Source organism: Harpia harpyja, chromosome 20 (genome assembly GCF_026419915.1).
Source record: "Harpia harpyja isolate bHarHar1 chromosome 20, bHarHar1 primary haplotype, whole genome shotgun sequence".
NCBI lineage: Eukaryota > Metazoa > Chordata > Aves > Accipitriformes > Accipitridae > Harpia > Harpia harpyja.
Genome location: NC_068959.1, coordinates 20,840,990 through 20,971,599, shown reverse-complemented (window position 1 = coordinate 20,971,599; position 130,610 = coordinate 20,840,990). Strand labels below are relative to the sequence as shown.

General features: G+C 57.4%; 5 protein-coding genes, 1 long non-coding RNA gene and 1 pseudogene across 18 annotated transcripts; 2 read left to right on the top strand and 5 right to left on the bottom strand.

Annotated features, from left to right (window-relative positions):
* Positions 1-9,518: 9,518 nt before the first annotated feature.
* HDAC3 (histone deacetylase 3) lies at positions 9,519-24,194 on the bottom strand. Its single transcript, XM_052816446.1, has 15 exons — positions 24,078-24,194; positions 23,720-23,802; positions 18,818-18,960; positions 17,333-17,414; positions 16,509-16,565; positions 16,360-16,415; positions 14,200-14,333; positions 13,833-13,913; positions 13,671-13,744; positions 13,370-13,434; positions 12,905-12,994; positions 12,730-12,788; positions 11,626-11,705; positions 11,072-11,229; positions 9,519-10,784 (listed from the first exon to the last, which is right to left on the bottom strand). The coding sequence occupies exons 1-15, from the start codon at positions 24,130-24,132 to the stop codon at positions 10,715-10,717; spliced, it is 1,287 nt and encodes a 428-aa protein (XP_052672406.1). The 5' UTR covers positions 24,133-24,194; the 3' UTR covers positions 9,519-10,714.
* Positions 24,195-24,751: 557 nt separating this feature from the next.
* Positions 24,752-39,973, top strand: RELL2 (RELT like 2). Of its 7 annotated transcripts, XR_008239506.1 has the most exons (9): positions 25,885-26,477; positions 29,753-29,966; positions 31,775-31,840; positions 31,918-31,984; positions 32,307-32,495; positions 36,682-37,252; positions 38,941-38,983; positions 39,262-39,465; positions 39,704-39,973. XR_008239506.1 is itself a non-coding variant. In XM_052816442.1 (8 exons), the coding sequence occupies exons 2-7, from the start codon at positions 29,759-29,761 to the stop codon at positions 38,980-38,982; spliced, it is 1,143 nt and encodes a 380-aa protein (XP_052672402.1). In that variant the 5' UTR covers positions 24,752-25,061; positions 29,753-29,758; the 3' UTR covers position 38,983; positions 39,262-39,973. The 7 variants fall into 7 exon arrangements, 6 of the variants coding, with proteins under 6 accessions (XP_052672402.1, XP_052672403.1, XP_052672400.1 ...); XM_052816442.1 differs by lacking the exon at positions 25,885-26,477 and adding an exon at positions 24,752-25,061 and having other exon boundaries at positions 39,262-39,973; XM_052816443.1 differs by lacking the exon at positions 25,885-26,477 and adding an exon at positions 25,074-25,355 and having other exon boundaries at positions 39,262-39,973.
* A 1-nt stretch (position 39,974) lies between these two features.
* Positions 39,975-45,808, bottom strand: FCHSD1 (FCH and double SH3 domains 1). 3 transcript variants are annotated; one of them, XM_052816437.1, is made up of 19 exons: positions 45,705-45,797; positions 45,307-45,404; positions 44,999-45,044; positions 44,058-44,131; positions 43,651-43,795; positions 43,439-43,575; positions 43,302-43,365; positions 43,066-43,194; positions 42,735-42,857; positions 42,557-42,652; positions 42,366-42,473; positions 42,154-42,258; positions 41,703-41,933; positions 41,531-41,614; positions 41,264-41,420; positions 40,931-41,136; positions 40,710-40,806; positions 40,564-40,631; positions 39,975-40,410 (listed from the first exon to the last, which is right to left on the bottom strand). In XM_052816437.1, the coding sequence occupies exons 1-19, from the start codon at positions 45,723-45,725 to the stop codon at positions 40,345-40,347; spliced, it is 2,055 nt and encodes a 684-aa protein (XP_052672397.1). In that variant the 5' UTR covers positions 45,726-45,797; the 3' UTR covers positions 39,975-40,344. The 3 variants fall into 3 exon arrangements, with proteins under 3 accessions (XP_052672397.1, XP_052672396.1, XP_052672398.1); XM_052816436.1 differs by having other exon boundaries at positions 40,564-40,806; positions 45,705-45,808; XM_052816438.1 differs by lacking the exons at positions 44,999-45,044; positions 45,307-45,404.
* A 1,382-nt stretch (positions 45,809-47,190) lies between these two features.
* Positions 47,191-50,295, top strand: LOC128154979 (proteinase-activated receptor 3-like; annotated as a pseudogene).
* ARAP3 (ArfGAP with RhoGAP domain, ankyrin repeat and PH domain 3) lies at positions 50,275-75,707 on the bottom strand. 5 transcript variants are annotated; one of them, XM_052816418.1, is made up of 36 exons: positions 72,069-75,707; positions 70,317-70,523; positions 69,051-70,175; positions 68,340-68,401; positions 67,957-68,030; positions 67,647-67,717; positions 62,927-63,196; positions 62,603-62,672; positions 61,668-61,788; positions 61,260-61,447; positions 60,261-60,367; positions 59,955-60,154; positions 59,718-59,803; positions 59,363-59,545; positions 58,958-59,120; positions 58,502-58,633; positions 58,275-58,428; positions 58,013-58,115; positions 57,577-57,775; positions 57,425-57,488; positions 56,951-57,114; positions 56,582-56,794; positions 56,314-56,419; positions 55,625-55,772; positions 55,363-55,431; positions 54,994-55,068; positions 54,758-54,872; positions 54,469-54,597; positions 54,133-54,266; positions 53,893-53,975; positions 53,632-53,667; positions 52,793-52,856; positions 52,549-52,686; positions 52,176-52,214; positions 51,391-51,465; positions 50,275-51,184 (listed from the first exon to the last, which is right to left on the bottom strand). In XM_052816418.1, the coding sequence occupies exons 3-36, from the start codon at positions 70,133-70,135 to the stop codon at positions 50,783-50,785; spliced, it is 5,322 nt and encodes a 1,773-aa protein (XP_052672378.1). In that variant the 5' UTR covers positions 70,136-70,175; positions 70,317-70,523; positions 72,069-75,707; the 3' UTR covers positions 50,275-50,782. The 5 variants fall into 5 exon arrangements, with proteins under 5 accessions (XP_052672378.1, XP_052672379.1, XP_052672375.1 ...); XM_052816419.1 differs by having other exon boundaries at positions 50,275-50,967; XM_052816415.1 differs by having other exon boundaries at positions 50,275-51,465; positions 72,069-75,706.
* A 1,834-nt stretch (positions 75,708-77,541) lies between these two features.
* Positions 77,542-83,754, bottom strand: LOC128155018 (START domain-containing protein 10-like). Its single transcript, XM_052816447.1, has 6 exons — positions 83,127-83,754; positions 79,646-79,793; positions 79,424-79,527; positions 79,189-79,306; positions 78,851-78,903; positions 77,542-78,546 (listed from the first exon to the last, which is right to left on the bottom strand). The coding sequence occupies exons 1-6, from the start codon at positions 83,289-83,291 to the stop codon at positions 78,334-78,336; spliced, it is 801 nt and encodes a 266-aa protein (XP_052672407.1). The 5' UTR covers positions 83,292-83,754; the 3' UTR covers positions 77,542-78,333.
* A 13,605-nt stretch (positions 83,755-97,359) lies between these two features.
* LOC128134443 (uncharacterized) lies at positions 97,360-104,185 on the bottom strand. Its single transcript, XR_008232756.1, has 2 exons — positions 98,697-104,185; positions 97,360-98,236 (listed from the first exon to the last, which is right to left on the bottom strand). It is a non-coding gene; the product is annotated as an uncharacterized LOC128134443 (long non-coding RNA).
* Between the last annotated feature and the right edge of the window lie 26,425 nt (positions 104,186-130,610).

Here is a 130,610-nt window from a genome sequence, read left to right as displayed (position 1 = left end):
TCTGGACATTCAGGCAGACCAAGTAATCAACCATTTAGTCTGAACCCCTACTTTAAGTTCTTTCAAATAACAAGCTTGCTTTTTAGATAACATGAGGTCTCTCATTTCTCTGAATCTCTGCTAGAAGCAATAAAGCATCAAGAGATCAATGGCAAGTAGACTCCATACCAGGCAACCCTCAGCTTTTTGACTAGCATCTCCCCTATTGCTGGCTATCAGCTATTTCTCCTCTAAACTAACCTTTATCCTCAGGCCCTGCAGTACAGGTTCCTTCTCTGCTCACGCAGGCAGCAGCAAGCTCACCACTCCTCCTGGCAGCAACCTTTACTGCCCTTCACCCAGGAACAACTCCTGAATGAGTTCAGAAAACAACTTTCAGAGAGTTCAGCAGTCACTAGAAGGTGGCAATTACCTCAGCTGTTCTTAGATCTTCCAACAAATTCCTTCCTTCATCTTTGCTTTATGTGGTACTTTTAGTTGCTTTATTTTATTCTCTTCCAACTAATGGTTTGTCCTGTTTTGGTTTGGCACAGTATCTTTCCTCTTCTGAAAGTCAACTTCTTTCAAAAGGGAGAGCATAAACTACAAATGTAAAAAAATCCACAACAATCATCTGACTACAGAAAGTCGTGAACTCTGCAACCATTTGCAAGGAAGCACAGAAGTAATAATTTAAAAGGAGCTTGCTCTAGACACAAACTTGCCAGATTATATTCTTGACGTATTTAAGCACAGTGGCAGACCTATGGAGAGGTTATGTGCATAGATATGGAAAATAAAGGATTGAAGACTATTTAACCTTTTTTTTTTTTTTTGGAACTAATTTCAAGTAACTTTAAGCTTTCAATAATCCTTTAGGTGAGCACCACCTTTTGCATGAGGATTTCCCTGGGGATCCTCTGCATAATACTCCTTTTTTCTCTTTTCCCCCTAAAAATATTAGTCTTACAAGTCTTCCTCACAACTGAAAAGAACAAAGCCACTTTAACAAAAGGAAAACAGAACAGCTGTGAATGACAGAATTTATGAATTTTCTCTTTTCTGCTCTTTGCAGGCAAAGGCACGAGAAGGATCATGGCAATTTTTTACATTTTTAAGAATAATTTGGAGTAAGAACAGCAGCAAATTGGCTGCAGACCACAGCCAAGCAGCACTAGACATACATGCCATCATCAGAGCCCTTAGGAGACCACCCTCAGGTCTTGGGTTGCAGGTCCCAGACAATGGCATAGACTTGCATGCAAGCAGACTTTCTTCCTGCCACCTCCTCCTTAAAACCTCTTACTTTCCTGTCAAAAAACAACCCTAAAATTCCCATTCTGCTTTCTGATGAGGCGTTTTAGTTTCCCAAGGAATGATACCAGAACTAATCTTCGAGTGGAAAGAGTGCAGGGGCCACTTCTGGAGGTAGGGATGGAAAGGTGTAGTTTCAGTCTCGCCCAGGAGGAGGGCTCTGGAGTTAGTCAGGCAACGGCAGGGTCTTAACTCACTTTTGCCTACCTCATCCCAAAGTCAGGCTTGAACCACCGGCTGCCTCCTCCACTTTCCAGATCGAGCGGAGAAATGAAGTGCTCCTCACTGGAAGGAGGTGTTGAAATCCAGGATGTATCAGCTCCCTATCAATGTCAAGTCTGAAGTCCAGCTCATGAGAAGGGTAGATCGTGGTATTGATCAGCTGCATAGAGGCCACCTAAAAAACAATGAAACAAAAAAACTCAAGAGACACCTTCTTCCATGAGTTGGAAGTCAGTGGCTCAGGACTTACAAGGAGGCCAGAAAAGCTGCACACACAAAGCTGCAGCAGGAAAAAGCGGCAAAGCCAAAGGCATTTCATCCATACCAGATCCATCCTGCTACAAGACCTCCAGCTCCTGCACTAGGCTCCAAGTGCCTCATCCACAAAAACCCGAGGAATTAAGTACCTTCAGTGCCCCCAAGTCACCACTCTTCAGGCCATCCAACAGAGGCTGGAATCGCTCCACCTTATCTATTCCTGCTCCTTCAGTCAATGCCTCCAGAGCCTGCTCATCCCTGCTGTGAAAGAGGATCAGCTGCAGTCCCACAGGGCTGGACAAAGAGATGGAAAGTATTTTGTAAGTCCCATGATAAGTAGATGATGAGGTGATGGTACCAGAAAATGTAGAGCAGGGAAAAAGCAAAACAAAGTAGTGTGGGTACAGTAAGGATTTACTAAAGAGGAAGAAACTTCCACTACCATCTTCCCTGCTCATACCAACAACTGCCCTGAGGTGCCTGGGCAGACACCACGCGGCACAAGCTGGAGCTGATTGTCTCCAGGCACTGGAAGGCTCTTGCCTGGTTATTCACAAAAGCCTTCAGGCATCAGATGATCTCACATCTGCTCCATATCCCACAGGAGCTGTGAGGAAGGCAATCAGCCAGCTGCCAAACTTATAGAACAAGATACATGCCCTCTCCCCTCCAGAGCTCCTCAGTAAGGCTCTAACAAGGCTGTTAGCACTCACACCAAGATCCCACCTTAATTGCATCTTACAGAGAAAAGACAGGAGAAAAGGTTGCTTATGCAGAAAACCACCAGACTGAGCTCTGATACAGCCAATATTCACATTGCTATGAACTGCCTGCCCATACACACAGGAATTCTTCAGCTCCATCCCAAACACGGATCTCAGCATGGATTTAAGTAGCTGAGATGCCACAAAAAGACATGATGGGAAAAGAAAAGTATAAAGGGTACATTTTTTTTCCACGAACAGAACACCATGTTGGCATCATGAATCCTAACACTTTCCAGAAATCTTGAGAAAAAATGATGGGATCCCAAGACAGCAAGTCAACCCCAAGAACTGCAGGAGAGACGTGTGAGTGCTATCAGCTGCCATGAAAGAGCAAAGACCCCAAGTGCTGGGGTGGCAGGAGCAGCAAGAGGAAACCAAGGGCAGGCACTGTCTGCCAGGCACGAGGGTAGGAAGAAAGGGCTGAGCTGCAACCTGTTCAGACAGTGTTTATTGAGGAGAGATGGAGTAATGAGGGGGCAGAGGAGTTGAAAACAGTCAAGTGGACAGGATGAGTAAAGTAGGTGTAGAAACACTCAGCTCTCAAATGCAATGTCTCATTGCAGTCTGCCCAGAGAGACTGTCAAAAAAAAAGCATCAAGTGAACTTCAGAGAGAATATGGCCACATAGCTTAGTCCCCAGCCTCAGAAATTAGTGGGAAATCTCTAGCCAAGATTTTGAAAGGATGTCAAAGCAGTCAAGGCTTATTCAGGTTTAGGGCAGAATATATTTGCATGCAGAGAGCAGAGGGCTTTGCCCCAAATTAAACATGTGCAAGTTGGCCTGTCATTGCACTACTTTTTTTAATACATAAAAGCTACATATTTCTGAAATTGGAGTTTCACTAATTTTTTCTCTTGCAAAGAGACATTTTGAAACATACCAAGAGATACTCAAAACATTCAGAATGCATCATGGTTTTCTTTATAGCAAAAACTCTAGTCTGAATAGCAAAGAGAATTTCCAGGAACTTTCAAAAAGTTGTATTAAAAGAAAAGATGCCATTGCTGGCTGGAGAGCTCGATAGATCCCCCTGTTCCTGTAAAACCAAGCTATGGAAGTTGGCTAAATGGTGAAACAACAGACAGCTGAATCTTTATTACGATTTAAGATTGGCTTAATTACTGCCTGACCAACCACTTCCCTGAAAGCTTCCTGCAAGGCCTCAGTAAGCAACCAAATAAAGAACCGTGGTGTGATATACTACTGCCAGTAAGGTTTAACACTTGCTGTCTAGGTATGTGCATTTCTTTTGACTTATTCATGGGACTATTGTTTTAGGTCCTGTTTTAACTTAAAAAGCTTCTGAAATTTGTATATAAAAGCCAGGTTGGAATTTTTGTGTTGCAGCCGCTGCAGAGCCTGGAGTGTCTGCTCCTGGCGACCCCAGCGCAGAGGCAGCAGCGAGGGTCAGAAATACTCACAGCACTGGATGCAGGTTACAGGTCACCACCTCCCCCAGACCACCACATTCTTCTCCCTCAGAGGCTGCTACTTCTCCTTGCTCAGGTTCACCTCCAGCTGTTGAAGAAAAGCACACCATTTTTTAAACACCTACTCTCATGGGGCGAACAAGTTCAGCAAGCAGAGTATCATTTCCAGCACAAGCTACGACACAAATGTGGTGCAAATACAACTACTATTAAGCTTATCAAATACCCATCGGATTTTAGTCTCATTAGAAAGCTAAAATCCACTCTGACAGAAACCAGAGATGCGGCTCTATCCAAAACCTGTTTTCAGCCCATTGAGGCAAGTTCATTTTATTCTTTTCCCTAAACCCTGTCCTAAGCAAATTGCTCCTCCAAAGCTGTTTAAGAGGTTTCAAAGAAAGGATCGTACAGTTCACGTGCCATTAAAAAAAACCCCAAAACACAAAGGTACTCAGAGCTATGAATAGAAAATAATTACAAAACACCACAAAGGCAAATTAATGAAATAACACACATTAATAGGAAAACCTAGGACCAGAATTAGAAATGCCATACCAGCAAAATTGTCCTCAGTAGTTCAGCCTCCACCAAGGACCACAAACCCTGAGGCTGATCATGGCTGGTAAAGGAGTTTGCCTGCCCCACACACCTCTCAGTAGCCTATGCTGAGATCAAGAAAGTAAAAAGCAACATGCCTCTGCGTTCAACGACATATAGCTCCAGTTGAAGGCAATTTGATTTCTGTAGATATGCTGCCTGGCTAGTTAGAACACCTGCTTATACAGGTCACTGACTTCATCCGCCTCCATCCAGAAAAAGTTTTGTCACACTGAGCAAGCATGGAGTCTTGTGGACTAACCAGGGGATTGGTTTGGTGACCTGAATACAATTACCCGTGGCTCTGGAGCTGCCCAAAAGCATCCATGCCTTTACTGCTGCAGGTGCTTGCCCTGTGTAGGCACTAAGGAAGGCAGTTCTGGTTATTTATTCTTTTAAATGGGTAAAGCGCAGCAGAGCATACCATTTATGACCTGCTGGGAGTTACTCCCCAGGCAGCGCAGAAACAAGGGCAGAGCTTGTATATTTAAGTGGCATTTGAGTTACATTACCATTAAACATATGCTAAACATTTCACTAGGCTGAAGGCTGACAATAGTTTACAAGGACAGTCTGCTGGACATCTAACTCCTGGGTAGAAATCCTAGAGACTTCCTTTATTTTAGTCCATAAAATGCTACTTAACTTATTGACAGAAATCCAAAGATATACAAGAAGTTTTAAACGGAGCACAGCAAATGAAAAGCAATTAAACAAACACAAGATACCCCAGGTGAACCCCTGAGGCACTAAAGAGGGAGGAAAGGTCTCCCTTCAGTCCAAACTCAATAGAAGGGACAAGAAGGACAACAAGAAGAATGACAGAGGACGACGCCAGGGCCAGGAAGGGCTGCTGGGGCTGAATGATGCCAGGGGACCGAAGCTCTCCTGGCATCACTGTACCCCTTGAAGCTTGCACAGCCCCCCGAGCACCCCAGCCTCTCTCACCTCTGCTTTTGCAGCTGGAAGGGAAGAGCATCGCCCAGCACAGACATTACTCAAAGGGTCTGCAATAGGAAAAAGTGCATTTTTAACAACTGTTGGCCAAACACTTAAAACATACCTTCCCCAACCACCGATGTCACCTAACAGGGCTGTGCATTGGCTGGAAGAGCTTAAGTTTGTTTTCCACATCCTGGAAAATGAAATTAGGAAAGAAGGAAACCTGCCTTCCAGCCCATGTTAGGCTGTAGAGAGGAGAAAAAGAAAAATCCTCCCCAAGGCAGGAGTTGTGGCTCACATCAAAGGCTTCTGAGTGAGAGGAAAAACAAGGCAGCATCATTCACCTCTGTGAGCTGTTAGGAAAATTTACTCTGTAATTGTTAGCCTTTGTCCAATCCAACAGGATCAGGGACTGGGAGAGAGACTTTACGATCTCAGTCACACACTCTGGAATCAATAAAGGCCACTGCACTCCCAAAATCATGCAAACGCCATCTGAGTTCAGGAGCTGGGACCCTTGGCAGAGGAGGAGGAGGAGGAGGATGATGATGATGATGATAATAATAATAATAATAATATCAGCAGCAAAGAGAAAACTGCAAGAGACAGATTTTTTCACTAATTAACAGGCTGAACAGAAGACTAGAGAAGGAGGTAACATTTCTTCCCTTTCTTAGAAGGGACAAAGGTTTAACAGTCAGCCTAGAAAATCAGCAGTTTCAAAACAGGCTTATTAACTCCAAAAGCCCAGCACCCCAGGGACAAGGGGAAACACAAAGAAACCACAGACCTGTAATCAGGACCCTACTTAGTCCCTACTGAGCCAGGTTTTGCGTCTCCACTTTCCATGACAGAGGAGCTCCTGAAAAGCTTTGGATCCCACACTCTGGCGTCCATTCACCAAAACCTGAAAATAAACGGCATTGCTCGATTATTAAAACGCACAAGCACAACTTCGTGTACTACACGCTCCCCCAGCGTCACTTCGGGTTTTTATGAACTCACAGGGAGAGATTTTCACCGCAGCCACCAGCCGGGTGCTGTAACAGGAGCACTAACACCTCCTGCTCCGGCTTTTCATGGGCAAAGAGCCTTGGGACCCCGGGCTGAGGCGTTAAGCCACAACGAGCAACACCGAGGGCTAAACTCAGTATTTCTGGAGTCTCCTGAAAATGCAAAATTAAAGGGTAAACGTGAAAACATAGAATGGAAACACAGTTGGTTTTTTTTTTTTTTTTTTTTTTCCCAGAAAGGAAAGGAAAGCAGCGCCGCAGTTTGCCAAGCCCCGGGGGCCAGCCTCAAGCACCCAAGCAGCAACTAAACCTAAACTAACCCCCCAAATGGTACAATAAGTGGTTCTGTACCGATCAGCGATAATTTAGGAGAAAAAAACCCCAAACAAAACCCGAGTTTTTGTTCGCTCCTCTAAAAGCCGGAGGCGCAGGAGAAGCCGGCGGGATAACCCGGCGGGATAACCCGGCGGGATAAGCCGGCTCTGCCCGCTGCCCCGGAACCGTGACACCGGCCCCGGGACCCTCGCCCGGCCCCGCCGCCATGAGGCCGCCCAGGCAGCGTCACGCCGTACATGAATATTCATGAGGTACCGCCTCCCGGCCCCGCCCACCCCGCCGTGTGCCCCGCCCGCAGGGTAAGGGGCGCATCCCCCGGGTCTTCCGCAGGCAGGAGGGGCTAAGGGACAAGGAAAAAAAAGGCAAGAAAAAACAGCAAGAGAGGAAAAACCATGCTCTAGAGCACCCAAAACCGTTTTCACCCTCCCCTGACCCCTGCTGCCCATCCATCACTGCAGCTCGGCGCAGTCCTGCGCCTTGGAAACTACCGTTGTTGTACAGAGGTGTGCAAGTGTGTGTTCTCAAATGTTTCCTACAGATAATTAAAAATCGGGCCTCATTTAGTTTCAGCTGTTGCCAGCCCATCCTGTGTTTTAGGGAGCAACCTACCAGTCATTCGGCGCCAGCTACAGATCAGGAGGTAGAGGTTTGGCACCTTATCTGGGATATCTAGGAGGGTGCTGGCAGTGTCAGGCTCACCCTGGTCTTACCCCGGCACTTTGGTGTCCATAACTGGGCGATGCCAGGAATAAATGCTGGTCTGACGTGGCTCCAATAGCCCTGCAGTATCAGATAGAAAGCATAGTGCACAGTTTCTTGTTTTTGAGAGCTCTGCTTCAGTAGGAAAATACAACTATAAGGAAAAAAAAAAAAAAATCTCTACAGACTGAACTTGTTTCCTAGCTATTTCCCAAAATAACAAAAACAAAACCACCTTCAGAAACCTAGGTAAGATGATACTCCAAATTTCCAGCCCTGTTTTGAAACACAGGACAGAGCGGCACTCTGGAAAGAGAAAGCCTGGACAGTGCTGGGGGGGGGGAGTTGGCTGTGGGGTTTGCAAAGTAAGGTCATTCCCATCTTCACAGATAAGAGAGAATTACAAGGGGGAATTCCCTTTTTTTCCAAAAGTAAACACTTCCTGTTACCCGAAGTGGGAGCCTGGATTCCCCCTGTAAATCGGTTTTGGTACAGGGGGTGATGACAGCAGCAGAGAGAACAAGCCAGCTCTCTGGCAGCAGGAGAGATGGCAAGCTGGAATAAAACAAGTTTATTTTCTATTTGGACACAAGCATTTCTTTTTCACAAGTCTGGCTAGTCACTGGAGCAGCATTTTGCGTCTTCTGATCTGCAAAGAACATTTTTCTCAGCTACAGAATACTAGAAACAAATACAGCTGACCAAACAGGGCTCAGTGTAAGGTCCATCTAGCCCAGTGCCCACACAGCAGTGGCCAAATAACAAATGCAGGAATGGTACAAGCCCAGGGTAAGCGCACAGCAATACTTCTCCAGAGTACTCACCCAGTCACCAACAATTTGCACCCAGAAGTGTCTTTGTTAACAACTTTGATTCCCCCCCACCCCAGTCCCTTTTTGAACCCACATTCACACTACCTGGCAGCAAAAGCTTACACAGCTCAACTAGGTGTGTGCAAAGCAACCTCTATCTTGAGCTGGCCCCTTGCTAGTTTCATTTGATGCTCCTCTAATATCTAAATAGTTGGAGAAACCCTCTCCAACATTTGTGGGTTTACAGACCTTACAAATCCTTTCCCAGCTCAGTTCTCTCACCCCAGCTAAGAATCCTCATCCATCAAGTCATTCCTCATACAGAAGCTGTGCTATCACCCCTCTCTGCGCCTAGTCTAATTCTACCATAACTTATTTCTCTGGACACCTAGTGGGAGCAACACTGACTTACTGCCTTCTTCGCACTGTAGTTACATGAACTGTAGCTCACTTCTGGCCAAGCTTTACCTCCTCCCCACAAAGCTGAAGCCTTGGGCTGGCAGTTGTGCAAAGATCCTAACAGGAATAAGCATTGCCTGTGAACACATCAACAGATCTGGTCAAGTTGGTGTCTCTTAGATACCTTTTTCTTTTCTACCTCTTCCATTTTTCCACAGGTTTATTGGCAGAGACTAGACACAAGAGGAATGTCAATCCATACAGGCCAGCATGAGCTTATTTGATCAAGGACAAGTGTCATGGATGTGGGGAGGGGGAGCGAAGAGGGAGATAGCGACAGGTCTATAGAAACAAAGAAAAATAATCACCAACAGGGGCTTTAGGGAAGTGAGACTGCAAAGAACAGACTCCTATGGAAACTGCAACTCAAAGAAACCATGATATTTAAAACCGTTGCAGGAAAGGTTTCTTGAATCAGCTCTGCAGCTTCCTGCAAAGCTTCTACTGGAACTGGAGGCATAAGCAGGAGTGTCTGCCAGCCCACCTGACCTCTTGTAAGGGAATTCAGGGCACTCTCCTCATTGTGCACTGATGCTGAAAACTCACCAGCATATACTTTGAGGAGCTGAATGCCCTCCATTCATTCAGACAGCAGAGGACACTGCTCTGCCACAGATGATAGGCACATTCTCAATCCTTGGGAGGACAGGAGCCAAAAAGGTGTGAGCATTAAACAGATGAACAACAGGTCAGGTAAGAAAAATACTGCCTCTTCATTTAATGTTTAAAGACATTGGTAAACAAACAGAACAGTACAGACAGTCTGAGGCTAAACCCCTCTCGCCTCCCCAAATGGCACACTCCAAACCACGACAGGTACCAGGTGATGACTCCAGCGGAGGAGCAGCAAAGTCTGGGATTTGAGGGATGGCCAAGAGAAATCTCTGCTGTGTGAGGGCAAGACGACAGGACTTGGAGGAAGCAGCTTCCCCTCACCCACAAGCAGAGCGACATCTCCTGGGTACAGTCAAGAGGGAATGGTTTCCACTCGGAGCAAGCAGCCCAAATCTCTTGCTAACACACAGAAGGGCCATGTGTGAACTTGGAAAACACAGCTGGAAGCTACATTAAAGGTGCAAGACACACTATGTACTGACCTTGGCAGCCAAACCTCTGTTCCACAGTGATTTTAGCCTCTCGAAGAATAAAGAAAACAGGGAATTTAGGTCCAACTTGGCAAAGTGTTGCAGTACTCATTTGTGAACACAAAACTGAGGGGGGTGGGGTGGGGAATGAACAAGACTATGCTCTGCATACATTCTTCCATCCTGCTCCATCAAGCTGCTCCCTGCTCCAGGGACACTCCTGACCCCTATTCCACAGCTGGCCTTGTCTTCTCGCATAGTTTTCCTTGAGCTGTGGAGCATCAGATGGTTAGAAGGGACATCAGGAAGCAACTCTCAGTGCAGGCTTCAGAGGACAGTCAACTGGGTACCTGAGTGGAGGGCCAGGCAGAGTACGACGTATCAGGTGTTGCTGCTGAAGAGAGGCAGAGATCATAGGCACAACCGCACCAGCTCCCACCTTGCTGGCAGAAGCCTGCATGGGAGTTACAGGAGGTGATTGAACCGGCATGGGTCAGGCTCTGAAGGCAGCTGCACAGCTGCCATCCAGTACACAGCACAGATTGGAGCCTACTTGAATTTCCATTTCCCAGAGTGCTGACAGCTGGAACCATGACACATGGTGGAAAGTAAGGAACACATTTCATTGCTCTCTGCCTCTCCAGGTAGCGGAAGCTTGCAGTAGTGTTGTTTCTGCTGCCACCGCATGCAATCAAATACGAAGGGAGGGCTAACTGGCTCCTGCGTGGCCCAGTTATCTGCTCCAAGCACCCATGTCCAATGCGGGACCCCCCACAGTCCAGAGCCCCACATCAGAGCCCTCAGATCTCAACGTCACTCTCTTTGTCGTTATCGTGGTCACCGTCATAAAACTCGTTGGCAGCTTCAGGCCTGGGGGAAAGACAATCACTATCAGCAAGGAAAGCCTTGACACCCTTGGGGCCAAAGAATGCCTAGGTCACATTGCCAAAGGTCAGAAGATGCCCTGCACCCAAACACCCCATGAAATGTTATGCGAATAGACGACACATTTCTAGGGAGAGGCTTCCTGGATAAAACCAGAGACTCAGAAGTGACTTAGTATCTGTTCTAGGAAACAGACTGTCTCCAGTGTATCATCTGCCCATCCTAGCAGGGACAGAAAGGGAAGCCCATTTCTCCAGAACAAGATCTGGTACCTGCTGTAGTTTTCCTCAGAGCCTCTTTCCTCTGGATCAGGCTCATCTGTGCGATCATAGCTGAGCAAGTCAGAAGGGACATCATGGATCTGCACGCTGGGAGCATGGTTCAGCATCTTCAGATTCTCAAATATCGTCTGCCTGATCTGATCCAAGTACTACACAGGAAAAACAGAGAGGGATCACCACAGCGAGATCTGGCAGTCTGCATAGAACCACAATTGTTAGCACTGCTACCTGCCTGCATTGTCTATGTAGTGGCCATGAGAAACAAATTTGTGCAAAAAGCTACTTGTCAGAGCAGAGGAAGTGGGAGAGTTAATTCAATCATTGATACTCAAGCACACAGAAAAACAGTAAGACAACCCAGCAAGGTTCTCAAATGCTACGAGACTTTCCAACATCCCAGAGGAAAGGTTCTGCTTGTTTTTCATCAGTTTTCTACCCTGCAAGAATTCTTTGCCTGGACTCTACCTGGTTTCACAGGACAGAGCATCAACCACAGGGTTTTGGAAGTACATAGCTGATATTGCAATAAGGCTACAAGCACTTACCTGCCTGGAGTTCTGATTTTCAATCCTCGTACTGACATCAGGATGAAGGGTGAAGTCTGGAGCAAAGTATTCAAAGTACTCTGTGATGGAACGAGCAAGAGAGTTACAGCACAGAGGCAAGGGAGCCAGCCTGCACTGCTCTGCAGAAAGCAGAGTTCACTCCCACCATGCTAGGAGTGACCAGATCCTAAAAAGCACAGTGATGTACAGGTCTGCAACCACAAGGAATTACATGAAACAAAAGCGTGAGCAAAAGTAACACTCAGGTCACTGAATAGGAAATGATCCAAATTAAATGATACATGACACGGTAAGGGCATGTCTGCCCAGCAAAGTCTACAGGTGGCTGTGTCCTGGTTTCAGGTGGGATAGAGTTAATTTTTTTTCTAGTAGCTGGTATAGTGTTATGTTTCAGATTCAGTAAGAGAAGAATGTTGATAACACACTGATGTTTTCAGTTGTAGCTAAGTAGTGTTTATACGAAGTCAAGGATTTTTCAGCTTCTCATGCCCAGCCAGCAAGAAGGCTGGAGGGGCACAAGAAGTTGGGAGGGGACACAGCCAGGGCACCTGACCCAAAGTGGCAAAACGGGTATTCCATACCATGTGACGTCATGCCTAGTATATAAACTGAGGGGAGTTGGGGCTGGGGAGGGGATCGCTGCTTGGGAACTAACTGGGCATCAGTAGGCGTGTGGTGAGCAATTGCATTGTGCATCACTTGTTTTGTATATTCCAATTCTTTTATTATTATTATTGTCATTTTATTATTGTTATTATTATCATTATTATTTTCTTCCTTTCTGTCCTATTACACTGTTCTTATCTCAACCCAAGAGTTTTACATTTTTTCTCCCAATTCTCTTCCTCATCCCACTGGGTGAGGGGGAAGTGAGCGAGCACCTGTGTGGTGCTTAGTTGCTGGCTGGGGTTAAACCACAACAGGGTGGTAGGAGACAACTAAGGCCATCTCTAAGATCAGAAAGTGCAGTCACTTTGGCCCTGGTCTTATCTCTGGTCAATGCAGAATAGAAGTGTAGTTCTTCAGCTGATATAACAAATACTTTAGCTCAGCTAATGAGGGGAAAATGGAACTCCAACTTACCACTGTACGGGAGCTCTTCACTAATTGCTTCATCTACAAGCAATGACGTTTCATAAGTCCTGAAAACATGCAATAAGATGATCTCAGTCCAGAGAAAGCTATGTGGTGCATGCAGGGACAAAGCCCACAGCAACTGCTTAACCAGTGACCTTCAACAAGCAGATAAGAGACTCACCAGCATCGTGCCACATTGCGAACTGTGTAACCACCTCCTCCCAGTACCAGCAAGGGGATGTTGAAGCTCTTTACATACTCCACGCACTCCCTACAAACCCCAAACAAAAAAGTGCCAGAGCTGTTAGCTGCAACACACATTCATGTGTCAGAAATGCCACTGTGCACTTGAACACCACGGCAGCTGGTGTGATACACCTGAAGGTCAGGGCTTCCACGCAGGGAGCCTGAACCATGCGCTACTCTGTGAACCACTGCTCTGCAGCACCTTGTACAAAGCCTCATTCTGAGACACCCTCCTGTCACACAAGAGTTAAAAAAAAAAAAAAACCAAAACCAAAACTGCTGGTGCTGCTGGAAGGCCAAAGTCAAAGCTCAAGCCTCACAGCAGAGGACTCATTAGAGCCCTTCAGACTAAAGGATGGTCTTTCAACTAACTGCTCTGCCCCAGCCCCGCTGTACTTACCCATGTCCTCTTATACTGAGGTTAAAACAACCCAAACGGTCACAACCCAGAGAATCAGCACCGCACTGGGGAAGAGAAGAAGAACAACTGAATTTTTGCTACAGAGGCATTGTTTTCCAGACACACATCAGCATCCCCACCCCTTGGCCACCCTCATTCACCAGAGGGTATAGACAGCAGCTCAGCTAAGACACACCAACCCTGATTCCCTGGGAACAGAACATAACGCATCAATAGCGGCCCCCTCCAACCTACAGCCTCTGAAAGGGATGGACAAGTGCACAGAGGCTTGCTTTCTTACCTGCAGTACTATGCAGGTGGGCTGATAGTAATCTACCACCTGGTTAATGACTGGCTGGAAGAGGTGTTTATAACCTTTGGAGAGAAAGGTAGATTTGTCATGGCTCTGGAGCAGAAGGACCAGCAAACGCCTGGGCAAGGGGAAATGGCAGGGAACACCTACTTTGGTCATCAATGCCATCTCGTAGAGGCACATTGAGACAGTAGTAACGACCACTCTCTGCACCAACTTCATACATGTCACCTGGCCAGGGAAAGACAGGAGAGTCATAACAGCTCTGAGACTTCAGAGGTCAGAAACTGACCCAGAAGGCCAGATCTGGTCTGGGTTGAGATCTCTTAACCTAGCTAGGATCCCTCTTTCTTACAAATAACTATACTTCTGTTCCTCTCTAATTGCTTTTCCATGCCCTTTCTTCCATCATTTCTCCCTGCAGCTCTGATTTCATGATTTTACACTTTTATACTCCAGCAGAGCTTTCAAAGGATTCTGAAGCAAGGCCAGGTTCACACTAAGGGAAAATACATACCTGTACCAGGAAAGAAATAGTTCCCATATTTATGAAATGACACTGTCATGACACGGTCCGTCAAGTAGAAAGCCTCCTGCACACCATCTCCATGATGGATATCAATATCAATATATAGAACACGTGGATGATATCTATTGAATACATGAGGAAAAGCAGCATTACTGTCTGCACCGCCCCCAGCCTCACTATTCCCCACATGCCTTGGTATCACCTGGCACTCTGAAAACCACCACCGACATCTACCCACAAGCCCACCTGCCAAAAGAACTCACCTGTCCCACCTGAGACATATCAAATGGTTTAGATACAAGACATTTGTATACAGTCAAACATGCCCCACCACTAAAAAAATTTCTTCTGATGTGCTTGGAAATAGACATTAGAATAAAAGGTTTTCAGATGGGGCCAGAAATGTCTTGGAAAGCACATGAAGAGAACCTATTTTAACCACCTGGGTGTTAGAAAGTTGATGGGTTTTGATTCTTCTACAAACAACATGCTGTTAGTTAATCTTTAAGAGCTCCAACAATTTTTAATCATAAAAGGAAATGAAAGGTAAGCTAGCCAAGGAGGAGGTAGGAACACTTCACTTCCTCCACATACCAGAGTACTGTCAGCACTATGTCCCAGCTAGCTAGCGCCAAGAACACCAGGCCGAACTGCATTTACTGGAAAAGCCGCCTGCTGGGTCACAGACAGAGGGTGAAGAAGGGGAAATCATCACAAGTAAATTCACTGGGGTAATGGTCAAAGCTGATATGCTGTTGAGCACTGGAGACACTGCCCCAAGCCATCCCTAGAGCTGCCTGCTTGGCTGGAAAGAACTTCTCCAACTTTTCACAAGGAAATACTGCATCTGGTCCATCCCCAAAGAACAGGGGATCTAGCATCCACACCAAAACCCTAGAGGACTGGGGAGGTGCCTGAAAAAACAAGACAACATCGAAACAGAGAGGAGGAGCATGTGGTTCGTGCCAGCTGCCTTGGAACCATGGCTTTAAGCATGTCTGCAGTGATCTGATCAAACTGGTTGATGGTGCTGACCCATGCTGATTAGCAGACCAATACCTTGCCAAGAGACAAAAATTATTTAAGGCAGCCCAGATTATTTGTCCTGTAGACAAATGACAGCAAGGAGAAAAAGGGGATGTATACACACAGCCCTTGCACACTGGTAAAGGGAGAAAGGGACCTTCTAAGACCAGAGGCACCACAGTACTCCCATGGTGGGAAGCAAACTCAAGTATACAGCCACCTGCTACAGAAATGGTTCCTGAAAACAGAGAACAAGAGAAGAGGGACATATTGTAAGCTCCCATGAGAGGTAACTGGCCTGTATTTGAAGCCTCTGGCATATGGGACTCGTGAGACTAGAAAATGGCTGTGCAGAGATACACAGTGAAGACCTGAAGTTCCAAACACAGAGCAGGGCAGGAGGTACAAGAAACCCCAGTGCATCCCATAAATCTGACTCTGACAGCGAGTAAACTTGCCACCAGTCATGTAACTATTGTCTAGTCAACCCCAAATCTTTTTTAATTCCATAACATCTTGCCTCAGATTCAGTGACAAGGAGGGCATTTGAGAGTACAAAAAAAAAAAAAAAAAAAATCACAGATTAATCCAAGAAACAGAAGGTGTTTCTGTAACTCTTCCTCCCATTCTGAATTTATTTTTCATTTTCTAAAAAGAAAAAACCAAATCTGACTCTTTTCTACTCAAAGCAAGTGTCCTTTGATCATCCACGTGTTGCTCAAGTCCTGTTCTTAAGCCACTCAGGCAAGTCAAGAAAGATTCGAGTCATTTAACTGTCTTCAGTGAGCCATAATTTGCATTTACCTACAAAAGGCTCGCTGTGGCAAAAACGCAGAGACTCAGGTGACCCTGAAATGTGTATTTCACAGATGGATGAGAAATGGAATTGAAGAACTCTTCCGTATCCCTTAAGCTGCATGCAACAAAACTGGAGCCAGATATTCTAATTCTCAAGCCCCCCTACTTGTGCCTGAAGAGGAGGCCAGAAAAAACTCAAGTTGTTGGCCTTCCTGGATTCTAGAAAGGCAAACGAGGAGGGGAAACAGAGAGAGAGAACAGTGAAGCAGCAGGGGGAAACCACATGCCAGCCAGGACAGTACTGCATTTGCCCCATGTCCTTACTTGAGCAGCTCCAGGATGCCAATAACTATGTCGTTAACATAACAAAACCCAGAAGCCTGCAAGAGAGAGAAAACAGAACAGCTTTAGAACAGGATCAACACAGAGCCTGGGCCTCAAAGACAGAGCAATATGTAGACTTGCCTCATTACCTCAAACTTTTTGGCATGATGCAGGCCCCCCGCCCAGTTTATTGCAATATCACAGATCTAAGAAAGGAAAGATAACTTAGTTAAAGGTGACAATGTGGTAACAACAACCTTGCACCCACTTCAACCTCCCCAGCCCTGTGGCTCAAACACCCTTCCCGTCTTTCCTTTTCCTACAGAGGCCTTTCCAAAGCTCCATCGTCATCGTTAGCCCCGCCAAGTTTTGGTTACATCACGTCCATACTGGATTAGTCCTGTGCTCTACATTCCCCATTAGACCAGAAAAGATCATCTCCCACCACCACTGCTCCCCCTCCAGGCAACAGCAGGCAGAGCACCTGGCACATACAATTTGTTCCTGCACTTGTTCTTTACCCTTATTACAGCTTTCTCAGGTCTCTAAAAGACTCAAACCTCCGTAGATTTTTTTTATACCCACCTGAGGAACGCTCTTCTTCAGACCTTCTGCGTGGCCTCATTTAGTGCATTTCCATAGAAGAGACCTAGCAGCACTCTCGAGGTCACCCAGCAGCCAGTTTCACTGAAGACCCCAGGTTTGTTCTACAGCACTGAGGGTACTTTGTGACTTCAGTACTTGCAACGTTAGTACTCTCTGACTCCCTCCAGATTAAATATCTACTAAATGGTTGCCTCTGACAGTACAAGAATGGTCTCAAGCTTAAGTCTTATAGTACTAGGTATTTACACTGCAACACAGCAGTGCTTGCTACGTTGTTTTACAAAACAAATCCATGAGGTTCTCCTTAAATTGAAAACCAGTTGGCTTACACCTGTGTTTCAAAAGATAAGCACATCAACGCAGTTACCTTGTTGTTCAGCTGTGTTGCTCCCTGCAGGGAGGCCCCAGTATAGCGAGAGCAAAATTCAAAGAGGCCTGGAAACACTGGGCTGAAAAAGAAACCATGATTCAAACACAGAACATCTTCTCATTCCTCCCCATTTCTCCAGAGCAAAGCTAGGAATAAAACTGTCCAGGGACATGACCTGAGCAAGACCAAAACTCATTCTCTGTGAAAGAGTTCATTTGGGGTCACTCTGACCCTGCTTATAACACAATGAGTACCAGCAGGCGAGCAATCTGGCTGGAAACACAATGGGAACCTCAGCGAATTTGATAATGATTACCAAAGCTTCCAAGCTAGTCCTGAAAAGGCTCCCCTGCTCACAATGTGTGCCAGCATCTGTCCTGCAGCCCTGCTGACATATGCCCAGAGCTAGGACATGATGCGAGACACTGCATCAGGAGAGGGGAGGACTGGTCTGCTCCTGCACTCTCCCCTCCCTGCTGTATCTGAAAGATCCTGCTACCAGCCCCCAGCCCAGCATGCAGTATACTGCAACCAGAGGTGAACACTGCTCTTAAGACAGCACTGAGGTCTGATCCATCCCACCACGCAGAGCCAGCCCAGGCACCGGGAGAGTATAGAAACACAGGACCTGGAGCCCCCGTGTCACCAGCTTGCTGGCACCATGTCATACATTTCATTCATGGACAAGCAATGGCTTAAAGACTATGGGGTTTTATTTCCCCTTTCTTTTCTGATAAGAAGATGGTTTCTGATCATCAGAGCAGCAAGGTTACAAACAGTCTTCTGATTCTCAGCCTGAATATTAAAAACCAGGCTATACTAGTATCTTCTTGGGATAACACTGTTCTCTAGCTAATGTAACTCCTCCCATGCTAGTACTTACAGCTTTTACCTCCACAGAGTACGTAAGAACAATCTAACTCTGACAGCCCTTATAATCCTCAACCAGACAAGGCATATTGCTATTTCCTCGGTCACCCACAGAGCCCTTCCATAATTTTCTTTCAAGTTTCATCTCTCACAAGCATTAAAGACTGGAATTGAACATTCTCAACAAGATCTCATGTAGTTTTGTACAGAACCACGAGTATGTCCTTAGTTCTACCTGAAAATCAGGCTCTCAAAGCTGTCTTGAATTTAACATGCACATATTAAGGCAGCTAAAATGACAGGCAATTATTTAAAAAATAGTTAGTACGTTCAAGAAGAACTGGAGACTCCGCAAGAACAAGTAGAGATACAGTCTCTAACCCCACAAGCTTACAGCTTAAATATAGATCTAAAAAAGAGGACTGCAAGATCTAAAGAGAAGGGAAAGGAATCAAGGAGGTTCCAGTAATCTGATATAGACAGGAGGGACATGCACCTCATTCTGGTTAAGAGCAAATAAGAAATGGGACATTCTAAAAGAGCTCTCTGAACACGAGCAATGCAGGAGCACCCTTTCCGATTGTGGGTTCGCGGGAAGCAGAGAGCACTCACCAGTCATCGCCCACGTTGAAGGCATTGAGGCTCTTGGTGAATCCCTGCATGTTATTGGGACTCACTCTCTGCAGGAAGTCTATGTAGTCCTCGGAGTGGAATCGGCACATGTCATGCTGGGATGCCTGGTATGGTTTGAAAACCTTCAAGAGAGAAAGGCAAGACTTATTTCCCATCCAAAATTGCATTTGCTTTAGCTGTAAGAAATCTCAAGCTAATTGACGAACGACCTGCACAAGGCATATCAAAAAACGTTCCAATACATTGGCTTCCTGACATTCACGTTTATTTAAATTCAACAGGTTGCCCCATGAAGCCTGCTTTCCTACTGATTTTTCTCTTTCAGCCATAAACACGTCTCCTGCCTCTCATAATAACTGCAGCTCTTGCCACATACTCTCCGATGCCTTCCTTCCCCCACTGTGCACACATCCCTCCTTGGGCAAGCCAGCAGAATAAAACAGCTGAGTTCAAACTACAGCTTTTTCTTCACTGTAGGGCACTATTCCCTAATCAGTCACCAGCTTTCACACAATTTTAAGACCTTGATATAGGGGTGGTTTTGGTCCCTCTGTCCGATTTGCCTGTAATGGGCTGATAGGTTCAAAAGTTATTTGGAGAAAGCTCACAGACGGAAGAGTTGCATAAGCTTTGTTTCCTTTGGAAAGCTGGCGAAAAACCGTCAGTGAACTGGATGGATTAAAATTAAAGATCTTGTGACAATACAGGCTTGCCATTTTGGCACTTAACACACATACCTCAACGTACAGGAAGTTAAAAATTAACACCACATACCTGGCGAGAAGAAATTAAAGTTGAACTGAAATCAGTAAGAGATCTTTTTTGTGTTTCCCAATTTCTCTTAATTAAAGCATGCACTTTTTCTATAAAGTGGAACATGAGAAAAATAGTAAGATGCATGAGCTTGTCTCCGAAGGGAAGATTATCAGGGCAACTGCACCAATGTGCCTGTTTCCTGGGCTAAGCAGGAAACACTTTAATTTTCAGAGACATAATATACCCTAACAAACCCATCATCCTCTTTCCTGAATTGATCTGCATGTGGTATGGTGTTTTCCACATGGATGCATGGGGTGCAGTGTTTCTCAGAGCCTGCTGCCTCTGACAGACAAGAAGGACGAGGCGACTCACAAGCACAAGCCATTAGTGCAGCTGCTAAGGGTGAGGGCAAGACCTATTCCCCACAAGGGCTCTGCACAGGTACCTCCCAGGAATCCAGACAGCTGATTAAATCAAACAAGACCAAAACCAATGCTGAGGAGTCATCACGGAGAAGAAATAGCTCTCACCAGATATCCAGAGGCTCTCTTGGACAATAAAAAGTAGGGATGTGTGACTCAAAACAGAAAAGGCAGGGAAAAAAAGACCAGAAGCTTCAAGACAGACTCAGCTGCTGGCAGAAGAAACCTGCCTCCTTCCACCCTTCACCCTGCTCCCAGCAATCCCACCCACCTTCCTAAGCAAGCTCTGGCACTCAGTCCCCTCTGTCTGCCGCCTTGTTTTGCTAACTCCATAGAAAACTCTCCTGGTTTTGATGAGTTACTGAATTGCATCAGTTCACAGAGGGATCCAATAGCTTCCAAATGCAGCACAAGAAAGGCAGGGGGAAGACACAGAAGAGAAGCAGGGAAGGTGAGCAGCAGGACAACCCCCCCTTTTTCAGCAACACTGAGCCTCGGTTCACCACATTCTTGTGTGCCGCAGCCACAGGGAAGCTGAGAAAGCTGCAAAGAGGCGAACCCAGCTTGACAGGACAGCGACCTTTTATTTGGAGGAGGCAGAGAGGGCAGATAGTGATGTAACCACAACACAAAGTTAAGAGGACCTTTTATAGTCACAACTGACCATAATCCCCGCTTTTATTTGCTTGTAACTTTGCCAGTCACTGACTGTTCAGGATGAAGTTTCCTCTGCAGTTTTCAGCTTCATGATGGCATCTTGTGGAAAATATAACCCCCAGAAAAGGGTTTCAAGACTAAAAACATGGTGAAGCATGCAGCTCTGCCTACTGCCTCATTCAGACATGGATCTGACATTTAGAAGCGTTATGTCAGAATATGCTTTTTGCTTTTTCTGCAAGAAAAATCCCAACTCTAGGGAAGTTACTCATTGGAGTTCCTACATCTACAGTAAAAATCTGAAAGATAAATTCTGCAAAGATTCCATGTGGCCTGAGTGTACTCCGGCTTCATTCACCTGCAAGCACAAGAGCAAGTCACTGTGGCTGGATGCGATTTTACTACGGAATTGTATTAATTACATAGGAAAGCTTTTCTGATGTTTAAACACACCAAATCAAATTTATATATTGCATCAAGGAACTGTTCCACTGGTCCATTTTAGCACCTTCCTTTAAAAATTGATATTGTGCTTTAGTTTTGGGACAGCTTATTTTCTATTTGCTCTTGTTCAATCTGCAAGTCTCTCACCACAGAAGCAGATATGCTGGCAGTGGAAGAGCTGGAACTTGAGCCCATGCCAAACACCAGGCACTTGTACAGTGCTAGAGATAATGACAAAGTTGTGCAGCATGGACAGGCAGGTACAAAGCAGCTGAGATGTAGCTTTTCCCTCTGCCCCACTTGTAGTGGTTGGCTGTTCAGACTTTACCCTAAAAAATAAAAAGCAGGAAAACTGTATTGCCATCACGCTTGCAAGAATTTTGCACCTTGTCCTGCCCATATAGTGGAAAAGACACTGTAAACATGCCAGAATTAAAACCACTGGTCTAACCTTGCTCTCTTGTGCTCACAGTGATACAACTTTGATTTTAACATCGCCTGATTCTCAAGTGATTGAGAAGTGACTTTTAAGGACAGGCTTTTTTTTGGTACCACAACAGCTAAATATTTAGTCAGGTCTTTGAGGGCGCAGTAAACGTTGGTTACAGTTTTGCTTTATGTCTAATGGTGGGGATGAGGGAACCTGGGAAGCTAATCATAGTCTGGAGAAGTGCCTGGTCTAGCTGGAGAGGGACTGGAATTTGCACATTTCTGTCCGACAGCTCTGCGCAGTCACCATGTTTTCACAGCAGCTCATGATTTATCCCTAAAGCATGCCGCAGATGTGAAAACACATCACTGAAACAAGTTGATCACGCTTTCTTCTCTACAGCCTCAAAACAAGCCCAACTATTACCAGTTCCTTGCAATCATCTACAACTACACGCAACAACCCACTATTGAGTTCTACAATCATTCTGAGAGCACACACCTCAGAGTAAGCTCCGGGGTCACCCAGTTCAGGCTCATGAGTAACAGGGGAAGTGGCTGGTTTGCAGAGCATCACAAGGAGCAGAGCCCCACTGCAGAAGGGTGAGGTGCACAAGCACAAAGAGGAAGGACAGGGGAAAGTCCTAACATCCCTCGCAGATCAGAGCAATGACGGTTTTGTGCCCTCCTTTCACCTCCCCTCCTTGTTTGCTAGCTACACATGATGATGACTGTGACGGAAGTGCTCTTCACCTCTTAATGAGGTAATTCCCATGAAAAGACACTGTAAATGCATGTGTGTATGCCCATATATGTACATAAAACCAGAAGTGCCAGAGGCTGTAGCCTACAACATTTAGAATAACATTCTGGGTACGGGCCCTTTCCCAGGGCACATCAAACAGGTCATAGGCTGTGGAGACAATAGGCAGCAGCTAAACCCAGCCTCTGGATCAGATAGCATGACCTGGAACCGTGCCAGTCAGCCCAGGAATTAAATCGCTCAACAGTCCGAAACAGCTGAGAAGCAATCTTACGGCACCAAAAGCAAGAATAAGCCAATATGAGACAAAATGAGATGCCCCAAAACAATCAGCAGCTGCATGTGGCATGTTTTGCACATCAAAATGGGCAGAATGGTAGAAGACTTTACTATTCCTGCCTTGATCTTGTATCATGAGGCACTAAGTTACATGCCCTGTACTCCTGAGAGCTTTTCATTTGTTCTATGCTGCAAGAACAGTCAAAAAACTGAACAAGGATTCTAGGGAAAGGAGCACGGTTCAATCCCACTTGCACCAAGTGAAATAAAATAATTCAAAAGAGGGGTACCACACATTCGTAGTGATATTCCACTATCCCCAAACTAGTTCATTTCTTGAAAGATGAAGATTTAAGTTTTCTTTTTGATTATCGCTACAGGCCGATCATGTTTTATCAGGTTTACACAGGCTAGATTTCAGGAAGAGAAAGTCTTTCTAACAGTAAGAAATGGAGAGCTCTGGACTAAGTTGTTTGAGCTGGCTGGACAACAAAGGCTTTGAAGAACAGGTTGGACAGTCACCAATCAGGTATGAGGTGGGATTAGTGAACCCCATTAAGGCATCAAGGTGAATTAGCAAGCCTCTGGAGGGGTTTTTTTTGAGCTTTACTATTCTATGGTCACACGGTCCACAGTGGTTGCTGGGTCCTTTCTAGAAGGGGCTACGGACACCAGAATTCCATGCATGGTCCCCAGGGGCACTGCTGCAGCTCCAGGCACAACACTATATGCACAAGTTTGAACAAGACACTAACAGCCAACAGCGGTGGCTTTCAAAGCAGCTCTGGGTGGTATGGTGGGGGCTCAGGCCGATGAGAATGCCAGAGACTGCTTAAAACCTTGTCTGCAACAACTCTGTTACCTGCTGTGCCAAAAGTGGAACTGAAGGAGAGGCAGCGACACAAGAAAGCTGCCAAGAACCTACTAACACAGACCAAGCCTTAACACGGAGGCCACAACTGAAGTCAGCAGGACGGCGCACGGGTCTCCGGCACCTTTCACACATGCCGAAGCCTGAAACGCCCGCTCTGGTGGCTGCCTGCCCAAAGCCACCCACCGCAGCCCCCTCTTCCCCCGCTGCCTGCGTTGGGGGGGGTCCTGTTGAGCCCCAGGAGGAGCACCGCTTACGATCATCTTCTTGTAGAGCCCGTAGTGCAGGACCAGGCTGTGGGTCAGCGCCAGGCGATGCGGCTTCATGGGGTGCCCCGCTCCTGGAAGGGAAACAACACGGGGAGTCACCGAGGGGGGGGAAACACCAGCCGCCCGCCAGCCCCGGGGCCGGGCCCAGCGCTGGAACGTGACGGGACCCGCCGAGCCACCCCCCACCGGGCCCGCTCGGCCGCGGGACGGGGCGAGGGGACCGTTCCCAGGCCGCCCCGGCGAGCCAGGGCCGGCCTGCACCGTACCCCCGCCCCGAGTCCGCGACCGGCCCCTCCGCCGCCTCTCCCGTTCTCCTCCGGCCCCGCCGCCCAGCCCCAGCCCGCACCGTAGTGGAAGTTGCCCACGTCCGGGTCGTAGAAATAGGCCACGGTCTTCGCCATGGCGGAGAGGCCGGGACCCGCCGCCGCGCGCTCCCGCTCACGTCATCGCGCCGCGACGGCGCCGTAAGTCACGCCTGCCCGAGCGCCGCCGACGGGCGGTGTCGGGGGCGGAGCCCGGGGCGGGGCTGGGAGCGAGGGGCGGGGCTGGGAGCGAGGGGCGGGGCAGGGGGCGGGGCGATATCGTTGCGGCGTCCCCGCGGTCCCCGCGCCTACCCCCGTCTCCGCCCCCTCCTCAGCTGCCCCCAGCTACTCCCAGCTCATCCCAGTTGCCCACTGGATTCTATCTGTAGCCCTACAGCTGCTCCCCAGTCACCCGCAGCTGCCCCCAGTTACTCCCAGCTGCTGACCAGTTACTCCCAGTTGCCCACTGGATTCTCTCCTGTAACTTTACAGCTGCTCCCCAGTCACCCCCCAGCTGCTCATCAGTTACCCCCACTTGCCCCCTAATCACCCCCAGCCTCCACCAGTCACCCCCCGGCTGCCGCAGCCCACCCACTGAGGGCACGGGAGACGGGACGGCGGGGTTCCTGTAGGGTACCCACACCTTGGTGGGACTCATCCCCTTCTGGGGAGCATCCCCCCTGAGCTGTGAGGGACAGGGACCCATTGCCGGCTGTCACCCGGCCAAGCAGCCCTCCCAGATCCTGCCCCGCCAGCGTACAGGTCCTCCTGACTGCTGGCAGCCTTTGAAAATAACCTGCCGGTGTTGGCAGGGAGTGGGGGACAGGGAGGCACCACGAGGCCGGCAGAGGACAAAAGCTGGGCGGAAAAATTGCTGTGTACAAGAAAGCAGCCACGTGGAACCGGGGAAAAACCCTGAACCTCACCCAGAGCCAGCGAGGGATGGAGACGGGGCCGTGTCGCAAGTGACGCTGGCGGCAAAAATCTGTTTCCTGTGGGCTGGAAAGAAGAAAGGATGAAAGGAGCAGGTAGTCTTGCCCAAAGGCTCAGAAAACAAATTAACTGAAATTGGCGCTTGGCAAGGACTTGGTTCTGCCAGTCTCCTGCCCGATTGCTTCCTGCGGGATGGATTTTGGGGGCAAAGGATGCTGCACTTGAGGCAGGCTGCCTAAACAACCTGCAATAAAATGGGGTCTCAGAGAGGAGCAGGCAAAGGGCAAGGACCCCCAAGGGGCACACCAAGATCTGGCTAAGGATGGAGACTACGGCAGATCACCACTGGGATGTTTCCTGGCTTCTCAGCGACGGGATTTTGATGCTGGGTAATAAATGTGCGGGAGGGAAACCCCTCGGTTTGCAGCAAGGGGAACTTCACATGTGCATGGCCCAGGGTGTGCGGGATGGGGCTGGCAGGGCAGCAAGGCAATGGTGGGACGGCATGGGATTTTGGGTGCTATGCTGGCCACAAGCAGGTGCGAAAACTAGTGTCAAGGTGCAATTAAATTGTGGGATTAGATGATGCTTCTTGCTGGCTCTGCCACTTACTGCTGGGACACTGCTCCCGCCACAGCACTCCTCATGCCTGTTTCCCTTTAGGATGCCAGCTCCTGAGCACGGAGCAAGGATGCTCTGGGGGACGCCGGGACCCTCTGGCTGTGACCCCACAGGGCACAGCTGTGATCAGGGACGCTCAGAGCTGCGATCCCTGGCACAGTGACCACTGAGCCCAGCATCCACCATCTTAAATAAATAGGCTTTAAACATGCTGAACAACAAGGGTGTAGCAGCAAATGCGTGGAGTGCACTGACGTCTCGGTGGGGGCTGCTCACTCGGCATGACGATAGCCCAGTCGCTGCTCCACAAGGTGCTGCCACCAGATAGCGTCTGGCTGGGGCCACCGAGCCGCCTGAGTGGCATGGCCAAGCTGCCTGGCTGGGGGAAAGGGGCAAAGAGGGGAGAAACACGTCCTTGCCTCCAGTGGGGATTGCTTTGCTGGCTGAGCTCACTCTGGAAGCTGGTTGCTGCTCCAGGCATCTTCACGGGTCTTGGAGCAGTGCAAAGAAAGCATCGGAGAGGGATATTTTTAGATGCTCTTTGTGCTCAGAGAACAAAACCAGGCTGTGGTTTAAAGGCCATTAGCTTGCTGGGGATGTTTGAAAAACTTAAATAAGGGCTTAAGTTTCAGAGACATGTTTGACATGATGGGATGTAGCATTTTTGGAAAGATGATGGCAATTTCTGGGCTGAGCATCGTAGCAAAGACCCCAGGAGGAGCCTGCCCATGGGGTTGCTGGAGCCGGGCGATCTGGCCTGTTTAGCTGCCACGTGGACAACCAGTGGGGCCGTGGCGGACAATCCCCTGAGCGGGCGCATTCACATTGTTCGTGGGGTGACGTCTGTCATAATGACTACGGAGGAGGTGCGGGAAGAAAGCGGACGAGAGGTAACATGGCAATACACTGGGACTGGAGCTGGCTGTGGGACAGGGTGATGGGGGACATTGCTGTCCCTCCACACTCTCCTCGGTTGCTCTGTCCCCTCCCTCCCCAGCCACCTCTTGATCCAGTGGCTTAAAATTTAAGGGTTTCCAGGCAATGTCACGAGAGGGACCAAAGCCTCCAAGGACCCCCAGGATTCACGCCTGCTCCCACTGGGGACCCCTGACTGGGTGACCTGGGAAGGAAGGGCAGGGGGATGGTGGTGTTGAGTGCAGCAGGCAGGCAGCAAGCAGGCAGCTGCCGGCCCCAGAGCTCTGGCCAGATTGCCGTTGTGTCTCAGCTTGCACTGCCTTGGCTGGTGGGGTCGTACGGGATGGGGACAGGAGCTGGTACGGGGGCAGGAGGAGACAGAGGATGCAGAGCCCAGCCTCCAGACATACCACAAGCATCCAGCCCACAGCCGTGTTCACACCTCCCTGCCATGGTGTGGGGCTTAGCTCCACGCAGGGACTGTCCCCACTGGGTGGGATTGACATGGCCAGCCTGTCTGGGAGGGAGAGCTCAGCTGTGTGGATTCATGCCTGTCATGCTGGCTGGTCTTGAGGCAGAGAGGAGCCGTGGTGTTTTTTCTGGGTCACTGGCAAGGCACTGCATGGGACAAGGCTTGTGGTCTGGCCACTAAAGTGCTAATGAGGTCCCACAGTGGGATGAGGACTGAGCAGCCTGGAGGGATGCTGAGGCTGGGGTGGTGGAAGCAGGATGGAGACCGGGGGCACAGGATGGGGCAGGGAGCATCGGGAAGAGAAACACTATCGGCTGGGATAACCCAGCTGCAGAGCTGGGCGGGAGCAGCTTGACAGTAGTGGAGCCCCCTCCTTGTCCCGGTTCACCCCACGGAGGCCAGGATTTGTCCCCAGATGGGCTGCTGTGCCATCCTGTGCCCCCCAGGTTGTGGAAATGCTTTGACACCAGAGGCTGTGGGAAAATGGGAATCTTCCCTCGAAGCGGGGAGGGCTGAGAAACCTGGGCTCATTTTGCCTGGCATGGCTGGAGGCTGGAAGGGGGGTAGGGTGCAGCAATGCGTTGGGTGGGCGGGAATGGCCGGGAGGAGAAAGAGCGATTTATTGTGCAGGACAGTGTGCGTGGGCACGAGGAAAATGGGAATAAGCTCACCATGACTACATCCCCTCAGGGCTCCACAGAAACCCAGACCCGCAAGGTCCTCTGCTTTGAAGAAACAAGGGCAAGGAATAAACTGCCTTTAAGGTCTTGATCAGCAGAGACTCGCATGATGTTGCAGCTTGTTGGTCCAGCATCAGGAGACCTCTCCTCTCCCGCAGCCCTAGCAATGCATGGCAGGAGCAGTAAGCCTTGCTGCCTGTGGTCTTTCCTTGCCATAGTTTGTCCATTTTAGGGCCTGCCTCCCTGCCAGAACAGCAGACAGATGGGTGGCATCTACGATGCGGTGACCTCCTGAAGTCGTGGTGATGGAGGAGGCTCCTGGGCTCCTGAGAATCGACTCTTGGTCACTTGCAGAGAAGGACAGGAGCTCTCATCATTGCATAGTTGAAAGCCTGGAGGAGTTGCAGGTTGCCTCATGGCAACACAGAGTGTGGTGGGATAACTCCTACAAATGAATATTTATATAGATAGACACTTGCTTCAGTAGAGATGGGGTGGGAGGGATTTCAAGGGTTGCGTGTGCTTCTCAAGGTCTGGGTGGAGAACTGGCAGGTGGGCGAAGGACAGAAAGGAGCAAGCCTAATTTGCAGTAGCAAAGGAGATTTGGGTGAAGCCTCCCAGAGTGAGGATAATGTGGTGGAGATGGAGAAGGGGGTCATGGGACCACCACGGCTGGAGATTTCAAATGGCTTAGCCATCCCTTTTTTAGGAAGAAGGGAGAGACAGTTGGGCTGGGTCAGTCTCTTGGGCTGCGGGGTCTCCTGGGGCTCCTTCTCCCCCACCTCCTCGGTGCTGTGATCATGCTGAGGGTGTTTGCACCCCTGTCCCCCTGCACACACTAGTGTGGGACCGGTCCTGGTCTCGCTGAGACCCACTTCCACCCCTCTGCCCTCCCATCACCACAACTCGGCGCTCTAAAAATTGCCGAGAGCTTCCGAAAGGAGGGTGCCAGGGGAAGTCGGGGCTGGCTTGCATGTGGGTGAGGTTATTCGCCCCGGGGCGGGCAGCAGCTTTCCAGCGCCGGCTTCCCTGAGCGGCACTCCTGTTTGCTCCCCACTGCAGCTGCCGGCATTTCCCTGAGCTTCTCGCTGCACCTTCATCCGCCGAAACCGCTTCGGAGAGATTTTTCCGGGGTTGGGACAGGCGGGTGTTCTCGCCGGCAGCCAGCGGTAGAGGCTGCCGCGGCAGCCAGAAGCGGCTTGGATCCTTCCCGAGGAAGGCAGGCAGGCAGCCGGGAGCCGGGGGGCCAGAGGATGTTTGCCACGGTCCCCAGCCACAGGGATGCAGGGTTGCTAGGAGGCAGGTGAAGGTGAAGAGGAGAGCGCTGCGGAGGACCGCAGGCCCAGGTACCGCCGCAGCAGCGGGGATGGGGGACGGCCAGAGGAGACCCTGCCTGCGCCGGGGAGCAGAGCCGGCGAGCGGGCGGCTGAGCGCCGAGCTCCCCCGGGGAGGGAGTCGGGGAAAGCCCAGGGGACCTGGGGCGGAGGGAGCGAGCTCGGTTCTGCGGCCGGACGATGCAGGGGCTGCCGGCCGGCTCAGCCCTCCGCCGGCCCGGCTGCCGCGGCTCCCCGCCTGCCCTGCCTTTGCCTTTGCCTTTGCCGGCGGAGGCCCTCGGCCGTGAGTAGCGAGGGATGCGGGGGGGGGAGCGGGTCGGCGCGGTGCGGTGAGGATGCTCATTGTCCCGCAAGGGCGAGCGGGGTGATGCCGCCCGCCGCAGATCCCGTGGGAGGCCGGGGGACCGGTGCCCTTGGGAAGCCGCCCGCAAGGGACGGGGGAGCGACGCAGCCCGGAGCCAGGCAGGCCTGCGGGGATGGTGCTGCCGCCGCCGCTGCCCTTGGGATGCCTCTTGCTGGGTGCGTGTGGGGCAGCGGTGTCCTTGGGAGACCGCAGGGAGCCTCCTCCGGCCTGCCCTCTCCTCCCTGGGGTCCTCCACCACGCCGGACCTTGCAGGGCAAGAGATGAGCCCTTGGCAGCCCACCCCAAGCTGGAGGCTGGCTCTTGCCCAAGGTGGACAGGAGGAAGAAGAGGAGGATGGGCACGAGGAGCCTGGCGGGGGGCGAGCACTGTGGTCTCTGAGCTGCCTTCCCCCTTCTCCTAGATCCGCATGTCAGACCAGAACAGCACTGACGATGGGGAGTCAGACCCCCAGCACAGCCTGTCTATGGTCTTCCTCCTCGTCCTCGTCTTCTTCATCATGGGGCTGGTGGGTTTCCTGATCTGCCATGTCCTGAAGAAGAAGGGTTACCGGTGCCGGACTTTCCGGGACGAGCTCGACCCAGATAACAAAGACGTGCTGGCGGAGCTCCAGGCCAGTGAGTGCTGGGGCAATGGGGGCTTGGTGGGGGCTCGGGTGATGCCTTTCGCCCCGTGTGGACTGATGCTCCTTAAACATGCTTCTGGGATGTGGCCTGAGGCTGGGAGGGTTACCTGTCACATGCTGCTGGGTTGGAAAAAAGGGATGGTGTGGCGAGAGCAGCGTGGTGTTCCCCGGGGACTGGGAGTGTGCAGCCCGGAGAGCCCTCTGATCTGCCGGCTCCACAGGCTGGCGAAGGCTGGTGGTGCCAGGGAGTTGGGAACCAGCGTCTGGCTCTTCCCAAAGCAGCGTTATCACCAGAATGTAATTCTGATGAACAGCCAGGACCTGCCGAATCCCCAGCACATGAATTATAACCCATGTCCCCTACAAGGAAAGCATCCCCCAGACAGGGCACAAGCTCTCCCTCTGCCCTTTTAGCATTAGGAGGTCCAGCACGGAGCCAGCATGGTGTTTGCTATTGGTCATGTCTTCTTCTAGTCCCTGTTGTATTCACACAGGCCAGAGGAATAGGGGTGTTTCCTTGGGATCTGTGCCCCAAGGGGACCTTTAGGGTTTTTCTCCATCGCTTCAGGCCACCGTAAGTTGCTCTTGGGTAGTTGCATTGGGAAGTCACTGCAGCATCAAGCGTGGGTGCAAACTAGACCCTGGTCCAAGCAAGCTCTGTCGTTTGGTGGTTTCATGAGTCCCTGCTGAAATGGAGAAGACACATTACACGTTCCTCCGGCTGCTTCCTTAACTGAAAATGGCCAAATGGTGCTACATAACTCCTCCAGCTTCTCTGTGCATTGGCAATGCTTGGGAGGATCAGCACCTCCTGCTGCCACTTCTTGTGCATGGGAGGGAAATGGGGCTCCTCCAGCTCACCCACAGACACAGCAGGAGCTTCCAGGTGTCCTTGGATATCCTCCTCTCGCTTTAATGACTCAGCTGCACATGACATGGAGACAGTGTTTGAACTTTCCAGGATTGGCTTTGCCTGTTGGAGATGCCACAGCATCTCCATGGGCTTCCAGGATCATAGTGGCAGCCCTTGACCATGCTCTTTGAGGCAGTTGCCTGCCAGACCACAGCTCTGACCTGCTCATAGGAACACATAACACTGCAGACTGGGCTGAAGGTCCAGCCAGCCAAGCCTCCTGCCTCCAACAGTGGCCAGAAGCAGGTTGCAATGAGTGCTGGGATGAATACCATGATAGAGCAGACACCGAGCTAAGTTTCCACAGCATATTCTTTTAAGCTTCTAGCAGCTGTGCAGCTCTGGGGCTTTCTCCATCAGACATGGTTTCTCCATGTTTAACAGGCCCCAGTGGGTTTCTTTTCTGTGAACTTGTCCTGTTTACTCTTGGAGACTTTTAGCACCTACAGCATCCTGCAGCCAGGGGCTCCAGGGCTGAACTGTCCCCACAAGGAGCCTCCTCTTTTGGCTTGTTTCGAACCTGCTTCCCACTCATTTCTCATGATGCTCCCCAGTTCTGAAGGAGCAACACAACCCCTGTCTCCCTGTACACATGGCTGCAATTTTAGCCATTTCTTTTCCAGGGTGAGGGATCTGGTGTTCTCCAGGGGGTTCCCAGCGTGATGGGGGACAGGAGGCCTCTCCAACCTCTCTGTGAGACAAGGGGACACTTTGGTGGGACTACCCCCCGTGCGGCCCAGCGCTGAATAAACATACCTACTTTACAATCTCACTGATTGTGGAGTCTGTTTTCCGCACGTCATCTGTCTATGTGACTGCTCCTGGGGAGGGACTGGCAAGCTAAGTCTCCAAATCCCAGCCCTCCATGCCATGTTTTCTCTTTTCAGATGAAGAGGAGGAGCTGAACGAGGACACCGTGGAGAAGATTGTGAGATGCATCATACAAAATGAAGGTGAGCATTTCCTAGAGCTGGCCTGGAGACATGCTGTCCACTTTGGCTGATGCATCCCTTTTTTCCTCTCTCTTCAGCAAATGCAGAGGCCCTCAAGGAGATGCTGGGGGACAATGAAGGGGACATCCCAGTGCCAGTGCCCAGGTGAGGGAAGCCTATACCAGCTTGTGGCTCCTGCAGAATAAGGGAGAAGCAACCTTTGGGTATCACCTTGCTCTGGTGACTTTGCAGCCAGCCCCTTTCCAGCTTGTTATAAAGCATCTTCCCAACAAGAAGTCCTGCTCACCTGAGGGTGGCAATGAGCACTTCACCCCAGTGTCAAGGGGAATAGCTCTTCCTCATTTCTGTTCTCAGAGGAGGTCCCCTCCAGAGCTGCTGCTTCTCAGGGCTTGTTGCAGTGAGGCTGCACCAGGGCTGGAAGTCTTCTCCAGGTAACACAACCTGTCATGTCCTTCTCCTATTGCAGCCTTTGTCCCCACCGTAACAGCCAGGATGGGGGCCCACCACATCACCACACAGTGCATCTGGGCTCCACGCAGGCCCCCTGCATCCACTGCAGCAAGAGGAAGAGGCACCCACTGCATCGACAAGGACGGTCCAAGGATGGCAAAGGCAGGATGCATCCTGGAGAGACTACTGTCTTCTCAGTGGGCAGGTACTTAAATGAGCCTTGCCAGACAAGGCCCGTCTGCTCTGATGGAGCAAGCATCATGGAGAGTGTTCTCAGTTCCCCTATTCCTCTCCCCTTCCCCACTTGCCCCATGCCAGGCACCCTCTTGCTCTTCCCTGTTTAGACACTCCAGCAGTAGTTCCGCAGCTGGGAGTTCCAAGGACCCAGGTGCCTCTTGCACCTGGAAATGCCTGTGGTGTGTGGCAGGCCATGACACACTGGTGGCTTCCCTCCTTCTCCAGGAAGGTGACTCAAGCCTGGCTTGTCCTGCTGACTCAGTGCTGGGCAGAGCCCCAAATCCACGTCCTTTCAAAGCCTGCTGTCCCAGTTACATGCAAGCAGGGTTCTTGCTGCCCAACAGGGGCAGTGACCCGAGGTTTTAGGGATCTCATTAGGAGAGGGAGGAGGTGACAGCAGGTCCCAGGTGCAAGTTACCAGCCACCAGCATCAGAATGAAAGAGTGGATGTGCTCCTCCAGGTCACTGCCTCCAATGATGACTGTAATTAGATGACATGGCAGGAATACAAGAATAGGGGAGTGTACCTCATACTTCCCACAAATACTTTTCCAGTCCCCACCTGGTCTCGCCTCAAGGGACTTCCTCAGCTTCCTGTGGTGTCTGTGTAGTCAGTAACCTTTAGTACAATCTGCAGTCTTGCACAGGTTGCCCCATTCCCCGGTAGAAAGGTTTAGCATGCACAAGACCTTTAGCAAAGTCTTCCAGGGCTCAGCTCCCTACTGCAGTGGTGACCAGCGCAGGGTGACAAACAACTGCAGTCCCTGGATGGCCACCCTTGTGAGACACAAAGCTCTGCTCTGCTCAGATCCTGCAGCAGGTCTTCATTCAGGGCCTAAGCCTTGATGAAGCTGCATGTTGTGGCCCAGAAAGTCTTTTCATGGTGATGTTGAGCCTAAGTGAGCATCAGGGGGTGTGGGTTTTTCCACCATCACAGCTAGGAGTCTCAGTAGGGAGGTGAATTGGGGGCTTGATGGGGAGCTGGTGAAGGGGAGAGACATGCTGGACCTCCCCATGTTGAACTCCAGCTAAGATCACACCTTCTGGAGACTGACAGCTTCTGGCTTCCTCTTTGCCTGTTGCTGTCAGCTGTCCTTGGTGGTGGTGTTTGGTAAGCCAGATCTCTGCACAGTTGCATATTCATGGCTAATCTCATTCCCTGCGTGGTGCCCAGCTCCATCCACTCCTCTGTGTCCTTTGTCCATGCTCTTCTCAGTCTCCTCTCACTCACGTCTGAGTGCTGGAGAAGACATCTCCTTTCCTAAAGGGACCTTCCCTCAAATCTTGGTTTTCTGTCTTTATCTTTGTAATATCCTGCATCACATCAACCTTCACAACAGGACAGTAATTACATTTCTCCAAGGTTGTACTTTAAAAGTTTCCACTTCCTGAATCTCCTTGGTATGAGGTCCAACTGTTAAGGGGCCTATATGCCCATGAGGTACAAAACTACCTCCAAATTCTGGTTCTCATTTCCAAGCTGGCCCCTCTGCTCTTTCAGATCCTGGATGACTTTTCTGGGACTGCCCTTGCTGTGTCATATTTACTACAAATATCTTGATTACATGAAGTACTTTGACTCATGACTGACCCTACATACAAAAGCTCCTTTAAACCACCTCTTCTGTTGCAATCCTCAGGTCTTGTTCTCTCTATTTTTTTGCTATTGCTTTTGTCTTGGACACAGTGGTTGAGAGTCCAGCCCCTTTTCCAATTACCTAAAGCTCATTGACTGAGTCTGGTCCCCAGCTGGTAGGCACAGGCTCATTGCTAAAGGAGTGGAAAGCAGTGAGATTACTGAAGGTTCACCAAGATCAACAGAGGCTGGAGCATGTGGCATGTGAGGAGCTGCTGAGGGAATGGGGTTTGTTTAGCCTGGAGACATATAAGGGGGGGATCTAATTGCTCTCTAAAACTGCTCAAAGGGGTGAGGGGAGTTTAAATGAAGATGGAGCTAGACTATTCTCAAGAGATGCACAGGGAAGGGCAAGAGGCAATGGCCACAATTTGCAACAAGAGAAATCCAGAAAAGACGTAAGGAAAAACTATTTCACCCTGCGAATGGTGCAGCCCTGGGACAGGGCCCAGAGGAGTGGAGGGATCTCCATCCTTGGTGATTTCCAAAACCTGACTGGACAGGGCCCTGGGCAACCTGATTGAGGGTGGGAGGTGGCCCAGCTTCAAGCAGTGGGTTGGACTGGAAACTTCCTGAGGGCTTTTCACACCTAAATTATTCTATACTTCTGAGGTAATCAGGGTTATATGAGCTGTACTCTTACATTATTGAATGATTTACTATTTATTTTAGGACTCTCCCTAAACCAGTTGTTGTCAGCGGCAGAGCTCATCCACCAAAGCACCTGCGTCTTACCCTCCGTCCTTAGCCCAGTTAGCCACCACATGTCACGTCCCACTGAATCAAACGCCTTAGCAATGCTGACTAGGTAGACAGCCAGCGCTCTCCTGCCTTTCCCCTCACCATCCAGAGGTTGGTTATGTTACTTCTTGTGTCCCCTCCAGTCTGAACCCTGCCTGCTTTTTGAATCTGTTCCTGGCTCTTCCAGGCTGACATTGCTCAATGGCATTGCCAAGAAATGATCCTGCCACTCGTGCCTCCTCCTCATCCCTCTTTGGGACTGGGACATTGTTTGGTCTTCCCAAATCGCAACACTGGTGCCTTGTCTCCAAATATCTGGATAGACCAGAAAGGTCACATTGCTGCTTCTCAGCCTGACCCGAGCAGTCCTGTGGGTACTTCGTCCAGAGCTGAAGCATTTATCTTCTTGACCCTTCCAATCATGAGCAGCATTTCTGACTCCAGTCCTGAGGGGTCTGTACTGTCTGCGGACTACCATCTGGTCTTCAGTCTGGCTGTGGTCTCCTTCATCTCTGGCATCTCATCTGGCATCAGTTCTTATCTCTCAGACCTTTCTTCTCAGCTTCTTCCTTCAGAATGGCTGTACTGCCATGTGCTTGACCTTTGGGTCTTGTTCTTCTTTCAACCCCAGAAGTGCTTGGACTTTGCTGCTGAAATTGTATTTTGCCCTGATGCTGGCTCACAGCTGAACCTCAGCAGAGCCAGGGCCATCTGCAGCTTCTCTGTGTGTGTCTGAAGTGCAGGGAGAGCAGTTGCTGGGTGAGTTTCCATGGGCTGCATGAGGTCTCTGTGGTGGGATCAGTGCTCTTTGGCTGGTGGACACGAGCTCACTGTGGAAGAGATTTCCCATCTGCTGGTCCAGCAGTGGCTTGCATTGCTTACGAAGAGGAGTCACAGCATTAGACACAACCAGCTCGCGTACAATTCAGACTTTCAGGCTTTGCCTATGTGTTACCCCTCACAAATCAGAAAGTTATGGTAGATCTCTAACTTCTCTCTTCTCCCCACGTGCAATATTACATTACCTCTGATTATAAATGCACCCTTTGAGGGTGTCAGACCAACTTCTGCAGCTGTTCTCCTGCCTATCCTGGAGCTCTGAGCCGTTACCTGGTACATGGTGGAATCTTGGTGAACCACCTAGGTACCATCCATCACTCCAGGGGGTGGTGCAAAATGTGCTCTGGCAGATTTTTGCCAAACAGCAACTCCTGCCTTTGATCCCCATACCCAAATATAGCTTGCTCTGCCGAAACCCTGTCCCTGCCCTCACTTATGGAGTACTGTCTGCCAAAAACTCTGGCTCTTGTTCCCCTGATGGCAGCCAGTCACTAGGTGCAACATCCATGCAGATCTGCATGGCCACCCCCTCCTCACCAGGCTTAGCCAGTTTGCATTTCACCTTCTGAATCAACACCTGAGTTTCTGTACCAGCTCCTGTTCACCCAGGTTTCATCTTGGAGCATTTCCAAGAGCTGTGACCCATCTTGCTGCAGGGAGGACAGGCTGGCAGGGTCTGCACCAGCCAACATCTGGACTGACCTTTTCATCTTTCTCTTTATACTTGTTTTGCTAAAAATGAAGGGGAAAATGGGGCTAAGTCAGTGGGGGCATGGCTAGAGTGGGGGTCGGTGGTGTTGAATTGTTCTGAAAGGTTGGAGATCAGCACAGGTCAATGACGAAAAGAGGACATCCAAGGTTGGAGGTGCAGGCAAGCTGGAAATACAGCTGGGGGAGAGGAGGGAAAGGATTTTGATCTGTCCTGCCCCCATTCCAGGTTTCGTGTCACACACATCGGGAAGAAACCCACTTTCCACGAGCAGCAGGACGGTCCCCTGCCAGATGGCAGCCGGGAGCCGAGCACGGAGGAGCTGGAGCACAGCAGCGACCGGCTCCAGCGCGAGCGGGCTCGCAATGGGACTGTCCCCATGGGTGGCCTGCAGAACGGAGCCGTCCAGAAGGGTACCCAGAGCAGCAAGGGTGGGGAGCAGAGCCGCTCCACCACTCCAGCCCCGAACACACCAGCCAGCTCCGGCACTCGTGACAGCAGACGGGCGGGCAAGGGGTCTGGCGTGGCAGGCTCACTGCAGGATGCTGGCACTGCTCCTGGGAGCGCGAGCCGCCAGCGGAAGCTCCTGAGCCATCGGGTGCTGGGAGGGTCGAGTCCCAGCATCCCAGGAGAGCTGGTGCAGGAAGGAGCCAGCATCTGCCTGGAAGAGACCGGACTGGGGTCGGCAGATGAAGTGTCGGATATTCATGGGAGCCTGAGTCTGCACGAACAGGCTGATGAGTTGGGAAGAGACGACAGCAGCAGAAAACAGTCTGGAGTGGAAGACATGGGGCAGCAGGTAGGTTCCTCCTCTTCCTTGTCCCTGTGTGGTCCCCTGGGCTGGAGGTTTTGAAGGGTTGTGGCACAGCACCCCAAGTCCTGCTGCCAACAAGATCAACCAGCAGAAGTGTGGTGGCATGAGCTGTGCAGCGGGGACAGGCAAGCCGAGGCTTGTGCTGGGCTCACTGTGGCATGGAACCTGCCCTGTCCTGCCCACCCTGTTTCTGCTTACCTTTTTTGATTGCATTTTCCCATCTGCTTTCTGTTGTCTGGAGCATGCAGAGTCACCGTGACAGTTCCCACCCTGCTGGTATCCACACCGCAGGGAAAAGGCAGGTCACTGGTTGACTTGCAGCCAGCTGCCCCTCAAGCAAGGGATGCATTTTCCTTTATGGTTGGGCTCTTTGAGGTCATACATTGGGATCATTTTTTCTTGACCTGAGGGAATCCTGCTGCTGCACACAGCTTGGTTTCCCCAGAACTGTAGCTTCACTGCAGTGCTGGGGCTCAACACGGCCAGCAATGTACAGGCAGGGACAGATGTCTCCAGGAGCCTTTCTTGCCTTGAAGTCTAGGAAATGGTGAAGCCAACTGGTCCTTTCTTGGTTGTTCTTCCTTGCCCTGGAGGGGCTGGTGCTGGCTGTGCTCAGAGAGGAGAACAGCCCACCCTGGCCAGAGCTGGGGGGCTCCCAGCACCCCAGTATCTCCCAACCACCTTGCTGGATGTGCTAGAGAGCTCCAGGGCAGCACTTGCAAGGACACCATCTCCTTGGCTGTCGATGGCCCAATTTGGGGGATTTGCTCCCCACCACTGCCTCTGGGCTGTTACCACTGAGCAAATGATGCTGTCAGTGGTGGTAGCAGACTCCCAATACGTTCGCTCACGCGCTTGCCTGTGGTTCTGCAATTGGAGAAAGACAATTTTCATGGAAGGGGACTGGGGGAAGTTACGTGGTGTAATGTCACCCTACCAAGGTGAGCGTGGGGAAAGGTGCCTAGTTAAATGTAGGCTAAGGAAAAAGCAGGAACACACTGAGTTTATTGTGTCCCTCTGCTTTCTGGTGGCTGGGCTGGAAGGATCTGGGCTCCTCCAGGCTGGAGCTTTGAGCTGCTTTATGGAGAAGGGCAGCCTAAGGCAGCCACGCCAGACAGAGCCGATGGGCTGTAGCTCTTCTCCAGAGATCTGGAGAGGTGGTGACAGGTCCTCCTTTCTCCCATGGCTCACGATGCCTTGGGAGATGGCCATGGCCCCCCTGATCTCCAGGGAAAGATGTGCATGGAAGACAAGTCCAGGAACACTGTGATTTTCTCCTCTTCGTCTGTCCCACCTGTGGTGCCAGGCTCTTGCCTTAGACCCTGTGCCAGGCTTTGGGGTGTTGCTTCAGCATGCTCCAGGACACAGAGTCCCAGGAGAATGGTGATGGGACCTCACTGGGATGTTTGCCACCGAGCCCTGGTGCTGCTTGGACGATCCCTTGTCCCTTAGGTCCCAGCCAGGGCCACCACAAGGGTTGTTAGCTGCTGCTCAAGATGCCCTGCAGGCGATGGGGCTCAGTCTGTAGTCAGCTCCTGGAGCCTCAGTGGGGTTGTGCACACCTGCCTGTGCATGACTGCTGTGGACAACAGAGCCGCCATCCTGTCCCAACTCGGACCAGCACCCTGCTCCCACGAGAGCGCTGACATACACATCCCTCCTCCCTCCCACAGGAGCCCAGCGCCGCGGTGCACAACCGAGGAGCAACCGTGTGACGTGAGTGCTTGTCCCCAGCCCCTGGGGCGATGTCCAGGGTGGGGTGGGAAGGCACTGGCAGTGCCCCTGCCCCAGTGGGTCACAGCCCGGTGGTGGAGAGAGGGTGAACCCCTTCTCCAAGAGGGTCGGTTCCCAATGCGCCGGGTCCCGCACGGGCAGGGCCTCTTGACTGCGTGCCCAGCCACAGGCAGCGCCGCTGGCTGCCGGCTGTGCTGGCTCTGGGCGTGGGGGATGCCACGGCCGCTGGGACGAGCCCCATCCTGCCCCTCTCCCCACAGCTCCTCTCCGCTCCCGTCTGGAGCATGGACGGGAGGCGCGCAGCCCCCGGCCCCCATGCTGGGCTGGGGGCTCTGCCATGGGGAGACCGCAGGGCAGCTGGCCCCGGCCCCGGGTGGGCAGCTACGCGCTTGGCATGGCCGGAGTGACGCGCCGACGTTACAGACAACCGCACTCGGCGCCAGACCCCATCCCATTGGCAATAGGTACCCAACTCCCACCCACCGCACCTGCCCCGGAGACCCCCCCTGGGGGACCGTCAGGCCTGGCAGGGGCAGGACAGCACCCAGTCCCCGCTGCCCACCCAGCCCCTGCAGCCCCCCAGCGCTGGGGGGAAGATGCATCAGAGGGGGCTGCAGCGAGGGGCAGGGATGGAGGCAGCGGCTCAAGACCCCCTGGGGCAGGGGGCAGCACCCCCCCACCCACCCGGCATGTTCACTGCAGAGTTCAGCCCTCCAGGGCACCCCTGCCACGCAGAGCGGTCTCAGGCACAAATCCTGCACCGGCGAGGGACCCTGCAGGTCCCCGGGAGATGCTGGCGGAGAGAGGAGCTTCCAGCCCTGTCCCGGCACAGGAGGGGCCGCAGCCCGGCCCTGGGGGCAGGATCGCACCCCGCCCAGGCCAGCGGGCAGCTCTGGTGCCAGCGGCGAGCTTTGGTGTGTAACCGCACTGTACATAGACAAGCTAAAACCATTAAAGCTGCTGAACCCCTCAGCAGAGTCAACTGGCTTTATTGGGGCACAGCCCCCACCTGCCCACTCCTGCCTGCAGGGAGGTGCCTGGGGGGCAGGCAGGGCCCCGGGGCTGAGCCCCCCCCCGGGGAACCAGGGCTGCACTGGGGTTGCACAGGCGATGCCAGGCAGAAGGGGCAGAGGCAAGAGCTGGGTGAGGTGGGGCCCGGCCATGGCACTGAGCACCCCGATAAAGGGGCTGCCAGGATGCCCTGTGCTGTATAGGGATGCAGGACCACTCTGCAAGCAGCGCTGGGCAGGATGCGGCCCCCAAAGAGACCAGCTTGGAGCATGGGGCTGTGCCAGTCCCTGCCGCCGGGACAGGAGCCGGGAGGGACAGGGGAACACATCGGGTCAGCTGAAGTGCAGCTCGGGGTCAGGCTCGGGGGCTCTGCCGGGCGGTGGGGGGGGTGCGCGGAGCTGCGGAGAGAGGAAAGGAGAAGCGGTGCCACCACGCCGAGGCCGCTTGCCCCCCCTTCAGACCTCCCCAAAGCACACGGGTGGCATTATTCCCCGTTACGGGAGGACTGGGGGCAGGTTTGGGGGGCACGGCATTGCTGTGATGGGGCTTACCGGCCGGAGGCGGGTGGCTGCCAGGTCTGGAGAGCTCTGCCCGCTGCCTGTGCCATCCTGCCTGCAACCTGGAAGGGCCCGGCTGCTCAGCCCAGCTCTCTGCACAAACCCCCATCCCCTTTCCCAGCCCCCCCACCGGCACTCACCTCCCAGTGGTGTTTCAGGAGAGGAGCTGGGGACCAGGCTGGTCCCGGGCACAAGGCCAGGAGGGGAGAAGGGTGGCGGGGATGGCGATGGCAGCTCCTGCAAAGACAGAGCCAAGAAGGATGGGAACAGCAGGGAGGGCGTCCACCCACCAGCGGCCACGGCACAAGACGGAGGGGGCTGCCCCACGCCAAGGGGACGTGGTGATCTTCCTGCCACCGACCTGCCCAGCTGCTCCCTGGCCCCCAGTGAGCTCCTCCACTACCAGGGAGGGGAAGACACCGACGCGGCCATCGAAGTCGCCTGTCCAGAAGCCGTCGTCCACCTCGCCGGGGGCACGGGGCAGCACCCGGATGATGGCCCCCTCGGGGAAGCTCAGCTCCTCAGGGCTCTGTCCCTCGTAGTCATACAGGGCTCGCACCAGCCAGGCTGCGGGGAGGATGGGGTGAGGGCTTGGCACCCCCCAGTGCTGCTGCTGCAGGGGCTCAGCATCCCCCAGGCACCAGCCCTGCGCATCTGTCCCCCTCTGCAGGGGAGGTGACACCCCGGCACCCACCTCCGGGCTCCAGGACCAGCTCTGCAGCCATGATGTTGGAGAGCTGGCGGTGCAGGGCAGAGGGTCCCGGGGGGCCAGCCCCAGCCCCCAGCTCACCGCCCAGGGACAGTAGGTACTTTTCAGGGACGTAGCCAACCTGACCTGCCTTGTTCTGTGCCTGAAGGGGCAGAAAGCGTGTGACCATCTCAGCCCCCAGGGCGGGGACAGCCCTGGGGACCTCCAAAACGTGTCCCCCCAGCATGGGGGTTGGACTGAGCCTGCTCCCACCTTCACCCACTCCTCTGCGTCCCCATCCTCGATGACCTCCAGCTCCTCGCCCTGGGTGATGGACAGCTCGTCTGCCTGAGAGCCCTGCAGGGGACAGGGGACAAAGTGGCAGGGAGGCTGGGGGTGCCGGCCCTGGGCAGGCAGGGTGAGGGGCAGGCAGCTGTGGCTGTACCTGGTACCCAAAAATCACCCGGCAGGTGTAGGGGTAGGTGCGGGCAGCAGGGCCGGGCTCATCGTCCTCCTCCAGCTCATCACTGTCCTCGTAGTCATCGAACTCAGCCAGATCCAGCCCTGTGGGCACCTCCTCACCCGCCCCCACCATAGCCCCCGCCAGCCAAGTGTCCACGTCCAGCCCCGCTGCCCGCAGCAGCGCCAGCCGTGCCTCTGCCTTCACTCGGCTGACCTGGGGACACACACACATTGTCAACGTCTAAAGGGACACCTATGGGGTGGGGGGACAGCCCAGCAAGCTCCATTGCCCCCGGTCCCCAGTGTGGTTGCCATGATGGTGAAGCACCCCCAGCACCACATGCCCAGCCTCCACACCTCCTCATCCCTGCGTCCCCCAATCCGGGGGTGACAGACCTTGAAGCCACCCAGAGCCTCTGGCCTGGGGGACTCACCTCCGCCTTCCGTACGTTTTCCCTTGCTTCTTCCATCTGCCGCTCCACGGTGGCCGCCTCCACCTCCGGGACCTGCTGCCGCCTGGCCTCCAGCCGCTGCAGCACCTGGGTGGGCACTGGGTGGGTCAGCGAGGTGGTGGGAGCTGGTAGGGGGCAGGGAAAGCCCCTCCTTGAGCCCCCCACCATGCCCCGTGGGGAAGGACAGCACCCACCTCCTCGCTGTGTGCCTTGTTTTTGTGGTCCCGAGCCACCCGCGTGGCCCAGCGCCGTGCCTCCTTCTCCAGGCTGGCCCTGTCGTCCTCAGGTGGCAGCAGGCACACCTGAGCGAGGACATGGTGGCTGAGAAGGGGCTGACTGTGCCCACCGCCCCGCCGTAATGTCATGCCCCCCACCCCCCCCTTACCTCCTCCACCCCGGTGAGCTGGAAGCGCTGCTCTGGGGCCAGGGTGAAGGCAGGGTGGTCCTGGAGGAAGAGGAGGAGGTCCTGCTCCCGGCACACCTGCGGCAGGAGAGCAGCATGGGGCCGAGGGGCTCGCCCGCCGCCTCCTGCCCCACGCAGCTCCCGGGCCGGGTGCCATTACCCGTGAGGATGCCTCTGCAATGCCCTGGAACCAGTCCCGCGTAGCCCGGCAGGTCTCCACCTCCGTCCGGCTGGCTGCCGACAAGTGCTCCCGCAGCCGCTCGTAGAGGTCACCATCCAGCGCCTGGGGGGAAAACGAGTGGGAAACTCCCCCAGCACTGCCTGCATCCCCCTGGGGAGCATGGGGAGCATCCCTGACCCCCCCCAGGGCAGTCAGCCCTGTCCCCACACCAGCGGGACCCTCCCTGCTGCACACCCTCCCAGTGGCACTGGGGAGATGATTCTTGCGGGACCCCAGGGAGTGGAGGTGGGGGGGTCCAGGCAGCTCCTACCTGCATGGCGGCGGGCAGCTCCACCCGCCTGTAATGCTCCAGGTGGGCAGTGGCAGACACCAGGGCGAAGCCATACTCGTTCTGCACCCCCACGAGCTGCCTCGAGTGCTCGGCCAGTCGTGCTGAGAACTGCGGGGACGGGGAGAGCAGGGCTTGGTGATGGGGTGGGGGCCACCACCCCATGTCCCCCCACATCCCTCTGCTTGGGTACCCCCCCACCCCCTTGCACTGCTGACCTTGGCGCTGAGTTTTTGCAGGCTGGCCTTTGTGTGAAATATCCGCCGGTCGCTCTTCCGGAGCCTGGGGAGGTTGGAGATGATGTGAGACCATGCTGTGGCCGTGGCAGCCCCCCACCACGGTCCCCTCTGCTCACCGAGCCTCCACGTCGGCCGCCTTGTCCTTGGCTACCTCACTGCTCCGCTGGAGGTGGGTGAACTGTTTCTTTGCCTTGTCCAGCTCCTTCACTGTCTCCAGCAGCTCCGCCTGTGCCTTCTGCAGCCGCTCGATGCCCTGCAGGGAGCGTCAGCTGGGGGACATAGCTGTCCCCACCACCCAGGCACAGGGGACATGTCCTCGCCCCAGTACCTTTTTGAGCATCCTCTCCTTGGAGAGGCGGGCAGTCCGGGCGGCTTCCGCGGCGAGGGTGCGGTAGCTCTCCGAAGCGGTGACATGGACCTGCCCGGCATGCGCGGTCCCCTCGATGATGCCTTTCCAGACAGCAACTGCACTCCTGTGGGCACGAGGGTTAAGACAGGGAAGGGTACTCTCCTGCCTCTCTGCCAGCTTTCGCAGGTGCCTCACAGCACAGCCAGCACCCTCAACCCCTGCAGTCCCCTCCGAGTCAGGTAGCACATGCTTGGGGACATCCTACCCAAGGTTGCAGCCCCAGGGCACCCAAATCCTGATTGGCATTAGGCATCTCCCAGCTGGGAGGGCCACAGATGGATGCAGTCAGCCCCAGCCCCTCATCCCCATCCCTGTCCCCAGCCCACCTTGAGTCGCCAGCCTCGCTGCGGCCCCGCTGCCAGTCTCTCTTCACAAACTGGCTCGCCAGCCTCTGCAACGCCTGTAGACAGACCCATTGTCACCGGCACTCCCCAACCCTGCCAGGTACCTGAGCACCCTGCCATACAACTCCGGGGCCAAAACTGGGCTCCCCCACACCGGCTGCCCACCCCATGTGTGTCCCCAGAGCAGGGGACACACACACCCCACAGTGGCTTGGTGTCAGCAGGGACCCCATCACGCTGCCCATGAGAAACCCTTTTTGGGGAGCAGCCACCACCATGAAAGGAACACCCACTGCAGCTTTTGGGATGGAGGACCGGCAAGGGGACACCAGCTGCTGAGGCAGAGGCAGAGGAGCCCCCAGCAAAGCCAAGCACAGCAAGACCCCAACCCTGGGGGGACGGTCCCCCCCAGCCTGGAGGGGGGGAAGGGAAGGAGTGGGGTACCTGGCACCTGGCCACGGGCAGGGGACAGGCGAACAGGGAGGTCATATCTGCTGCAGGGTGTCCCCAGGGAATGCTGTGGGGATGTCTCATGGAGCAAACCCAGGCTCTGACATTTAAGAGCAGAGCCCTGTGATGACCCAGCAGACAGCGGAGCCGAGCAGTTTCCTCCCCCCCACAAGGTTTTCCATCCAGGCCCCCAAAACACCCGAGGTTGGGGCCACGCTGTGCTCAGCAAAGCACCCTAGCGGGTGCCCTAACACAGTTGGTGTCCCCCCCATGCTGAACCCATCTGCCACTGCCCTCCATGGCCGGCACAGAGCAGCCAAGCTCCGCTTTGCTCAGATAATTTCCCATTGCTTGCGTGGGGCCGTGCCCTGCCCCGGCACCGAACACTCTGCATGGGACGGATGGGAAGGAGGGGGCTCGGTGCTGGTGCCTCCCCGGGCCATCGGTCCTGAAACTGGTGACAACCTCCTTACCTGCCCGTACTCCCTGTCGATGGCGGCCCTCTGCTTGCTGTAGGACCTGTGGGGAGAGGGCACGCGGGGCAGGCGAGCACCCACGCAGGGGGGGCGGTGATGGGCCACCCTGGCCATCACCCCCTTGCCACCACCCCGCACCGGGATGTCCCCATCTGGCTCCCCCGGCGGGTGATGGAGCCCACGACCTCGATGCGGCAGGCTCAAGGTGAGCCGTGCCTGGCAGGCTGGCCCCTGGCCCGCACGTGGGATGAGCTGGCCGGTCTCAGCTCGGGGCGGGGACACACGACACGCGTGGGGGACCCTACCTGATGTCCTCCAGCAGCTCGGCGTCCCGCTGCTGCTTGCCCTGCAGGCCCGAGAGCTGCTCCAGGAGGTGGACCCGCAGCTCCTGGGTGAGCTTCACCTGCGGGACGGCACGGCTCAGCGCCCGGGGACCGCTGCGTCCCCGGCCGGGCTGGGACGCGGGGGCCGTGCCCTGCCCCCGCCGGTCCCGGTCCCGGTCCCGGTCCCGGTCCCCGCTGCCCCCCTCCCCGGGTGCCACTGCAGGTGCCGGTGGCCACCGCCCAGCCGCGGCCCCGCTTTCCCAGCCCCGGCGAGGGTCCGCCGGGGGGGGACTCCCGATCCCCGCTGCAGGACCCGGTCCCGATCGCCCGTTCCCGGTGCCGGGACCCGCCCCGGTGCCCCGCCCAGGCCCCGCGCTCACCTTGCGCGGCGGCGGCTGCATCACTGCGCTTCCGGTCCCGGTCCCGGTCCCGGTCCCGGTCCCGGTCCCGATCCCGATCCCGGTTCCCCCCCCCCCGCCACCGCCTCGCGTGCGCAGAGCCCGGAACTGCCGGGACCGGCCCCGCTCCGCCCTCCGCGCGGCTCCGCCCCTCCCTCTCCCGGGTGGCCCGCCCGCCGCCAAGCACCGCCCCCTTCGGCCCGCCCCTTTTCTCAGGCGAGCGACACCTCCCGTCGGGCAAGCACCGCCTACCGCGCCAGGCAAGCCGCGCCCACCGCCCTGCCCCGCGCGCCGCCTGGTGGTCAGTGCTGCACGTCCCGCCGCGGCGCTGGGACACGGGACACGGGGACGTGGGGACACGGGAACACGGGGACACGGGAACATGGGGACACGGGAACATGGGGACACGGGGACAAGGGGATACGGGGACAAGGGGACACAGGGAGATGGGGATGTGTGGACACGGGAACATGGGGACAAGGGGACAATGGGACACGGGGACATGGGGACAAGGGGATACGGGGACAAGGGGACACAGGGAGATGGGGATGTGGGGACACGGGAACATGGGGACAAGGGGACAAGGGGACACGGGGACATGGGGACAAGGGGACACGGGAACATGGGGACAAGGGGACAAGGGGACACGGGAACATGGGGACACGGGAACACGGGACATGGGGAGACAGGGAGATGGGGACATGGGGACACCAGGACACGGGGAGATGGGGACTTGGGGATATGGGGACACAAGGACATGGGGAGATGGAGAGATGGGGAGGTAGGGGGACAGGAACATGGGGACATGGGGTCAAGGGAACACAGGGAGACTGGGACATGGGGTGATCAGCAGCACTGGGGCTCATGTCCTTGGGCAGGGGGGTGTGGGGAGTGCTGGGGCATAGGGACACTGAGAATGCTGGGGACCAAGTCCTTGTGCATGAGCACACACAGGGCACTCGTCCTGAGATGTGGTGACACGTGGGGTGCAGGGGCACGGGGAGGTGTGGGGTGCTGGGGCACTGATCCTGGGGTATGGGGGTATGTGGGGCAGTGGACCCTCAGGCACCGGGCACAGGGACACGTCGGGTCTCGTGTCACATGGAGGACATAGGGCCCCTGGCTTGGCACGACCCTGCCATGGGGACACGGTCACAGTGCCGAGCAGTGGCATTCAGTGGGAGGCACCTGGAATCACGAGGGCTCCCCAGCCAGCCCTTTCCTCATCTGTCCCCCAGTCCCTCTGTCCCCCTCTCATCCCCTTCAGCTCTCATTTCTCTTTCTGTCCTGCTTTTTCTCTGCCTGTGCTTCCTGCAGAGCTTGTGGATCTCCCTGTTGTCCCTTTTGTCGCCTTCTTGCTCTTTCCCTGACATTTTGGGGGTCAGCTGCACATGTCCTGGTTCCCCTGATGCATGTTGATGCACAAGGCTGGGCTGGGGCTGTGTCACCAGGTCTGTTATTCCCCTCCATGGCCCCTCTGCTGCAGGAGGGAGCCAGGAAAATGGACCAGGGGCCACCCAGCACCCAGTTTGGTGGCAGGAAGGGGACAGCAGAGTGGGACAATGCAGGGCGGCCCCATCTACAGGGTGACATTGGCTTGTCAGGCCGACCAAGGTGATTGATCCCTGGGGATGTCTGGTCCTGGCAGGGCTGGGCAGGCAGAGTGCCCTGTGTCCCCAGGGTGCTGCATCACCGAGCTGGGAGCCAGCTCCCTCCTTCCTGCCCCACGTACAGCTCCACCTGCCCGCTGCGGTTCACAACAGTCTTTTGATGGCTGACTTACGTCTGCTTCCTCCTACCTGCAGCGTGCCATTGTGTACTAGTGGCTGGAAATCACCCCAGCCTCAATGATGTCCCCCAGGTGCTCGGTGGTGGTGGCAGCTGGCGGTCATCTTGTGCTCCCCACCTCCCACCTGGCCGCTCGCACCACGGGGACGTGGGCAGGACACAGGCACGATGAGGAGGAGAAAGAGGAAGGGTGCCAGCAGGGAGTGGGCTAGTGCCTGTCCTGCCACGGTGACGCACGGTGGGGCCAGCCCTGCCTGTGGCATTTGTGTGGACCCAGCTTGCGCAGAGGCCACCCTGCAGAGATGTCCCAGCTGCTGTCTTTGCATCACCCTCCTGCTCAGCTGCACCTGGCTTGGCTTGGCCATCCAATTCTCCCCAAGTGCGTGCCTTGGTGAGTCCGGGGGGTGATGGGGCAGGGCAGGGAGGCCTCACTGGGATACCCAGATATGGTGTCCTGGAATACTTGGATGGGATAGCTGGGTGTCATAGTGAAAGCTCAAGGCACTGCTCTGCTGCCTTCCCTGAGTGTCCACGCTGAAAACCTAAGTGAAGACCTGAAACCCTGCCACCCTTCCCCTTTTGGCAGCAAAAATCAGGTTACTTTTCTCGTATCCTGAATTTCTCCTGTCCCCTGGATGCAGAGAGGTGGCAGAGGTTGCGGGAAACCTGTTGGATGTAACTGGGGCCCGGCGTCCTTGGGGACGACCTGGATAGAGCTTTTGGAGCCAGGGGTGACATGCAGGGGAGCAAAGCCTGGCTGTGTTTTCTGAGCAAGCCAGAAAAAGGATTTGATCAGGAGTTGTTTGTCTGGTGTCCTGGGACCTTCCTGTTCTTCACTTTTGTTCTGAGCATGCAGTGAAAAGCCTCTGACCACAGGAAGACGGGGAGGCATGTGCAGCCCCAGCTGTGGCCAGGGGCCGAGCTGGGAGGCTGGCCAGGAGGAGGAGGAGGCAGGAGCCCTGGTGGGACAACATCTCCCATCCTGGCATGGGTGGCCACATCCTGACCCTGTCCTGGCGTGGGTTTCCCTTTTGATCTGTCTGCCCTTTTGATCCCATGGGGTTGCAGGGGACCAGTTGTGCTGGGCTCGGTAGGAAGAGGAACGTCAGCGGAGCCGTGCGTCCCCACAGCGGCACGCAGAAGCAGAGCCTGTCTGGGCTGCGGGCAGGGTGCCCAGCTGGGCTGGCACCGCTGGAGTGGCACTGCCAGGCGAGCGGCGTGGACAGCGCAGGATGTGGCATGGCTCCTCATGGTGAGGGTGGCAGGATGTTAAGGGATTCTGTGTCCTGAGCTGCCCCTGCCATGGGGCAGGGAGACGCCAGCTCCTGCTTTTGCTGGCGGCTCTGCAGGGAGGGGTGACATCTTCTGCGTGGTCCTGAGTGGGAAGGGGCAGTGGGAGGGGGCTCTCAGCTGAGCCTGATGCCTTGTGTCCTCCACGGTGCCTGACAAAGGGCAAGTCTTGATCCGCCTCACTCCCCAAGAAGAAACGATGTGCCCCAGTGCCTCTGTGGAAGCTTTTCTCAACAGCACCCTCACCACCTGTCTCCTCCCTGCCCTCTACTCTGTGGTCCTGCTTGTGGCACTGCTGGCCAACACCCTGGCCTGCTGGGTCCTGGTGACCAACTTCAGGAGATGTTCCAGCACCATCTTCCTGCTCAACCTGGCCAGTGCTGGCCTGCTCTTTGTCCTCCTGCTCCCATTCAAGATCTCCTACCGCCTCTTGGGCAATCACTGGTTCTTTGGGGACTACCTGTGCCACACCACGGTGGCCTTCTTCTATGGGCACATGTACAGCTCCATCTTCTTCCTCAACTGCATTGGCCTGGAGCGCTACATCTCTGTGGTCCACCCGTTCCTGTGGAAGGGCTCCAGCTGGACATGGGGCAAGGCAGGCGTCTGTGTGGGCATCTGACTGGCAGTGCGGCTGGGCATAAGCACTCTGCTTTTGCACCCTCAGACAAATCATATCTTGAGCCTGAACATCACAACGTGCCACAATGTCCTAGGAAAGGATAAGCAAGTGTTCCTTATCTACTATTTCCTCTTCCTAGTGGGGCTGGGCTTTGGCTTGCCCTTCGTGCTCATGACCATGTCCTACAGCTGCATCCTGGCATGGCTGCTGGCCAAGGAGAGATGCTATGGGCAGGTGGTGTGTGTCCTGGCCCTGATCCTCCTGGTCTTCATCCTCTGCTTCACCCCCAGCAATGTGCTGGTCTTCATCCACTACATGCTGGAGCCCACAGGGTGCACCAACGTCACCTACATCTGGTAGGTCCTGGCCCTGGTGCTCAGTGCCTTCAACAACTGCTTCAATCCCTTTGTTTACTTTTATGTCTCCCAGGATTTTCAGGGCTGAGTCCGGGATGCAGGCAGCTGCTGCCTGGGGGGGGGCTCAAGACCTTGGTAGGGAGGATCTTGGAGAAGACAGCCTTGCCCCTGAGGTCCAGCAAGCAGACCCAGCTGTAGGTAGGGCTAGGGGGTACTGGGCTGTGTTCCCCTGCCCCAGGAAGGGGGGATCCTGCAGCTTGGTGCCCAACACAAAGTGCCGTGCTGTCCCAGGCTGGCAGCAGTCTTGGGCAGAAAATCCCACCCTGGATCTGAGGTTCACCAGGACTTTGCCCCAGTTTTGCAGTTCCTCTGATGCCGCTGGCACTGCCCCCATCCCATGGGTCCCCCGGCTGGGTGCCTGGCTCTGGCACTCCCATCTTCCCGCCTGCCAGACCCTCGCATCCCTCACCACTTCTCCTGCAGTGACCAAACCCTCCAGAGTACAAATAAACCTTTATTTCTCCCTGCTGGTGGAAGGAACAGGTATAAATACCCCAGCTGAGCAGGAGCTGTCCTCCATCGCCAGGACTACGTGCTGGGCACACACGGCCAGCCCTGCTTCTGTTGACCCCCACCCAAAATATGCCACGGTAGATGCAAGAAGGGAAATGGGGGATGGCTTGGGAGTCCTGACCCTGCCCCACGGACCCAGTGCTGCGGAGGGGACATCATGCTGTGTTCCCCCATGCTGGCAGGCACTGCATGCCCCCCTGCCTGACACCGTGCCATGCTGCCGAAATGTGCAGGCACCATATTTCTGCTTTTATTTTCCCTGTTACTTGCTTCCCTCGGCGCTGGGCCCGATGACAGACGTGCCACCCATGAGCAAGAGCACATGTGGCAACATCCCCAGCCCTCCCAAGAGGGAGTACCACAGATCAGCATCCTGGTCCCCACTAGTCCCCTGGTCCTCACCAGTCCCTGCTTCCAGCCCACCTCCAGGGTCAGGAGGAGGAGGAAGGTGTGGACTCCATGATGTGGGAGCGTGGGGTATCCATTGTCACTGCCGCTGGGCACGACTTGACCCCCAGGTTGGTGGCCACCCCTTCGGCATGGCAGGTCACGTCACTGGCTGGCCTGGCTCCGGTGGCTGGCCCTCGTTCTTCCTGAGGATGACGCTGCTGAGCTCCTGGATGAGTTTGTTGTTGATAGGTGAGGGAGACTGCATGTTCCTCTTCTTGGGGATCTCCAGGGAAGTCTCCACACTGGGACTGCTCCCTGGTGTGATTGCCTGCTCCCAGTCCCCAGCCAGTGCCAGGGAAGGCTCCATGTTCCTCTCCAGAGAGGCCGTTTTGGTGGGTCTGAGCCCCTGGGCTGGAGCTTTGTCGCTCTCCAGGTTCAAACCCCTTTCAAGGGACAGGGCTTTGGTGACGGGGGGACCCGCCACCCTTTGGGCTGGGCTGGCGGGCAACGAGGAGCGCAGCGCCGTGGCTGGGGGCTGCTCAGGGAACGGAGCTGGCTTCTTGGACCTGTCCACAGGGGGCACGGCCGACAGGTCTGCCAGCAGCCCCTGCCCCAGCTCCAGCGTGGCCAGTTCAGGGAAGTTGCCCACCTCCTCATAGACAGGATCGGCGTCCACCTCCTTCTCCTGCTGCTCCTCCAGGGAGTCCTGGTGCATCTTCATGGGCTGGGGGAGGGTGGGTGGTCGGGGTGAGGGGCACTGTCCGCACCGCTCAGCTATACCCCTCCATCCCCCCTCACCTTGCCCTCCCTGCACTCGGGCGCTGCCCAGGGACCCTTGCCCCCTCGCTGTGGGGCTGATGCCTGCAGGGGACCCACCCTCCATTGGGTCTTTTGTCTCAGGCACCGTTGCCCTTTCTCCCCCCATCACTGATGGAGGGTGACCATTTTGGTCCCTGCTGAGGCATGGTTCATGCCACCAGGCTGTGGCACCAGCCCAGCATCCCTTGGCAGAGGTGGTCTGGGGCAGGGAGGGCAGATGGGTGCCCATGCAGAGTACAAAGCCAGGTGAGGTGAGGTCCAGCCAGGTGGCCCCTGCAGAAATAACCTGACAGCGAGGAGGACCCAAAACTATTTCCTTGCATTTCTTATGTTGATCCCCTCTGGGCAATGTGAGCCCAATGGGAGAGGGTCTGGAAACTGGGCTGGACTGTTGTGGTCTTGCTTGCACACACCAGGACCATGCAGGGACCCCCATCCCTGGGTATGGGACACCCAGAGCAATGGACACTCCCTCCTCTGCCACACAGCACTTGCAAGATGGCCTGGGCATGTCTCCTAGTGCAGGCAGGACGCTGCAGGTGAACCTTTGCTGCCGTAGCCAGGAGGCACGGTGCAAAGCCAGCAACAGATGTGCTCCACGATGTGGGTACTTACAAAGAACATGGACAAAGTCCTTCGCGTGTGCAGGCGGCGCTAGAAACAGAGGAGACGGGCAGAGATAAGCACATGACAGTGCGGAGCAGGGTCACGGATGCCTCGGCAGGCAGAGGACGGGTAGTGGGGCGCAGCACCCCATGTGCCCTCACAGGGCCCTGCATGCACGGAAAGCTGCCACGGACACAAGCACAGCATGCAGCACGCACACACACCGCCGAGCACAGGGACACACACCCAAAGCATCCATTGGTGCCAGGCGGCATGCACTCACCTCCAGGGCCCAGGGGTGGGTGCATGGTCTTGGGGTGAGTGCATGGACCTGGGTGGGTGCAGGAGCACCTGTGGGCAGGGGTAGCTGTGGGGGCTTTACCAGGGTCTGGTTGGCGGAGAGCATGGTGGTGTCGGTGCTGTCCCCGTGCAGGGGCACCAGCGGCATGGTGCCGAACTTCTGCTTGGCGAGGTCTGAGGAGGAGCGCCGGCGCATGATCACGGGGCGCAGGTCGTCGTGCTGTGCACAAGGACAGGGCAGGGAGGGGGGTCATGCTGAGCTGCCCTGCCAGCCCCCTCCTGTCCCAGCCCAGCCCAGCCGGGTGGCGTGGCCAGCCTGCACCCACCTGAGCCTTGAGGATGCTGGTGGTCCAGTCCCACAGTTCAGCCTGTCCTGAGCACACCAGGTACCTGCAGAAAAGTCAGCTGAGAAGCTGCCGGGGAGCAGTGGGGCCCATATCCTCTTGTCACCTTGCCTGTGAGCCTGGGGCTGTCAGTCACAACTACACCCAGAGAGTGTAACTGAAACTCTCTGCATGCCCAAATTGCTGCTTCGGGGCAAGGCAAGAGTTCGTTGGGTACCCACGAGGCACCTTGGCTCAGCTGCCCTTGCTGCCCTTAGAAGAACATCTCAGCCCCATGTTGGGGACAGGCGACGTGCTCAGCAGCTGCCCCAGCATTGGCAGCATCAGGGAAATGGGGACAGGATCAGCAGGATACATGGGTGTGCCTGGCCACCCAGCGGTGCCAGGGAGGCTGGGGCAGGGAGCCCAGGTCAGTACAGGGTACAGGAGCGCCTGGTGTTGGGTGCGTGGGGACACAGAGCAGTGTTCTGAAGGCTGGCAAGCAGCACAGCCATGCAGGTAACACAGACACCTGGGCAGGGTGGGCAGGTCCCTCTGGAGCCTGGTGCTGTGTGCTTGGAAGACACATCTCCCAGGGGTGCTGGTGCGGATGGAGAGGTAGGAAGGGTGAGTGGTACGGAGATGGATTGACCCCGGCCCCTACCTTGTGTCAGAGAGCATGTGGCCCCACCACTCTGTCCCTCAAGTGCCCTTACCAGGCACCAGCTCTGCCCTGACTCCCAGGACCCTGTAGCACTGCCCCTGGCTGTCCCACTCCCACTAAAACTGGGAACAGGTCTCAACATCCCCCCAGCCCCAGGACGGCAGGGGCAGATACTCACAGCTGCTGCTTGTCCAGGGTCAGTGTGAAACCCCACCTGGTGAAAAGAGACAGGCTGTGGGGCAGCACTGCCAAGCTCAGACACAGCTCAAGGTCTGTGGGCAGTGGGGCAGGGAGCTGAGCTCGCCCCCCGGGCCCAGGGTTGTCATGGCTTTGGGTCCTGGTGGGGCTTGGCGTGCCCCCAGTGGCTGGGTTCATGTGCTGGGTGGAGGGACTGAGGGATGCATGCCCCAGGGCCATGGCCAGGGAAGGTCCCACTTACTGGGCTGGTGGCTTCAGCTTCTTCCTAATGCCCATGTAAACCTTGGCTGCATCCAGGGGCCACTCCCGCTCTGGCTTGGCACTCTGGGGAAGGAGATCCATTGGGTCAGCCCAGCTTGGTGCCAGCCTCCCTGCCAGGAGGACAGCCACCACCATGCCACCACTGTCCCCAGGCTCCCCCTCCCTGCCTCTCTGCCTGCCCTTGGGATGCAGGTCCCACCCCGCAGCATCCCCTTTGTACCCTCTTCTCCTTGAGCAGCAGCAGCCTCCGGTCCCGGATGACGAAGTAGCGCTCCTGAAACTTGTTCCCCAGCAGCTTGGGGGGCTCCTCACGGCATTTCAGCAGCCCACACTTGGGGGTCTCACGCTTGACGCCTGCCCAGTGTGGGGACATGGGGGTCAGAGGGACTAGGAGCATGTGAGGGTGGCTGGGGTATTGCAGGGCGATCCCACTGTGGGTCTCAGGGATGCGCCCCTGATGGCTGCAGGGTGGTGGCCAGGGCAAGGGGAAGACCAGGCAGAGCTGTCCCCCTCTGGGAACACCCCTAGGGGCTGGGACCCTTTGTGATTGACTTACCTGTAAAGAGACAACTCCCCTCGCCAATGGGGACCTTCCTCACCAGCAGGTATGCAGCGCTGGGCTCTGGGAGCTTGCACCACTGCAAAGCTTGCTCCAGCACCTTCTCCTTGGGGTGCAGGGGCCGCTCTGGGGAGGCAGGGACACTCTCACCGCTGTGTCCCCTTCCCTGCGCCAGTGCCAGTTCCTCCTGCCATTGGTAGCAAGCCACCCCCCAGTACTCCACACCTCCTCCTCACCAGCCCAGCCATGCTAAAAACATCCCCCATGCCATTCCCACCATACTCACCCAGCTCCCCATTCTCCAGGGCCTCAAAGGTCAGCCAGATGTCCAGGCTGGCCGCCACGTTGCGCATCTCCAGCACCTGGTTAGTGAGCTCCTCTGCTGTCATTGTGGGGGACACCTGGGGCCAGACACATGGGGAGCTGCAGTGGGTGGTGGCAGGATGGGTCCCAGGGTCAGGCTGCACCAGGAGCCTGCATCCCACTTTGCTTCCTCCGGCACGGCCTTTCTTTGGGACTCACCTTCAGGGTGACACAGCAGTCGGGCAGCTTCTGCTCCAGGTAAACCTCGATGATGAGGTCCCCTGCCTGGGAGAGCTGGGGAAAGAGTAGGTGACATTGGTGCCATGCTGGCATGGGTGCTGTGTGCATCTCTTCTCCCCAGGGGCTGGCCGTGGTGTCCCAGGGAGCTGGGGCTGCTTGTCCCCTGGGCAAGAGCCTCAAGGTGATGTGTGAAGGAGAGACAAGTGGGGGAAGCTCCTTCCCCAAATATCTGGTGTAGGACAGTGGGGACCCAGGGTGGGCAGCTGGAAGTGCCCTCATCCTCCAGGCAGTCCCACCAGCCTGGGGGTCCCTGACGTGATGGGGGCTGGCAAGCAACATCCCTAGTACCTGGGTGTCCTTCCAGGTAGTGATCAGACTGTTCTCCAGATCCATCTGGGATACCTGGTCCTCGTCAATCTGCCAGAGGAAAGGTGCACAGGGTGAGAAGGGAGACACATGGAGTCAATGTGGAGTTCGATACGGCTTGAGGACACATGGCCAGGTTGGAGGGATGCAGGGGGAGGCAGAGGTGGGCAGTATGGGTGGATACAAGGGGAGATGGACAGAGCCAGCATGGAGGGGTCTGGCAAGGCCCCTGCAGGGAGCTTACGTTGAAGATGCTGACATAGTTGTCAATGAGGTCTTCCATCACCTTGACCTCGTGCTCCCCTTTGCCATCAGTCTGGAAGAGGCTGGGTGCAAAGAGCAGTGACAGGTTTTTGGTGCTCATCTGGTTGAGGTCCGCACATTTCTGCACCCTGGGAAAAGGAGGATAGAGGTGAGGGGCTGGTTCCACTCTGGATGGGGTTTCAGCCCCAGCCACCCTCCTCTGCCTCATACAGCCTCTCCTGAAAAATAGCCCGGTTTTCCCCAGCTCCACAGCAGTGGGAACTTCAAGCTGGGCAGTTCCTGTTTTGAGGACTTCCAGCTGCCATCAAACCAGACAACAGCCCCACCTCATACTCCGATTCAGGGATGGGAATTTGTTTTTTCCCTCTTTTTTGGGCACTGGGTGATGTTTACATCCTACAGGGGTTGTCCCCTACTTCCAAACCTCCTGTCACTCCCCCTTGCTGCAGGATGACTTTGGGAACATTTGAGATATCCCAGAGTAGCATGCTCCAGCACACCCCAGCACCAGCTGGGAGGCTGGTGGGGCAGGGCACAGGCACTGGGCTCTTCCTGGCTCGCAGGGATGGGATCCAGCATTCCCTGGGCAGCAGGGAGACCCCGTGTTGCTGGCTGGCTTTGGGGACCCCAGCTGGACCAGGGGACCCTGCAGGGAGATGGCTGACTGACCGGTAGAGATGCCCGATGAGTGCAGCCAGGGTCTTGTGGTTGAGGCGAGGCAGGCGATGAATGAGGTCCTTGTACCGCTCCAGGCGCTGGGGTTTTGAGGAGATTTCTGGAGGGAGGAAAACAAGTCATGGACCATTGCCGAATCCAACAGATACAGAGCTGACATGGCACCAGGGCTGGCCCCAGGACCCTGCCCCGAGGGACACTGGCCCCAGGGGTCCCTGGCAGGCAGCCCAGAGTGGGAGCAAGGATCAGCTGAAGGAGGTACCTGCAGCCTCCTTCCACTGTGGGTGCAGCTCCAGGGTGAAGACAGGGTCTTCCAGCTCACGGAAGAACCTCTTCAGCACATCGGTGACGTCCTCGATGAAATTGTCGTTGATGCGCAGCTTGACATTGCGGGCGTCCCGCCGAAACTCCTCCATCAGTACCTTGATCCGGGACTTGGCTCCGTTCTTGCGGTAAATCCCCTCATGCCGCAACCCTGGGGCAGGGACATGGGGTCATGGGGGCCCAATCCTGCCCAGAGAATCCTCAACGGGGTTAGTGCCCTGAGAGGAGTGCCTCCTGCCTGGACCTGTTGGCCACCCCATGTGTGTCAGAGGATGCTCTGGCCGTGCCGCCACTGCACTGGGCTCACCATACTGCGTGATGAAGGCGATGCAGCTGTCCACAATGATGGGGATGTCCCCCCGGCTCAGCTGCTGGTCCCGCAGCGCGTTACCCCGGCCCCCTGCCGATGCCTGGATGTCGGTGTACCATGCCGCCGAGTCCGCCCGTGACAAGCCCTGGAGGTAAAATGTCCTGAGAACAACAAGGGCAGAAAAGAGGGAATGAAGGTTGCTGGCCGGTACAGGTTATCCCCTTCTGCCCGTACGCACAGCCTGGCTCCGGGACAGGCACAGCCAGGCTGAGCCGAGGGATGTACTACCCTGGTGAGAGACCCGAGGCTGGGGTGATGTCTGTAAGCTCCTTGGCCACAGCCCTGCTGTCGCAGTAGCATCCCTACCGTGGGTTTAGAATCAGCACCGACCCATGAATGAGTGTCTTTGCCCCAGGCAGCCTGCTGAGGTTGCTTTGTTTGTTCCCCATTGTTCCCATGACCAGGACTCACCTCCCCATCTCCACCAGGATCAGTAGCTCCTTCTTCTCTGGGGTGTCCATGGGGGGAACCACACCTGCATTGGGGTGAGAAGTAGAGGGGTCAGAGCCATGCGTGGCCACCCACCACATGGTGCCTGTCCCTGGCTGCAGCATGGCACTCACTGAGCTCCTGCAGCCGCCGGAGGTTGATGCTGTCCTCAGCCCCGTCATCCTCGGTGGGGCAGATGAAGAGGTGGGCTTTCTGCAGGATGAAGAAGGCCTGCTGCCACCGCTCGGGGTTGAGCATGCACTTGTAGCGCAGCTGGCCCACACGCTGGAACTCGTAGCCCAGCAGGCAGTGACAGCTCACGGGCGTGAACCACTGTGGGACAGAGCAAGAGATGAGCCGGGTAAAGACAGGGCTCAGCCCCTGAGCACAGACCCCCACGAAGATGGCAGCAGGTCAGTGGGGAGGATGGGACCCCCTGCAAAGGGAAGGACGGTGCTTGCCATAGAGGATGAAGAGCGTGGGGAGCTGGGAGGAATCACGATAGGGAAGCGGGGACAGAGTCCAGGGACCCACCAGTGGCATGGGGTGCAAGGACTGGGGCTGGCTTACCTTGCCAATAGCACTGGCCCAGGCTTGCAGCGTCTCAGGCCCGTCAGTTCCCAGCTGGTGCACTTTTTCCCCAGCGAGGAAGAGCTCAAGGGTGAAGCGAAACCTGCAGAAGACGAGCCAGCCCATCAGGGCAGCCCCCTACCCCGAACCTGCACCCAGAACTAGACCAGACCATTGTACCAAGCAGGGAACAGTGCCTGTCCCTGCTCTCTGCATGCCCACAGGCTCTCTGGGCATGCAGTGGGGGCACAGCTGGGGGTACCTTTCGGTGGGGCCAGGGCTGGTGAGTGCCTGGGCTCTGCTCACACCCAGGGAGATGAGGTCTGTGCTCTCAATGTGGCCCAGGGGCTCAGTGCATTTCTCTGAGTCGAAGAAGAGCAGGGCTCTCTCCAGGGAGCACCATGTGCGCTGGAAGTCTGCGGGACAGGGGGGTCAGCGGCACCGGGGTGGGCACCCCACTGGCTGCCCTCCCACACTCCCCACGCTTACCTTCTTTGCTCTTCTTGGCACCTGGGAGCTTGTGGGGGGCTGTGGCCCGGTACAGATACCCGCTGTGTGTCACCGGCTGCGTGATCTCATTGTAGACGCCCTCCGGTCCCAGTTCCTGTGTGCGGGCGCTCCCTGTGGGAAGCAGTGCCGAGAGCGGGGTGGAAGCAGGCACCCACCAAAGAGTGGGTACTGGAGGGGCAGGGAGACCCCACTCATGCAGGTGTAGGCAAGGAGGTGTGCCAGGCATGGGGTTCCCTGAAAAGGGGTTCCAGAGGAACCTCCTGCCTTTCCCCATCCCAAAAGAAGGGTGTAGTGGGGCAGGCAGATCCCCCAGGGAGCCACAGCACCTGATGCCTTGGCTGTCCCCAGCCTTGGGGCATGCTGTGGGGCGCAAGGGCAGTGGCAAGGAGGAAGCCTCCCCATCACAGCCAGATGGGGCTCAAGGGTCCTCATTACCTGAATGGTTCCTGGGCCTTTTGCTTTCTGGTCGCCACCAAGGGTCGGCCCCTGGGGCCACCTCGCAGGCGGCAGGGTCAGCCATCAGCCCAGCCTCCGAGGATGAGAAGAACTGCAGGATGGTCTTGAGCAGGGCTGGTCCTGCCACCGCAGTGCACAGTGCCTGGGATGAGACAGGTGCCTGTAGGGATCACGTCCCGGCTCACAGAGACCCCCAGCCTGCTGCCAGGGGTGCTCGAAGGCAGCCAAAGCAGAGCACAACCTCCTACCTGAGCCCCCAGAAGTGCCTGGCACAAGGGTGCGGGTGCACGCAGCCAAGCAGGAGGTATTGGCATCTCAGACGCAGAGCTCTGGGATGGTTCCCAGCACCCCAGCATCCTGCCTGCACCCTGAGGTGGCCCCTACCTGGAGCACGTCCTCCTGAGTGGCGTAATGGGGATGGGGCAGGCGGTACCGTCCCTCTCGGTACTTGCGGGAGATGAAGTCCCGTCTCTGCTCGGCGCTGGCATCTGGGTAGAGAGCTTCAGCGGTAGGGAGGTGAGCCGCCCAAAACCGGTTGGCTCGATCATTTCCCAGCACAATGAAGAGCTGCAGGAGAGTCCCATGATCATGGCAAGCACCAGGGTCAGCCAGGAGGAGCAGGATGCCCCGTGTCCCTGCATCCTGGGGGATACCGTGGGGCTGCTGCCCTGTGCAGAGAAGCAGCCTGGCCCCTGAGCATGCCATGTCAGTCCCAGCACCCCATCCTGAGTACCTCTACCTGCACAATTTCATTGGACCAGACGCTGGTGTCAAGCTTCAGACTTTGCACCTTTGAAATGTTGGAGCCCAGGCTGCGATGCTGCCCTGCGGGGAGCAGGAGAGTGAGCACCCCTTGATTCTGCCAGGACAACTAGTACCCAAGTTGTACTTATACCCCAGCCAGCACCCTGCCTGCCCACCAGGCCCAGCCCATACCCGCTGGGACTCCCATGTGCCCCCAGGGAGATATACTGGCCTGCACACTGCTTGCAGATGACCACGCACAGGTTGATGGATGCCCAGTCAGGACTTTGAGCCCAGCAGTCTGCACAGTATTTGTTGGCTTTGTTGGACCAGATCTTCTCTGCCACCTCGTAGTCATAGAGCATCTCAGCTATGGCCTCCTGCAGGGCCTCCATCCACTCCCGCTTCTCCCGCTCCGACTCCGCCACAAAGCTATGAGCACCAGCACAGCCAAAACTCAGGGGCCTGGAGCAACCAGCACCTGGGTCCAGCACCTGGCTGCTCCCCCCACCTCATTCCACTTGGATGCCTGGGATACCTGAATATTTTGAAGGGGGTGATGAGCTCGAAGCTGCGGTTCTTGGCTTCGCGGATGGTGGAGCCGCGCATCTCAATCAAGCAGATGCCAATGCCCATTTTAAAGAACTGCAATTCAGAGTGACACTGGTGTTGGCTCTGCAGCACTGTGGCCGTGGTGGACACACCACCCCAGACATGCCCGTGATACTAGGGCTGGAGCTAGGGAGCTGTGCCCAGCACTCCCAGCATCCCACCCCTGCTTTGCCTAGACAAGCCAGACCTGGTACCCTGCCACATCTCTCAGCCATCTCGTGGGCTGACATAAAGCATCCTGCAAATACTTTATGCCTTAAAATGAAAGGCAAGTTCTGCCCACAGCCCCTGAAACTTGACCATTCAAGTCCCTGTATTTTGGGGATTTGAGTCCACACTGAGTCAGGCACACTCATAAAGCAAATATCAACTTCAGCAAAAACCACAGAGGCTTGATGCTGCTTAGTGTACACCAGGCAAACTGGAAACAAGGTGACTGGAAAAAAAACAGACATGCTGAGAAAATTCAGCAGGTAGGAGGTGGGGAGTTCTGTGGGCAGCAGGCAGGGTACGACAGGCCAGCAGAGACCTCCTGCCTCCTGTGGGGCAAGCTCATGTTGCAGCAGGTATGTTTGCTGGTGATTTCATGGTCATTGATCCACCTGTCCTGTGATGGATTGGGATGCTTTGGTGCGAATAAGACCTAAGTGCCTGGCAGAGATGAAGATAATTTGGTGATAGCAAGGAGATTGGGAGGAGGGTCCACTTCTGGTACCTGCTGCATCTCCAAGCCCAGGCTCCCACTACTGCTGCCCTGTGCAGGATCTCCAGCTTCCTGCTCTGCCATTCCCTTTCTCCTGCCCATCCTTTTCCTCTCTGCTCTCCCTTTGGCACAGGCCCTGGCTAAGCTCCCTCCATCGCTCTCATCCTGTCCACCATTGGCACAGCCCTCTGTGCCAGCGGGGTGTCTGGTCCAGCCACGAACCTGCTCGCTCTTGTACAGCCACATCTCAGGCAGGCTCAGGGCTGCGAACACCTTCGACTTCTGGCCCTTCAGCTCCAGGATGCCTGACTTCTGGCAGTGAGCAGTGTTGGTGGGCCGGGGCCGGGACCCCACCAGGCGTTGGTCCGTCACCTTCTTCTGCAGCGTGGAGCACCACTCATTCCTCTGGGCTGGGAACCAGGCATGAGGGACCAGGTCTGAGCCCTTCCCAACAGGCCTGGCATGGAGCAGAGCACCCAGCAGGCATGGCAGGGGAGAGGTCCCCTCGCTCATCATGGCTGGATATTTTGGGGATGGGGTGAGAGCTGCCTCCGGGATGCTCTGACTGGAGGAGGGAGGCAGGGACAGTTCCTTGGAGACTAGCGGGCCCTGGCCCGGGTCTTTGCTTACCCTCGTTCTCGGCACGGAAGACAAAGATCCGGTGGCTGGTGAAGACCTGGAACTTGTTGTCCTTGGTGGAGCGAGCCATCTCAATCACGGACAGCGGGATCACCCCCTTGGGGTAGGGCTCCTGGAACGACCCCCAGGCAAGGTTACCTTCCTTTGCCCTTCCTGCAGGGCACCTCCATAACCCAGCTGCCCCAGCACCTGCCTTGCCAGGCATGCTAGTGACATAACCATAGGGGTGGCAGGGACGCCTGCAAGCTCCTGCAATAGTGGCTGCTCCAGGGCCATGCATGGTACCTGTTTCTGCATGGGTGCCACTGACGTGGGGTCAGCTCAGCTGGCCGTGCTGCAGGACTGGGGCAGCAGTGCCTGTCACCCCAAGTGGCATGGCAGCCACCAGCACCCTGCAGCAGGCCTAACGGGGCCATGCAGAGCCCCCGCAGAAGGACGAGAGGATGTGGGACAGGAAAGTGTTGATGACTCATCCCATGCACCTAACCCACAGTGCCAGTGCCCACGAGAAAAGTTCCTCCAATGCAGCACATCTTCCACATCCCCCAGATGCTCGGCTGGGTGCTCCCTTGTAGCACAGCCTGAGGGACACCAGGAGCTGAGCAGGAGCTGAGGATTCAGGTAGGGAATCCCCCCTTTGCAGTCTGCCCCAGGGCTTGTGAGCCAGCAGGACCCCCCTCGCCTGCTCCCTGTTGACAGAGGGACCCTTGCTACCCTGGGCTTCCTATGGAGTAAGGCTGTGTTTAGAGCCTCCCAGGCACAGGGGCCACGGCTGCTCCACCCTGGCGATGGTAAAGCAGTGCTGGCTCCTTACAGAAGGACAAGGGGAGGCAAAGGGGATATGGCAGCTCATGTGGTGTCAAGGCACCCTGCTTAAGTGGCACAATGCAGCCTCCCCACCCTGCCCGCGTCCTGCCCCTTCGTACTTTCTCACTGCTGAAGTACATCAGGTTCTTCCCGTCGAAACGGACGTAGCGCCTCTGGAAGACATAGTTCCTATTGGGATGACAGAAAAACTTGCTGTTGGGAAGGGGACGAACCCCTTGAGGACCCCACGTGCTCACAGGCCCCCCCTTCCCCCAAGGGTGGCTGCACAGACACCCTTGCAGCGCAGCTGGGGCACCAAGAGAGTCCTCCTTCTGTGGGGAGGTCTGGCTGCTCCAAGCAGCATGGTGACCAGCGTGCCCGCCTCACTAGTCTTGCCCAAGGGGGTTTTACCTGTGAGGACTGTCCCATGGGTGGGCACGTACCCTTGTGGGGAGAGCTTGTCCAGCCAGCCACTGAGCATGGTGGGTCGGGGCTCAGAGAGCGATGTGAAGCTGGCATAAGGGGAGATGGTGAGGTCGTCCAGGACCTCATCCGGGTAGAGATGGGCTGGCAGGCTGAACGATGTGCCCTCAGCCCGTGGTGCCTCCACGGTAGAGTACCCCTCTGTGTCATTCTGAACGATGCGGTCGATGAGCCGGGACCGGGTCTCCTCGTCCTCGCTTCTTCCCTCGCTGCTGCACTCGCTGCTTGTCCTGTGAGAAATGGGGCTGTGAGGGAGCCCAGCCGCGGCAGCACAGCTGCTCACTGTGCAGGGTCCTGGTCAATGCCGTCCCATCTGGGGATGTCTCACACTGCTCCTGGCCCCATCCTGAGCTCCTCGGGGCACCCAGTGAAGTGGGTGTTTGCATCTCCATGAGCAGGGTGGGACAAGGGCTCTGCGCTCAAGAGCCCCATGGCCACCAACAGCCCGAGGCTCAGCCAGTCCTACACAATGGCAAGGCTGCGGCTAGCTGGAAAAATGGGCTTTCCCACCTTGGGTAATACCACACAGGCCACCACACATCTTCAAACCCCTGGCATCACCTCCTTCCTCTCTTCATTCCTCCACAGGCAGGAAACTGAAGCCAGGCAGCTCCTCAGTCCTACATCCTGCTCTACACCCACCCCAGCTACCTCCTCACCAGGGGTCTCAGCCTGCCCTCTCCCTCTACACTGCCAGTGTTCATGGCACCAGGAAGGTCCTTCTGCCACAACACCCTCCTGCCTGCTCTTGCGTCCAGACGAAATGTTTTGCAAAGGGATTGGGATGGACAGATGGGCCAGTGGATCTCCTGCATCCATCTCCTTTTCTTGGGTAGCCATGCTAAAATCCTCCGCCAGGCCTGGTGAGACTCTCCAGCCATAACAATAAAAGGAAATTATAAAAATAAACTGCTAAGCCTGCCCCTTCCCCTCAGCCCTCTCAGCCAGACGCTTTTCTCTCCCCGAAAAGGAAATGTGCTGGGAAATGTCTGACGGTCCCAGGAGCTCACAAGGGAGCAGCCCACGTGCAGGGGTGACAGGCAGGAAGAGGGTCACGGCAACCAGGACACCTCAGCACCAGCACAAGAGCACCTGTGCCACTGGGTGACTTGTGGCATCCAGTGCCAGGATGAAGAAAAGGCTCCAAGAAAGGCAACAAAGATGGTTCAAGCCCTGTCACAGCTTCTGTCTGTGGAGCACCTGAACAAGCTGGGGATCTCCAGTGGGGAAAGGGTGAGTGATGGGGGCAGGTTTCTGAAGTCATGAGCAGCACGAGGAGGGCAGAAAGGCATCTCCTGGCCACCACTGCTTCAGTCACAGGAGCTGGGTGACATCAGATAAAACCAGCAGAAGCAAGGTGCAGAACCACATGGGAAAGGAGAAGCTGACCTGTGGGACTCCTCACCATGGGATGTTGTAGGAGAACTTTATGGAGGAGAAACCCACTGGGGGTTACTGAATATGAGAAACCACCTTCAGCACAAGTCCATGTGCTAGAAATGCTTTTGGAGCAGGAGAATGATTGCAAACACCTCCCCTCATCATAAATGCTCCAAATACCCGGTTTTGAGCACTGCCTCATCGTAGGAGCCAAGGCAGTGCATGGACCTGTGCTTTGACCCTGGACAGGCACCTTATGAGGCCATTGGACATCAGATATCCCCGAACCATGTGGGACAGAAGCAAGACGTGAAGTCTGCCTGGGAGGATGTTGGGCTGGAGCCACCCAGGTTAGGGGTTGGCTCCGGGGAAGTGGGATGGTGTATGGGGCTGAGGAGGTGGGTGGAGAGGGAAAATGGCCTGTTTGGCTCCAGTGTCTGCAAGAAAGACAAGAAATGGCCACGGGTGGCTTGAAGGCTCAGAGCACAGTGAAAATTGCGGTATAATTAGTATAACAGAGCCTTGGCAGGGCTATTCATCTGGCTGGATTCCCAGCCCGGTGTCCAACTTCTTCAGGAGGGACTGGCCAGGGAGCAGGGTGGTTGGAGGACTCTGTATGTCATAGGTGAACATCAGCCTTGAGTGCCAGAGCCAAGTGGAAGACAGACCCGCTGAATGGGCAAGAGAAAAAGGGGGAAAGTTCCATGATAGCCCCTTCCTGAGCCATGATTTACAGTCACTGAAATCATGAAGAGCTGGAGGACAAGCAGCAACTAGCAGGGACGAGCAAAGCCCACGGCCCAGCTGGAGTGGGGTGTCTCAGCAGCCCAGGAGCACACCAAGACACAGGGCAAGTCCCAGCTCTGCCCTTGAGGACAGGGTTGGTGGAGGAAGCCTCCAAGCAACAAGTCTGCAAAGGCCAAGTCATCTCCCTTTTCAGCTGGTGTCAGGCAGTGAAGGCAACTAATCTTAGGGCCAAATGAGTCCCCAGGGCAAGGAGAGGGTGTTTCCAGGTCAGCTGAGCCTGGAGGGTGATGTCTGAGGTGCACCGAGTTGGGGCAGTCTCAGCCTGTCAGTGCTTATGTGGGAGAGCTGGTGGAAGATGGAGGATGGGTGATGGAAGAAAGGGATCTGCTGGCAGTGAGGGGACCAAGGAGCTGCTGATGGATCTGGTCACTTCAGCTGAGGGTCATGGGCCAGACAATCAACCTGTGAGTGGGCACCTGAAGGTAGGTAGGGAGATAAGGAATGAGCTGTCAAGGACACACTATTCCCAGTGTTTCTTTTCCTGCAGGGAAGATGCCTTGAGGTGTGGGGAGAAGCAGTCTGGGTAGGTATCTGCCTGAGGATCATCTCATCGTGGGTCTCAATGCAAACCAGGGCAGGGTCCACCATCCTCACCATGATGTCTGACGAGTCGCTGACCCAGTCCCCCGAGCTACATGGGGTGACATGGGCGCTGCTATGCCGCCATCTCTCTCCTGCTGAGACTAATGCCTGAAGTGGGGCAGATGCTGTCCTCTGCACCAGCATTTCAGGCAGCTGAGCATCACCAGCTTGGATGACAGTGCTCAGCGTCAGAGTGGGCAAATCCTACCCTACACTCCAGGCTCTGCTGGACCCTCAGAGACCCAGCTCCCACTTTTAAGGGGAACTTTGCATTCCTCTTCCTCTTTGCTGAGGATATCTCATTTCTAGCCAAGGTGGCTCTACCCATTTCTAACACTGACACTCACTGCCCAGACCCCAAGCCAGAGAGCAGCATGGTCCGGGCGAAACTCCCCCAGAACAGAGCGAGAGGAGGTATCTCAGGTAGGAGGAAAATATTGTGCCAAAGAGGCAGGAGGGCCTCTCTGAAGTTTGGGAGTGGGAAATATTTCCCATAATGAGTGGGACGTGTTGTCCCCAGTGACCAGGTGCCAGTCAGCAGGATGAGTAACTGGCTGAACTGGAGAAACACCAGTGTTGAAGAGGAGGATCGGGAGGCCCCACAGAAGCAGCAACAGGAGCCAGGGCTGGCTAGCAGTGGCTCAGCGGTCGAGCAGAAGCCCATAGCTCTGCCCCAGGGGGATCACGGTTGGACTGGTGGTACTAGTCTGGGGAGGAAAGCTTTGGAGCAGCTGCGCAACAGTGTCCATGAGCACAATGCAAAAAGTCTTCAGAGGCTTTTCTGTCTCTTGTTCAACTCCCCACACCCTAACCACCTTAGTGCTCAGGCTGGGAGAAAAAAACTGTGAACCGCTGCCTCTGACATGCTGCTGATGGTCGCATCCTGTCTCTTCTCAGCAAGACCAGGCTGCAAAGTCCTTGGTGGGTCCAGGGCTGCAAGTGTCTGGCCGATGCCTTTGGGATGCTCTGAACCCCAGCTCCCTGGAAGCCGCTGGATGGAGACTGTGACCCACAGGCCAGCATTAAGCCCCGCTCTGAACTGCTCATTCAGAGGCTCCACAGCAGATTTCAGTATTTCTGTTTACAAAACTCCTGTTCCCAGGTATTTGCAGTTCCCTACCCATGGCCTGCGTTGGCTCTCATCTGGCTGACTGTGACACTGGATCAGGCCACACTGCAGTGACTCACACTCAGAACAGGAGATGGGCTGGGCTGACCAACACTGGGGCCAGAAAGGCAGGGGCATGGGGACGCACTGGCCGGCAAGGCCACGGGCAGAGCTGAAGGACACAGAGCTGCAGCTTGCCTCCTCCTCTCTAAGCAACACAGGAAAAGGAACCCTCCCCATCCGAAATGGGAAGAGCAGCTTTCCTTCCTCTTTCTGAGATGCTATCAGGAGTTATGGAAAGTACATTTCAAAAGCATTTTAAGGGTGCTCCTCACAATCTCACCGTCCACCACAGTGTGACAGATCAGCAAATGCTAATCTGATGGAGCCTTTGGAGGTCGCACATCCCTTTATCTGGAGCTCAGAGCCATCCCATTTCCGAGCAATCCCTGTCCGCCATGGTGTTTCCCTGTTCCCAGTGGCCGAATACAGGCTCTGCCCGGAGTCCAGGTGCCCAGTGCCACTGGCACTGCCCCAGCTGCCCACTGAGAGCATCTGTTGGCAAGCATTGCCCCCCCACCCCCCGGCCATCCTCCAGCACGGCTCCTTCTCATCTCTGAGCCCATTGGCTCTTCTTGAGATTGCTGACCTGATCCCAGGTGCTCCTGATAGGCTCTACAGTGGGGGAAAAGCCCCCACCACTTCTCAGTTTGTCCCCAGGGGTGTCCCCTGTCCCCCTGGCATGCAAAGCCCAGACCCCAAGCCCAGCCAAGCCCCTGCAGCCTGGAGGAGGTGATGCCTACCTGCATGCTTCTCGCTCCAGGTCCAGCTCAGACACTGCCTCGTAGTTCTGATCGGAGGAGATGCCAACACCCTGGGAGAAGAGATTGGTCACATCTCCTCTCCTCTGTGCCCTCTCCCATCCCAGACCTCCTCAACGTGCCTGGCCCACTGCATGGGGTCTCAGCCTGTGTCTCCCACCCCAGCAGTGATGCTCAGCCAGGCACTGCCGGGCAGCACGGTCTCACCAGCTGCAGCTCCCTACTTTGCAGCCGCTGGCGGGATGCAGAGTGATGGCAGGGGACAGCCACCATCCCCACAGTTTCCTCTCACCTTCTGCTCCCGGGATGGGGCTACGTGCCCAAAGATGGTCTCGCTGTAGGGGCTGATGGGCTGCTCGCCGACCTCTGTGGGCAGAGACATGGGAGGGAGAGGCAGTCAGCAGTGCCTGCTGTGGAGCAGTGACCAGCCAGGACTGTCAACCCTGGAGGGGGACCCCCCCACAGCACACCCCAACATCCAGGGCATCTGGCATAACAGAGATGCCAGCCTGAACACATGTGGGGCTGGGCCCTGCATTGACCCACGGACACCCTGGTCCCTGTGTGGGGCAGGACCTGGGGGAAAAGTGGAGTGTGTGGGTGTCCTCCTCACCCCCCCTTCCTTGGGGACACTGGGAGGTCCCCACTGTGCACCGGTGCCCTGGGGGCTCTCACCTGCCTTGCCGGTGGGTCTCTGCGGGATGGGGGGCAGGCCCCCACCAGGCCAGCCGGGACTGCTGGAAAACAGGAGAGGGGTTACTGTGGCTGCGGCCAGGATGGGGTGGGAGCCTGCAGGGTTTTTCCACCTTGTTTTCCTGTCTGGCTTACATGGGCTGGAGGCTGTGCCTGACTGGGGCTGAGCCCGGCTTTGTCCCCTGGGATGTGCAGCATCCCCTCCCTGCTCCCAGTGCCCTCCTTGCTCCCTTCTCCTCCCCACCCTGGGACCTGCTGGGCTGTGTCTCCTGGGGCTGCTGCGTATTTCCCATCCCAGCTCGCCACCCTCTAACATCTCCCACCTTGCTCCCAGCAGGAGCCAGCCCCAGAGCCGTCACTTAGCCACCCCCTCACCATGCCGGGGAGCCCTAGCCCTGCTGCCTGGGGGGGCAAAGGAGGGGCAGCAGCTTCTTCCCCCAATGAGAACGAGCCACCCGGGGCCCAGGGCCACCCTGTCAGCAAAGAGGGATCCCAGCTGCCCTGCAGGACCGCTCCACGCAGAGCCTGGGGAAGGCACGGGGAGGGTAGCGAAAGGGGCTTTGTCAGCACCCAGAGGCAGGCAGGGCCAGGCTGGGGATGGGGTCCCGGGGGTGGGGGGCTCTCTGGATCCTCAGGTCTGGCTGCTCTGCACCCTCCCTCTGCTCCCTGGGGTGAGGGAAAGCATCTGCTTACTCAGGCTTGTCATCCGGCTGGGTCAGCTCTTGCAGGGACAGAACCGGGGGCTGAGCGACACCCTGACCCTGGGAGCCATCCGCCCCTCCTGAGTCCTCAGTGGGTGCTGACGGGGGCTCGAGTCCTTCATAGATGACATTGGACACCATCTCCAGCCTGCCCTGCCCTGAGCCCGGCTGCGAGGCTGCCCTGGGGCACGGTGAGGGATCTCTCCTGGTTGGGGCAGCTGCAGCAGGCAGGGGAGGGCTGGACACGGGGTGACCCTCTGGCACGCTGCCCGGGCTGGGCTTAGCTGCCGGAACCCTGTGGCTGTGCCGTGGTGGGACAGATGGGGCAGACGGGGGGGATTTCTCCGATGCCTCCAGGGTTTGTCCATGATCCGGAGCTGGGGGGAGCCGTGTCTCCTCCCGAGCGCTCTCCCGCGCTCGCAGCCGGGATGCTCCCATGCCCATGGCCACGGCAGCCCCTGGGCCAGCCGGCAATGCTGGTCTGGGCTCCGGGCTCTCCAAATCCGTGGAGCTCTCCCCTGGCACAAAGCCCTCCAGTACCACAAAGGCAGCAGGCTCCCTGTCGCTACCTGGGCTGTGTGCCGGCACCGTGGCACGTGCTGGTGGCACGGGCAGTAAGCCCTGCTCTGGCTTTGAGCGAGGGAAAACTGTCCTCGGCTTGGGAACTGGCTTCAGGAGGGGAGAAGCAGGGTCCTCCTCTAGAGGCGATGCCTGGGCGGATGCAGCAATGTGCTGTTGCGTCCCAAAGGCATCAGTAGCCCCTCCCAGCTCTGCTTTCATGGCATCCTTGCCTGCCTGGGGGGCATCCAGGACCTCGGTGGCTCGGAAATGGGCGTCTCCTGCTGCGGGTCCCCCCTGGAATTGACTGAGCATCCGTGTCTGCTGCGCCAAGTTCAGGATCCTTTTGCGATGCCCGGTGGCGGTGATGCCGATCTGCTGCAGGTGGTTGCCATCCAGCAAGGCGGCATCTCTGGCCACATGGTACCCATGCTGCTTGAAGACATCCCGGTACCTCTCCAAGTGGATGGTGGCCAGCCAGTCTGCAATATCAGAGTCAGGACCGCACAAAGAGCTCATGGCCCTGGGGTGCCTCTGCGACGGATGCTCAGCCCATCATCTGTGGAAGGAGAGAAAGGGGGTAAGGAGGCAGCATGAAGGGGGGAGTTCAGCTGCTGTGAAGGGCACAGACCCCATGGGTGGGAGCGCAGGATGCTCCTGAAGGTCCCCCCACCTCGCTGCTCTCCCCAGAGTTGCTCACCTCCCAGCTCAAGAAGCCGGCATCCTGTTGTTCCTCAGCTCCAAGCCTCTCCGCCCCTCCCCGGAGCTGCCGGATCCTGGCCCCGCTTTGTCGGCAAGGCTGTGACCCGAGCTCAGACAGGAACCGAGTGGCCGGGGGCTCGCAGGGGAGCGGGTGGTCCAGCAGATGCCGGCTGCTGGGGCATCCTGGGCTCTGCCGCCTGTGGGGCTGGGAGGGAGGAGGACAAGAGCTGGTGCAGCCGGCAGGGGTGTCCGGGTGGAGGGGGCTGCCCGAGGCAGATAACGGGGGGAGCAGCTGGGCCCCTCCCAGGGGATGAGCTGTGCCGGCCAGCTCGGGGAGGGCTCTGCGGCCGGAAGGGCCAGACCATAATCTCTCTCTCTCACTGCTGGCGAGGGCATGGGAGAGGTCAGCATGACTCACGGGCGGGCAGAGGGGGGATAGCCTCCCACCCACCCCCAGCCAGGACGGGCCCCTGCGCACCCCGCTGCCGGCACCCACAGCTCGAGACAGAGGGGCACAGCCCAGGGCTCGTGCTCAGCACTGTGCCCCCCCCGCCCAGGTCCCGCTCCGCCAGGGACCCCCAACGCCAAATTATTTGCTGGCACAGCCCCGGGACAGAGCTGCAGGCTCTCTGCAGAGCGCTGAGGGCCTTTTTCCCATGAATCATGCTGCTCCACACTAAACCATCTGTGCTGACTGTGCTGCCACTGGGTCTTTTTCCAGTTCCTCCATTTCCCTCTATTGTTCGGCGCAGGCTTCCTTCCTGCTGCCTGCACTCTCCCACGCATCCCCTGCCCCCCTCCCGCAGGAGCCGTGTCCTGGCCCGCCGAGGGACGGCCGGGCCAGGCTCCTTGCTGCACAAGCCCCCGCGCCCCTGCGCAGGCATCTGCCTGCTCCCCACCGCTGCCTGCACAGAAAAGGGTTGCATGAGTGGCATGGGGAAGTGTGGGCAAGCTGGTGTGCTGTGGAGGCAGCGGTGTCCCTGGGAGCACGTGGAGGGGGGAGATGCTGTCAGTAAGCACGCACAGACAGCAGGGCCCTCTGCTCACACGCGTGGGTGCGGGGTGTGCGTGGCGTGTGAGCCCGACCCCGTATGTGTGTGCGCGGGGGGCTCCCCATGGGGCGAGCGGCTGCGCACCGGCGTGCATTGAGGAGGGACAGTCATGGCAGGAGCTGGCCGAGAAGCTGGGGGAGCAGGGTAAGGGAGCAGGGCATGGGGACGTTGCAGCTGGAAGGCTGTGGGTTGATGTAGGACCTACAGAAAGGGCTGGGCACCGGGGGGTGTAGAGGGTGATGTCCCGTACCGGTGTGGGCTGGGTGCCTCTGTCACAGCATTAAAGGGCTGTACCCACTTCTGCCCAGCAGCCTGGTGCTGAAATGGGGCAATTTCCTCCTTTCTTGTGCCTGTATCGGCCCGAGGGATCTGCGGCCAGCTTTGCCTGCTGCCTGTCCTGCCTGGGGCTTCAGCAGGCAGCCTCCTGCAGGGACCTGGCTCCCAAGACCTCCCTGTGCCCAGGCAGTGGGCAGCGGGGCCGTGCCGGGCACTGGGCTGTGGTATGGCACTTTGGGGCAGTCTGGCTGTGCTCGTGGGCAGTGATGCTTCACAGGGAGGTGGACACCATCCCTGTCCCTGCAAACCCATGTGGACTAGCTGGTGCAGTGGGCTAGAAGTGGGCATGGACTGCCCCCGTCCTGGCCCTTTCCCCAAGTCTGTCCCATCCCTCCCCTGCCACCGTCGGGGTTCTCCCTCACCTCTTGCCCTGCAGCGTGGTCCACAGCCCCCCAGGGCCGGCTCTGGCAGAGCAGTACGGTGGCAGTGACGCTGCGGGCTCCACGGCCGCCCCGCTCTGGGCTCCAGGGTGATGCCAAGGTGTCCCCGCCGGGCACAGGACTTAGCCTGCAGGCACGGGCAGGCAGCCCTGCAGGAACTGCTGCGGGTACAGGCAGGCTTCGCAGCACCCAGCCCACGCCTCCCACTGCCGGTCCCTCCTCCTGGCCAACCCTCTGGTCCCCATGCCTGTTCCACCCTCCCATCCTGCTCCTTCCCAGGCATGACCCTGCCCCACGCTTGGCCCCTGGCCTGGCTGCTCTGTGTTCTGCCCCTTGGCCAGGCTCTGCCCTCCTTCAGGGGCTGCCTCTCACCCTCCCTGCTCACCCCCTCATGCTCCTTCTCTCGCCTCCCCAGCAAGGGTCCTGCTCCCCACCATGAGCCCTCATTCATGCATTGCCATGGGGGCACCAGGCTTCCCTGACATCCACACCCTGAGGCTGCACTGCCGAGGGAGATCTTTGAAGTTTGAGGATGCATTTGGCTTTAGCTGCTGTTTCTGCCTCTGGCCGCAGGCAAGAGGGGATATTCACTATATCCATAATATCCTGGGACTGTGCAGGGTGCAGGTGCTGGGAAGGTGCTGCCAAATTGGAGAAAACAGGCTAAAAAGTTCATGCTGATGAGGGGAATGTTGGCAACACAACCCCCCCCCCAGTGTTGCAGGGATGCTGGGGATGCAGCACCCCATCCCACTGCCGGTGCCCCATGATGAGGGGGATGTGGAGTGACCCGAGGGGCAGGATGGCAGTGCGAACTGGGGTGGCAGGGGGACATCAGGGGGGGGTCTCTTCTGCAGGGAGCCTGTGCTTTCACCACCGGCCAACGCAGCTGCCTTTAACGCAACACTTTTTGCAAGAGACCCAGTGCGGCTGGCAGTTAGTCCGGCTCCGCTGTTACCCAACCTTGCACATAGGGGATGTCTGAGGCTGATATCTCACAACACCCTTTAGCCCTTCTCCATTCCTGATGGCAAAGCCGATAACCGTTCCCTGCCCTGTGAGGGTCCAGTTTCCTAGGGACCCCCTTGCTCCTACTGAGCCTGGTCCTTCCCTGCCCCAATGATGCTCCCAAAAGCCATGGCAGGGGGCTGGGAGCTGCGGGAGCCCCTGGTGTGGGAGGGTCACTCCATACAAGTCTCTGTGCCTGCAGCTAGGTGTGGAAAGGCAGTTTCTACTTATCACAGGCTTGCTCCTACAAAGCAGAAGCAGAAATCAGCACGAGCCTGGCATGGCTTTTGCCTTCCTCCCCCTTCCATGCCAACTGCTCTGACGGTGGGTGATGCCTCTCTGGGGCTGGGGACAGCATGGGTGGCCCCATGGACCACCCTGTGGATGGGATGTGGAGACAGGGTACACAGGGACCCTTAGGGTGTGCAGGGACCCTCTGGCCCTGTACCGTAGACCATGCCATCCCACTGGGCTCCCGTCTCTGCCTCTTAGAGGAAGCTGTTTGGCTAAATATAAGCACTGCTGCTCATGGGAAGGTTGCTGAGGTCTGCGGTGTGAGGCTGGAGGGGCAGAGCAAAGGGTGCCAGTAGTGCTGGTGGCAGCCAGTGTGCCATCGTTTCCATCCTGCCATGCTGGAGGCCTTAGCACCAGTGAAGAACACTCCTGCATGGGGCCAGATCCTGGCTCGCTGCTGTTTGGCACCCTGCAACATCTCTAAAGACCCCTCATAACCTGTTGCTGGGAGCGGTGCTCCTCTCTGCATGCTGGGAGGGCAGAGATGCACTGCTGGGGAGGGAAACATTGTCTGAGGGTGGACTGGACACCCCCAGAGTTGCAAGTCTCAGTCCCATCTGGTGGCCCAGCGTGACCAATAGCAGGGCCCAGCCACCACAACCCACATCCTGGTGGTTGCTGACAGGCCAGTTTGGTACAGAAAACCTTCTCCCCTGCTCCTTTCTCCCTCCACAGTCACCTAAGTGCCAGGATTGGGGCTTGGTTGCCCTGGCAGGGGGGAACCCCTGCTCAAGCACCTCTGGTGAGCCCCAGCACCCAGTTCCCAATGGGGACTGCCCCTTCAAAGAACCCAGCCAGGAGGACAGCTCAAGCCAGGGCATCCCCTAGCCATGGGACCACCCTGGAGCCAAACAGTTGGCATGGGGCTGTGTTGGAGGGGAGCAGGGCACAGCAGAGTGCTGGGGCACCGGCAGGGCACTGGCTGCCATGACGTGTGTGCTGTGGCCAGGTTATTTCCTGAGGGCTTCCTTTCTATAGCGCAGGTTTCAAAGCCTCTGCTTGATCAATTTGGTGTCTGCCAACCTGCTGATGCAATCTATATTTAGATGCTAGCCTCCTTGGGCCAAGACAGAGACCCCTTCTGTATCTATGGGTTTGCACAGCAGGAAGGTCTTGCCTGGTCCCTGGAGGAGGCAGATGGGCAAGATCAGAAAACATGCCTCGGGCTGGGGGATTGGGCTTCATGCAGATGCTGGCAATGGTTGGAGGAAGCGAAGATCAAAGTGAAGGTTGGATCATTCCAGCACATTGGCCTGTGCAGTCCTTCCCCTTTCCAGGCAGCACCCATGCTGACACTGTCTTTCAAGGTCCATGTGCCCAGCTGCGCATCCATCTATTCATCCATCCATCTACCCATCCATTCTTCCCTCCATCCCTCCATTCATTTTTCCTTCCCTTCCTCCATGCACCCATTCTTCCTTCCCCCCTCCCTTCCTCACTCCCCCCTCCCTTCCTCCCTCCCTTCTTCATCCATTCATCCATCCATCCATCCCTAGCCATCAGCCTTTTCTGCACCCTGGGGCACCCTTTGCTCTACCTTCAGCCCTACCCACACTGGATTGTGCTGGGGAATGTGTGTGGTGATGGTGGGAGCATCTCTTGGAAGCAGGACAGGGTGAGGGACACTCAGGACTCGTACCTAGAGGGCAAATGTCACATTGGACAGCTGGAAATGTGCAGTTGCGACTGAGCCTGGAGGGTTTGCCAGGGCATGGCAGAAAGCTGAGCCCCTGGAGGGCTTTGTGGAGGAGTGGGGAGGGGGAAGCTGGAGGCTGTTGGGCTTGGAAACCTGCTAGACCTCTGCAGGCAAGAGCCCTGCTGAAGGCCAGTCCATGAGATAAGACGGGCTGCTGGGGGGGCTCCCTGCTGGGCTCAGGGTCCTGCAGTGGGTGGTGGGGGTGAGAGCTGCCCAAGACCTAACCATGAGCTCAGGAGATGCAAGCGTGGGATCCCGGGGATGGAATCATACCCTCCCCAGCCGGGGCACATTTGACACTGGGGGCACTGGAGCAGGCTGCTGAGTTGTGTGTGGGCAGGACAAGGGGCTCACGCCACGCTCGCCCTGCCCCCCCATCCATTGGGGCGCCGGCTGACATCACAGCCTCCAGGCTAATCTCTTGTCCAGCAGCAGCTTCCCGTTTCCTTTCCAATCTCTGCACCACAGGGTGACTTGTCTCTGCTCGGGGCCAGGCAGGAAAAGCTGTCCAGATGGGCTCTCATGTGGGGCTGCGGCCCCCACGTGTCTGGCCCTTGCTCCGCTGGGCTGTGGGCCACCCAGTCCCCCAGCATCGTGGTGAGGGCACCTGGGGGTCTGGTCCCCCCACACCCTGCCTGCCCCTGTCTTGCTCAGGTGCTTGGGGATGCTGGCGCACAGCCCCCTTCTTCTTTGTGCCACAGGAAACCCAGCAGTGGCATGTCATTCAGTAAGAAATCACCACGCTGCGGTTCCTGGCAACCCACAGGGTCTGGGGTAGCCCCCCTCCCCAGGCCCACAGGTTTCATCCTGCTCCCTGGTCAGGGTGATGCTGGGGGCCAGGAGCTCCGCTACAGCCTAGTGCTGGATGTGGACCAGTGTCTCTGCCACCCCAACAGCTGTTGTCCTCCCCATGCACTCAATGCCAATGCCATCCTGGCCATTTTGGGGGGTATCCTGGGCTGAGATGTCACCCACCCCAGCACAGTATTCCCTGGGCCTGGCTGGGGACCAGGGACTCTTCGCTGGCGTCTCGGTGCTCAGGCAGCAGCTCCTTACACCTACTTAGGGCTGGCTAAAAATAACCCCTCAGCAGAGCTGCAGCCTGACTGCTGCAGAGAAACATCCGGGGAATGAGAAGAGACAAGGCTGCTTCCCGCAGCACCGAGGCCGTGCAGGGTGGTCGTCACCCCAGCACCCTGCGGGCTCGGGGTGCCAGTGGGCTCTGCCCCATCAGGGCAGCACCCAAGGGAGTTTCTCCCCCTTGCTCTGGCCACAGTTCCCTGCCCAGCTCTACCACAATTATTCCAGTGTTATTGGGACAATCTGGGGCTGGGATGTGTCTTTTCACAGGTAAAATCCTTCCTGCCATGGGTGCCCTCCGTCTGTTGACATGGTGGGAGCAGCACGGGGCAGAGAGGGACTGCCCCCCTCACCATGAGCCCTGTGCGCTGCGAGGGGGGAGCCTGCACATCTACTGCCCTTGGATTTTCCACATTTTCCCTGCAGAGGCGGCTTCTCGCCCCTGCTCTGCTTGCGCGGCCAGCCCAGCTGCAAAGCGTGGGAGCCAGCTGCCCCAACGGCCAGGACCTCCTCTCCCCTCCCCAGCACTCTCTGCAGTGAGACACGTGTGTGTGATGTCCCCCTGGAGCAGCACAGGGGACATATGTGACCTAACAGGGTGGCTAAAGGGGGACAGTGAGCATCTGTTCCCGGGATGCTGGGGTAGGCATCTGGATGAACTGGGGAGGAGAAGCGTAAGGTGTGTGTGGGGAAGCACAGGGCAGCAGCAATCACAGCTCAGGGTGGGACCACAGGGGGTTGGGGTGCCCAGGGAGTGTGAGGCTGGAGGGTGAGAGGGGCCCCAAAAGCCACAGTGGCAGGTAGCTCTGGGCAGGCTGCAAGCCCTGGGTACTGCCAGGCTGTTGACCCCCACCACTGCCTAGGTAGAGCTCTGGCTGTGAGAGCAGCTGCCACATCCTGGCCGTGTTCCCTAGTCTTTACCTTGGTGGGACAGGTCTGGAGCTGAGCACTCCAGCACCATCAGCAGTGATGGCCCTGTTTGCTATTGGCCTCGCACAGATCAGGCTTAAACTCAGCTGAGGCAGGAGCCCAGCAGCCGCAGGCAGCCTTGGAGCATGGGGGCAAGTGGGTGGATGGAAAATCCAGCATTTGTCAGTATATTCCCCCAGCGGTGTCCGTCTAGACTAACTTCCCATTGTCCCGTGGAAGCTGCCCCATGCCCACGCATGCTCATCTGTATACGTGTGGGTGTGCGGAGCCCAGCATCCACCTCTCCTGCCCCAATGCCAGCTACCTTGCTCCCTGATGAGGGTCACCCCTGGGTGCTGGGACTGCACGGCTGGACTGGCCCTCCCATCCAACCCAGGACCTAGCACCTGGACAGCCTCAGGGTGCGCTTGGTGCCAGCTTCCTCGCTGTCCCGTGCCAGCCTGAAGCTCTCTCGCATACACACCAACCCCTTTATTGTTGTGCCAGAAACCACAGCAGCAGCAAACACTGAGACAGTGGGACAGAGGCTGCCCAAGACCCCGCTGCCAGGACAAGCCCCCCCAAACACCACCTGGGGAATGGGTCCCCAGAGCCAGCTGGTCTAGAGCCAGCCAGCCTGCAGAGGTGAGCCTGATGCCCAGGAGAGGACCTGGGAGGGCTCCCTAAGATGGGGGAGGGTCACACAAAGCCTGGGGGGGCTTGGTGGGCTGGAGTGGGTCCAGCCTGATTGCAGGGCTGGCAGGGCTGGCAGAGCTGGACCTTGGGCCAGAAAGTGTCAGTCCAAGCCCTGTGCTGCTGCAAAGCCTGGGCAGAACCCCTGAAGACCCCTCCCCCCCCCACTTCTGGACCTTTGAGGGACACCCCTAGAAGGTCTTACAGTGGCAAAGGGATACCCTGGTGCCACAAAATCTCCTACCCACCCCATGAAGGGTTCCCCCTCTCTTGCCCTGCCCAGCCTCTCCTTGGGGCACCTGCTCCCACTGACAGCTCTACCTCCTGCATGGACACATCTCCATGGGCGCAGGGGGGACAAGGGTGCCCATCCTCCCTCTTTCCAGCACCCATGCTGCAGGTTCCCATGGGACAGTACCCTGCTGCCCGGGTAGGGGGGTCTATGGTGAAGGAGTCGGAGAGCAGATGTGACTATTGGGGTGCAGGGGGCCAAACTCCCACCCATGCCCCTTGGCTGCCAAGCCCCGGTCATGAGGGGTTCCCCTGTGAGAGGGCTGCAGCGAAGGCTCAGGCCTCATGGTCACTGGTGCTCAGGTGGTCCTCGGGCAGCCCCGTCTCATCGATGTTCTCCAGTGAGTCGGCATGCTGCACCGAGAGCTCGGCCAGGCTGACACTGGGCAGCGTGTTCTGCTCCGGGTACACCCAGGGCTTGTATCCAGGGTCGTGCTTGCATTTCCACTCTGGGTACTTCAGCCCAGCCTTGTAGATCTTCTTCATTGCCTGTGAGCAGAGTGGGTCCAGCCCGCCACGGTGCCCCAAGTCCCCAGTGGGGTTGGAGCCACCCTGGTGTCTGGGCACAGTTCCCCCATTGCTTGCTTTTTGGGGGTGCTGGGAGGGGATGGGTGTCTGGCTCGGACCACACGGCCCCAGCAGCATGCCCAGTGCGAGCCCTGGGTCACCCAGTACCCGTCCTGTCAGCCCTGGGTCACCCCAGCGCCCATCCTGCCCCTACGTAGGGGGCTACTTCGGGGCAGCTCATCCCTGATGCCTGTGCATCCCACCGCTGGCCACGCACCCTGCTTACCTTTGGTGCCACAAACTGGGAGACGCGATTCACCACCCACTTTGGCAATGACCCTGAAAGAGCCCAAAGCCCCATCGCTCAGCCAATCTGGGCCAGCCCCAGAGGAGGCACCATGAGCCTGCAGTGCCCAGTGCCAGACTGATCCCCCCCCAGGGCTGATGGCACCTGCCCCACGCTGTGCCCTGGGAGGGGACCCCTTTCTTCCCTGGATTGTCCCCACTTCCCAGTGCCTTTTGGACCTCCGGGTGATGGAAAGCCACGGTGGGTGAGCTCCAGGGGTACAGTGGGACCCATCCCAGAGGAGGCACACTGCACCCTCCCCTCCTGCTGGCACTCACCACGAGGGTCCACCTGGGTGAGATAATAGAGGATGCAGCCACCGGCACCATTTGCCTTGATCAGGTAACCTGTCTGCAGGGACACGGCCCTCACAAAATCCTTCCGGGGTGGGTATTTCTGCAGAGAGATGCCGTGCACCTCAGAGCGTGCCCAAGCTGCTGCCCAGCCCTGCCTGTGCCTGCTGGCCCATGTGGGCAGCACCCCTGTCAGGGCTGGGGCCGGCCGGGGGCTCACCGGGTGCTTGACACTGTAGTTGATGATCATGTAGTCATTGCCCAGGGGCAGCCAGGAGCGCAGGGTGACGAAATCCCGGTTCTTCAGGGGGCTCGGGCATTTCCCTGCAGACAAACCCTGTTACATCCCAACCCATTGCCCCCATGGATCAACACCCATGCATGGGGTTGTGAGGTCAGGGAGGTGGGTCCTGGGGGTCCCCAGGGGCTGTGGGCTGCTCACAGGAGTAGTATCCCACGTCAGCGTTAACGGTCAGGCGCCCGATGTCGTAGGTCTCGATCATGTTCGAGTCCCATTTCTTGCGGTAGCGGGTGTCATGCAGCACATCGTAGAGCGTCTCGGCAGGGACATCCTTGCAGGAGATGCGAGTCTGTGGGGAGACGGGCAGTTGGGCAGGGGGGCAGCACCCACCCCCAGAGCACAGAGCTGTGCCCATCTGGGGACGAGGACTTTAGGCTGTTCCCGTGTGTGGTGGCACGCCCCCATGCTGCTATAAAGCCACGTGTGTGTGCCATGGAGGATGCTCTGCACATGTGGTGCAGGGCATGTCCCCGCTTCAGGACAGCCCAGGCAGAGCCACTGGCCCCGCTGCTGGCATGCAGCACAGTGCAAAGGCAGGAAGCCAGTGGGGTAGAAGGACCCCCTGCTCTCAAGCGGAGCTGCCTGGTGGTCCAGGCTCTGGTGCCTCGGTACCCTGAGCCCAGCCCTGTCCTCTCACCCCCATGTTCCTGCAGGCCAAGAAAAGGGATGCTCCTGCCCTGGCATGATGCTCTCGGGCAGGGGGTCCAGTCAGGGAGGTTGGTGGGGCCCCGGCTGTAACCAGAGCTGTGGACATGCCCAACCGCGCCAGCGAGTGCATTATTGATGAAGCTGGCCGCCCCACTTGTCTCAATGCCGGGAGGAAAGAGATGTCATCTGCTCCTTGTTAGAGGCCTTGCATCTTTGATGAGGTGTTCGGCGCTGTGTAATTGGAGATGGCCCTCTGAACGTGGCAGGTCCCATCAATCTCGGGCAAGCTTTCCCCGATGGCCTGGGTGCTGGACTCGTGCCCAGGGCAGGCTTGGAGATGTGCTGCACTCCCTGGGGTGCCGTGTGGGAGCACCCAGCCCCCTTCTCCTGCTCCCCCTCCCCAGCCACCCCCTCCCCGCTGGGTCTGAAGGTGCTGCTGCTGCAGGGTGAAGGATGACTCCAGCCGGAGGTGGACCTCAGGGTCCTCCTGGGCTCCTGGAAGCTCAAGTTATCATGGTGGGACCATCGCAGCCTTGTATCCACAAAATCCCCCACTAAAGCCTGTCCACCACCCCTCTCCAGCCACAGATGAACAGAAGCTGTGCAACAGCAGCACCAGGTGCAGCAGGTGGTCAACTGGGATGGGGAAAGCACAGAGCCCAAAACCAGACCATCCACAGTGAATTCAGGTGGAAAAAAATCCAAAGGTCCAGCTGCTCTGGGACTCTCCAGGTTATACCTGCATTAATGGAAAGACTGGGGCTCTTCTGACTCCCAAACCCCAGCCTGTGCAGCTCAGCTCTCCCTCACAGACTGGGTGGCATCCTCTATCCCACGTTTCAGGAAGGGTCCCTGGGCAGTGCTAACCGCTGTACCATGCCCAGGCCCTCTCCACAGCAGGGAAAAACCACATCAAGGAGGTATTATCTGCAATGAAGCAGGCTGGGCAATGGTCCCCAGATGCCCCTGAACCTGCCTGGGATCCCATTTCTATGGGGCTTGGTGGTGGCAAACGGGGATATAACTGCATCCCCTCTGCCGGGCTGCGCTTGTTTGAACTCAGCTGGACTTCACGAGGTTCCTGCCAGCCCATCCCTCCAGCCTGTCCAGGTCACACTGAGCAGTAGCCTTGTCTCCAGCACTTCAAATGCTCTCCACACTTCAGTGCTGTCTGCATACTCGCTGAGAGGGTGCTTGATTCCATCATCCCAGTAACAGGGTGGGACCCAGCAACTGGCCACCACCTGGTCTCTGCACTGCTGACCACCATGCCATGAGCCTAGTAGTGAGCTGGTTTTCCATCCACCTCATCATCCACTTCTCCAGTCCAGATCTCGCCAATGTGGTGATGAGGAGACTATGGGAAACCCTGTCAAAGGCTTTACTAAAGTCAAGGTACAGGGCTTTTACTGTTCTCCCCATACCCACACAGCCAGTCCTCTCATTGCAGGAAGCAGTCAGGCTGGTCAAGCATGATTTGCCCTTGGTAGGTCCCTGCTGCTGTTACTACTGCCCTTGTTCTTCAGGACATGGCTTCCAGGAGGATGTTTTCCATCACCTTCCCAGGGATGGAGGTAACACAGCAGCCCGTAGTGCCCTGGAGCATCCTTCTTGCCCTTCTGGAAGACGGATGTGACGTTTGCCTCTTCCCAGTTATCAGAGACCTCCTGCAGTCACCAGGAGTTTTCAAAGAGATGTTGGCCAGACCCCTCAGCACCCCCGCGTGCATCCTGTCTGGTCCTGTGGACTTGCACATGCCCAACTGGCTACAGTGCCCCCTTATCCCAGCCCAGAAGCTCTTCCCTGGCTCATGGTGGCAAGGCGGCATGTATCGCAGCTACACCTCTGCAGAGAGCGCCGCTCCTCCTCCTCACCTTGACTCTGAAGGGCCTCCATCTATGGCAGCATTGCAATCAGTGTGTGCCCAGCTCTTCCTCGTGTCTCCCCAGCTGCATGCGCTGGTGAGCAGGCACCCAAGATGGGCTGCCAGTTACTCTGTGTTCAGGAGAGCGGTGCAAGAGCCTCCTCCATCATACTGCACACCAGGTGCCTCCTCACCACCTCCCCATGCCTTCCCTGCCCTTCAGGTGGTAGTAACCCTTCTCTGACACTCCTAGTTGAAAGCTCTCTTTTGGGTTGGCTGTCCGGTAGGTAAGATGCTTTGGCCCTACTTGCTTAGGTGGATCCCATCCCTGCCCAGCAGTCCTGGTCCTCAGTGGCCAGAAAAGCCAAAGCCCTGCCCGTGACTCCAGTCATGGAGCCAAGCCTTGACCCATAGGATACTCCCACACAGGGCTTACCCTGTGATAGGGCTCCCATGCCCCTTGCCACCAGCATCCTGTAACCACTCTTGATGTACTCAGGGTGACCTGGAAGTGTCACTGGTGCCATATAGATGAGCAACAAGATGTAACAACCTGAGGGATGGTTGAACCTCACTACTCCCTCTGCAGCACCCCAGATCTGGCCCCTGGCAAGCAACAAACCTTCCAAAACAGCACACGAGGGCTCTGTGGGATGCTCCTCCAGTGCAGGATGTGAGGTGATGTGCCCCAGGGTGGTGTGGCAGGGGGAGAGGCACCAGGGAGGCATCCCGCCAGCCTGTCCCATGCCCGGGGGCCCCTGGCAAGGCCATCTCCATAATGTAATCAATCCCAGGGCCTTCCCGCCTGTGTCTGGATTAAGGGTAGCTGCAACATGAGCCCGCATGTGTGCATGCATGGCAGGACACTGCAGCGGGCATCCTGGCAGGTCGAGAGGCTAAAGCCACAGGGCAGGTAGTGAGAGCCTGCAGAGCAGCTTGCCAGCTGGGGAAGCACCTCTGGGGGACTAACCCCACCAGCCCCAGCATTTGGGGCAGAAACACCCCCAGGCAAGCTGGACCAGGGTGCTCCCAGGGACCCTTGGGAGCAGCTGAGCGCACAGCTGGGGCAGTGAAGGGCTGGCAGTCCCGCAGCTGCAGGCATCTGCTTACCTTGATTTTCTGCACGGTGCAGCTTTCTTCCTGGCCCTGACTCCACACGGTCACGCCAGCCTTGTTATACCGACAGTGCCAGCCCTCCAGGCTCTCACACTGATCCCTGAAGGAGCTGAAGTCGGAGTCATCCGGGATATAAACCATGTCCCCTCCTCTGGACATGGGGCTGAGCTGCCGGACCCAGGGCGCGGGCACTGGCTGCAGGCAGGCTCCTTCTGCCTCACCTCCTGGGAAAGCCAGTTCTGCCCTTGAGCTCTGCCTTGCTGGGTGCCTGCTGTAGCTCACATCATCCTCTGATCTCCGAGCCCCTGCCCCCGGAGTGGGCACCAGCTGCCCAGGCACACTGGGATGGGCAGAGACCTCCAGCCACCCCAGTCACGCTGCGCCACACAGAGCAGCAGGGAGGAAGGCTCCTTCCCTGCAGTTGTTATCGCAGCTGCCGAGAGCTCAGATGTCTTCTCCGGCTGGCTAACCAGGATCACATTTCTCTCCGGCTGGCTGTCAGCTCCTCTATTATTCAGCAGGTAGCAGTGTGCAGGTGGCTCGGCTTTCAGGGCAGAGCTGCCCCCGGCTCCCAGAGCCCCCCGTCCCTGCTGGCCCTGCTCTCCCCTCACCAGCACGCTGGCAATCTCTGTGCCTGACTTTGCAGCACCAGCTCGCTGGCGGGATCAGCTGATCACCTGCCAGGAGAAGCGGCCAGGCCTCCCAGCAGCGCGACAGAAGTGATGGGCTTCAGCATCAGTGGGATGCAGGCCAGCGTGGGTCCTGGCGTGCCTGGGATGGGGCTGTGGTCCGGTGCACAGGACCTGGGCTGTCAATGTGTCCTGGGTCTGTGGGGTGGGCTCCTGGCGTAGGGAAGGGAAGGAAAGAAATTTGCACGTGCGGAGGTTGCCCCTCACTGGGCTCACAGGATCCTGGTGACGCTGGTAGGAAGGGACCCCTGGGGGTCTCTAACCCCCCCGCCCGCTTGGAGCAGAAACGCCACCAGCACAGGGTAAGGTCACCCATGGCTTTACCCAGCTATGCCTTGAAGGATGGACTTGTCCCACCTCCCTGGTGGCAAGTCCCACAGCTGCACCACCTCCCCAGGAAAAAAAATAATAATTCCTACTGTCCAGCCTGAAGCTGCAATTGGTGTCCGTTGTCCTTTCTTACACCTCATGCCCTACTGAGAGAGATTGGTTCCGTTGCCTTTGCATCTGCCATCCAGGTAGCTGCGTGATGCCGGTAGATCCCAACCCACCCCTCTTATAGGTCCAGTCCCCAGCCCTGCCAGCAGCATCTGCTGGTCCTTCTCCAGCTCCTCCACCTCTCCCTGAACTGGGGGGCCAGTCTGGGCTCAGCACCCAGCTGGGGGTTCCCTGGTGCTGCACAGAGGGGACAACCCCTTCTCTCAGCCTGCTGGCCACGCTCCTCCTCATGTTGCCCAAGATGCAGCTTGCCCCATTTGCTCAGCTTCTTGTCCAGGGCCTTGTCTGGGACCTTGTCCCAGGTCCTTTTCACTGGGACCCTGCTTAGCCCCGCGGTCCCCAGCCTGGCTGAAACCTGGGGTTATCTGGCCCATCTTGTTGATGTCCACAAGGTTTCTGTTGACCCGAATTTTGAGTTTCTTGGTGTCCACCTGGACTGAGGCTCTGTCATTTGCTGCACACCCATTTCCCCTAGTTTAGCCTCACCTGCAAGGCAAGGATGCACTTGCCTCCTCATCCAACCCTCTGATGAGGATGGGGAACATGGGCCCAGTACTGACCCTGGGGTACCCCGCTTGAGACCAGCTGCCAGCTGGGCATCAAGGCATGGGCAAAAACTCATGGAAGGGAGAGCAGGGAGAAAGCTGGAGAGCTGCAGCTGCTCGCAAAGTCTTGCCTGGGGAGAAAGGCTGCCTGCAGCTGCCTGCAGCAGCCCATGCTGAGGCACAGTGGGCTGAGCAGCCGCTCCTCCATGCACGCTGGCTCATCATGGGGCTGCGTGTTTCACAGCTTGGGTTGCTCTGGGTGCCGTGGTTGTCTGCCAGCGAGGCAGAACTGTCAAGCGCCATGTTCAGTTAAAAAGCTGCCACAGTGGGCGGGGAGTGGCAGATCCCAAGCTGGGGACAGTGCAGAGGAAAGACCTTGGGGTGGCCTTGGGGCTGTGGAGTAGGAAGCAAGCGAGGCCAGACAGATTTATGGTCTAGAGCTGCCTAACGCCATTGCTGTAGTGTCCCATGGGGTACACAGGAGCATGTGTGTGAATATGTGCACACCTGTGTGTCCACATGCAAGCGTGGACAGTCACCCCAGCCCCTGCAAGAGCCAGACACAGCCTGGAGAGTCTGTGTGTAGATGTGTGGGGGAAGGTAGCACCTGAGCCTGGGGGCTTTGTAACTCTAAAATGTGTCCATGGGGGGAAAGAAGGAAGGATACTGCAGTCCTGGGGATGGAGGAGCTCCAACAGGCTGTGTGGGAAGGAGCAGACTGCTTGCCCAGCATTATTGAAGCGGGAACCAGCCCTGCCTGGCCACATTTCTCTCTGCACTTGAGAGTTGGGAGCATTTCTCTCCCTGGTTGTACAGGTTGGAAACTTGAATGGAAGGTGCTTTCTTCTCTTCTGCAGCAGCCCCTGGGGTCAGCGTTCAAGCTGGACAACAGTGCAGCCACCCAAGATCTTGCTGGTCACCATCACATGTCCCCTGCAAGCCACCAGCTGAGCTGAAACGGGTTCCTGTGACCCACTTGCCCTTGCAAGCACTCAGGGCTCAAAACAACCCCATTTACCACTGCCCTTGGCTCTTTTAGACCCAAGGTCTGGATCTGGGTGATGCTGCTGGGACCCTGCACACCCCAAGGCAGAGAGATGAAGGTGACTGTAGCAAATGTAAAGGCACACATTAATGTGACCTCGCCTCTGTCACCTCTTGTTTAACTTCTCTTCATGAACATTGACTATCAAACTTCCTGTGGCTGGAGCCACCTTGAGTTTCTGGCCAGGCAGTGGCAATCTCAGCAGCAATTTTGTGGTGTGTCCCCAAGTTATGACAGCCCCATCCTTCCCGCCCCATCCTTCCCATCCTCTGCAGAGGAAGTGTCAGGAGCTCAGCAGCAGGGAGGGAAGAAATAAGGGATGTTTCTCTGGAAGCATCAGAGCTGCCACCCTAGCAAGACCTGAGCCCAAGGAAGATGGACTTTATAGGCTCATTTTGCATGAGTATCTGTTAGCAGGGAGCTGGCTGGGCTCTGGGTGAATCCCCATTGCATGGTGCCTTCCAGGCCCTGCTGTTGGGGCTGGCTGAACCTGCACCCTGGGGTTAGTGGTATAACCCCACCGTCCTGCAGCATCCAGGAGCTGGTAGTGGCTTGTCACACCTGGTTTAGTTGGACACTAGCTTTCCTTGGCTATGGGACGCCAGCAGCTTGTGGTGGCCCCATGGGTGGCACAGAGTTACATTCCCTGGGCTGACAGTATAGCTGTGCTCCATGTCTGCGCCTTCCCAAGTGAGAAATGCAGCATCAGGAGACAGGCTTGCCCTTCACAAGATTGTCCCATCTCTGGCATGCTCTCCCAGGGCACTGCTGAGATGGGTCCATCTGCTGCGAGCACGGAGGGTCCTGCTCTTGGCCACACTTTGTCACTGTGCATGGGCAGTGGGGGATGACATGGGGCACTGTCATGCCAGCAGCCCCTAGGATCCCCACATGCCCCACGGCCTCTGGCTTCGTGAGCAGGGGCCTCTCCAGAGCCTGGTGGGGCCAGGGCACGCAGGGGCTCCTGGTTAGGGTATGGTAAGGAGGACCCAGGTCCCATCCCAGCTGTGTCTGAACAAGGAATTTCTGGTCCCTTCCTCCTCCTCCTTTCATTCTCCAGGTCAAATTTCTAAACTCTCCAAGTGTCTTTACAGACTCTAGAGCCGGGATGTGGGATTTACATGCTGGGAGTGAGGTTGCAGGACTTTGCATGTGGGTGTTCATGGCTCCATTAATGAGCTTGGATGCCTCAGCAGGATGAGCTTCCAGCCTCTCCAGAGCTGGAGAACAGCATCCAATCCCCTCTGCAGCGACCGCTCCTGCTCCTCCGAGAATCGACTTTGAAAGGCTTTGCAAATTGAAATGAAAAATGTTTTTCCTACAGAAAATGGTTCTGCTTTGACTTTATGTGAACTGCAGCGCTGGCTCCCCTCGGATCCTTGTTCCACCAGGGTTTATCTCCTGGGGAATGAACAAGAGAGTTAGGAAGAAAAGCTAAAGGTGGGCTGAGAGTTTCCTGGCCTGGAGAAACCCAACTGGAGCAGTTAGGAAGGGTTACAGCTGCCACACAGCATTAGGAAATGGTGGCTGGGAGGTGAAGATCATCCCAGGAGGGGAGCAGGAAGGTGTTAAGCACCTGAAAGACATCAGGTCATGCTAGCTGTGGCTAGGCTGCCTTCCCTTTGAGGGACACAGCAGGAAAGCCAGGGAAAAGCAAAATCCTGACCCAGGAGTGATGCAAGGCATGAAATACCCTGGGGTCCTGGGGAGACCCCAGAGACCCAGTCCTGCAGGTACCCCTGCATGCCAAGTGTGGTCCCAGAGTCCCAGGACTTCAGGGACTACCCTAGAGTCCCAGGGCTGCAGGGACCCACAGGGCCCCCAGTGACACCCCAAAGCCTTGGGGCTGCAGAGACCCCTGCAGCCCCAGGGAGGCTCCAGAGCCCCAGTGACACCAGAGCCCTGGGGCCCCAAAGTTGCAGGGACCCCCAGGGTCCTGGTGAAACCCCAGAGCCCCGGTGAGACTCCAGAGCCACGGGGCTGCAGGGACTCACACGGGGGGTGAGAGACCTCAGAGCCCCAGTGAGCCCCAGAGCTGCAGGGACCCCTGGGTGCCTGGAGAGACCCCAGAGCCTCGGGGCTGCGGAGAACACCCAGCCATGTGCTCATCCAACCCAACCAAGTTAAAACCCAGCTGCAGCTCCCTCGGGCAGTGCCACGCCATTCCCCGCAGGAGGACAATGTCCCCTGCATCGGTGACATCCCCAAGCCAGGGCCACCGTGCCCAGGGACCCTGCTTCGGGCTCTGCGGCTCGCCCGGCGTGTGCAGTCTGGCGCTCGCCCACTGGGTGTCACGCGTGCTCCACGGACGACAGCGACGGGGACATGGCCAGCGACAGGGAGAGGGCAGGGAAAGGGGCAAGCCGAGAGGCAGAGAGAGGCGCAGGGCCATCCATGCCCGCCGTGGGGACAGCCGCAGCTCCCCTGCAGCCACCACCCGCAGACGTGACGTGTTCCCCTGCTCCACGCTGATGCCACCACCCCGTCCACGGAGGCGGAGGTGATGGCTGGGGCTGCTTCTGACCTGGGTCCCCCACACCGGTGCCAGGCGGGTGCTGGCTGCTCCTCCATGTGCCCTCCCAGTGTGGCATTGGGGGGTGGCTTTGCCCCCCCCCCCCCCCCGCTTGCTGTCCCCTGCTGCTCTGAGCTGTTTTGTGGCACCCCAGGAACAGCCCAGTCTTGCCAGCTCAAAGCTGAGGGTGTGGAATGATTTGCACCTCAGTTTCAGGCTCTCGGGACACTCGGTGTTACTGGGCCCAGTTAAAGGTCCCCAGAACAGCGGGCATGCTGGGGGCACACTCCTCTCAGTGCCAAGGAGCCCAGAGAGGGGGCCACTCTGTAAACTTTGCTGTTAAGCAGAGGATGAGATGAAGCCCCAGGACCTTTCCTCTTGGGACAGCATTGGCACCCTGCACCTGGGGACCACCAGCTCTGGTATGCTTTAAGCGTAGACATTTTTCTGCCACTTTGGGAGCTTCTGGTGTCAAGGAAAAGTGTGTATGGAGGGGCTTGCTCCCCCCAGCCCCCTTGGAGGCTGGGACCCAGCACGGCTGGGGTACCCAGCCCTGCTGGGTCCCTTCCCTGTCTGCGGTGCAAGGACAAGGTCTCATCTCTGGCATCATTTCACAGGGTGATGGGCAGAGGGCAGCACCATCTCCCTCAGGCAAAGGCAGGGCAGGGGGTTCAGATCATCCACGCTGGCAAAGTCAGGTGGCACTGATAGCAAAGTACAAGTGTGTAGGGGGGGAGCCTGCCAGGCGCATTCCCAGAGGCTGGCACAGTGAACAGGGGCACAGAAGGGTAAAGGTTCCCTGCTCACCCATGTCATGAGTTTTGGCCTCAGTTCTGCCCTCAAGAAACCTGGTAGAGGGCAATGCATGGGATGTGCTCCATGGGGTGCAGAGACTAAGGAGGCAGGTCCCACAGCAGGTCTGCCCCATTGCAGATGGGCCAGAAGACCCCTTGGGGGATGTGACTCCATATATCTCCTGAATACCTGTGTACCTCTCTGCCACTCCTCAGTGTCCTCCTACAACTGGGGTCATGCCAGGGCAGGGTCCTGCCCCAGGATGCTCCTCCAGCTACATGCATCCATATATCCACGTAACACATCTACACAGGACACTGCACAGTGACACTCATCCGCATGACACACAGCACAGAAATGGCAGCACGCTGCACGCGTGACGCGGAGTCACGTTGGGCAAGTGCATGCGTGGATGCAGCTGTGGAGCAGCAACATGCTCATGGCATCCTGCTACATGCATGGACATCCAGCAGGCACCTGTGACTCCTCCACACAACTGGTGGCACAGAAGCCGTCATGACACAGAGACCACATAGGAATGACATGTCTGGACATGGGTGTCAGCCACCCACATGTGCCCAGCTTGCCAGAACATGCGTGGCAGCACATGCAGCTGGCGAGAGACACAACCCACAGCTCGGCAATGCACCAGCCGGGGGCCCGGGGCAGCCCACAGGCGCTGAGCACCTACGCACATACATGTGCATGCACACAGAGTGGTGCAAACATGCTCTATATGTGTGCAGATACATGCGTGCACACTGCAGCTGCTTTGGTGTGTATCTTGATGCTCCTCAAAGGCTTCCCCTTAAGCCCCCCACTCCCATCTCCCTAAGCCTCCTTCTTGCATCCTGCTCCCCACTTGCCTCCTGCCACTGTCCCTGTACTGTGGCCCCATGTTCCCCCCTCCCTAGCTCTCCCACCACCCCACACTACTCGTTTTAGCTTAACCCTTCTGCTCAGGGCTGCTCAGGTGGCAGCCAGCCTCGTGTCATCCTTGCCTTGTTTGCCCTGGAGCTTTCCATCCTCTTCACACTGCCTGCCGCCAGCCCGGGGCCCTGCACCAGCCCCTGGCTGCCCAGACTCCAGCTCTGCTCCACCACGCTTTTCCCAGCCTGGCAGACAGGGCTGTGGTGCCCACAGCCCCACGGCTGCCAGGCCAGGGCTTGTTTGCACAGTGCCCCAGCCGGCCATCAGGGTGATTTAAAAGGACTGTGAAAAATGTAGTTATTTTTCCCCCTTTCAGCTGCAAGTCAATACTCGGGGAAGGATGTTTAATTATCTTCGTCACCCTCCTAAATCTCTTTATGAGAGGGTTCGGCTGCAAATCTCCACATCATTTCAAAGTTATTGGCTAGCGTGGTGCACAGCAGCACAGTAAATTAGCTGGTCAGGAGCAGGCATGGGTGCCCCCCCGCGCTGCACGTGCTGCGCATGGCCGGTCTCCCCCTACCCTGGGGTTGTGCCAGGGTGGGGGGCAGTAGGGAAGCGCCCTGCTGGCTCGGGGGTTAGGGCTGGTGTCCCCTCCAGTCATGGGCACCACCTGGTCATCATGCCCTGGTACATGCCCCATCCCTGGGGGCCTGGCTGCAGCAGGTAATGCCACAGGCTGGCAGCTCCTCTGTGGTCCAGGACCAGGCAGGATCCAGGGGACACGGGACGGCCAGCACCACCCCAGGGTGACCTCCTGCACCATGACGTCCATCCTTCTCTCTGTGGCATGGTACCCCCAGCACAGCCTCGCTGCACCTCCTTCTAGATGCTCTCCCCAGCCCTGGGGACACTCTCCCTGGAGCTGGGGCTGTGATTACCAGGTGCCTGGCACCCCCATGGCTGGCAGGATCCCCCCACGGTGACCCAGTATCACCCCTGGCTGAGGGATGGACCAGGATAGGACTGCACACCACAGATGCCGGGTCCATTCAGCTACTCTGAGTCCCGCAAACTCCCCAGCCCTCCACCTCGCACCTCCTCAAAGGCAGACGGCGCAGGGCTGGGTGCTACAGGGTGGGTGGCTACAGGCCAGTGAAGGTGCAGGATGGAGAGCGGGCACAGCCACGCTCCCCAACCCCTCCTCTGCTGGGGGGCACAGAAAGTGGGTTGCAGCCCCCGACCCAGCAGCATCCCTGGCAGGCAGCACCCAGCACCCGCTGTGCCCTAAGCCTCCCGTTCTCATGCAAAGCCAGCAGAGTCAGGGCTGGGCTGGAGGCCTGAGATATGCTAGAAGAAAATGCCACCTTCCTGATAATGCCTTTTATTGGACTAGGTGACACGCAGGCTTTAGGGGATAGCAGGAGAATCCTCTCGGCTCATCCGCAGAAAGGATTTCCACAGCCCTCCCGGCGGCTTGTCAGTGCTCGGCTCCGAGTCCCTGAAGAGTTATTACCTCCCGACGCACGGCTCTGTCTGCTGGGAGCTGAATGGCGTCCCTGCCCCCTGTTTGCTGCTTAGAAAGATTACGCCGCCTTTGAATAAGCTCCGTGGAGCGCTGCTGCCGACGCATCAGACAGGGGCTAATCAGAAAATTAGCAGGGAAAGAAAACTTTGTGGCAGGAACTTATCTCTGGCGCGGGTGCGTGTCGCTCCGGCTGCTGCTGCCGCCGCTGCTCCCGCACCCAGGCCTGTCCTTCATCCGGGCTTAAGCAAAACTTCCCTGTGATTGCAGCGACAAAACCTGCTACAAATGCATGGTATGAGGAGGTGGTGTGCGCACACACACACGTGTGTGCACTTGAGCATGTAGATGCAGTGTGTGCAAACACACCTGCATGCACAAGCAAACATATGCAGTCTTATGCACACGTACGCCCATCTGTGCATGCTTGGCACAGACATTTCTGTACAAGAGTGCGTGGTTATACAAGTGCACACACACAGAGGCATGCCTACTATATGCACACACATGCATGCAGACGTGCATATATATATGCACACATATATATGCATATATGCACATGCATCCCTGTATACACAAACACATGATTACACAACTGCATGTGCACTCACACACCAGCACTTATAAGGATGCACCTGCAAACACATGCACCTGCACATGCGTATTCCTACGCATGTGAACACACACGCGTATGTGCATACATGCACATGTGGCCACATATGGGCTCCTTGGGACTTCTCCTGTTGCTGGGTGAGTGATGAGCAGGGGACGGATGCTGCACCGAGCCCACATTACACTACCGATGCTGTGCTCACTCAGGACAGAGGTGCGTCCCACTCCTGCACTGGTGTGACATTAGTCCCCACGCTGCAGTGCCATTCTAGGGACAGCCCCCAGGAGCATTGCCTGACACCTTTGGGTGGTCCCCCAGTCATCCTGTCCTGTGCCATGGGGAAGGGTGCGGGATGGGGCCCGTGGTGGGCAGGGGGACTGTGAGCTGCGCCGGGGACAGGGAGCAGCACCTGGGAGCGGCGTGCGGGGGTGATTAAAATGCGCTGTTTGTTTTATTTAAGCACAACAGTCAGGGAGAGTTACAGGGCACTGAGCTAGAAAATAGCATTTACAGAAACTGCCTCTTGACACCCAGAGCCCTGACCTTTGCAAACTTCATTAGCGCCATGTAGATGTGTGTACATCCAGCCCAGGGGACATGAGGAGGTGGAGGGCAGGGACCTCTCCCCACATCGCCCAGCTCTGGCAGCCCAGACCCTCCACGGGACTCCCAAACGCAACCATGTCCCAGCATGGGGGCTCTCTGGGGGGTGCCTGAGCCCCATGTGACTCAGGACCCTGGCACAGTGGTGTTGGTGGCACCAAGGGCAGGGCGACATGGACCCTGCTGGGATCCCTGTGCCCCCTGCACTGATGCCCCCAGGGCTGTGGCCAGTGCTGGGCAATACTGCCAGCCCCACTTGGGCATTGCCATGTTTCTGGACCGCCGGTCCAGCCGTAGCAACAGTTGCTATGATTCCCTTTTCCCATTCCTTTTTCCCGACTCCAGTGACTTCCCATGGCAGCTCTGGCACTGCCGGGGATGTGTTTACAGGCAATTAAAGCTCATTAATTGTGCAGAAGCAACAGACGCCCCTCAGCAATGTGTGGAGGTGAGTCCCGCAGGGGAGGGAGCCAGACCCGACCATCCCTGGCACATCCACGGTGGCGTGGGGGGCAAGTGGGGGTCTGCACCAACCCCAGGCCATGAAGAGCTGACCTTACTCCAGAGGGATCCCAGAGCTGGCAGCAAAGCCTGTGTGATGGGGGACATGCATGAGCATTGCAATGAGTCTCCAGCACCCACTCAGCAGCCCCACGTGCATGTCCACCTGGGCATCAAGCACTGCCGAAACCAACTTCCAAGAACTGGAAAGGGGGTTGAGCCCCCCGCTGCCACCTCCCTCAGGGGGTACCAGCCCCGTCTGCCCCCCTGGCAACCCAGTGCTTTGCCATGGGGATGAAATCAGCTCCGCTCTCGGCAGGCAGGAGCCAAGCAGGGGCTTGCTTGAGGCTCTTGCCCGCACGTGTCTGAGCAGAGCTGGCACAGGCAGGTGATGAGCCGCTGTTCCCTACTTGCTGCACCTCGGAAAAACAATAGCATTTGGTAGCAGGGGGAGAAGAACCTTCTCCTGAATGGATTGAAATGATGCTTTGATTGGGAACAGATGCAAGAGATAAGGGGGGGAGGCAGGTACCCGCACGGTTACGGCACAGGGCCAGCTGCCAGCCTGCTTGCGGTTCCTCGCTGCAGGGAAGGGAAGAGTCCCTGGAGGCGGCTGGTGCTCAGCTTTCCGCTGCCCTGCCTGCTCCAGAGCTGCTGGGCATGGAATTGGGTGGAGGATGCACCATCACATGGGATGTGCCCAGCTGCTGGACGCGGGGTGCTGGGTGCAGTCCTGGGGGGACTGCATGCTGCCGTGGCAGGGTGTGGGCAGGGGATCCCGCATCACTCCTGGGGGGATGAGCTGTTCCTCTGGCAGCAGGGATTCATGGGGAGGGTGCTCTGCCGTACTGGGAGGAGGTGCAAGTCCAGGACTTATCCTGCCAGCGAGGATGTGGGGCTGCATGTGTGAGGCTGAGCCCTGTGCCCCACTCACTGCTGCCCACGTCCAGCTTGGTGTCCTGCAGGACCAGCAGAAGAAGTGCTGTGGGGAGCATGGCGTGGCCTCCCCCTCCTCTTCCTCTTCTTCCTCCTCCTCCAGCACTGACAGTGGGGCCCAGCAAGACAAGCCACAGCTCTGCCAGGCTGAGGCCAAGGGCACAACTGAAAATAAAGACTAATCATGCTGCCGCTGAAATTCAGTGCCTCCTGTCCTCCTGCCCGCACAGAGGCTGGCGTGTGTGGGGCTGCATCCTCGGGTGCTGGCAGAGATGCTCAAGGGCGTGCTGCTGTCAGTGGGAGATAGAGTGGCTTGGCAGGGCCTGACCCCTGCCCTGGCTCTCCCTCCATACCCTCTGGCTGTCACACTTGCCCGTGGGGCCATGGCCTGCTGGCCTGCCTCCCTGCCTGGCAGAGGCTGGTGCGGGGAGCGAGAGGGTGCGGGAGGGGTGTGGAGCTGCCCACTGCTGGGTCTCGGCTTGGATGGGCAAGGACACCCTGCCACGCAAGTGGGGGAGAAGAAAGCACCCACCCGCCCTTTGGAGACCCCCAAATTCCCCCGGCAAGACCTGCAGAGGGTCATCACTCACCTCTGAGGAGGTACAAGCCTTTTCTGCCCTAAAAGCCAGCTCCCAAGGCTGGGAGGTGGCTGTGCCTCTGTTCCTGGGGAAGGGACGCAGCATTGTGTGAAGGGATGCAGAGCTCACTCGGCTTCCCTGCGAGGCTGCAGGCACCCACCCAGCCCCATGTCACCCCACTACCCCACCATGTTCTGCTCCAGGGCTGGGCAAGACAGGGCTGATGCAGGGCTGCTCGCTGACCCCCAGGACCCAGGCTGGGAGCCGGCAGGAGCAGTCGGTGAATACTTACATGAGCCAGAACATTGGGGTGCCCAGCACCCCAGAGAGCTGGGAAGGGGTCCGTCCTGCCTCTCGCCCTGTCTGGGCTCATGCATGGATGGCAAGCAGCACCAGCAACGGTGGAAGATGCTTGGCCCATTTTAACCCTTTCCACGGCACAGCTTCCTCTGCCGCATGATTGCCACTGGGCTGGGTCCCCGTGCCCCCCGTCATCCGCAGAAGATCCAGCGGGAGGCAATCGGCAGGCGCACGCTGCGGAGCGGTGCTTTTCTTCTCTAATCTTCTTATTTCATTTTAGCATTTACAATACACCCAGCCGGTAATCCTGACATCAAACACGCCACGCGCACTTTCAAGCTGCACCGACGTCAGGCTGCGTGAGCGCTGGCAGGAGCTGGCAGCTCCGACGTCTCGAGATAACACACAGAAGAAAGACAAGGAAAGCTGCTCTGCCAGCACGACGAGCAGGCACCGGGCGCCATGTCCTCCGGAGCCCTTCCCCAGGGGCCACCCACAAGGTGCCCCCTCGGGGTCTCTCTGTTGGGGTGCCCTGGGTTCAGAACCCATAGGGTGCCCCTGTAGCTGGTATGGCTGGGCTGAAGTGGGTGCCCATGCTGTTCAGGGCAGGTTTTGTCTCTAGTGAGAGGTTGGAATCAAAGTCATCCAAGCTGGCAGCCCAGGGGACAGGGGTAGAGCTGGGTGACCCACTCAGCCGCCTTCCTCCCCCTCCGGAGCTGCACACACCTCTGGGGCAATCGCAATGCCAGAATATGCTGGAGGCTCTTCCCAACCTTCGCCTTGCTGGAGCATCCTTCAGTGACCAGGCATGGCAGCTGGACCTTGGCTGGGGTAACTGGGGGACCCACCTCCAATGCAGGGATGCGCCCCCTCCCAGCGGGAGGGCAGGCAGGGGGCAGCTGCATGCTTCAGGTGGGGGGGACAGTGTCTGATACCCGCTAGCCACAGGCACCACCAGTGATGGGGCTGTGCAGTGCCATGGCACCATGCCCCCACAATGGGGCTGCAGAAAGCCAAGGGCTGGGCAGCCAGTGGTGCTCACGAGTCCCTTTCTCTGCTACCTTGTCACCAGCTCTTCTCCTCTGTTGGACACCAGCTGCTGGGACAGAAATTTAGGTGGCAAGTGCTATCAGGGAAACATTTCCCTGCTCCCACCTGGTGTGGTGCAACACCCATCTCACCAGGGTGAGACAGATCTGCCAGCATTTGCTGAGTCCCCCTGGGGTAGCTTTTCTCCCCCAGCATGGTGTCCAGCACTGAGTTTCCAGCTGCTGGGAAATTCCTGGAGTTTTCTTGGAGCTGAAAGGCTCAGCAGGGCTGGATAGGGAAGAGGAGAACAAAAGGTGGAGAGAGGCAGAAAAGCCTGAGAAGTCATTTAACCCACCCTTAGGCTCCAGCAAGGGTGGGACACCTCCCCGGCTCCCTCTCACGGGAGGTTTCAGAGCGCACCCTGAGGCTCAGCAAGGCTTCGCCATGGCAGAGCATCCTAATGCCCTGTACCTGGGTGGTGCCCTGCACCCATGCAGCTTTACCATCCTCTTCCTCAGCCCACGCAGGAGGAACAAGCCCAGCTGATGTGTGCTCTGCCTGGCACTGGCAGTGCCAGGGGATGTGAGGAATGACAGCCCATCGAGGAGGGTAATGGCTCATGTCCCTGTGCAAACCTCGGTCCCTGGCCAGCCCCTTCCCCAGCATGCCTGCATGGTGCCAGGCAGGCGCTGGCTGTGAGCAGCCCTGTCCCCGCTCTGCCTGGTGGGGGGCACCCCCAAAGGAATAGTCTCAGGTCTAATCCTTGTCTCGATATTTGGGATTTAATCAGCACTGAAGTAAGTAGCTTTTTTTTTTTTTTTCTTCTAAGGCAGAGAAGAGCTGCAACTCAATAGGAATTAATTTGCCTAATTAGCGTCTTCGGGAAGCTCTCCCTCCTGCGCATGCCCCAGCGGGAAGATTTCAGGGCTTGGGGACCCACTGCGAAGGCTGTGCCTGGTGGGGTGCTGCCCAGCATGCTGCCCGTAACCCCCTGCCTGCCTGGTCCAGACAGCACTCCCCCTGTGCCTCTGCAGGATCCGACCCGGGATGCAGCTGTAGAGCATCAGCTGGATGCCCATCGCCGTGGCGGCACCCACCAGCTCCACGCGGTGCTGAGCCTGGCCGGCCGTGGCGGGCACAGGCGACATGGGGCGGGGGGCCGGCTGGGGGGGTGCGGGAGCTGGCGACTGACAGGGAAGATGAATGGTTTTAATCACACCGCTTACAGGGCACCATCTGAAGTTTCGTGTAAGTTATGATAGCGACAGTTTGCACGAAAATTGTATTTCCAGGCTTCATTGACTGGCTTAATGAGAATCTTTACGTGTCAGATATTAAATTAAGAAATTAAAGAGCTGTTTCGGTGTGTATAGACTCCTTCCCTCGCACTGAGCTGCTTCTTCCAGATCAATCAGGAGCGCGCCTCTAGAAAAGATGGGAGAAGCCTTTGATTTTCTGTCACCAGGGAAGTGAATCTAATATGCGTTGGCACCTAATTCATGTTTTATTAAAAGGCATGAGGTGGATGTTGCCGGCCCCCGCCTCTGCCCTCTCTCTGCCTGCGCCACTCTGGGAAGAGGGAGCATCCCTGGCTCTTCCATCCTCAGGTCTCCATGCTGCCCAGCTGTCACACTGCGTCCCAAATGTGAGCATCCCAGGGCTTGGGTGATGCTGAGCACCAAGAGGGTGCAGGGCACTGTGTGCCCTAGCCAATGGGTTTTGCTCTGCTAGCCAGAGATCGTCAATTTGGAAAACCCCATGTTGGAATCACTAGGTTGGAAAATATTGCTGCTCTCCTGCGTTGCATCCCTGGTTTCATTTCTGTACTGGCTGAGCTTGACCTGAATTCACTGGTCATCTTGGTCTTCCCTCAAATTTTGCTGGAAATGTGTACTTGGCCAACAACTCACCAGCTGGTGGGGAACGGGGAAGATGTCACGGCCGTGGGGAGGGACTCAAATGGCCGGAGGACATGGAGTGTGCTGTGGTTACCAGCAGGCTCTTGGACATGGTGAGCAGAAAGCAGAGCGAGATGGGGGCAGTGAATCACTTAATGCCATGGACACTGGAGATAAAAACCAGGCACAGGGATGCTGGAGAGTAACACCTGGGGCAGGGACCCCAGGGATAAATGTCCCAGCATAGGGGCAGCAAGGGACACCAGAGATCAACACCCTGGGTGAGGGCACCCAGGGACACCAGGGATAAATGTCCCCATTCAGAGGCACCCAGGGACTCTGGAGATAACCCCTGGGGCAGGGACGTGCTGCGACAGTGCAGATAAGCTAGGGACACCAGTCAGCTCAGTGTGGTTGTGAAGGGAGTCCAGCTGGGATGTCGCCTTGTTTCCCAATTCACTTGGTCCCTGCAACATGTCACGGAAGAGTCTGGGGCCACCTTGGCCCCTGCCACCATCTCAGATGTCCCCAGGAGTGGACAGGGGCATCGGGCTCTTTCTGGATGGGAGGATGCTCAGGTGAGCCCCAAGCCCTGGCAGTCAGCATGCCTGGATAGAGTCCCGCTACCTGGGTGCTCTCCGAGTCCCCTTGTCACATCTCCACCTTCCAAAATTGAAGGTGAGGAGGGGAAGGCCATCGTTGTTGCAAACTGTCTGTCACGGCAAGAAAAATCACACCTCCGGGCCCCCGAGCATGCCATCCATCTTCGGCTCCCCGCGCCGGCCCCGGCTTCTCCTTGTGCGGCAAAAGTTTGAGTAAACAGCTTAATTTGGCACTAATATGAGTGGAGACATTGTTCGTGGTGTCAATTATTGATTTGCATCCTTACGGCCCCATCAGTCATTCAGGCTTTTTCTTTTTTTGATATTACAATCGGAAGGGATAAACCTCCCAGCAGCCCCAGGCTGGGCTTGCTGTGCCCGTTCCCGAGCCCTGTGGCTGGGGACCCCGTGTCCCTGCAGGATGCTGGTCCTGGTGCCATTAGCCCTCTCCCCAGTGCTGTTCACTGCGTTGTTCCCGCGGGACATATGTGAGTGCAAAGCAAGATGGGGGGGAGCTGGAGCCCCGGTGACCACTGCAACGAGGACTGGCTACCAGGCTGCCTGTGGGGCCGGTGCCCTGAAGACCCTTGCCCAGAAGGACAGGGATGGAGTCAGGACTGGGATCCATCGGTGCCATTGTCCCCAAGCAATGGCCAGGCTGGCCGAGGTGCCGCCACCGCCCGTGCCAGCCCACCCTGGCAGCCGGGCACCCCGCTGGCCCTGCCTAAACGTCTCATTAAAGGGATTTGCGGAGCTGCCGAGCCAGGCTGTAATCTGGCGCTTACCGTTCATTTGTTCCAGCGTCTCAGGCAGCCGGCAAAGGTCGTTGGATCTTTAATTATGCCGAGGCAAGCGGCGGGAGCAGCGGGGAGGAGGAACGGCTGCGGGCATCAGGCAGGCAGCCCGAGAGTGGCAAGCACGTCTGGGCTAACGAGAAAAATGCTTTCTGCCCTCGAGGGCCCCGACAGACGCGATGAGCCTTCCCTGTGCGGCATTGTCGTGGCCAGCCAACCCATCCCCTGGCTGTGCAGTGACCGCAACCTCAGCTAGCATTGCCCCCTTCCTCCTCCTCCTCCTCGGCAGTACATCGCCTGCCCCACAACCTCAGCCTAACCCTGCTTGTCTCTTTTCAGCTCCTCCTGTGCTGTGGGACATGATGGGAGCCCGGCCCTGGGTGAATGGACGTGGCTGGGCACACACCTCTGCACACTAATGCACGCTCAGTGCATGCAGTATGCACATTTGGGGGCACACCCCCCCTCCCTGGGCAGGTTTTGGGGCCACAGCTGTGCCTGTGCCAGGCTGAGGGGGGTGGCTGGAGCTCAGCTAGGACAAGCCAGAGTTCCCGACTGGCAAAAACACTGGGACGTGCTGGTACCTCACGTGCCCAGGCAATGGCATGCGTGTGCTCCCTGCCTGCAAATGCATGTGGGATGGAGGTGACAGGTGTGGGAACGCTGTATGGGTGTGTTTGTGTGTCCCGGTGCTGTATATGGACTGTGTGTGCCTGTACATACATGTCCCAGGGCTGATCATGTGTGTGTGCATGCGCACGCTGAACGGGTGGTGTGTTCGAGCATGTGGGTGTGTTTCTTAGTGCTGAATGCTCCCAGAATAAAGGATGTGTGTGTATATGCTGTGTATGTTTGTGCAGGAACATGCATGCAGGATATAGGCTGCATTTGCATGTGTACGTGCATGTACTTCATTGCTGCATGCAGACAGGCTAAGGGATGTGTGTGCACACCGCGTGTGCATACATGTACGTGAGCTCCCGTGTGTGACTGCTCAATGCTTGCAGGATACAGTGCGTGTGTGTGCTCTGAGCCGTGCGGTGCTTGTTTGTGCTGCGGGAGGGGGCTGGAGGATGCCGCATGGTTGACAGGACTCCGAAGATCAAGTGACAGCAGGATGGGAAGTAAAGAAAGTCAAACAATTATTCCTCCCCGGTGTGCAGAGCTATCCTGCTCCACAACGGTCATTAATGGACTGTCATATCCCGCGCTGACAGGTGGGGATCAGCACCTGACACAGACTGGCAGCAAACGAGGCACTCTGGGACTGTGGTCTTGGGGCGACAGGCAGGGACTGCGGCAGGCACTGCTGCCTTCCCCTGCCCACACGCTGTGCCTGGCTGCGGCCCCCCCCCCTGCCCCCACAACCTGCAGGGAGACATTGCGCCCGGGTGCCCAGGGAGGCTCGGTGAGGGTGTGCAGCCCTCCCCGCTGTCCCCACGGGCTGTAAAGCGTGCTGGAGGGATGCAAAGGCTCTGCCACCGGCCCTATGCTGGTGGGGGTCTCTTCAGCCCCAGGTGTGCCCCCAGGGCTGGCTGCAGCCTGAGTGACAGCCTGTCACGTTAATGAGCCCCGATGCTAGGTGGGATGGCTGATACCCGCGGCCACCTCCTCGGGCCATCCCTAGGGGCTTGCTACTATCAGGCACCACCGGGGAAGTCAGGGGTGAGCGGGGGCTGACACTGATGCCATCCTTTCTCCTGAACACCAGTGGAAAGTTGCCTGCGTTTGCCCGACCCCAGCAGTTTTGGGGTGCCGATTGTCCTAGAAAACACAAGAGCTCCAGGAGAATCAGCTGTGCTGACCCTGCTCCCCAGCATGCATGGTCACGCCACCTGCTGCCTGCCCAGACCCACGAGGACCGGTGGCACCCAGGAGTCTCCCCTGACTGGCCCCAGCCATCCTGGGCAGGGCAGAGGGGATGGAGAAAGGATGAGCCTGGCCAGGGCTGCAGACCATGGTGGGCACTGGGCACTCAGCACTGATTCTGGAGCATCCTCCTCATGCCACAGCATCATCCTCCTGCCACAGCAGCAGTATTTCTGGAGCATCCTCCTTCCTCACCCCATCATTTCTGGAGCACCCTGTATCTCGGCATCACCATTTCTGGAGCATCCTCCTGCCTTGGCCCATCATTTCTGGAGCATCCTCTGTCTCGGCATCAACATTTCTGGAGCATCCTCTGCACAGTGCCTCTGCATCGCTGCAGCTGTGACCCTGGTGCCAGCTCCAGCTCCTGGCTCCAGTCTTTGCAATAGCAAGGGGCCCTTATTCTGCATTCGCCTATCTCCTATCTCTCTTCCTTCCTCCCACGTCTCCGCTCGATCACTCCCTTGAAGACACACGCCTAATCTGCTTGTTAGCCTATCCCTTCATCTAAAACCAATATGCAGCTGAATGCCGGAGATAATTAATTGATCAATTAGATAGAGAACTGCCTGTGCTCGTGGCACCTCACACACGTGGAGGGGGAGGCTGTGCCAGCACACCTGCCAGCGCGATTCCCCAGCACACGTCCCATGCCTGTGCGAGCGGGTGCTGCAACTCACACCTAGTCGTGCTCAGCATGCGCACACAGCCGTGCACATCCAGCTGCAATCAGCGTGCACGCACAGCTGTGCACACCCAGCTGCATTCAACATGCATGTGCACACCTGACCGCATTGCATTCAGTGTGCACACCCAAGCATGCACACACAGCTGCATTCAGTGTGCACACCCAGCCACACATACTGTATGCCTGCACACTTGCCGTTTGGAGGGTGCTGAGCACCGGTGCTGAGCTCAGGGTAGCACACACCGCTCCCGCATTCCCTCCCGTCTCCCGCACTCTGCTTCCTGCCCTGATTTGCTTGCCAGCTGCAAGGACACATCTGCGGGGGTCCCACTGGAGGGGACAGGCCACCAGGCAAGGTGACCACAGGGTACCAGCAGCTCATGGGGCTGGGGCCAGTCTGCCTGCCATGGCACAGGCACACAATCGGTTAGCAAGTGCCGCCATGCAACGGGGAGCCTCGGGTGCAGACCCATTGACCCCCCCCTTGCCCAGCCTGGACGTGGGCAAGGGATGGACCACCTTGTCACTATGCCATGTGCCACTGGCAGAGCTGGGGGGTGTCTGCTCTGCTCCGTGGCAGGGTATGAGGGCTCCAAATCCTACCTGGGGGCTCCTGCCTGGCTAAACAGCTGCTGGGCACAGTGTGGGTACCCCCCAACCTCCTGCTTGTCCTGAGTGCTGCTGTGCCTGGGTGTCCCCAACTATCCCAGAGCGTGGGGTAGGATGCTAAGCGCCCAGGGGGTCCCAGATGGCAGAGCTGGTGCCCCAGCACCTGGCAGTGGGGGGGAACAGGCAGGGCTGCCAGGGAGGCAGGGTGCCGTGGGGAAGTAAATAATGCAGCAAACCCATGTCTACCAACCCCCTCCTCCACGGGCTTTGAAAAGCAACACATTACCCTGATCTTCAGACATGAGTTTTTGTCACCAAACAGGGTGATGAGGAGACTTTGAAGCAAATACAAACACTGGGAAAGGGAATACATAAGAAGAGAGTCGCGTGTTCTCTTCAGAAAACAATTGCAGTGTCAACTACATGGAGCAGCTCCACGGAGGGGGAGCTGCTAACCAGGAACCTGACAGCCCCAAACACTAGGAAATTATCATCAAAATAAAGAAATCCTCCCTCCTCTGACAATGCTCCGGCACCTTCCCCGCTCCCGGCTGCAGGGAGCCTGGGGTGGCTCTTCCCCTCTTTCCATCGCACCCCACATTGCTTCAGGTGCTGCAAGTGCCCCCACCCCTGTGCCCCAATGGGTCCCCTGAGGTGGCATTGCTGTCCCAGCTGGGGACACAGCACCCCTGAGCCCCTCTGCACCCACTTGTGCTTTGCACGTGTGCTCGTCACCTGCAAAGACATGCCTTGCATGCACGGTCTTGTCTTGCACGCGCACGCTTGCACCCTGCATGCAGACAGCTTGCACACCTTGTACAAGCGCTTGCACCTTGCACACACCTCCTGCTTTATGCATACGCTCACACCTCGCACAGGCGCTCACACCTTGCACGCTCACACCCCGCACACGCTTGCATATGCACTCATGCCCCATGCATGTGCTCACACCTTGCACATCTTGCACACTTCACCCCTGCAGTCCTACACATGCCCTACCTGTGTGTTTCCTTCTCCCTGGCATCCTCCTAGAAGCAGCATAAATAAATATATATCTGTATATGTATATAAAGACAGCGCTATATATAGCATGGAAGATGTTATCATTTTGTGGCAGGTCCCTCTCTGCAGCTGCCAGCTCCTGCCGGATTTTGCTTGGGCATTTAAGGTGCCTTGGAAATTCGGTCAGGATTTGGGGGGGTCTTTCTTCAAGCTGGGCCATGCTAGTGTGCCCTGTGTGGGAAGGGCCACCAGCTGCGTGTCCTCATGGAGCTCAGGGCAGCCTCTGGGAGCCTGACATGGGGTGTTGCCCCTGCACCCCCTCAGGGAGCCACAGAAGGGTCCCCAAGGGCACGGCTGGCACTGGGGTTGCCTTGGTGTGGGGGTCCTGCTACAAGGACCCCTGGGAGCTTGAGGGAGGGGGGGACACCTTTGTGTAACACAAGTTGCCTCCTCACGTTCAGATGCATGTGCACTAATGCTCTGCACGTGCACTCCTGCCCCGTGCACACTTGCAGCACATGCACACTCACCCCTTGCACAAGCACCCCCACAGTGCCCACACTTATCCCCTGCATGAGCACTCCCAACCTGCTCACACTCATCCCTGCACGAGCATTCCCAATCTGCTCATCTTCAGCTCCTGTATGAGCGCTCCTGCTCTGCTCACACTCACCCCCAGCACGAGCACACCCACCCTGCTCACACTCACCCCTGCACAAGCATTCCCGCCCTGTTCACACACACTGTGTACACATCCTCTGACCCTGCACGCTCAGTACACTTACTCATGCCTTGCACACCCACTCACCTCTCAGATGTGCGCTCATGGCTTGAGTGTCCGCTCACACCCGCCTTGCACTCTCACACCTTGCATGTGTGCTCAGCCACTGCACGTCCGATCACACCCTGCCCACACACTCTCCCTCGTGCTCCTGCTCGTGCCTTGCACACGTGCATCCTGGTGCACGTTCAGGGGTGCGTCCCTGGCACGACCACACTTCAACAGCCCCCAAACATGCCTCTTCCCAGCCCCACAGCTTCAGGCACTTCTCATCCCTTCCTGCACCCCTGGACCCCAAACCTTGCTCATGCCTCCCAACCCGTGGGGGCACGCTGAGGACCTGGGCACACTGGCTCACTCGCCCCAGCATCCCTGTAGACACGTCTCCCTGTTCCCTCCTTCCCGCTCTGCTTATCCCCCATCCATCCATCCGTCCACCCCTTCACCCATCCGTCTGTCCATCTGCCTGACACCTTCCCACGCTCAGTGCTGGGCACCCTTCTCCCTCTTTATCTCTGGCTCCCAGCTGCTTCTCGCCCCTCCCCGCTGCTCCCTCCATCCCTCCTTCTCCCCATCCCTCGCTCCCGCAGCCTCCCTCCACGGTTATCGCTCCCTCGCACACATCCCTTCTCCCTCCCTCCCTCCCTTCTTCTGCTTATCCTTTCGCCCCTCTCACACACTCCCCTTCTTCCTTGTCATCTCCATCGCTCATCCCCTCCATCCCCAGACTTCTTTCCTTTCCATCCCTCCCTCCTTCCACCACCTTGCCCGGGCACCTCATGGTCCGGCCTCGAGGCTGCCACCCCGCCCGGCCACGCGTGTCCCCCGTGTCCCCCTCGCTCACGTGCCCCCTCGGCCCCTCGGCGTCCCTGCCGTGCCCCGTTTTACCCCGCTGCCGCAGCCTTTAAAGTTTCAATCAGCGCTCGGCTGGGAGAGGCGGGGAAGGCTGCGCCTCCCGCTCCCAGCCCCGCGACGCTGCGCTGCCACTCTGAGCGCTCCCGCCTTATAAATTTTACATTATTACCCTCTTTAAAGTATATAAAATAACTATTCATAAATTATTGAGGGGAAATTTAAAATACTACAAATGTTTATAAATGTTTATCAAGAGGTCTTCAGAAGTGAGCGAGCGGAGCCTGAGTGACTTCCCACGGCTGGCAGGAGCACGGCAGCCGCCCTGCCCCTGCCCGCGGGGGGATTTTCGTGGGACCGCCAGCAGGAGATCGGCGCGGGATCCCACAGCAGCTTTAATTCATGTCCCCGTGGATGGTGAGGAACAAATTACCATCCGTGTGCTGTCTCCTTCTGCCAGTGGCACTCTGCGTCCAGGCAGCCCTGGCCCTTCCCACTGCCTGCTGCTGTGCGAGCCAGCTCTGGGGCTGCCCCTGGGTAAGGGCAGATGGTCTGCCCTGCTGGGGACGTGTCCTGCCCTGCTGGGGACATGTCCTGTCCCGCTGCAGATGTGTCCTGTCCCCCAGCCCAATGCCCGCTGTGTGCCCAAGTCACAGGCTGGCTCGGGGTCCCCAGTGAGGGACCGAGCAGTGCGTGCGCACAAACACCCCGATGCACACACACAGATGTGGGTACACGTGTAGACACATGTGCACATGCAGTGCCAGCTGGCTCGGCTTTGACACAACTGCCGGCACTGCCTAGCCAGCGTTGGTGCCTCCATGGCTGCTGGAACCCCACAGTGCTGTGGGAGCAGTGGTGCGGTGGTACCGAGCCATGCCAGGATGCCAGTGGCTGGCAGGCAGAAGCGTGTGGGATGCAGTGAACAGGACCTGGCTGGAGCTGCCCAACTTGTGTGGCAAACAGCTGGGCCATGGCACAGACACCAGCTTCATCACTTGCCAGTACGGGGCATGGGGAGGAGAATCAGAAAGGAGAAAAGAAAAAAAAAACAAACGGAACCTCGAGGGTTGAGATAAGGACAATTTACTGGGACAACACAAAAAGAGAAGTTACAACAACAATGGTACTAATAAAAGAATATACAAAACGAGTGATGCACAGTGCAACTGCTCACCACCCAGAGCCTGTAATTCCCCCACCAAAAGCCGAGAGCCCCCCCAGCCCGCTCCCCATTTATATACTGAGCATGATGTCACATGGTATCACTAGCTCCTAGGCTAGTTCAAGTCAGCTGTCCCGGCTGTGCCCCCTCCCAGGTTCCTGCGAAAATTAACTCTATCCCAGCTGAACCCAGGACACACTGACACGCACACATGTGGTAACTCCCTGGCAAGCACAGCACCTCTGAGACTGGGCAGCCGGCACGGCACAGCCCTGCAGATATGGCACTGCCAAGCCTGAGCAGTTGAACATGAGCAGCCTGCATGGCATAGCACGGCATGGCATGGCATGGGATAGCACAGCCCTGCAGGCATGGTACTGCCAAGCCTGGCCAGCCTGCTTGGCACAGCATAGCACCTCATGGCATGGCACAGTGCTGCAGGGATGGCACTGCTGAGCCTGAGCAGGCTGTACTGCGTGGCACGGCATGACACTGCGGGGATGACATCGCTGAGCCTGGGCAGCCTGCTTGGCATGGCACAGCACATCCCTGCAGGGATGGCACTGTTGAGCCCAGGCAGCCGGCATGGCACAGCCCTGGCATAGCCACAGCACAGCCCTAGCGTGCTGGCTGGCACGGCACAGCCCCAGCGCAGTGATCCTGCATACCCTCTGCTCCTCTTCTCGAGGAGCTCCAGGAGCCAGGGTTTGCCCCCAGGCAGGGTGTCACTGCCAGCTGGCTGCAGTGCAGGAGGGTGCCCGGAGGGTGCCCGGAGGTGGGCTCTGCCAAACCACCTGCCCAGGGAAAGACCAGTGGCCGGGACAGCTGTGTTCCCGTGCAAGACACAATCATATGCAACATGCACGCTGCAGGACACGGATACAACCAAGGCTACTGGAAAGGCACAAGACCCTGGAGATGTCCTCTGGTCTCGCCACCGCAGAAAGCCCAGCACAGCCCAGAGACCGTGCCCACCATGATAGGAGCTGTGCCCACCGCAGGGTGGCAAAGGAGCTCTGCTGTAGCCCCGGTGAGTGGGTCTGCCAAGTGTGCACAACTCATGTGTGGATGCTCAGTGATCCTATAGCTTCCAACAAGAGCTGCCTGCAGGGATTGTGTTTAAAGCGCCGGCTGATTGGGGTAATCATGGGAGCACAGAGTGCATTAGCTGTGAAGGTTTATAAAGGGAAATTAAAATAAAATTGGATGTGACAGAAAAGTACATGGAAAATTAGTATAAGAATATGAATATTTATGGCTGCAGGAGCACGCATTGGGAAAGTGCTCCTCTGTGCTCCCTGCCACCCTCCCTGCCGTGGGCCTGGGGCACGTCCCAGAGGCAGGACCCAGCCGTGGGGCCAGGCTGCAGGGCTGGGCCAGCCATGGTGGGCACGCTCCGCTCCCGTCACCACCGACATGCTTTCGGGGGGACTTGGGGTGTGATGGAGCCCGTGGCATCCCATTTGCGTGCCCATGTGCCCCTCGCATCCCAGGGGGTGTCTGCAGGGCTGCTGTGTCCCGCTGTTGGTGGTGGCACTGGTGCAGGGGCACACGGGTGCTTCCACTGCCGTGGTGGCACAATGGCATGGGGACAGGGACAGGCGCAGCTCAGGAGCATTGCTGGTGGCAGAGAGGAGGGGGTTGGCACCATGCGGTGCTGGCACATGCCGAGGTTGCTCATGCAAGAATTAGGGCAGTGGGACAGAGCTCAGCCTGCCAGGATGGCAGGGCACAGCTCTCCTCCTGCCCGCTGGGGCTCTGCCCACCCGGCCAAGCTCTGGCAGGGCTTGCACCGGCAGCCAGCAGTGCTCGGCACCGGCAGCTCCCCAGCAGCGTGCCTAAGATGCCACCACCCTGCTGGGGACGACACGCTTACCCCCCACCCCACCCTGAGCAGGGTCTGCCTGCGGCACCCCTGTCTGCCTGCCCTGCCGTGGGCTTGGTGCCGGACCTGGGGGCAGCCATTCCCCTGTCCTCTCCTGCTGTCACACTTAGAAGCCATTAAAATAATTGAATGCTTTAAATATTCAGCGCTCAGCTTAAATATTCATCAGCAAAGTTATTCTGATTGCTAAACTGCATCAGCACAGGCTGGGAAATGGTTCCTTTCAACAGAGCTCCCCCCGACGCGTGTGCACAGCCGTGCACACCCCAACCCTCACATGGGCATGCACGGGCACACGTGCACACACATGCATGTACACACATGTACGCACAGATGCGTATGCATATGCATGCGTGCACACACGCATGCGCCTCTGCACAGACATGCACATGCATGCATACACACAGAAGTATGCACACAAACACACTCCCAGAGTGGGTGGGTGTGGGCACTGGGAGCACTGGAGGGCACTGGGAGCATGTTTAGGTGGCTGCTTTGTCCCCTCTGCCAGAGCTGTGCTCCCCTGAAAAGGCTGGGCAGGGGGCATCCAGCCTAGCACCACCTGCAGTGTCCCCATCACTGCCCACCCTGGCACCAGCAGCCTAAATCCCACTCCAGGACCACTCTGGGTTTGTCCCCTGCACCCCCATAGCTGTGTCACCCAGGCTCCTGGCATGGTCTCTGCCCCTCCACCCTGCAAAGGCTCTGGGTGTTGGTGTTGCAGCTGAGCATCCTTGAGCCGGTGCTTGCATTATCTACGTGCTTTTAGAAGGCAGAAGGACAGTTTAAGGATTGATTAATAAAAAAATAGTAGTGAGACACTGTCCAAAGCTGAGCTTATTGCCTGGGAAAAGATTGCTTTGAACATCCTTTGCCCACCCCAGCTGCTCCCCACCGGTACCCCAGCCCTTGAGGTGCTGCCAAGCCATGGCATGCTGGGGACAGGCAATGGAGAGGTGCCTTTGAACACGAAAGGAGGGTTTGCTCTCATCTCTGCTGGGCTCATCCACGCAGCTGGGCCCGTCATAGCTACATCTTTATTCTTCCTAAGTGCCCGTTGCATAATCCTATCCCTCAGGCTGGTTCCTGGCAGGGATGCTCTCCGCCAGCTCTGCAGATGCAGCGCCGCGTGTCGCCTGCCAGGGTGATGGCAAGATGTGCCCAGTCTCAGCCATACCACCATGCCTTTGGCTCTGACAAGCAGGCGATACTCTGCTCTACCTGCTGCTGTGTATTTTCTTGGCCCCCAAATGCTGTCCAGGATGGCCTGAACCGCGGTGTGAAGGAGAAGAGCACCAGTGGAGCATTCCCTGTAAAGCCAGGGGTCAAAGTGGGACCTACCAGGAAGCTCGAGAGGGGTAAGAGCTCTGCACCGTGCCAGGGCTCTCAAGCTCCTCTCGTCTTCTGCTGAGCTTGACAGCACTCTGGTACAATCTTCCATTAGAAGAAAAAAGATCATTGCTTGACACCTTTGTTCCTGGAACGGAGCAACTCGGCTAAGAGAAGAGCAAGAGGAGGAGAATCAAGAGCTGATATAACCCATGGCTGGGAACAAAGGATGCCCTGAAAAGAGGAAAACAACTTGCCAGTGGCAGTGAAACCTCTGCCACCCTCTGGAGGCAGGTGAAACCACAGCCAGCGCCCGCTTTGAAAAGGATTTTCCTTCTTCACTGAGATGCACCAAGGCGCGGCAACATCGTGTGAGCCTGCAGGGACCCTGCATGACCCTGGCCAGGCAGGCACACCGGTGCTTTCTCCACCTTCCCACCTGGAGTCTTGCAAGAGGCAAGATCTGAAGTTCAACACCTGCAGGAACTGGGGAACAAGTCCATTGAGTGAAGCCTCAGAGCCACCAGGCCCTTCAGCAACGGTCTGCAGCCGCCCCGCACCTTCCTGGGTGAAGCCTGCCAGCGGTCCTGCATCCACAGGCCTTGCCGTGAGTATTGTCGGTCGATAAAGAGCTTTTGCCTTTCACACAGGACGCATTTTCTCTCCAGCAGCTGGCTGGCAGGGAGGGTATTACACGTGGGCGCTGGTGCACAAGTGCATTCCCGCGTGCACATGGGTGCTGGCATGTGCAGGTGCACGGAGAGGTGGAAAAAGCTCGGCAAAGCTCTGCAAACAGCACTGATAAAATTGTTCCTCAAATACCTAAAGCAGGCTTAGGTTTAAGCAATCTCGCTCCAAAGACGGCTCCTGCATACATTTCGCAGGCTAGAGCTGCATCTTTAATCCCGAGAAATCATGTACTTTGCATCCGCATTTGCCATTCAGATTTGCACCGCAGCAGGCTGTGCCGTCCTGCGTAGCGCCAGGGAGAGGGGTCTCAGTGCTCCCCACCGTGCCGGGGCTGCCGGCATGCTGCCAGCCCTGGGTGGCTGGACCCTGCCCTGGCCATGGCTCAGCCAGACCCAAAAGCAGAGTGGAGCCGGGCTGCCTGCCTCCTTGCGTGGCTGCTGAGCACTGGGAAGGAGTTGCTGGTTTATCTGATATGATTTAATCAGCCCTATAATTAGATTAATTTGTTGATTTGATAGCAACCCATTTCTTGCTGTTAGATTTGTTTATGTGTGTTTTATGCTTGAGTTTGGCAATAAAATAGGAACTGAGGAGGTGGGAAAGTCCCTCCATGTGCCCGTGCTCTGCCCCTACAGAGTGCCTGGGCTGGAGATGCGCGTCCTGGGGCCCTGCTGGCTCCTCGCGTGGGGCAGGAACAACCAGGATGGGCAGCTGCAGGGCTGCCACTTCGGGAGCTGCTGGGGATCAACCTGCTGCGGGAAGGTTGCGTCCCTATGGGGGCAGCTGGGGGGGCTGGAGGTACCCAGGATGGTCCCCATGGCAGGAGGAGGTACCCCTCGGGGGAGCGGCTGCAGGAGCCAAGGAGCTGTAGCCCCCACGCTTGCTCCCCGCTGCCTGGGGTCTCTCACAAAGGCCAGTTCTGCTTGCTGAAGCAGGTTGCATTTTGTTTTGATGAATGGGCACACAGCTGACCTGAACCTGCTGCATCGTTTCCCCTCGTGTTGGCAGAGAAGCTGTGGCCAGTCCCACCCCAGCCACCTCCCTGCATCCTAAAGCAGCATCCCCTAAAAGGAAAAAAAAACCCCAAAACTTGCTTGTTCGGTGGGGAAGTAGATGGGCTGCAGAACATGTTGCAAAACAGAGGATGCTCCTGCCGACTTGGCGAGGCAGGGGGGAAGAGACGGCTTCAGAAAGGCTTTGCTCACCCCTCTGGGCTCTGCTGCCGGCTCACTCGCCCAGGCAGCATGGCACGGCAGCCAGCAGCTGCTGCTGACAGATGCGGATGGACGTGGCCCTCGCGACGCCTTCAGCTATGGCGTATGCACAGCCCCGAGCTGCCGCACACCCTGCCTGCCCCTTGCCAGGCCTTTCCCGCGAAGGAGCGAGCGGCTCGCATGGGATGGGAGCGTGCATGGGGGCAGGATGAGTCGCGACCCTCCTCGTCCTCCTCCTTGCTGCTCTCCCCGTGGCTGCGGCAGGACGGGAGGTTTGTCGTGTCGCATCACCCGAGGTGGCTGCCGGCATCTCTGCACTGCCCGCTCCCAGGTGCGGAACAGCCACGGCAACCCCTGCCACCGGCTCAGGGCCACCTCCGCAGCAGGTCGCTCCTCCATCTCGCCAGCAGCTAACGTGGCATCACCATTTGCCGGGCTGGCAGCCGCATCGGCAGCCCTTCCTGGCCGCCTCGCAAAGGGAACGGGCTGAATAATTAAAATTAAAAATAATGATTTCGGGGAGGGGTGTGGAAGGCTGGGGGAAGGCAGGCAGGAGAAAGGAAGGCAGGAGAGACATGGAGCGAGCACGAAGGTTTGCTGGAGAAGCCAGTGCGAGGAGCTCTTTGATGGGCAGCTCCTTTGATCAGAGATCTGAATATAGCCCTCACGTTTCCCCCGTGTGAGCCCGCTGCCTAATTACCAAACGGCAGGGCCGCTTTGAGTCCTCAGCACGTTGCTGTAATAGATTTCACCGCGTCCAGCCTGGAGAAGGACATCGATTCTCCCCGCAGCCGCAGACTCATGCTAAACATTGCGTCCCATCGATTTTTTCTCCCCCCCTTCTTTTTCCTTTTTCTTTTTTTTTTTAAGAATTTTCTTTATTTTCATTAAATCATTAATCAGGGAGAAATCTACATTTTTATCATTTCTATGGCTGGAGAGGAAGAGAGGAAAGTTATATTGCCATAGAAACCGTTCCCTACCATTCTCAGCCTCGGAGCAGTCCCTCTTGTGCTGTCTCTTGTCAAAAGGCGTAATTGTTGCTCCTGATCTTCACTGCTCAATTAGCAGTGATGTCTCCCTTCAAGTTAATTGCTGGAGATGGGAGGAAGTAGGACAAATGTAACCTTTTAGATGAAAAGATCTCTCTCCCCCTCCTTCCCCGCCTTTCCTCGCTTGCATGCACTCGAGGGCCCCTCTGCAGCGAGCTACAGTGCGGGGGAGCCCCACCGGCCCGGGCAGGAGTCACCACATGCTCCATCGCTCCTGCACAGTGCCGGGCTGGGGACCCCTCCCCATCTTCCTCGTCCCTTTATCCATGGCAGGACCCCTCTGTATCCCCCTTTGGTTCCCTCTGCCTCTTCCAGCAGTGTCACCACCAGCTCAGCCTCTCCCCAGTTACCTCCATGCCGCTGGTGTCACCCACCCCAGCATCTCCTGGGCTGGGGCAACCCTTGTGGATGCTCTGGGATTGCTGGCATGGTCCCATGCTACAGCAGTACTAGGATGGCCCTCCTGCACCAGCAACAGCACTTGGTGTGTTCACAGTGATGGGGTGGCTGTGGTCCAGGAGCAGGGGGACCCCTGCACATGCCCAGGACTAAAAACTGGTGGCAAAACAGGGCTGAGCATGGAAGGTATAGATGGGAAAACAAGCGTGAGACTTTCTTCCTGCAGAAATAAAACCGAGAACATCAGTGTAGCTCACAACCTTGTTTGATAGGAGCAGGGACCCTGGGCAGGAGGAGAACTCAGAAATGCTGCCTGGGCAGAGGTTTTTTTCAGCCTTGAGGGAAGACAGACAAGCCAGACAGTATATTAAGGAGTGGAGAAGTGTGGCAACTGCCTGTACTTCCATAGTCCAAAGAAGAACACTTAAACAATGACTGGAGTGTCTGTAAGACACAAATCACCCTAACTAGGCATGATGTGGAGGGCACAGACCCATGCGGCACTGCCAAAAGCGCGCAGCAGCCCAGGCAGGCGGCAGCAGCGGCAGGGACAGGCAGGGATGCAGCCCCAAGGGTCACCCCGAAGTGGGGACAAGACAGCCTGGCCAAACCTGTGGACCCCCTCCCCGTATACCACCTAATGAAACAAATGAGCTCCTGAAGCTCAGGACGGTGGTGAAGGCAATGTGGACAGCTCATTAACAGCAGCAGATGGAGGGTGTGAGAGCATCCAAAGAGTTGTCCAGCAGCTGGGAGCTGGACACAAGAAAAGAGGGTGTCACCACCCATGGGGGACACCGGGGCACCCTGGAAGACCACCGAGAAGGTCCAGGGCAGGTCCAGCTAGCAGAGGCTGACAGCAAGGAGAGCTGATATTGCCTCATGACAGTCCTTTGCCCCAGACCTGCTGTTCCCAGCTCCATGCTAGGACCTGCGTGTTCCCCTACAGACCTTCTCCCTGAAGGGACCTCAGCTAACTATTTTGGGTAATAATCCCTTGTGATGTCCCCAGCCATCCTGAAGCACCATCGCTCTGGGGTTTTCTCGGTGGAGGAGGGATTGATACAGCTACAAGGGTTGGCGCTTTCTGCAGCAGTGACAGGGGAGAGGTGTCACCGATGTCCTCAGGTATCTCTTTGCCTTTCTGTGACATCTCCCCTGCAGGAATCCCGCTGCTCCAAATCGACCCGGAGCAGGAAGAGACCTCACACCCCCCACTGCCTCTACCTGAGCTGCATCGCAGGAGGTCTCAGTGAACCGAGGACCGCGGCTGCACAGCCAGGACAGAGGGGACTGGGTGGAAGAGGCCTCTCGTCCGACCTCTTTTTTAGGGCAGCTCTGTCCCCAGTCCTAGATCCAGGCAGAACCACAGCTAGAAACTCCCCAAGAATGCTCTAAGGAAGAGCCCATGTGAATCCCAGAAAGTCTTGAGCTCAGCTGAGAGACACCCAGCTCCTTCAGCAAGCTCAGGGCAGCAGGAGACCAAGCAAAACCCCGCTCAGCATAACCAGCCTTCATTAAAAGCAAAGTCTTGCTGTCGTTCAGCAAATCACTTGCAAGAGGACCCTGCCGAGAGGCAGATGAGCACACTGTTCATCCCTGCTCCTGCTCTTGGCATTACACCAAGCTCCAGGCTGCTTACTATTTGGGTAGACCTGTTGGACAGCAGAACAGTTGGGAGTGAGGTGTGATGGTGGTGAGGCCAGCAGAAATCGTGAAGCAAGGGGACCCCTCCTCGCCTTGAGATGGTGGCAAGGGATATGGGCATTGCTGCTCACACCCTGAGCAGGGGCAAGAGATGCTCACCAGCCCACAAAGCAATGGTCCCAACCGCTGGTGGGCTTGGTCCCTCCGGCTGATCTTCTCCGCCATTCTGCCGAGTCAGACAGTAATTACTCACTTTCATCTCACGGAGTGGGGATCGGGGGAGCCAATCTCATAAAGCCAGAACTAGGTTACTCTCCAGGCTCCCGTCACTCGCAAGATGTATTGCTGAGCAGATCCACCCTCAGCCTCTGCTCCATGGCAATCTCTACCTTACCGGCCCAAGGCCACTGCAGCTCTGCCTGGATGCTGCTGGCCTGAGCTCCTCCTGCTCCAGCATTGTGTACTCTGGCTCCTTCTGGGCTTGGTTTGCAGGTCTGAGAGAAGGACCCACCCCACCATCGTGCGTCAGCCCTGGAGCCACCTTGCAAACGCTGCCCTGGCCGTGCATGCACCTTCTCTAATGCCTGGGATTCTCCCTCTATAATGTTTGGGAAAGTGTTTAAGCCAGAAATAAAAAGCCACGTGAGGCTGAAAAGAGGCATCTTTGGGGCTGAGCACATGGAGGAATCACTCGAGGATGCTTCCCTGCGTGGATGAGCACTTTCCTGGCCCCTTGGCTCCGGAAGGCACGGAGGAGCAATTGGCAAGCTGGGGCTCAGCTCCCGCTTCCCTTCCGCTGGATGCAAACAAGCCCTTAACATTTAAGCAAGTGCCTCTGCTTGTGGAGACACGCAGGGTGCCGAGTGCTCACTTCAGTGCACCTCGTGACTCACGCCCTCTGCAAGAAGGTCGAGGAGGAGGATGGTGGTGAGGAGAGCACCCAAAGGCACTGGGCAGCTCCCGTCCTGGCGGTGGAGGCGGCAGGAGGCGAGGGCGCCCGTCACCCTGCCGCCGGGGCCCCGCCGCCGTCCCCTGGCTCCGCCACTCCTGCCACAGCTGCAATTAAAGCTCACCCTGAATGTTGCATTAATGTCAGGTTTGCATCTGATTTCCCCTGTGCCAGGTAAGGAGGGGCCGGCAGGCTTGGAGAAGGATCACACGTGGCAGCTTTTAATAGAAACCCGCCCGCCTGTCACTGGCTTCTCATCATTCCTCTTGAAACGTTTGCTAATTACCAACAAGCTGGTGTTTGTGTTTCGGGTGTGACGTTCCCCTCTGCAGCCCGTCTCCCCCTCCTTGTCCGCACCCAAGCCGGCAGCAGCGCTCGGGGGGCTTTGGGGAAGGTGGGACTTGCAGGGTGTGCTCCAGCAGAGCTGTAAGGACCCAGTTCCTTCTGGAGATGGACCCAGGGGTGGGTGGAAAATGGCTCACTCCAGTTGCTCTCTCCTCCCAGGCACATCCCTTCCCATTTTCAGGGATGGACGGTTCCTCTGGAAGTGTCTGGAGAGTTAAACCTGATGAGTTAGGGCTTTGGGATCACACCAGCCACCCCCTTCCACGCTGGTGATGCTCTGCTGGACCAGGACACCACTGCCACCAGCTCTGCCCAGGCAAGACATGCATCCCTGTGCCATGGTCAGCCTGCCCCACGCATTGCCCCTTCAGAGCCTTACCATGGGTTGTGCCCAAGCTCCCAGGGATGCCGGGACTTGAGTGGAGGCACATGTCAACAGCTATCATCTCCCAGCTGCTTCCCAGGGACGTGCCACCTTTTTTTCCCATGCTCGGGAGGGCTGGGGGATGGTGAGCACAGTGGGGCAGGGATGGAACGGGGACCTGCTGCCAGCGATGCTCTGTGGGGACCAAGAGAGCCAGTCCTCAGGGGCTCTGACCCCATGGGACATCTCCTTCACCTCTCACCCTGTGTTTGGCATCCCTCCTGGGGCAGCATGAGCCAAGGGGCTGAGGAAAGGCATCAGACAGGGGAAGACAGGGTTGGGAAACGGGCTAGAGACTTGTTTCAGAGGGCATCCCTGGGAGGTGCAATGATGAACAGCCTCCTGCCCCTCTGTTACCCTGAGCACTGGGTCTCGCACGCTGCCCCATGCCAGCCGCCCCCTCTTTGTGCTCAGTTTGCTGTGGAAATGAGTGCTCAAGCATCACCCCACTGCGTGCAGAGCCTGGAAAGGGGCTGGAGTGGGAGGATGTTTGCTGAGCCCACTTCCAACCATTCCTAGTGCAGGGATGCCACTTGGGATCCCCCAAGGTGGGAGACCCCTGCGAGGGGTCCTCCTGGTCTATGCCAGCCCTGGCAGCTCCCTGGTCCCCTGCATGTCCCAGCTGCATGCAGAGCCCCATGTTTCTCCAGTGGGTTACTACACACAGCGTTTGCGGTGGCTCAGAAAGTCTCCTTTTACCCTGGTGCAATCTGTTTCCCTCCTCTTGCCGGCACCAGGGATGGCGATGGGGTGGGAGAAGCGGGGAGCTATACAGGAGACCCCCAACTTTACCCACCCACCTCCTGAATGTTGAGGCTGCCGCAGTTTCAGCAGTTGGAAGGGGTCCAAGGCAGGTGCCTCACTGGCTGGGGAGCCCACCCAGCACGGGGAGAGGCACCCCAAGGCACCCAGCTCCCTGGGGCTGGCGGTCTCCTGCTGCCACCTAGGTGAGTGACAGCTCCCAGCCCCCCAGCCCACCTCCCCCCTTGTCAATCCACTGGGGAATTATTTATCCTGACAATAGCAATTGTCTGCACGGGCCCTTCCCCCTCCCCAGCACCTACCCCAACAAAGGAAATCATCCTGATATGAAAGGGAAAATTAAATTACCCCAATAAAGACTTAGTGCTGCTTTAATGACATCACCAGACTCAGGCGCTAATTAGCTGAGTACAAAGGAAGCTAAATGTGAAAACGTGAATTTTTGTTCCTTTTTCTCCTGTCGTACAGTCTCGGGAGTGGGAGTCTTGGCAGGCATGGCAGGAGGAGATGCTCCCACCCGGCCGGGAAGCTGCGGGAGTGTGCCAGGCTCTGGCAGCCGGCTGCTGCCACTGCCGAGTGGCACCGGGGGCAAGAGCTCCCTAAGGTTTTGGGAAATGCATATAGCAGCTGGAGCCCATTTGGATACAGCCAGGAATCCCCGGGGTGCCACCACTTGAATCCTGCTCCATGCCATCCCTGGCCACTGCAGTCTGCTCCTCTGCCTTGGGCATGCAGCCGCACACTGCGCTCCTCTCACCAAGTTCATGCATCCATGCACCTTGCATGGCATACCACACTGCACAGCTCACACCTCCCGCAGTGAGTGTGCACTGCATGCACGCACCTCGCTGCACTGCACAGCTCACACCTTCCATGGCAAGCGTGCACTGTGTGCACGCACCTCGCTGCACTGCGTGCACGCACCTCGCTGCACTGCACAGCTCACACCTCCCACGGCGAGTGTGCACTGCGTGCACGCACCTCGCTGCACTGCACAGCTCACACCTTCCACAGTGAGCGTGCACTGTGTGCACGTGCCTCGTTGCACTGCATGCACGCACCTCGCTGCACTGCACAGCTCACGTCTCCCACGGCGAGTGTGCACTGTGCAGGTCACACCTCCCAGGGCGAGCGTGCACTATGCACACATGCCTCGCATTGCATGCTGCAGTGCACAGACTTGCAGCTCACTGCATGCATACCACACTGCAGGTGTGCACACACATCACGTTGCACACACAAATTGCACCCACATCTTGCACTGCACATGCAGTATGGCCGTATGCCACTCACCCTGTACCTGAATGCACGCACATCTCGTGCTTGGTGCACCCACATCTCCCACGCACTCTGCACGTCTGCACAGCTTCACTGTACACCTGCACTGCATGAACAGACAGCTCACACTGCACACACCGCATGTACACACCTCACGCCACGTACAATGCACAGCCCCTTGCCCCAGGTCCATGTCCCCTCGCTCTGGGCAAGCATCTGCCAGGGGACCATGTCCCTTAGCCCTGCCTGCATGACCCTGATACCCAGAACAGTGCCAGCACCTCCCTCTGAGCCATGCTGAAGCCAGCCGCCCTCCTTCCTCCCTCCCCACACCCCATCAAGGCATCATTTCTGTTTGCAGCTTGCAGGCTCGGCTACCTCCCATGCAGGCAGCATGCACTGCCATGTCCCCCCCATTGCTGCAGACCCCTGCCCTGGGCACCCTGGCCCGCAGCGCTTGCAGCCACCTCGGCACCTGACAACCTCCCGGGCATTGACTTACCAGTGCAGCTATGCTGGTTTTCTTCTAGTCCCATCTGAACGGCGACAGCGCTGAGCAGTGCGACAGCCCCGGGGAGAGCTGGCAGCATCATAGAGCTGCTCAACCTCGGGGTGCCGGCGCTGCGTGGGACCCCGCAAAGGGCCAGGGGATGGCTGGCCAAGGGGAGCTACGGCAAACACCCAGCAAACAGCGAGCCCTGGCCCTCGGGCTGCTCGATGGGAGCAGAGCACACTTAAACTCCCTCCTGGGCAGGGGGAGTGGGGAGGGGGGGGATATCTTTGCATCCCTTTATTTGCCTCCATATTTGGGGCTGTTTTTTCCCATTGGAGGTGCTGCTAGACCTAACCCCCCCCCCCCCGATAATTTCTCCCTCCGGTGAGCAGCCGGTGGGGCTGTGGCGATGCGGAGGGGACTCCAGCAGAGGCACCAGAGCTGCCCGCAAGCGCCGGGAGGCCGAGCAGCAGCGCTCCCGCTCCCACCGGTTGTGGGGAAGGGGGGGCTGCTAATACGTAAAGCCTCATTTTGATTAAAGCTTAAATTATCCAAAAAGCCAGGATATTACTGCCTACACCCTGAACCTCACCCCAGCCCCTTGGTCAGCACTCGCAGCCCCTCCCCAGCGCACGGGGCCACCTCAGCAAAATTTTTGGGGGGGGGCATGTATTGACCTCTCACCTGCTCAGGCCGGGCTGGCAGCAAGTAACTCTGCCCCAGTGTCATCGATTGCTCCCAGCTGTCCCCGAGGGAGGCTGGCCCCTGGGGCATGCCCTGGGCAGGCAGCCCTGCCTGCAGCCTTGCTGCCGGCTCCCGCACAGGGTGGCACTGCTGGGGACCAGCCGACCCACCTGGGATTTAAGGGGATGCCAGTCACCCCCACCTCGCTCCCCTCACCTCTCGCGGCTGGGGTTCATTCGAGAGGGATGGGTGTGAATGTCTCCGTGCCTCCTTAAAATGACATAGCTGGTCTCCATGGCAACTCTTCTCTGCCTTTCGCCTCAGACCAAGAGCATCATCTGCTCCATCATCCCTGCAGGCCAGGGCTCAGCCTCTCCTGAAAGGGGCTGAAGGGGTGCTGAGGCTGCGAGACCCCCGCCTGCCCCACACCTCTGCCCCGCTGGCAGTGCCAGCTCTTGTGGCTCCCCAGCATCTGGTCCGTGGCCGGCTGGAGGGGACCCGCCTGGCTGCAGCATCCCGGTCCCCAGCTGCCTCCATCCTCCTCTGGCAACCGCCTCCGCCCCTTCCCACTGCGGCCAGTGCTACGGGATGCCCGGCACGGCCACGGCACAGCCTACCAGGGCTGTGGGGCTGTGGCTGGATGGAGCTGGGACTGCTGGTGATGCTGTGTGGCTCCGGCCCACCCTGAAAGCTTGCAAATTCACAGCAAAGCCCTTCGCTCCATGTCCACCTCCTCCTGTGAACAAGCAGGCGCACGCCAGGCGGGCTGGGAGTCAGACGAGCATCGCCAGTGGAGCGGAGAGGGGGCTGCACCGGTGATACCAACCTGCCCATCAACCACTCAGACCCTGCCGTGAAAATAAGAGGACAGAGCGGAGCGCTGGGGAAATTGCCCAGCACTCCAGCAAATCCCACCATCCCCTGCCTGGCGCGGTAGGGCTGGCCTCGGCCTCCGACCCGGCACGTCCCCGCCTTTCCCTTAAACCTCTCTAAGCCGCAGCATGACGGCAGCCTGCCGGGAGAAGCCGGGCTGGCGGAGCTGTGGTGGTGGCTGTCCTTCTCCAGCCCTGGGGAGGCAGGGCCCCAGGGATGCGGGCTGCCAGCCCCAGGCGCCGTGAGGGTGATTTTTGGTGGGGATGCACGTGGGGAGAAGGGAGACGCGTGCATGCAGAGGTGCACAAGGGCTAAGACGTGCACACGAGGGATGGAGGCGTGTGTGCGTGGGACACACAAGAAGCGAAGGTGCGTGTGCATGTGGGGGGACATGCCGGGATGAAGGGGTGTGTGCACACCGGGATGAACGCAGGGGTAAAGGGGAGTTTGCACGCAGGGATGGAGATGTGTGTGTGCACTCACACAGGGTGGGGATGTATGTGCGCACGTGCATGTGTGTGTACAGTGGGGATGCGGCGGCGTGCGTGTCCCCTAAAGGCACATCTCCCCTCCAGACTGCGCAGGCGTTGTGTTACTTCAGACACCTTCCTGCCTGGGGGCTCCAGGGCCGCCCCAGCCCTGCCTGTGCCCTGCAGAGCAGGCAGCATGCCCAGCTCCCCGGGGTGCTGCCTTCTTCCCGATTGCTCCTTTGGCAGGCGACGTTTTCTAATACCCGCACGGCATTTCCCCGTGCTTGGTGTCGTCCCATTACTCCCCGCTGCCCGCCGGCAGCCACACGCAATTGCCTCCCCTCCCAGCATCCCGGCGTGTGTGCCGCGGTGTGTGGGTGTGTTTATTTATAGGGCTGCTGCAGAGCCGGCGTGCCGTGTGGGGGCCTGCTGCCCCCCCAGCCCGTCTGGGCTCCCTTCCCCTCTTCCCAGGCTGGGCACACGCCTGCCTCGATGTCCCAGTGCCCGCTGGTGTGCAAATCTACTTGCAGAGGCAGTTTATAACCAGGGCCAGGCTGGCTCCGGCACTCACTCCCAGCAGCACCATCCTCGTCTGTCATCCTGCTCTTCTGCACCTTGTTTCCAGCTTGCTTGGCCCCGTTGCAGCCTCCAGGCTTGCCTGAGGTCCTGCTGTTGGGTTAAACTTCCCTCTCCAGAGGCACATGTGTCCTGAGGTCTTCTCCTGCAGCCCCTCCTCAAGCCTTGCTGAGGTTTTGGGAGCACACCTGGTGCTCCCAACTTGTCCTGGCCACGCTGCCCATCCAGCTCCCTGCTCCAACAAGGGATCCTGCCTGCGCCCAGGGGCTCAGGGTGTAGGGACGTGCTGCTGCAGACCGCTGCGTGCTTGACCCAGGGCACCGGTCTGTTTGCCTTTAGATTACAGAGGGAGACGTGGAAGAGCCACATGGGGATCCTGAGAAGAATGTGTCGCAAACACATTCCCTGCCCGCACACAGACGTTAAAGCACCCAAGCAAGTGCTTTTGAGTCCCGTGGTGCAGCTGGATCAGTGCTGCCAGGGTGAGGGCATGGAGGTGGCAATCCGCGTACCATGGGATCCCCCACGGGGCACCGGCAGCTATCGAGCTGATGAGAGGATAACTGGAGGCTCAGCCTATACAGGCAGATCCACCTGGTGTCAAGCTCCCCTCTTTGCAATGAGACGGGCTATGGGGGAGATGGCAGGGTGGGGCAGGTCCTTGCTTTAGAGGCACCCTGCAGTGATGGAGCACCAAGACCCAGCTCCCAAAAGGACTTGGTGAAGGGGCAAGGGGATGGGGATAGGTCAGGGGCTGCCAGAAGAGTGCATGCGGGGTGGTAGCCGGTGCCCTGCTGGATGCAGGTTGTGCAGGGGGGGGTATGGTGGGGCCAGGCAAACTCTGCCCTGATGCCAGGGCTCCCTGGCACAGGGGGCTGAGCCACTGCGGCCCCCCCTTATAAGATGTGGCCACCGGATCTCTGAGGGCACCGGGCCACAGCCAGCATGCAGGACAGGGTCCGGATGCCACGGCCCAGCCCCGTACTGGCTGGCCTCTCATTTGTTCTCATTAAAGGCTGGCAGGGTGTCTAATTAGACGGCGTGAGTGCCAGCGCCCTGCTGACAGACACCTGTGCAGACAGACCTCCTCCTCGGCCTGCCTCATAATTAGCTTGCAGGATGCTGCCGCGCCTCCCGGCAGGACCTGCTCCGGCACCGGGAAACAAAGCTCTTCCTCGCCGGGATGTGGCGCGGCGCCAGGCCCCACCAGCCGCTGCTGGGGCTGACGGCACGGCTGGAACTGCAGCCCCATGGCATGCAAACCCCATGGCCATGGCATCCTCAGGGGGCATCCCGCTGCGTCCTGCTCCCGCGGGTACCACTGTCATCCCAGCCATATGCCGGCACCTCCGGGTGCCCAATGCACAGGGCAGAGTCACCCTACCATGGGCACCCAGCTTTTGTGCCCCCTTCTTTACCCCAGGGCAGTGCCTCGGGCACCTCAGATCCATGGAGAGAGTGAGCCGTGGCTCTCCACCCACCCGTATGCACCCACCCGAGCAGCTCATGGACAGGGGCACAGCGAGGACGGGGTGCCTTCATAGCCTTGTGAACTGTGCAGGGATAATGAGCCAGCGGCCGCTTTAATTAGATTAATTGGCTCCCATTCGACTCCAGAAGAGCTGTCAGGCTGCAAGTGTGTTCCTGCTGTACCTGGCTAATTACGGCACCGCGGCCGCCACTCTGCACCGCTTATGGCCACAGAGAGCCGGCACCAGGCAAAACCATGCCGGGGAAATGCTGCCGGGCAAGAAGCGCTTGGGGAGGTATGGCTACTAAAATAAATTGCAGAACAAGAGGAAGAGGAAGATCAGGAGTTGTGAGGAAGCTCCAGGCCCTGGGGAAGGGGCAGAGCTGCAGGAGAGCAAGGGCTGGACCCTGCGAGGAGCTGGAGCACAGGGATGGGGTTCAGGGAGCCCAGGAGCAAAGGATGGGGATCAGGGCTGGGAAAGGTGTTGGGCCAGGAGCCAGAAGGATGGGGAGACAGCAGCCAGAGGATGGGGTGCCCCGGTTGGGGGGATGGCGTCTGGAGCAGCCAGGTGAGCACAGGCGGTGGGGGAAGCTGTGCCTGAGCCCCGGGGGCTGGCAGGGAGGGGTGGGTGGTGGGACTGGGCTCTGTCCCTGCTGTCTTCCCCGAGGAAGAGGAGGCAGGCTGACGGCAGTGAGCTGAGCTGGGCAGCCACTGGGCAGGTGAGGCAGGGTCTTTCCCAGCTCTGCCAGGCACGGGCACATTGAGCTTCTGCCTGGCATTGGAGCCGCTCAGAGGTACTGGCTATTTATAAAAGCCACCCACAAGAGAAGTAAGGAGGTGACAGCCTAAAAATAGCCACCTGGGCTGGGGTGGCGAGGCGCCACTTCCCCACAGACTGGAGAGTGGGAGGCAGTACCGGGGGCTATTTTTATCCCTCTTGTCCTCAGCATGTTATTAAAGTGCTGCCCTGCAGTGCCCACTGCAGCTGGAGCTGCAGCCTTTGCCCACGCAGCTGGCCTGTGCTCCAGGGCACTGTGTTTTCTTGGAGGCACAACACACCGATGGCCAATGCTGGGAGTGCAAAAAGGCTGGTGAGCAGGAGCTTAGCAGCTCCAGGAGGCAAATAATGTGCCAGACACCCCTACACATCCCCAACAGACACCCCACAACCCCTCTGGGGACCAGGGCTACTGCAGGCGGCTGGTACCCTGAGGATTTGCCCCGCCGTGGGATGCCAGCAGCTCCCGAGGGTGTCTCCCAAGAGAGAGACAGCAACTGTGCACATGGGTTGGAAAGACATAGCTGCACACACGTATGCGCGGAGCATTCAGCTGATCCTACGCACTGCCTTGCGACGCAACACCAGTGCATGGCATGGGGATGGGCTGAACCCTGCATGCACCGGGGACACCCACCCGCTGCAGAGGAGGGGAAGGGCTTGCCGGTATAGGTTGGTACCCCTAAGTGTCTGCTGTGCGTGCCACCTGTACCAGAACTGTCCTGGCATCCCAGCGTGGATGGCACACATTTCCTGCATCCATGGGGGATTGGGTGAGGGGTTCATTACACAGCTCAGCAATGAGCCCCTAAGCCCCATCGCAGCTCCCCAGGGTACTCCAAGCACCTGTGTGGACACTGCAGCCCCCAAAACCCACATGGCCCTATAAGATTCCAACCTGCAAATCTCCTAATCACAGAACAGGTCACCACACATCCCTGAGTGCCAGTGCAGTGCCCTGGGATGCCTGCCCAGCCTCTGAGACCCAGCACACATCCTCGGCATACCCGCATGTCCCCAGGTGATGCCCGCACAGACCCCACTCCCCAGCACTGGTCCCTACATGGTGTGGCTGGAGGAGGTGACGGCACTGCCAGGAGACGGGCAGAGGACAGCAGCTGGGAGAAGGGCAGGATGGAGACGAAGGCCACTGGCTCCATCCTCAGGTGTGCGTAGGACACATTCAGCTGGGAGCTTGTTAGCCAAGACATTAGCAGCCCTTGCAAAGAGCTGACGCGGCTGCAGCACACACATCCCCGGGGCTCCCAGGGGAGCCTGCGCTTCGATTCGTGCCGCACACGAGGCCCCCAGAACAGACGCAGCTTGGATGGAGTTATTTTTTTGCTGGTGAATGTTAATCCCGGCTCAGCTAATGCCTCTGCAGCGGCTCATCTGGGCCCCTCTCCAGGCTAACTGCTGCCTGCGCTAGCCAGCAGGCAGGCGAGGGGGGATGAGTGGGGCAGCCTCATCCCATGGCTTGTTCTGGGATGCTGCTGTGCCCATGGCAAAGTGCCACGCCAGGGATGGGGGACAAAGGGAGGAGGGTGGGTGAGCTGCCCATACCCGGCACCTAAGGGGCTGGTGTCCCCCCACGTCTGCCGTACATGGGGGGACACCCTCAGCATGGGGCCAAGGGGGTGTCCCTGGGGCTTCCCTGTACCCATGGGGATGGTGGGGCTGGTTGTCAGTGGTGGGGCAGAGGGGGTCTGGTACCTCCAGCTCTGGTCCTGCAGAGGTGGTAGGAGTGGAGAAAGGGCTTCCCCAGCTGGCGAGGAGGATGTAATTGTATGGTACAGATTGAGGCTGTCAGGCATCCCTCTGTCAGTGCATCCCGGGGCGCCTTCACCATAAATAATAAATAACAGCCCGGAGAGGAGGGGATTAACAAGGACAGGCGAGGCAGTTATTTCCTAATTGATGGTTTTGCATTCCTGCGGAGGCTGGAACCTCAGCCACCCTGATGCCATCGTGGGGAGCAGGTGCCTCCTCCCCATGGCTTTGCTGGGGAAAAGCAGGCAGGGGAAACACAGGCAGCTCCAGGGCAGAGTGGGCAGCTGGAGCACAGTACAGCCAGGCAGAGGGGCAGCAGCAGCCCCATCCCACAGGACCCACCATCCCCTGACAGGGGAAAGCCTTGGGGTCCAGCTGGGGCTCAATGCTTTTCCTCTCATCCTCTACCTAACTTCATTTCTACTAAACCTTTAGAGGAGGGACCAAAATCCCAGCGTACTGCCCCATCCCATGCTCAGAAAGGCTGGGATGCAGGTTGTTCCATCTCCTACTTTGCCCAGGTTTTGGAGCATCCCAGCTGGGCAGGAAAGGGGAGCAGGATGGGGTTCCTAGGCAGCCCAGACAGATTGAATTTCCACGTGGGTTTAGCTGAGCTAAAACCAGCTCTGGGAGGAGGCTGGGCCAGTTTCAGAGATATAATTATGTATAAAAAAAGCCTGGCTTTGTCCCTGTGGGGAGGAGCAGTGTCCAGCTCTGCCACTTGGGATGTGCCGGGACCCGACGGGACCATGCCAGCCTTTGGGGACCCCAGACCCTGGCTTGGCCATGGTGGGGGTCTTTCCCCTCCGCCCAGCCAGCCTACGGGACAGGAAGATGCCCGGCCGCTGCTGTACACAAGGCTGGTGGCCCGCTCCTGCAGCATGGCCTGGTTCCTGTCCCGGATTACCCTCTCCCCACTGACGGGAGGGGGAAGAGCTTGCTGAGTGCCAGATGGTGCCATTTAATTTTTTTTCTGGGTGAGGCTTGAATCTGTTTGTGCCTATGAGCAGGACCCCAGGAGACTGATGCAGGCAGTGCCGGGCTGAAAGCCCTCCTGCCTTCAGGCGCAGCTATTTCTCATCTAGAAACAGGAGCTTTGCAGTGAAGACCATTCCCCAAAGCATCTTCCAAGGCTTTTCCTCACTTAGCAAACATCCCTCGCTGCACGGGGCAGAGCAAGTGTGGCGACCCCAGCCCCCTTCGGGGTGACTTTGCCCGGCAATTCAGGATTCCCCTGCCTGCAGCCCTGCCAGCTTGCCTGCCTTTCCCAAGAGCCGAGGAACCGGGTTGGCTTGAGGGACCCGAGGAAGAGAGGGTGAGAAAGACAGGGAGATGTCCGCAGAGGCAACGCTTTCCCCAGTGCTGGGGCAGCAGCGCAGGTGCTGCCTGCCAGATTGCTGCCCGTGGCCTCCACTCAGCTCGCAATTATCTGGGGTAATGGCAGGGGAGGGTGACCCAGATAGCGCGGGGAGGAGGATAATAAGGAAGATGTAAGTGAGGCTTTGGGAATGGAAAATGGGGGGGGGGGACGACAAGAGAGAGAGGAGAGAAGCTCCAGGATGAACCCTGAGCTGGGAGGTTGACCCAGCACAGCCCAGGGCATCCCCGCAGCGCACGTCATCCCTAATCCAGGCAATACACCCCTTGGTAATCTAAAATGTCCCCTCCCGGATCTATGGCCCTGTATGGTTTGGGGTGGAAAAAGGGATAGGCAAAGGACAGGACTGGCAGCAGTGTCTTCCAAACAAAATCTTCCTTTCCTAGTGAGCACTCCTTGCTGGGATTAGCAGAGAGGCTCAGAGAAAGCCATGCTGGAGGGACTGCACATCGCCACGCTGCCGTAGAAAGCTCTGCTTGGCTCACAGAAGGGATGCAGCTCTCGGCATGGGGCCATCCGCTGTCCCCAGGGCCGGGTGTCACACAGCTACTGGGACTTTGCTGGAGGGCACCTTGCAGGAGAGCACCTGCAGGTGAGCAAAGAGGGGACTGGGGCTCCCGCCCTTGCGGAGCACCTTTCCTCTTTGCAAAGGGTCCACGCAGCAGTTCTGCGACCCAACCAGCGATATCTCATTATAAATCTCTCAGACCTCTCCCATCATCCCTTCTCCACAAAGAGCTGAGGAAGCAGAGGTCTGAGCCAGTGCTCGTCCATCACCACACAGAGGTGTCCCCACGCTGCTGCCACCTGCTCCGGCCACCTTGGCAATCTGCTGTGGCCACTTCCCTGGGGGAAATGCCACCTGTTTGCTGCCTCTGGGCTGCAGCTCCTCTCTGTGACTCAGTTTCCCCTCTGGCCCACCCTAGGCTGGGGGAGATCTCACCTCTCTCCTCTCCAGTTGGGCTTTGAGGCTGATTTTCTGAGCCCAGCAATGAAGAGGTACAAAAGTGGGGACCGCCTGTCCAAGCATGATGCTGATGTCTTGCTAGCAGTGCAGGGCTCTTCATTTAAAATAAAGGAACCTGGGAATGGTGTGGGATCAGGCCAGCACTCCCAGATCCCATGGTCCTCCAGGGAGGACAACCCCTGAGCTGCCCCCAGCCAAGAATGCTTGTCCCCAGCCCGGTGGCCGGCCACACTTGAAGTAAAAGCCAAGGGTCTTTGTCCCAGCACAGTGAGCACGTCCTGGTGGTGACATGCCATGGCATGTAGCAAGGGTTCAGGTTTGGCTGGTGCTTGAGTAGACAGGGTCTCCTTTGAGGCTTTATTTGGAGGAGCGGAGTCTGCCCCGATCCTGCAGCAGGAGGAGCAGTCCCGGGGAGGGGAGCTGCAGAAAAGGGACCTTCTGCTCCATCGGTGGGTGCTGCTGTGAGGGTGTTGCTGGGTGACCTCACATGAGCATTTTGGCCAGGAGGGTGTTTGCTGGCAGAGGAGAGCATCACTCTGGGCACCACCAAGGAGCCAGGGAACTAGACCCAGCAGAGCAGCACCAGCGTTTCCAAGCAATCTGGCCTCACCATCGCATGATATTTTAAGTGGCAGAAAAGAAAATAAAACAGACAAGGAAGGATGGGAGAGAGAATGTGCTGGAGGGAGGGGAGGAGCTGCCCCCCTTCTCTCCCACGCAGCCCCATGGCTTCGGGAGACAGGGTGGGCTGGGGTGATGCTGGTGGGGGGGTGGGTCGTGGGGCTTTTTGCAGGCTGGGTTTCGAAGGGGAGGCTCACTGGTGAAGGGAGCACGATGTCTTCCGTGACAGGCTCAAACGTGACTCAACGTCACCTACTTTCCACCACAACGACTTCTGCTGCTGCTTCTTCTCTGTGCAAATCTGGGGCTTAGAGTGCTCGAAATGTGGCTGTGGAGGGGGGCTAAGGGGAGGACGCTGTGAGGAGGAGGAGGAGGAAGATGCGCTGCTTCTTCCTTTGCTCCCCTCCTGAGCTGTCCCTGAGGGTGCCTCTGCCCTGGGAAAGGGAGCACCGAGAGCCCTGCAAAGCCACTCTTTCATTAATTGAATATTCAATTTTCAAAATAACCTTGAGGAACTAAATGAAGAGGCTGGGAAGAGATAGCTAATTGTCAGCTGCACCTGCTCGGCACACAACCACAAAAATGCTGCTTCTAGCTTCCTTCCAGCCCACTCACACAATTTTTTTTTTTTTTTTTTTCCCAAGCCGTTACGTCAATGCAGAGGGCACGGCAGCCTTGCAGGGCACAAGAAGCACGCAGGGCCCCAGTGCGTGGGGTGCAATAGGGGGACCAGGGCTGTAAAAGCTGGCGAGTGGCTTGCCTGGCCCTGGGCGATGCTTTTTTGCGGGGCGGGGAGAGTGGGGTGGGATGTGCATGGAGATACGGTCCCATGAGGAGTGCAGGCTGCGGTGCATGTGGGTTCTGCATCTTGGGGTAGCCACAGTGCTGGTGCCCTCCAGTTTCGGGTGCCCCCGGACTGTGCTGCCCTGTGGGGTAGTGCAGGGGGGATGCAACGGGCTGCACGGGCTGGCAGGAACCAGGGTATCCTGCACCCATGCACGGGGGCTGTGCATGTCCCCATGCCGCAGCCCAGACTCTGCAACCAGCATCACCAGGCCAAATCTGGGGCTCTGTGCTTTCGCTCGGCACCTGGCCCCACTCCACGACTGCCCGTAGTGCTGATGCTGGCTTCTCCCTCCTTCCTTTGGGCATCCCCCTGTTCCTGCACCAGAGCCACAGCGTGTGCCTGCCCTCACCCTGGAAAAGCCCTGGCGTGCCTCTGTGCCGGCTGCCCCCGTCCATGCGCCGTTTTACCCAGCAGGAGCAGCACGACTTGTTCTTCCCGGGGGTGCTGAGACCCCCAGGCTGGGCATCCCGGGGCAGAGGGTGTCCTGCACACCCGAGCTGGGAGCTGCAGGTGCAGGCAGCAGCACAGGGCACTTCTGCAGCCACTGCATTGCTGCCTGCCTGCACAAGGGGCAGGCAGGGCTCTGCTCCTACCATGGCAGGGAGCAGGCAGCATCCTGCAGGAAGGGACCTCACCACGGGGGCAGCTGGACTGGGCCATATGCTGCCTTTCACCAGCACTGGCCGGGCCCGTGTCTCCAAATCGCTTGCTGCCTCCACACTTGGCTGCATTAATAATCAGCCGGCTGATGGGGAAGGATTTACCAGCTGTTTTTCATGACTCCATTGGCCTCAGATAAATCAGGGAGGGGGTGTCGCATGGCGTTTGCCAGGGGCCTGATGGATGGTGCCGAGCGAGCGGATCGCTCACACGCTGACACTTACAGACTCTGTCAGGTTGGTGGAGAGCGCAGGATTAATGGCCCCAATCAAGTGGGAAAGAATCGCTGGGGTGGTACCCAGCCCACCCCCCGCCGCAGCAGCATGGCCGCCCCAGCCCTGCCCCACGCAGGGGCTGCCGGCGGGGCCCCCTCCCCTTCCCCAGCCTCCTCGCTGGCCGGACTGGTGTGGGCAGCTCCCCCAGCCCCGGCTGCAGGTTGGAGATTAGCTCTAAAGAGCTGAGCACACACAATATTTCCAAAGCAATTGCAAGCGAAGCAAGGAGCAGCTGTGGGCTGAGCAGCCTGCCTCCCTCAATACTGGCAACATCTGGACGCAGCAGCTGCGCCGGCAAGCGAAACCTGTTTGGGGCAAGGGGGAAGGGCACGGGACCCCATC

What these genes read in the sequence shown, in the direction of transcription:
- FCHSD1 (XM_052816436.1), bottom strand. Translation starts at nt 45,725, where the DNA reads ATGCAGCCGCCGCCGCGCAAG. An exon ending in AGCGAGGCTGGCGACTCAAG is followed by an intron (nt 43,796 to 44,057) that starts GTGGGCTGGGGA and finishes TCGTGCCCACAG; the next exon opens with GAGTGCAGTTGCTGTCTGGA. An exon ending in GGGTGATTTTTGGGTACCAG is followed by an intron (nt 41,615 to 41,702) that starts GTACAGCCACAG and finishes TGTCCCCTGCAG; the next exon opens with GGCTCTCAGGCAGACGAGCT.
- ARAP3 (XM_052816415.1), bottom strand. Translation starts at nt 70,135, where the DNA reads ATGAGCTCTTTGTGCGGTCCTGACTCTGATATTGCAGACTGGCTGGCC. An exon ending in CGCCTTCATCACGCAGTATG is followed by an intron (nt 56,795 to 56,950) that starts GTGAGCCCAGTG and finishes TCCCTGCCCCAG; the next exon opens with GGTTGCGGCATGAGGGGATT. An exon ending in ACTGCTGTGTCACCCTGAAG is followed by an intron (nt 54,873 to 54,993) that starts GTGAGTCCCAAA and finishes GTCTGGCCCCAG; the next exon opens with GTGTCCCCCACAATGACAGC.
- RELL2 (XM_052816440.1), top strand. Translation starts at nt 26,316, where the DNA reads ATGGGGTTGCTGGAGCCGGGCGATCTGGCCTGTTTAGCTGCCACGTGG. An exon ending in ACTGTCTTCTCAGTGGGCAG is followed by an intron (nt 32,496 to 36,681) that starts GTACTTAAATGA and finishes CCCCCATTCCAG; the next exon opens with GTTTCGTGTCACACACATCG. An exon ending in TGGAAGACATGGGGCAGCAG is followed by an intron (nt 37,253 to 38,940) that starts GTAGGTTCCTCC and finishes TCCCTCCCACAG; the next exon opens with GAGCCCAGCGCCGCGGTGCA.
- LOC128155018 (XM_052816447.1), bottom strand. Translation starts at nt 83,291, where the DNA reads ATGTCCAGAGGAGGGGACATGGTTTATATCCCGGATGACTCCGACTTC. An exon ending in TGACGTGGGATACTACTCCT is followed by an intron (nt 79,528 to 79,645) that starts GTGAGCAGCCCA and finishes GTTTGTCTGCAG; the next exon opens with GGAAATGCCCGAGCCCCCTG. An exon ending in ACTACAGTGTCAAGCACCCG is followed by an intron (nt 79,307 to 79,423) that starts GTGAGCCCCCGG and finishes ATCTCTCTGCAG; the next exon opens with AAATACCCACCCCGGAAGGA.
- HDAC3 (XM_052816446.1), bottom strand. Translation starts at nt 24,132, where the DNA reads ATGGCGAAGACCGTGGCCTATTTCTACGACCCGGACGTGGGCAACTTC. An exon ending in CGCAATGTGGCACGATGCTG is followed by an intron (nt 12,789 to 12,904) that starts GTGAGTCTCTTA and finishes GCATGTTTTCAG; the next exon opens with GACTTATGAAACGTCATTGC. An exon ending in TGAAGAGCTCCCGTACAGTG is followed by an intron (nt 11,706 to 12,729) that starts GTAAGTTGGAGT and finishes GTTCCATCACAG; the next exon opens with AGTACTTTGAATACTTTGCT.